Genomic DNA, 129863 nt, shown 5'->3' with positions numbered 1-129863 from the left:
ATAGTTTACTACAAGTACAATTCAGTTATCATCTCGTGTAGTTATTGTGCACATACATTTCAAGTAAATGTTAATGTATTCAAAGCACACAGTATGCATATATTATATTATAAAATACTACTATACTATAAACTAGAAATGTTGTCTACTAGAAGTATGGTAGTATGCTTATGATATTCTGAACACAGCCCTGGACTCTTAAATGTGCACATGGTGAGATTGTTTATTACGAATTTTTAAGCCCTGTAAAACCATGCAAACATAGCAGGTGAAAGAGTGGCCTGTTAATCAGAAATCTCATTTTCTTACCTAAATCACCTTTAAACTCTATAAGGTAGAACAAATGACGTTAAGGAGTTAATCATGTGGCTTCATACAAAGAGGAAAATGCGCCAGTTGTTGGGGTGTATATACATTTGCCAAAATCAGTGGATGCATTTATTTGCCTTCGTGCACACGGTCTGCCAATTTAGTTTTGTTGCAACTGTGCTCAACAGTGACTGATAATAAAACTGCATAGCATGGGGGGATTGTGGGTATTGTCCTCAGTGGATTATTGTAAATGTGCTTCAAAGAATCAGTCTAAAGAGACTTGTGGAATGAGTATTGCTGTTGTTGTACAGGATCATCAGTGCATCTGTCACATTGTATGTGTATTCCTGCTTAAATTGTACAAATACTATTGATATATATACTACTGTATAAAAGTTTGGGGTCAGTAAGATTTCTTTTTAAATTAAATGAATACTTTTATTCAGCAAGGACATTCAATTGATCAAAAGTGATAGTAAAGTCAATTATAAAGTTACAAAATAATTATAGTTCTATTTCAAATAAATGCTCATCAATCATCAATTTTCATCAAAGAATCCTGAGGAAAAAATGATTTGAACATTGCAAAATCAGCATATTAGACTGATTTCTGAAGGATCGTGTGACACTGACACTCTTCATTTTACAATATACTAATATATGAAGCACTTTTTAAAATTGCTGCAAAATGCTGTTTTTAGTTTTTACTATTTTTGATCAAATAAATGCAGCCCTTTAGAGCACGAGACTTTCAAAAATCATTCCGACCCCAACGTTTTTAACGATAGTGTATATATATATACAATCATTAAACGTTCTTCATAATAAATGTGAATTTCATAAGGCAGGAATTAAAATTGCAATCAAAAAATAATCATTTTAAGCGTCTCCACAATCCATGGAAACAGCCCTACTGCATGTTTACGATGATGATAACAATCACAGGATGACATTCTGAAAAGCCCTCCATAATTTTCACACCCTTTTGAGCTGAACACTGATTCATATCTATGAATCATAAATAGACTCGAGACTCCATGTATCCTGTGATGTACAAATCGGTGCCCCAAGGAGCTACAGGTGGTGATCTACATCTGTAATCATCAAATAAATAGCTCTTCAAAATGAAAATTCGTCATTATTTACTCACCCTAATGTTGTTCTAAACCCATATGGCATACAATGTCAGTTCACAGAGACCAGGGGCCCCAAAAATCACAAAATTATGATTTTTAAGGATGAGTAATGATTACAGAACTTTAATTTTGGGTGAACTGTTTCTTTATAGTTGTCTCGTTTGTCAGCAGGAATGAATATGGCACCATCCACAAGCAGATATACCATCAAATCATACAATTCCCCGCTCTAACCCTCCGTTAGACAAACTGTCTCTTTCTGTACCATATAAACACAGCTGTCAAAGCCCAAAAAACACAAGAAAAAGTAGAGGAAATGAGGGCAATTTGTGTTGCTATATAGCCTCACTTGACAGGAAATTCAGATCAAGAAGTCTTCATAACCTTGGGCTGTGAAGAAGGATGTTCTGAAAAGATCTCCAGCTGATATGATGAGTTCCTCGTGATATAAACATTCAGCTGGTATTCATTGTTTTTTAAAATCCCGCGGTGGGAATAAGCCCCATGCTGGTCTGTTTAACCAGGGCGGATGACTCTTCCATGCTTCATGCAGAAAGTGGGTGTCCACACTTTCAGCGGTACACAAAAATAGATTAAAAGGATTGTGTAAGCGCCGTGCAGACCCAGAAGTAACCACGGAAACAAGGCACAGCAAGGTGGAGCAGAGGCCATCCTGAAGGGCAGGTTGGGAGTCTTAGTGCCTGCCGTGCCTGAATTAAATGTCAAATAATCCGTTAATGAGAACTGGTAAATGAACTCGAAGTTTGCAAATGACGGTAATTCACCAGAACTGTGCAGGATTATGGGCATTATGAATGTTTGGAGTCACTGCTGCATTACAGAGAACCAAATTTAACATGTGAGTCAAACTCCACAGGTGGGTGTAATTTGACAACAAGTGACTGTGCCATTTAAAAACCACATTGGAGTTCTGTGATTTTTAGTTCATGTCTATTAGCTGTTAGGTAGTGTACTTCTAAAAAATCACTTTTAACAGAAAAAGTAGCTTTTTTTTGCATTCTTTTCTTTAGGAATAGCTAAGCAAAGTATTGGTTACTCATCCTGAACTACACAAATTGTTGTCCAATCAAATGCTTTCTGTGAGAATGCCCCTCCCCCTTATACCCTTAGGGGCCGTTCACACAGAACGCGTTTTTCCATTCCAGTCCGCTACTTTCACATTGTTTTTCTATTTAAACACAAGCTAGACGGACGAATAACCATTGCGCTCACGTCTTGCGTCTTTTTGCAGAGTCTCGCGCATGACACGGTGTTTTAAAAATGCAGCGCTCAAGTTAAAATCCGTTCAACCTATAAAAAACGTGTCTGGAGACCTTGGGCCCTATTTTAACAATCTGAAATGCAAGTATCAAGCGTGAAACGCAAGTAACTTTGTGGGCGCTGTTGCTATTATACCGGCGGGATAAATGACTCTTGCGCCCGACGCAAATCTAAAATGAGTTGGTCTGAAGTAGCTTCATTATTCATAGGTGTGGTTTGGGCGTAACTTGAAATAAACCAATCAGAGCGACATCTCACATTCCCTATAAGAGCAGGCGCGCTTGTTCCATGGCGGATTGCTATTATAACAGCGGATTTGCCAGGAGCGGTTCACAGCCGAGGAGACTGACGTTCTCGTCCGGGCCATAAACACAGAGAAGTTACATTGGATGGGGATGGGAGAAACCCACCCAAATTAGCTTTGGTTAAACAGGCGTATAAAAATTTGGGTAAATGTGTAAGCTAGATTTATGCCTACTTTTTCACATCTTCATGGACACAACAATGATTTCCCTCATGTGTTAGTATTTTTCCTTGTAATAATTTATGGTTTTCTAAAAATGAGAACTGCTGCATCTGTGTGTAGATGAGATAAGCAAAGTGTATGCGCGTTGTGCACACGTAACTGATTATTGCCAAGCATGCGCCCTTAAAATAGCATAACATGCTATAACATGCGCAACGCGCCACTGACTTTAGACTAGGTTTTTCCTGGTCAGTGGCGGAATTGTTTTCTAAACCTGCAAAATAGCACCAGGGAACGTTTGCGCCGGAACACGCCTCCTCTTTGCACTGAACCGCCCCCTGTGGAGCGCAAGTTAATTTCCAAGTTTACCGACGTGCGTCTGTGGAGGGAAAAGTCCGCTGTGCGCGGGTGCAAAATAGGAATGATACATGCGTCGGTGTACAAAGTCAGTTGCGCTGGGTGCAAGATAGGGCCCCTTGTGTTTTTCCCTCATTCCAGTGCCCGCGTTCTGTGTGAACGAGCCCATACACTGCATTCACACGGGGCGTCTGTGTCGACGTATGACGGCTTGGTGCTGACGCAACCGTCATAGTGACAACTGCCAATCACATTACGATTTACAACCCCCGCCCCCCAAAAAAAGTTAACAAATGAATAAGTCGTGGGAAGGAATTCTTAATTCGTGGTCACAATATCATCGATATTTCATGACGTCATGTGCCAAGGCTCTGTACTTTCACCTGAAACTAGAAAAACATTTTTTATCATTGCATGTGCCTGAAATTGATTGCACTAATTAGTGATTCCGTTAGGTGGCAGCACTCATAGTTATTCAAAAAGAAATTGTGCGCACATCCAAAAAAACTTTTGGCAGGTGCTCATCAAATGAAGCATCAAACTCAAAATAAACACGAATCGGCACACTGCCACTTCTGCTCCAAAGGATTGATTAAAATGAACAACGTTTCGAACCAAAGGGTCTTCGTCAACAAAGACCCTTTGGGTCGAAACGTTGTTCATTTTAATAAATCCATGGGGACAGAAGTGGCAGTGTGCCGATTCTTGTTTATTTTGAGCACTCATATTTATGCCATTGCTCGCAAGAACTACTCAAAGAAGATAATGCCAATTAAAACAACAGAAGATAGAAACAACAACGGACATGAGAGGAGTTCAGAAAATTCCCACATTTGAATAAAATATAAAGTGAGTACAAAAAAGAAGTAAACATGCACCAAATGCATCTGATTTTAAAATGCTGGACCACTCAACTGTGTACAAGATATAGGCATATAGCAAGCATGCATCAGGCCTACATAACTAATAACTTACAATGTAGTCTGACAGCAACATTATATAAAAGCAACCGAACAAAATTCTTCCAACTAGGACATGTTTTTTGAACATCCTTTGTAAGTCCTGGATGCACTTTCACACATCAGTTGTATAATAGCTGTTAAGATCGGGTGTATAATATATTAGTGTATAAAGGATGACCGTGACATATTATTATCCTGATACAGATCAGACCTATTGATAGAATGCAAAAGAAAGAAAAAAACATTGTCAGGATTATTCATACCGCTGACAGTGTCAGCTCACTCCTGTCAGGGCTTTTGTGATTTGGTTCCATTTAATGTGAGATGATATAAAATAATCATCTTAGTCCTCTTGTTTCCCTCTCTTTTTCTCTCCCCTGTGGTGGTACTGTGGTACAGTGATCGTATCAGATCTCCCTTTTTTGAGTGGCTCTGATATTTACTTGATATAGGGAAGAAAAGATGATCACAATTTCTGTTTCATGCTGACTTTGATAAACTTAGCCTATACTATAGAAACGGGGTCATTTGCGCTTCAGCCCTGTTGGTGCTCATGGAACAGGACACAAAAATTAACAGAAGAGACCCGAGGTCTAACTAGGACCAAGGAATGGGACCGGAGCACACAGCGTTTTAAATAATTTATTGGTGCTAAACGACTAACGTTTTGACGCCCATGCGTCTTCTTTAGAGTCAAACAGAGAAAAGAGTTTGACTCTGAAGAAGACGCATGGGCGTCGAAACATTAGTCGTTTTGCACCAATAAATTATTTAAAACGCTGTGTGCTCCGGTCCCATTCCTTGGTCCTAGTTAGACCTCAGGTCTCCTCTGTTAGCCTATACTATATTTAGTGGGACAGCTTTGTTATAGCTAGTTAGCTACATTAAACTGTATTGCATGAGTTTAGTTTTTGTTTGAGATTACTCTTGACTTACTAAAACATTAAAGGGATACTTCAGGATTTAGCATTATGCTTTGTATTAGTAGAAAACCTGTAGTATTTTCAAATTACCATGCTTTCCACCCTCATATCCCCCTGAGACAAGAGATTTATGTATTTTTTCGTCTGAAAAAAATCCTCCGATGACGCAAAAATCGTCATTTTGCGTCATCGGAGGATTTTCTGGCCAGAGGCTAAAGACTACAGTCAGTAGAAGGCGTTGTTCCGCTTGTTTTCAGCCCGCCCATACAGGGTGGGATCTCACTCACAGAATGTACACAGTGTCAGCCGTCTTTCTTTGGAAGCTAAGCTAACAGGCTTTTGTTCTGCGTAGAAAGCTGAGTAGTAGGAGAAACCTGAGTAGTAGGGGTTACCATCCTCTTTTTCCCGGACTTGTCCGGCGGGCGAGATCGTTCAAAATGTCCGGGATTCGGCTTTTGCTTTCTGCAGTCGCCATTCATTGTTTACATGCACACCTTTTGTTTCAATCTAACTGAATTTATTCCGATTGGTGAATCTGAATGTAATGTTTACATGAACGCTAAACAAGTGATCGGTTGATGTGCGTTTTACCATTGCTAAGAAAATCCCCGCTCCTCCGTAAGAGATGCGAGACCGGCGCGTCTCAGTAATGACGCCACCGGCCTCGCGCCGTTCTCCCGCGGCCGTCAGCCTCGTCCTGCTCGCCACAGTAAACATAATGAATGGCGACTGTAGAACGCAAAAGCTAAATCCCGGACATTTTGGGCGATCTCGAAATCCCTGGCAAACTCATCACGGAGTCTCACTAGTAGCCTAGCCTTGTTGTTTGTTTTCAACTGCGCTCTCTTACTGGTAGGCATGGCTTGGGAGTGGCCTCCTAGGGCAGCAAAGCAAGTGCATTCTGGGAGTTGTTGTCTTTCATCCACATAAGCCAAAAATACATTTTCTGGCTTTTCTCAGTCTAGAAAGCTCCAAATTCAAAAATTTCTTCACATTTCTTCTACATAAATGACCTATTTTAAATACACATTCATCTTTCCAGAGGTGAAGTATCCCTTTAACAATAGTCTCAAATGGTAATTCTGACATGGTGTTGAAGGTAAGAGTGGGTCATTCAGATATTCTATACATATGGAAACATTTCATATCGTATATGAATTCTATGTTCTGTAATAGTAAGAATTGTTTGCTAGCCAATGCTATTTACAGAAGTGTTAGCATACTACATGCTAATATAGTGGCAATTACAAAAAACCTGGTAATTCTTTGTTTAGGTTATGTTTAGATGTTTATTTAATATATCAGAAGTTTTCCTGCAACAGATGACTGAGACTAGGTGTTTCATAGACAATTTGCTGTTTTGTATCAGTTAGTGGATATCCTTTCTATTTTACTATAGAGGGTGTAAGATATCTCCTATTTACTTAAACAACCTGTTTCTCCAAGCACACAAGACTTCATCTCTTTCGTTGTGTCCTGATTTAGACCAGATGAAACATGGCTGACACAGCAATTAGAGACAAATAATGTTTGGAAGATTTGTAAACTAGTATACTAGTCATTAAAGGGATGGTTCGGAGTAAAATCAACCTAGGGTCCTTTGCACCATGACCTCAAGCCAAACACACCCCCAGAAGCCTTTTTCCCGTGGTTGAACATTATTAAAGTTCATGCTCATGCTACTGCTAACCCGGACATCGACGTCACTTCAGTGGTTTGGGAAAAGCATGTAAAAGTCCTGACAGAAAGCGATGCATAAGGATGTAGTGTAACGACGCCCAGTTCCAGGAATGCACTAATATTTTGTTGGTAGTACCAGTTTGCAACAATTATTAGTTAACACTAAATTGGTACTGTAACACTTCGGAATAATTTGTCGTTACACTACATCCTTATACATCGCTTTCTGCCAGGACTTTTACGTGCTTTTCTCAAACCCCTGAAGTGACGTCGACGTCTGGGTTAGGGGGTTTGGCTCGAGGTCATGGTGCAAAGGACCATAGGTTGATTTTACTCCAAACCATCCCTTTAAAAGATCCTAATTTTGTTTTGGAGGTCTCCTACAATAGGTTTACATGCCTCCAAGGTCAAAAACACTTTAATTTTCTCATAATATACATTGCACATCACCTCTTTTCTCACAGTGTCTGAAAATGGTTCATTTGAAGATCCAGTCTCTCTAAACCCCTCCTTTCCAAAAGCTTTCTCTGCTCTGATTGGTTAGATGGCCTGGTCTGTTGTGATTGGTCTACCATTTACAGAGCATGTCAGAAACAGAAATGCTGACCACTCATCTCGGAAAGTTCAGAATCGATTCTTTCTTTTAGGTGGCATCGGCAATAACTTTATTTGTCGTGCACATTGATCTTTAAAACTTTGCAGAACTTTTACATTCACAAACATAAATGAATAATAAATACAAAAAAGTAATTAAATAAAGTAAGTAAATGCCTCTGTTTTCATTCTACAGCACGGGAAGTACAGGAGGAGAAAAGTAAAGATATCATAATAGAAGCAGAAACTGAGAGAGAAATAATTACATGAGAAAAAGACTGGAGCAGTTTGTTCATGAGAAAAAGACTGGAGCAGTTTGTTCTGAATGACTTCAGAACACAGTTTCAATCTCATTTTTGAGAGTAAATGCTACTGATGTAATAACACTTTTTTCCCGTTCCAAAAATATCTAAATGTCTTAATTAGTTTTGTGTCATTCATTTCCCCCGTGCTCTCTGGGTGTGGGCACAGAAGTGTGTGCTTTTGATATTGCTGTCATTTTATATGTGATCATCTGATCCTTTTTTAAGCCAAGAACTTTGAACTACTTTTCAGTTTTCTACAGTATAGTAAAATGAATAATTTGTTTACTCGTGCCATCACTGGAAGGAATTTCTATCAGCATTTCACACCCTCTATTTTTAAATATACCATACTTTGTAATAACACCATGTCTGTTCAACAGGCCTAGTTTCCTCATTAGTCTGAAAAGTTGATTGAGCCCGATCTCACGGGAAAACGTACAAATTCTACGAGGTGGCTTATTCGTACGAATTCATACGATCTGACTCGTACGAATTAGTACGTTTGACGAATTGGCCAATTCGTATGAATTCATACGAATGACCTACCCCTGACCCCGCCCCTAAACCTACCCATCACGTGGGTTTAGACAAATCGTACAAATTAGTACGAGTGAGGTCGTACGAATTAGTACGAATTAGCCAACTTTTTATCATTCGTACGAATTCGTACGAATTGGTCGTGAGATAGCGTTGGTTGATTAGTGTGAAAGGTTCATTCAGATTATTCGCATTAAAAAAAACTAATTACAGCTATGGTGGAGATTGTGTTATATTGATCCAGGGTCGTATATTGATCTGGTCGCCTTGTTTCCTACTTTGTCATAAACTAGTCTTTATCAAAAAAAAAAAAAAAAAAAGTTCTCAAATTTCATTTTTTATGCACATTTAGACACAGAAAACCAAGTGAAAATTATTCCGGAATTTTGTTCAGGCAACAGGCGCCTTGGATACCGCAAAGTCTACAAAAAAGGCCAGAGGGGCTGACAATAAATGTTGAGTGCATTAATTGTTGAGTTGAGTGCATTACTAATAGATTATGAAGGGGTACCTTGTATGTCTACTAGGCCTGTCAAAGGTAATGCTGTGATTAATTAAATATGTTTAATGTTATGGATTTTTCTAACGCCATTAATGCATTTATTAGGCTACAGTTGATATTATGGTGTTTCATGCTGTTCTGTGAGTTTAACAAAAGCCATTTGCATTCGTTGTTTGATGAAATTTTCTCATCATGGAACTGAAAGATCAACATTAAAACATTGAATGGAAACATATTTACACATGTGAGAGTAAGTCCATAAAGTGCTGAATCTAATAATTAGACATAGGCCTATTATTTACCTGCTCTAAAAATGTTTAGTAGATTTACTAGACACAGCATCTGATTAAAGACATTAGGAAATATATTGCCCTGGCACCTGACTCCTGAAACAGCCAGTAAACTGGCATGGGTGAAGGATAAAGCAGGGTTATAATGTCTTGTCATAGAGGATCATAGTTTGAGCATTTCTCATCTTATTTGAGTGCTAATCATGATATTTATTTGAAAAAGACAAAGAGCGAATGTATAAGGGAGAAAACAGGAAGAACTGTCAAAGTGTGGGAATAGAGAGCGAGAGGTTATTGTGAGGGAGAGCATGATTGTAGGCAATTTTAAAGTCAAATAAGACAAGAATAGATCACAATGTAATCAATACATAATTATACTCCTCCGCAAGCTGTCTCTCACACACAAACTCTAGTACTCACACAGAAGCACTTGACAACTTCAAAACATCATCATAATAATTAGTAATTCCTGGTCTTAAAATAATTTTGTGCTCACCCTGCTGTGCTGACCATGAACATTTTGTAAATATCACGCCAATCACACAAGCCGAGCACATAAACAAAATGTTACCCACATTTTACCAATTACCTTATTCATGATGGCATAAAAAATCCTCCACACAGACATGCAAAGATTGCACAAGTACGACTTGCAGCACAGCTCAAAAAGATTTCTTTTAAAGCATTATCTAGACTGAAAGTTTTTGGAACTGACAGGGTCCCGGATAAGAGTTATAGAGAACAAAAGAACATCATGAATTAAACCAATTAAGTAAGTTTGGAGAAATATGTAGCTTTTAATCAGTGATCTCAATTAGATTTTCTATCTAAAATCTCTAAGTTCGCAAATGAAATACTAGCAGGTTCTTTTTTAGGTAACTCTAATAGTGAAAGTTACCAAATGTATTGTAAAATATGGATTTGGTCAGTTAACCTCATCTGGCAATTGGATATTTCTTATGAAGCGCAAATGTAATAATCATTTAGCAGGATTGTGTGTTAATTAAGTTCTGGGATGGTTTGTGATATGCAACACTAAAGCAAAATCGATTTTTTTATTTGACACAATTCAAACTCTGGCTTCACTGAGGCATAAACGCAATAAAATGTGGTCCTCGATAAGAGAGCAAAACAGAAATTAATCCAGGATTCATGAGTTCACACTTACATATAATTTGAAGGGGTAGAGTTTAATGCGTATTTGGCGTGCTGTCCGGAGGGAGGGCTCCGAGCTCGGAGTTCGGCCCGAACCCAGAGTACTCCCCCCGTATAGTGATGAGGTGAGACTGCTGAGTGTATACCTCTTACCATGATTGCTGAGTGCTCTCCACTTGTGTTAATTATCTGAATGTGCTCCTCCCGAACCTTGTTAATAAAACATCATATGTTATGCTTCAGGTGCAGGTGTGTTTTATTAGACAATTTAGCATATAAATCTCTCGCCACAGTCTTTATAGATTAAGCACATATCATGTCAGTCACACAATCAAAGTGATTCTAAATATGTAAAGTTGAGTCTGGTTGAAGTAAATGAAACGGTTTATTTCCCTCGGCAAGAAAGGCAGTAAAGGGCAATTTTCCAGTGGCCAGATCCAGAATAATATTACCCGCTTCAGAGGTTCTGCTCCGGAAAGCGCCTGAAATCGCTGAGGGTTTTGAGGTGGTCCTGTCACACCGGGGTAAGTACTAATGCCCTTAAATTCTGATGGAGGGCATATTTAATCAAAATAACTGCCGTTCAGAGAGAGATATTCCTGACATGTGTGCCCACAGTCTTATTTAATTGTGCTTCCACTGAAGGAAAGGTCAGTGGATCAGAACAATAGCTGAGAGCCCACTAAACCAAATCAAACCAAGTGAGGAAATTGGCCTTTACGGAGACAAAAGACAGGAGATAGCCGCATACAGAAGAGAGTGTAAGAAGAAAAGACCAATAAATAGAACAGAACAGGAAATGCTAAAATGAGAGAGAAGAGAACCCTTGGTAGAAAATGGAGACTGGAAAAAAAAGTTGTTGCCTTAAATTAAGCACAATCAACTTGGATGTTTAAGTCAACTTAAATTACATTAAAGCGCAAACACCATCGCACACCTGCAGGTGATAGGTGCGTGGGAAAAAAGACCATGTAGGTAGGTCAAGTAATAAACAAAAAACAAAGAAATCCCGCACACTATCCGTACTTGCAAAAAAGTATCAAAAACTCTTTATTAGTAATGGTTCGGTCTCACAACCTTCATCAGGCATATACCTTAAATTATATAACTTAAATTACATTAAAACTACTTAAAAATGAGTTGGATCTTGTATAACTTATTTTGCTGAGGTAAAGCAATGTAAAAACATATGTTGTCATAACTTATTGATCATATAAATGTTTTTACAATGTGTAAACCACTGACATGACTGTATATCTCATGCGATTGTATATGATTTAAAATATTTTAAAGTCTTAAAATCTTTTTTTATGAATAAAAAGTTACTGACTTCACCTTTACTCGTATTTTGTGCCTAGTGCCCCCTGGTGGTGAAAATATTAGTGCACTTCTTAGGGGAGTTCTGTATGTATGCAGTTCATGCAGCATGAACCTGGCAATCACAAAGATAAAAAAGAGTCTCACCTCAGTCATATAATTCTTCCTTCTCCACACCAACTCCCATGGTCCCTTGCACATCTATTAAAACAATCTCAAATAAACCTGGATTCCAGGTGGATTTAGTTTCGAGTTCAAGCAGTACAGGAAATTCCCACTCAAGAGAACACTAAAATGTTACATTCAGTTCTCTGCGCAGTGAACACAGTCTAGTTGCATGGCAACAGGTTCTATATGGCACAGCAAAACTTGGAAAGGAATAAAAGCAGCACTACAAGCACAATGAACTGTATAAACAGAGGATCAGCAGCATAGTACAGCTAATCCAATGCTGAATCACCGAGCGGCCTGTACGCAAAGCTCTTTCATTCAGAGGTCTGATCATATTCATGACGCAGGAATAAATTAAAACTCATTTACATTATGTAAGACTCTTTTTAAGAGGTAGAATAGAGCTCCCAAGGGAAAACAAATGCAGACTTAAAGGTGAAGTGTGTCTTGTTTTAATGTTAAAATGTTCTATCCCAGTTTAATATGCAGAGACTGTGGCTACTTCCGAAATCGCATACTCTCTTGAGTAGGTACTTGTTTTGAATAGTAATTACTCTAAAAAGTGTGTTCTATATACACTGAACAAAATTATAAATGCAACACTTTTGTTTTTGCCCCCATTTTTCATGAGCTGAACTCAAAGATCTAAGACTTTTTCTATGTACACAAAAGGCCTATTTCTCTCAAATATTGTTCACAACTCTGTCTAAATCTGTGTTAGTGAGCACTTCTCCTTTGCCGAGATAATCCATCCACCTCACAGATGTGGCATATCAAGATGCTGATTAGACAGCAGGATTATTGCACAGGTGTGCCTTAGGCTGGCCACAATAAAAGGTCACTCTAAAATGTGCAGTTTTATCACACAGCACAATGCCACAGATGTCGCAAGTTTTGAGGGAGTTTGCAATTGGCATGCTGACTGCAGGAATGTCCACCAGAGCTGTTGCCCGTGAATTGAATGTTCATTTCTCTATACCATAAGCCGTCTACAAAGGCGTTTCAGAGAATTTGGCAGTACATCCAACCGGCCTCACAACCGCAGACCACGTGTAACCACACCAGCCCAGGACCTCCACATCCAGCATCTTCACCTCCAAGATCCTCTGAGACCAGCCACCCGGACAGCTGCTGCAACAATCGGTTATATAAGCTGAAATACTAAAATTACTAAAAATTTAATTAAACGTAAAGAAATATAAAATACAAAAATGACAAATCACAACTTAAACTAAAAATATAATTAAAATGTAAAAATAAAAGCTAATTAAAAAAATCAATAAATACTCAAATAGTATGTATAAATAATGCTTTAATAGGTAGAAATAACAATAGTTTTCCTCCTAACAATGTCAGATTTTAATTTTATTTATGACCCTATTGAAAACAGAAATCTTAAACCAGCATTTTAGAGGTTGTTGTCTCTCAAGCTGGGCTGGTTAAGCTGATGTAATGGTCAGACTGGAAGACCAGCTGGCTAACCAGCTAAACCAGCTAACACCATCTTGGCAGGTCTAGGAGTCCAGCTAAGATCTGCAAATCACCTTAAGAAAGTGTTACTCATATACATCCTTGATTTATCTAGATGAGTTTATGCTGATCAAAAATAGCATTAGTATACAGCAGGCCTATATGCATGTAGATTGCAATAGTGTGCTTATTGTTTAATATTTCAATGCATATATGATTGAAAGTGAATTAAAAATGCTTGCACACATACTTTTTAAAGAGTATATATTTGAAAGCATGTGAGCTGTATACGTGTGCACGCAGAGCACTCCTTATCAAGACATGTACATCTGTCAATTCCAGAAGGAGCTCTAGAGGTGAACTCAGTCTAAGAGATGCCAATTCCCAAACAAACACGAAAATCTCCAGTGGCCCCTGCCGTCCTGCAAAGCATCACTGGATAATGTGCCTAAGAGGTGCTGAAGCTGACAGGGAAGGACATAGATCAGAAAGCAGTGCTGGAGGATAATTAACTCCTCCGTGAGCCTGCCGATCGATGCAAACATGCCTCTGAATGATCGTGCGAGAGCAGAAACTGAAGGGGTGTTGTTAGAATTTGCTACATTCCTTGAGCACCCACAGGTGTGCCACCTGCGCCCGTCTATGATAAGTGAATGTCAAAGTGTTTAATCCACAGTGGTGCGTAATCATGACAAGAGGTTTAAGCCAATTATTTCCCCTCATACGCGGTGTTAAGGAGTGGTCCCATAGAAAGCAGATCAGCCTAGCAGCCTGTTATCATAGAGAGGGGAAGGGTGGGAGATTGTAGGTCAATTAACTCTTTCTTAAGCTCTTTTCCCTTAGGTTAATATACAGTAGAAGCCCATTTTCACTAAATAAGAAAAATAAATAAATAAATCAGGCCTTGGTGAATCACAATTATGTGATAATCAAAATTATGAGATACTCTGTCATAGATATGAGATGAAAGTTGAAATTTACACTAAGTCATAATTGAGATAAAAATGTATAATGAGATGTTAAAATAGTTTATTGAACAAAAATTGACAAAAAGTTAAAATTATGACATAAAAGTCATATCACAAAAGGCAAAATTATGAGATAAGTGATAATTATGAGATAAAAATTGAAATGATGACATACTAAGTTTAAATTGAGACAAACATTTAAAATCGACAAAAAGACAAAATTATGAGATAAAAAGAGAAAATCATCACATAAAAATACAAAATTATGAGATAAGTAATAATTAAGGAGTTTAAAGTATGACACACTAAGTTATAATTGAGATAAAATTGTGAAATTGATGCAAAAAGTCACAATTATGAGATAAAAAGTTGAAATTGAAACAAAAACTTGAAATTACATAAGAGGAAAAACTATGAGATAATAAGTAATAACTAGAATGTACATTTCCTGAAGAAAATGTGAAGTGGTGCTTGCAGTGGCAAAATTCGCCACTGGGCAGATGCTAACACAATTGACATGTTGTGATACCATGATATACCACATTTTAGCATTATTTACCACGATTTACCATGTTTCTAAGATGATTTATTACGATTTAACACATTCCAGCATGATTTACTATGATTAACATGTTGTTAGAATGATGCTAGCAGGATTAGCATGTTGTTAGCATGATTAGCATGTTGGTTGGATGATGCTAGCATGATTAGCATGTTGCTACCATGCTTTTAACAAGATGCTAGCATGATTAGCATGTTGCTAGCATGTTTTTAGCTAGATGCTAACATGATTAACATGTTTGCTAGCATGATTAGCATGTTGCTAGCATGATGCTAGCTTGGTTAGCATGATGCTAGCATTATGCTAGCTTGATTAGCATGTTGTTAGCATGATGCTAGCTTTATTAGCATGTTGGTAGCCTAATGCTAGCATGATTAGCATGTTGCTAGCATGATGCTAGCTTGATTCGCATTATGCTAGCTTGATTAGCATGTTACTAGCATAATGCTAGCATTATTAGCATGTTGCTAGCATGATGCTAGCTTGATTAGCATGATGCTAACATTATGCTAGCTTGATTAGCATGTTCTTAGCATGATGCTAGCTTTATTAGCATGTTGGTAGCATAAATAAATAATGACAAAAAGTCAAATTTTGAGATGAAAATCTGAAATTGACAAAAAGACAAAATTATGAGATTATGACATACTGATAGATACAAATTAGATTTTTTTCCCCTCATAATTATAACTTCTCATAATTTCGACTTTTTATGTCATAACTTTTAAGTCATAATAATGATTTGCCAAAGCATGATTTTTCTTCTTACGTAGTGGAAATGGTCTTCCATTGGCTTTGCTGAGACAAGTTGTTTTACAGAACATCCTATAGGAATTTTCAGATTTTCAGTCAAATGTGTTGATAAAGTGGTTCGTTTGTATGGAAATAATTTGTAGACAAGTTGGAATGAAGTATGACATTGAAAATAATTTTGCTGTTTGTTTTAAAGAGACTGTTAAATTATGCAGTGACTCACAAATGAAAAGACAAAAAGCTAATTTGAAAGGACTTCTATATGCATGTGGCAACAGTTGCTTAAGTAAGACTGATGAATATATATATATGTTTTAAATGGGGCTTAGTGAAGAGTCAATTGTGTACTATACAGAAAGGAAAAAATAGAGCAAGAAAGAGCCTTGGTTCGTAATCCCTTGTCAAAGGGAATTAAAGACGTGTGTAACTCGAGTCACCCTCGGCAGTGTAGATCGACAGGAGTGGACGTTCTCTGACTTAAGCTCAGAGATAAAAGCTTGGCGGATGACACTGAAGTTGATTTCAGTGATCAATCCCAGCAGTTATAGTGCAACATTGACTCCCTACAGAGCATCAATACATGGCAGGTGAATCTTATGAAACATGTAAGGTCACTGTATTCATCGAGAAAAGATGATGATTTTCCAGCTAGTGTAGTCGGGGAGAAATACATAAGATTATGCTTAATGCAGACAATATTTTGTTACATGTTTCTGACCCTGGTAGGTCTATACCTTGCCTCCTTAGAACAATTGACGTTTTCTCATTTTTTGGTTGTAGAGTAAATTGGTCTAAATCAATGCTCTTGTACTTTTTGCCCTGTCGCAGTTTTCCATTCCTGGCACGTTTCAATGGCCTAAGTCAGGCATTAGATTATTTAGCCATTTTATTTCCCCCAAATTTGAATTTGAATTTTGACCCCTTAATGAAAAAGATTTCCTGTGATATGAATAGATGGGCTCCACTTCTAATGTCAATGGAAAAGTCAATGTAATTAAAATGAGTTGTCTGCCTAAACTGAATTATTTATTACAGTCTCTCCCAATTCAAATACCACTTTCCTATTTGAAACAGTTTGACAGAATATGTAAGGCAAGCGACTGGATGCTTTCTAATAAGTTACAGAGATCTGTTGAGAAAGGTAGTCTAGGCCTGCTTAATGTTTTGTTGTATTATTATTATGCTTTCGATCTTTGACACCTGGCTCATTTGTCACTTCCTCCTGATTGAGCTCTGGGTATGCAATTTCAGAATTGCAGAGTCTGTCTATCAAACTGATTGGAGAGGTGAAAAATCATCCCATTATTTCCATTATTTCACACTTGCATGCAGTGTGGTTAAATATTTCTTGTCGTGTAGCTTTGACCATTACTTAAATGCTTGTTTAAATTTACGGTTGACCCCTAAATCATATAGTCCTATTAATAAAGTCCCCTTTCAGTTCCCTTTTAAGGTTATGCACCATTTCTACTGAACCCCCTCCAAACTGTTTAGGCTTGGGTTAAAATATAAACAATATTGCTGGTGATGTTACAGAACTTGACCTTTGGTTTTGTAAAAAATTTTTTTTACAGTTTCTGGAATAGAGTTTATGAACACATCTGCTATGTCTGGCTGTTTATATTAGATGGGTTGACAGACAATGAAATGAAAGACAAGCCTATAAGGTACTGGGTCCAAACCAGTTTAATGATTGGCAGACAAATAATTCTTAGGAGCTGGAACTCAGAGGAACAATTAATATTACTAACACGGTAAATGTGTTGATTCTGTAAAGATTGATTGTGTTGTATTCTGAGAAGTGTCTGAATATCAATAAAAAAATTTGGGAAAAATGGGAATTCAAGGTAAAAACGTGCTTAATCGTCATGAAAATGACAAACTAGAGAAACTGAAGAAATTTTCATGAGATTCACCCTGATCTGCGACACTTGGGGCAGGCCTTGTGACCCTTTTGACCCCACAGATACTCAAACTGACAGCAAGCATGCAGGCCAATGAGTTCTCAAGCTGAATTCTACATCATGAAGCAGCAGATCATGTGTAATGACAAACCAGCAGTGTTTGCACACCTTGGACTTCATTAGCATTGGCGCCCGAGCTAATGTTCTCAGTTTAACCTCTCTCTCGGCAGAGTTATCCTGTCCTGGAAATGCTGCCTAAGCCCTCACTCTGCTGTGTGCGAGAGCTCTTAATTCCCTCCTGCTAAACACATTGTGATCCCTCTCTCTCTCTCTCTCTCTCTCTCTCTCTCTCTCTCTCTCTCTCTCTCTCTCTCTCTCTCTCTCTCTCTCTCTCTCTCTCTCTCTCTCTCTCTCTCTCTCTCTCTCTGAGCAGCCCTGACATAACTAGCCAGAGAAATCTGTTGTGTTTTGCACTGTTTCTACCTGCTGTTCCCTGTGGTGCAGGTTTCAGCCCCCCGCACGGGACAGTCATGTGGCGAAGGACAGGACCAGCCACCGCAGGAAGTGACAGCGGTATCCCCTGAGCTTGAAAACAAAGGATATAACCATCGCCAAACAACGGTGAGGAAATACTCAGGGAGTGTGTGTTTAGTTGAGTGTGTGATTGTGTTGTTTACACTTCACAGGACAATGACAACTGTTGCTTTCTTGTTATGACTGCAGTGAAAGCACTTTACCAGCATGCCGTAGCTGCCTGGGTTTTGTAAACTGTCCCGTTTAGACCGGTTTTCGTGATGAAGTGAATGTTTGATGCAAAGAAAAGTGTACTTTATTCCAGCTGTAGTGATAGACAGCTGTATAGATGTGCAGTGACCTCTTTAGATCAGCCTCAAAGCAATCTGATTACTGAAGCATCCAGTCAGCATAGCTTGGGCCTGATCTTATAAACATGACAGGAATACAGATAAATGGTTTTGTGACTTTGTGACTTTGACGAGAACATTGCATTTGTCTTCGCTCTTTTTGTTAAATGTATTTTTTTTTAAAGTGATCTGTATCAGAAAGTCTGTTATTTTTCAGGTTTACCGACTGGCCATGCTTCATGCTAATCGTCTCGCTATGCTTGAGTCCATTTCCAACGCCGCTCTAATGAGTCTGATGGTCTCATCTAAGGAGACAGCATGAATCATTATGCTTCTAAACATGACGGTTGTTGAACCGGCATGTTTAGAAGTTGCCGGTCTCTCTCTGTAGTGCTTATTGGTGTGTTTCCACAGATTTAGCTACAAAATATTGTTAAGCATTGAAAAAAGGGGTATACTTTGAAACAGTTTTCACTCAGAAAGTTCAAAGTTGTTTTACTTACAACTTTGAAAAATACTTTTTTTACAGTAAAAAAAAGAAAAAAAAAAAGATAGACATCAGTTTACTTGAAAATGTGCTTTGTACCCTACATTGCTATTTGTACCCTACATTGTTAATTGTTATTATTTATTTCTACTATTTAAATCATTTTACTTTACAATACTTTACTTTAATAATTTAACAATTAACAATTTTTTATCATAAATTATATGGTGACATATAGACTATATATATATATACTGTATATAGTTTTGCTTAATAAATGTTTACTCTCTGGTAAAGTCTCTAATGCTCAACAAGGCTGCATTTATTTGATCCAAAAATACAATAAAAACAATAATATTACATACATATACATTCTTAAAAGGATAGTTCAACTTGATCTCACGGGAAAACGTACAAATTCTATAAGGTGGCTAATTCGTACGAATTCATACGACCTCACTCGTACGAATTAGTGCGATTTTTGCTAAATCGTACATATTTTACGGTTTGCCCAATTCGTATGAATTCATACGAATGACCTACCCCTGACCCCGCCCCTAAACCTACCCATCACGTGGGTTTAGACAAATCGTACAAATTCGTACGAGTGAGGTCATACGAATTCCTACGAATTAGCCAACTTTTTATCATTCGTACGAATTCGTACGAATTGGTCGTGAGATAGTGTTGGATAGTTCACTCAAAAATTCTTTAATCATTTACTCACCCTCAAGTTGTTCCAAACCTGTATGAATTTCTTTTTTCTGCTGAACACAAAAGAAGATATTTTGAAGAACGTTAGTAACCAAAAAGTTGATGGACCCCATTGACTTCCATAGTATTTATTTATATATTATGGAAGTCAGTGGGGCCCATCGACTCTTGGATAATTTGAATTATTGGGTGAACTGTCCCTATAAATAATATTTAAGAATAATAACACTTTCACAATCCCTGTTGAGTGCACTATCATCTCTGCAGATGTGTGCTCTCAAATGTGAAATTAAACTAATCAAATCAAAACAACCCAATACAGCGGCATCGTTAATTTTGCATATACTTCTGCTAAAACTCATTTGGCAAAGTGGTCTTCAGCAACACTCGCAGACAAACTCAGACGCACAGAGGCATGCATAATAAATTGCAAGCTGCCGTGTACAGCAAGAATATTAAACCATATTGTGCTGTAATCCCATAATCTTGGTTGTGGCAGAGACCTACTTCCTGTTTCGCATTAATTACTCGATTTAATCCCTAATCACATGCAATCTACGCACAGTCATTCTGTATCCAAACAATCATTGATAACATCTGGCATGGCTGCACAATAAGGAGGAGTTCACATGTCTAGCAAGACCTCATTCATTTATATTTTAATTAGGTTGTTCCCCAGTCTGAAGGACCATCATCACAATCTTACTGATTGAAGGCAAGAGTGAAAGTGATGGTGTCCCCTAGTGGTAATGTGATGAATGAACTGTAAAGGAATAATTAACCCAAAAATCACAATTGTAATTATTCACTAACCCTCATGCTGTTATTTATTAAATATTAACAAATATGTTGCATGAACTATCCCAAAAAATCCAACAAAAATGATCTGTAAGTGAACAGGAAACATGTGAATAATGTAATCCTTATGCACGGTAAAACAACAAATAAATGTTTGGATTAGTTTCGTCCTGGCAGCAAAACTTAAATGGGAAACAACAGTTCTTAGGCAGCTTTGCAGGTATTATGTGAGGATTTGGAAAAAAGCTCTCATACGGAGGTGCGTCGAGGTGGAGGGCGGAGGATAAAAAGAGCGGCCTGGAGGTCAAGTAACCGACATCACTGGCAGGCTGGTGGCTTGACACTGGCACACGACTTCATAATAGGTTTCAAGTACGCTGAGGTGAAGACTAAACACGACTAAAGCCCAGACAGAAGTAAACACACACTGTATTGGTGAGAGACTGTATGAGGTTCCAGTAATTTATTTAGCAGTTTAATTTGACTCACTTGAGTAACTCGACTGATGAATTTCAGATGGTGGCGCGACAGTATAAATATGCTTTGTTAATCTTCTGATTTAATTGACCTTTGGTTTGAATAAGAAAGTCTGCTCTTTGTGACAGGTGACATGAGCACTCCAAATCCTTCAGAGCTATTGACTGTCAGGGATTGGCATTTCTTTTACAGCTGGGACAAGGAGACGTGAGCCCAGGGGAACATCAACTATGTTGACACCATGGAGATTGTTCCTCTGCCAGATGGCACTGAACATTTTCTATCACATCGCAAAAGGTAAACACCTCTCTGAAATCAGGATCTGCAACGACAGAGACTAATTTTCACGAATCACTGCTCTGTGGTATAGTGAATGTTAACATATGTGCCAGAAATGGTTATGAGGCTATTGGAAATGATAATGAGTCTCTGAATGACTCATTTCTAGTATTGAGAGTGCTGATTCTCTCAACTTGATGGAATGAGAAGTCACAAGTGAGATTCATTTAAATATCTCGTTTTTTTTTTCTTGACAGAAATGAGATTAAGAAAGAGCAAATGGAGTATCTTGCTTAAAGTAAAATCGAAACTGTGTTTGCAACCCATTTTGCAAGAAAAAATGTTGGACGGGATATGATTTTATCCATTAGAATTGATTGTTTCCCCATTGTAATGCAAGAACCCCAATCAATTTAAGGCCTTCGCCTGAAAAAAAGTAAGACATTTCAGAAATGGAACTTACATTTTGATCAAATGTTACATAGAGAAACCATATTTTCTTTGAATCGTGTGAATCGACAAATGAATCGTTCAAATGTATTAATAAAGTAATGGCCCATTTCCATGCCACACTGACTTTGAAAATTTGCTAAGATACCAAAGTTTGTAATCAAAAGTCATTGATTTTATTATGAACTCAAACATTTCTTATCAAATTCTTCTTAGATCAAATGATCTGGACAGTCTATAGCTGTTTTCTTACAGTATTTCAACAATTGTTTCATTTTCTACTATTCATTAGAATGCCACATGAATGTAATGAGTAATGTTGTGCATTAATATGAATATTAAATGAAATGCACCAAAAGATGTCTTGAACAAAATATGCAAACTCACAAAAAGTCCAAATTGCGATGTTACCTTGCAATTCTGAGAAAAAAAGTCTGAATTGCGAGATGTTAACTCAAAATTGCAATATAAAGGCTAAAATTGGAATTGGAATTAATAAAAGTCTGAATTGTGTTATTAACTCGCAATTCAGAGAAAAAAGTCTGAATTGCGAGATGTTAACACAAAACTGCGATATAAAGGCTAAACTTGGAATTGCAGTAAATAAAGCCAGAAATTTGTTATAAACTGGCAATTCTGAGAAAAAGGTCTGAACTGTGAGATTTTAACTCAAAATTGCAAAATAAAGGCTACATTTGGAATTGCAATAAATAAAAATTTGTTGTAAACTCGCAATTTTGAGGAAAAAAGTCTAAATTATGAGATGTTAACTCAGAATGTTTATATATAGGCTAAACTTGGAATTGCGAGAAATAAATACATAATTGTGTGTTATAAACTCGTAGTTCTGAGGAAAAAAAGTCTAAATTGCGAGATGTTAATTCACAATTGTGAGAAAAAAAAACAGAAATTACGAGAAATAAAGTTAAAATTGCGAGACAAAAATTTGCAATTAACTTTTTCATTTTTTAATTCCTTGGCGGAAACGGGTTTCCAGTTTTCCTCCCCTTAAAGCTTGAATTTAAGTAAATATATCCACATGGCATTGAAATAGAAGTGACTCCCCACGTGTTTTATTGATGTATCATGTCTCTGGAGTGATTAGTGTTTGCTCTTGAGAACCGTGATGCATGAATATTTGGGAAAAATCCAATACTTGTAACAATTATCCCTACTCTCCCTATTATAAATATGTTGTGTTATAAATTAGCTGTGCAATCTGTGATTTTATGGATGATTTATGTTGTCCTCATTGCCCTAATCAATCTCTCATCTGAACTGCAGCCAGTTTATGCCTTGGTGGTCAAGATATATTTGCCACGGTTAGAGAGAACAGTCACACTGGAGAGTTCATATCCAACCTCAGTATCAACGGAGAGCCTGGAGCCAGCAGCATCCGTCTGTGTCTCACTGGAGAAAACTCTGACTGGTTTTACCTTGAAGGCCGAACAATCCGACTCAACACGTCGTTTTCGAAGACCTTGGATCGAGAGGTGATTAACGTGAATAGTGGATGTTAGCATGTGGAGGAAAGCCAGAATAACAGTGAAGCTTTAGGACTTTAAAACAGCCAGCCAACACATTGGAGGTGTTTGAAGCCATAGTTTCAAAAGTCTATAATTTATTATTAATATTAGTTATATAACTTACTTTTTAAGTTATATAACTTACTTTTTTTACTTTATAAATAACTTATTAGTTATTATTTTACCAGATTTGTCTGTTAAAATACTCTTAAAATACATACATTTCTTTTTAAAAGACTTCAATATGAGTGCTAAAATAATTTAAATAAATAATCTAAAAGGCAATAGAGTTTGTAATTTTTTTTAATGAAGTGATGCACCAATCAGCTGATCGTAATTAAGTGCTTAAATATGACTGAATATTAAAATTCATTATTAGATATGAAGGCAACAAACCAATTAACTCTATATATACACAGCCGCTCAAAAGTTTTTGTAAGAAATCTCTTAAAACCGAATTGATTTGATCAACATACAGTAAAACCTACTTATTTTGTGACAGTTTTTTATTTTAACATATTTTAAAGTGTAATTTATTTCTGTGATAGCAAAGCTGAATTTTCAGCATCATTACTCCAGTCTTCAGGGTCACATGATCCTTAAGAAAGTATTCAAATATGATTATCTGGTAAAAAAAAAAATATTATTTGAATATAAAGTTTAAAAGAATGGCATTCATTTAAAAATGAAAATCTTTTGTAACATAACTGTTTCCAATCTAATGCATCCTTTATGAATAATATGAATACAATTTTGAACGGTAGTGTAAATAAAGGTGTACCAATGGAAGAATGATAATCTGAGGTAAATCATTTTGTAACTGTGAATGAAAATGACTATATAAACACTAACCTCCCTGTTTGACCTAATTTTTTCTTTTCTTTGGTAATTCACAGGTGCTGGGATCAGTGCTGATAGCTGCTTTGACATGTTATGAAGATGGAATAATAAGGGTATGTTGCACTGCAAAAATAATGATACTTAATGATACCGGAGTGCAATTAACCCAGACGTTCTTATTTCAGAGTCGGTATCGAATCATGGTGGAGATATTGAATGAAAACGACAACATGCCATATTTCCTTGAAGACACTATTCAACCACGATATATAAGTGAGGTAAACTAATGTTTTGCTCCAGATTTTACTTGAATTATTTTTGCGATTAAACTTTTTAAGTCATTAAATCTTAGAATTCTGACTCTCTTCCCACAGTTGCTGACTGTAAACTCAATGGTGTTCACAGTGAAAGCCAGAGACGGCGATGGAGACACGATCACTTATATTACCGACAAATCTACAGTAAGTGGAACACTCAATAGGGACAAAATCACAGATGAAAGGCTGAATTAAAGGAGAAGCCTCATTCTGTCCGCATTGACTTCACCTCATGGCTCCTTATTATTTAACAACCTGCTCCATACAGAGAGAAAACCTAAAGAATCTAAGAAAACATTACCAGAACTGTGTGTCTCCCTCATTCAGGCTGATGCCAGCTATTTTAGGATCGATCTGCCCAACAGCGGGATGGTGATCCTGGATAAACCTTTGGACTATGAGACTAAAACCCAGCTGCATGTGGTCATATATGCTGTGGTATGTGAAACACCTAACAGTTCACATATGATGTGCACAAATGGAATCAGAATGAAGAACAGTGTCTTGCTGTTTGAATCAACAGGAAATGACCACAAAAGAAAAGTACAGCACAACAGCTACGGTCACCGTGAATGTTCTAGACGGTGATGACCAGTATCCACAGTTTCAGCCGTGCGCGCCTGTTTATGAAGATGGAGATCATAATATCTGCACCAACCCTGTGTACAGCGTCAACATCACAGAAACAGATGAGGTACAGTATGTGTGCGGTGACAGTGTAAAGATTAGAGCTTTTTCAGATCCCTATAACATTTAATAAAATAAATAACATCTAATAACATCTTTATGATCTAGGATGCTGTGCTTTATTTTTCTCCGGGTCCCATTCATGCTGAAGATGGAGACAAAGACATACTTACCCCTCTGGTCTACACTATTCTGTCAGGCGAGTTTACTTTGTGTTGCACTGGTTTATTAACGGTTTAAACCTTTAAATCTATATCATAACTTTTAAACGTTACTCAAAATGACTTTTTAGGTGATGATAATGGCAGATTTACAATCGACGCGAAAACTGGAGAGATCTCTCTGAGGCAACGTGTGGAAAACAGACTCCTTACCCCTTCATTCAGGCTCCGCATAATGGTACGTATGATAATGTTTATGAACAACAAAGTGATGGCTGGTTTAACACTCTGATCTGATGGAATTGCTTCAACTGCCATATTGCAAACCATAACAGTGATTCTTCCTATGAAGAAATACAATATAAGTCTCATCATAATTGCCCTTCGCAAACTCCAACAGGCTTCCCAGGTGAATGACCCAAAGAAATATTCGGTGGCGACGGCACTGGTGCACGTGGTGTCGGAGAACCAGTTTCCCCCAATCTTCAACAAGACCGTCTACAAAGGGTTCCTCATCGAGAGCTCCAGCCCTGCTACTCTGGTCACTACTTATGGGAACCAAGTCCTAGTGGTCCAGGCCGTCGACAGGGACTTCAGAGATGTAGAGTGAAAACATTTCCTTTATAGGAAACACTTTAGAAAAATGGCCTGCAAACCTTCATTTAGAGCATTTTCTCTCTTTTTTCCCACACTGTCTTGCAGGGAATAAACCCAAAAATCCGTTACACAATGCAACCCTTGACGGGTAGCAGTAAACTGTATCACATTACTCAGGATGGCATTGTGATTGCAAAGACGGACCGGCTCAGAGCGTTCGACCGACACATCCTAGAGGTGACAGTCGTGACTTAATGACTTGTGACTTACAAAGCTGCAAGAGTTTGCATTGAAATAGCTACAAATGTATGCAAAACAGCAGTAACACATGGACTCTGACAGGATTACATTCATCATGAAATGATATAAATATATATTTTTTTTTTTTTCACAGGTGATTGCAACAGACGAAGAGTCAGGTGAGGCTGCGCACGCTTCAGTGGACATTGAAGTTTTACAGAGGGGACTTCCAGGTAAATTCCCTTAACCATCTGTATGAATTATGTTTTAACAAAATAAAAATGAATAAAATAAAATATTGTGATATGGAAACTCTGTACTAACAACACAACAACAAGGTCTTCTCTAACTCAATTCATGTTTATGAATGCCGATACATTGATACAACTCCTATAAACTGAAATAGCATGAATCATTATAATTGATCTTTTATTATTGCTCTTTAAAGTGAAGTTCATGCTCATTTTTTAAATCATTCATGCATTCCTCTTTGCTATTTGTGTTATTTTTTTCAGAAGACCATAACTGTGTTGTTTTTTCATTAACACAATTCCTTTACTATGGACATTTCCAAATAATAACTGCAGCCACATAATTTATCTCTTGACTGTGAAACTAAATCAAACTAAAAACATTGATTGAACTTATCAAAGAAAAAAATTATGTAGAAGAAATGTGTTTAATTTGGGGCGCAATTGTGTCTTTAAAATGTGAAGGGAAATACTATTTAGCCATATGGCTACACCATACCAAAGAGGGTTAAACCGTATGAATGATAATTCACATAGATCATTAATCTGGCTAATTTGATTATTCATGGTTGATTTTTAAGATGCATGACTAAGGTGTTAAATTAGATTTATTAGATCACTGCCCTACTTTTGGCAGACGTTCAAACTAAATGATGAATCACTTAGAGCTGGAAAGACACAGAACTGTTTTACACAGAAGAACAAGGTATTGTGAGTAATCATAGATTTCCCCCCTCTCTCGGACAGTTCCTAGAAGTCCATTTGGAGAAGAACGGTTGTTTGCAGATATGAACGTAGAGATGGCCGGCGGCATTGCTGCTTTTGTTCTTATAGTGGCTGTGACAACACTATTTATTTGCCTCTGGCTGGTCAAGAGACGAAGAAAGAGACGGGATCCAGAAGTCAGGGGCTCAGTAGCCCTAGGGAAGCACCCAAATGTGGTAAGAGCTAATTTGTTATATTAAACACACATTTTACATACCATACACACTTTCGCCCCTTTGAGGCATGTCAGTCCAATTGGTGGCCATCTTTGCTACATCATCATAGCGATTTTCTACAGTATCTAGGCAATAGGCATACAAGTACAGCTCCTTTCTGCTTGAATGGGGAAAAAGTGAAACCTCCAAAATGGTTTCAATCAGTGATTCCACCCAATGTGTTCACAAAATAGTAGTTTATGGAGAATTTGGCACAAAACATCAACTGAAATATTACAACAGATTTATTAATATAATAAATTGTGGTTTAGAATGCAGACAAAACAACAGATGCCATTATCTTTGAGCTACATATTGGTTGCGCTTTCAATTATAAATGTATCCACCTCAAGCGAACGTATATTCACATAGTGATGTTTCAAACCAGTATTTTATATTCACTATGCGAATGAACAACGCATTCTCGCATTCTCATCCTAGGGCGTCATATACTGACGCTTTTGACATTTCGTCTACATCCAACGCACATGGCACCCTTTAGTGTCAATATGACACGCACAGAGCTTTGTTCGGTTATGGGTAGGTTTAGGTCTGGTGTAGGGTTAGGGTTAGATCGCTAGGAGGCGCCTTCTGGCCCACATCTATCTGCGTCTCATATTGACGCTAAAGGGTGCCATGTGCATTGGATGTAGACGAAATGTCAAAAGCGCCAGTATATGACGCCCTAGGATGAGAACGGGCTGGAATGAAAGTACATTGATGGAAGCCTAGCGACTAAGACGAGATGCTACATTTAACAAGATAATTGGCTGTTTTAACTGAACTGAGCGCTCATAATTGCTGGTCTAGGATCAGTTTTAGCAGCATATTGGTGAAACAGATTTGGCTAACGATCCAGTGCGTTTGTGTTTGCGCTCTGGAGAACATCAAAGGTTTCTATTTACGTGTTTTTGCAGCGTTGAGCAATGTAGCCAATCAAAAACATATCTGTTGATTTCTTGAACGCAATGGCCAATCAGACGTGTTTAAAGGCTTAGTTCACCCAAAAATGAAAATTCTGTCAGTAATTACTCACCCTCATGTTGTTCTAACCCCGTAAGACCTTCGTTCATCTTCGGAACACAAATTAAGATATTTTTGATGAAATCTGAGAGCTGGATCACTCCTCCTGCAGGCTCTCTGGACCTCGAGTCTTTTTACGTAGTGTTTAAGCGTAGCGCGTCTGTGTTGCACGTCACCACGTAGGCTCACTATTGGGCGACTGGTCATGTGTGATACGTGGTGACGTGAAACACAGACGCGCTACGCTATTACACTACGTAAAAAAAACTCGAGGTCCAGAGAGAAGGAAATGAAAAGTGGAATAAAGTCGTTATTTTTGTTTGTTTTTGCGCACAAAAAGTATTCTCGTCGCTTTATAAACTTAAGATTGAGCCACTGGAGTCACTTGGACTATATTACAATGTCTTTAATACATTTTCTGGGCCAGCAAGTTAAGATGTCCATAAGCCTGCAGGCCGAGTGATCCAGCTCTCAGATTTCATCAAAAATATCTTAATTTGTGTTCCGAAGATGAACGAAAGTCTTACGGGGTTGGAACAACATGAGGGTGAGTAATTACTGACAGAATTTTCATTTTTGGGTGAACTAACCCTTTAAGTTAAAATCCACTCACCGCTCAAAACGCTGGAGTTTTTGTCCAGTGCTGAGTTCTGCACGCTAGTGAATCCTCTCATTATGACAAACAAAAGTTTAGACATTATGCAAATAAGAGATTAGCTGTGCAGTTGCTTTCATTGATTATAACGGAGCTTTGTGAGATTGCGATTAACTAAACTGAGTGACAGTTTTTTAGTGTTTAGATGCCAAATCCCACACACAGTATGCTTGCTGTTCTGTTAAAAATGAACAGTGGTTTGTGAAAGTAGAAGTTTTAATCAAAAATTATTTAGCGTGAGCGTTTATGCTGGGACGTGTAGGTTGTGCGGCGACACGTAACTTGAAACTATTTCCTGGAAATCCAGTTCTACATCTCCTTAGCCTTACCCTGGAGTTGGTTCACCCGCTAGACTTACAAACTGTACTTGGCCTTACTTGACATGCTACAGTTCAAGCAAGACTTTTGCACTAAACAAGGAAATGCCTCATAATAAATCAACTCCATTTCAAACAATAACAAAGCTTAGAGTAAAATATATATTGGGTTTTAATTGGAGGTAGACAGTATTATGAAAAAAAAAGAAGAGATGAAACACTTCAGAAATGATATAAAGCATCATTCACACAGTCAAACATTAAGAAACATCTCCTGCCCTTGTCGTCTTTGCCTCACGTTCCTCTTTAATTCCTCTTATGTAGAGCTTAAGATGGTTTCAGCAGGTAAGTACCTGACATTAAGTAGCTAGAAGTGTTCTGCAGTGTCACTGTCCCTTGTGAAGGTGAGATGTGTTTTCTGAGAAACTGAAAGCCGTATACTCCTGATAGGCTGGTTTAAATGGGATTGTCAGTGTTACAATTTCTCATAAACGGTGCACCATTTAAGCTGGTCGGTATACGAAGCACAGCCCCCTGTGTCTGATGGTTTGGTATATTTCACTGTGTATTGTAATAGGTCTAATATCATGTGTTTCGTGTGTGTGTATGTGTATGTGTATTTGTATTACAGTACCTTCAAGTTTAATAAACACTGTTGAAAATGTTGTAGTAATTGTTAATTATGCTTATTGATTTAGACTGATTCTGATTCTTGAGAGATGAGACAAAACAAAACCCACACTTTAGTTGATATCAAAGATGATCACTAAAATGTTCTGTCGGATTTCATCTTCATTTACTGTTTACTTGATCAACATTAATAACACAAGCTTATATTTTCACTGATCTACCCCTAAAGCACTTGTGGAATTTTTTTGTAATATTTAAATATTGTCCCATGTCTTCAAGAATCAGTGACACACATAATGCTCTATAATCAGCGCTGGATCTCAGCAGTGGATTTGACCTGTGAATATATCAAGGTTGTTCGAGGAGACCCTTAATGCCCTTTCTCCGTGGTCAACAGGTCAATTCAGGATGTCCCATATCGCTCATAGAGGATGCCTCCTATCACAACGAGGCGTTCCTTGACTATGAATTCTCCAGTGGTTTGTACACCAAAATAGATGACGCGCTCCCTCCGGCGACCAGGACTTTTGAGTCTGACAGACCTGTGCCCCTGCAAGACATGCTGCCAATCCTGGTGCTTCCAGAAAAAACACCCGGAAACATCAAATCATCAGCTCTGACCAATGGGAAAGCATTTGCAAAATCAGTCTCTTTTAAAGACGGAGAAGGAATGGCGGAATACAGTTTGCCAAAAAATGAAGAAGGACAAATTGCGGTTGTATGTAATCAAATAGAGACCAGAGCGGATATTTTGATGCCTGTCGTACAGCAGGAAACTTTCACTGTCGTGGAGAATCCTGCAGAAAAGGAGGATTTTTGTTGTCCAAATCCTTCTGTAGGACCCAGAGAGAAATGCATCATCACTCATGGCAATACTGATGAAGATGGTGAAGATGACAATGATCCATACAAAAACATGGCCTCTGTTATTTACAGCAGCGACGATGAAGACATGGCAGACGAAGAGCCAAATGATTTAAGGCACTATTTCAAACATGGGCGAAACCCGTTTACAATAGACCGCATGAAGACCACCGGATTGCAAATGGAGGATTTGGATGAATCACATGCCTGACTTATTTTATTTAAACTATTTGAACAAGTTGCTTTCATTTAAAAAAGCCAAACAAATTTAAACCTATATGGACAAGGTTCCGAAGGGAATATATCAAGAAACAGGCTCATAAAAAAGGACATGAATATTTGTTTTCAAACTCTAGAAAACAAGCATGTCTGATGAAGGCTTCGAAGTTGACTGAAATGTCTTTTTGAAAAAAATACTTTTTGAGTTGGTTGAGCACAATTTTTGTTTTTATTTAATGTTTTCTTCATGGTGGAGTGGTAAAGAAATATTGTGCACATGTTCAGCCTTAATTAAGAATAAGTTAAAATTAAGTTTTTATGACTGTGTCTTTAAGAAAATATGTATTTTCGTCCACCTAATGCATTTTAAATTGAGATTCTGAATGGTTTCAATCCCTGAAACTAGATCTATATAAACCATTCAATGGTTTCATCTATATCATGATAAAATGAAGTGTGTGTTATAAATAAATGTTGTAGAATTGCATGATTACTCATGTCTGCTGTCAACGGTTATGTTAAACACATTTAAATACAAAAGGTTGAACTCACTGTAAAAAAATTTGCTGCAGTTAGTTATAACAACTTAAATTTTGTTGAGGTAACTTAAATATCCTACTTACCTAAACTAAACTTAATATTTTAAGTCAAGCATGAACACATACTTTTTTAAGTTGAAACAACACATTATTTCTTATTCTAATATTGAATTTTAAGTTTTGGTAATCACGACAATATTTTTTTACAGTGCATTTAGTATTTAATTAATAAAAACAAGGTGAAGAACAGAATTTTCTGTGCCAAAACTGCTGCATTGCCATGTTTGACTTAGCCCAAAGCAAAATCTTGTTAAATATTCTGCTGTAATCTTGCAATTGCTGTTGGATGATATATGATGGACTAGATGACATTCAGGTGCTATTGGAGATCCTGTGAACGGCAAATGGCTTTGACATTATTTGGAGCTAAGATATAAAAATATTTTACTTTTGGAAAAGATCTTGGATTCTACACAGCGAAGTCTTTGTTGAGGTAAAACTGCTTAAAGGCTTCAAATGGTTTTGACAAGGGTGTGAGGTTCATCTTTTATTTGAACATAATCTAATAGCTGCTCTGTAAACTTCACATGTGTCTTTTCTATGTTTGTCCGCAGGAGGCATCATCCCCCATCACTCCTCGCCAAGTTTTGTAGGACTTAAACATCACAATCATATTTGAGAAAGTTGTATTTGAGACACCAGCAATTTCTGTGCCAGGAGCAAGAACATCACGAGAGACTGAATAAAAGAACACTTGGAGGTGAACATACAGTTTGCCTACACAAATCTTTTGAAGAACCTGTTTTTGTGGCATTTTGGGAATGTTTCGGATTTGTGTGGAAGGATACAGTGGAATAGTGAGCGCTGTTCATGGCAGCTTATATGTTGTCCGTCTTTTGAAGGAACATTTGGAACTCAGTTAAGTTCAACTTAAATTATTTATGTCATTTTTAAAGCATGTCCTTCAGTTCAAAAGTCACTATGAATATGCTGTACACTGTTTGAAATAAGTATCTAATACTCACCAAGGCTGCATTCATTTGATCAAAAACAAAGTAAAAACAGTCAAACTGTGAAATATTATTACAATTTAAAATACCTTTCTTATATTTAAAATGTAATTTATTCTTGTATTGGCAAAGCCGTATTTTCAGCATCAGCCTTCAGTGTCACATGATTAGGAAATTATTTTAATAAGCTGATTTGATGCTCAAGAAACATTTATTTTTGTGAAATTTTTAGAGGAATCTTTGATGAATATAAATTATTTTAAATCTTTTCTAACATTATAAATGCCTTTACTGTCATTTTTGACGAGTTTAAAGCAACACTAAGGAACATTTTTTACCTTAAAATAATGTTTCCAAAATCGTATCAGTGGTTCATCAAGTCGTAACAGGGTGAAAGGCACTTCTGGATTCGCTTTGCAGCCCTATATCTGCTATAACCACACCATGCAAGTTTGCCAAACTGGGTCGCGTTTCTGTAGTTCGAATGAGACATAAGAAAACTACAAATTTGATTTGCTTTACGTCAAGCGTTACAATAGTCATTATTTAGTTTTCCTTCGTTTCTGATGTTGCAATACATCATACTCTCATGAAATCATGCAACATACTCTACCTTGTCAGTGGACATCGTTCATTCCAAAGCCGGTGCTGGATAAACAGCGAGTGTGCGTGCGACAGTAGGCTGCGGGCGGCGGAATTATTTACGACAGCGGTAATGGACAATTCCGCTTCCAACCTGTAGGGCGACCGAAGAGGAAAAGTTCCTTAGTGTTGCTTTAATGCATTGTTCTTCTGTAAATCCAGCATAAATCTGAACACTCTTTAATGGAGGCAAGATACAGAAAGTGTCATGTTGCTGAGGTTCTGTAAAGCAACAGAAAACTATTTATACATAACACAGCAGAAATTCATTATAACCTGTGAATTCATAAATAAATAAAAATAACATTCTGTCATTTACAAACTCATTATTTTTTTCTGGGGAATGTTGTATGCTCTCTTCTAATCTATATATCTTAATATGATAAAATCATCAAAAATGTCAACATCAGTATACATTTTAGACCTGGGCTTTGCGCTGTCATATGAAGAGTGAACACAAGATGGCGCCATTAGATCATTTTCCTTCTGTTGTAATTTAGAACTAAAAGTTTGAAATCCAATAATGCCACTGGAGCCAAAAAGCCGTCAGATTGAAATGTTAACTAAAGAAAGAAATAGAGCTGCACTTATCGGGGACAAGCACACTAACTGCAAAATTTGTGATTACATACATTTGTAGATTATTTCAGGTAAAATGGTTAAAACAAATCATAGAGACAATCTCTTGTAATATGATTTAATTGCTTATGACTTTCGACCAATAGGTGGGGCTGTCAGTGTGGGGTGACGAAGAAGATGTAATTTTTTTTGCCTACATGCAACAATCTTGTTTTTGCCCTCTGTTGAATAAAACATACAGACTGACTTACACCGGTTTCAACATTCAAGACATTTCTGTCAAAAAGCACTTGTTTAACAACACCCAAGTACTGTAAATGTAAAGAGTACTGTAAACATCCGGAAAAAATGTATTAAAATAATAAGCGTAATGCAAATAGAAGGCATACATAAAGAAGTATTACTTCTGAATCTTACATCTTCGTGGCCTTAAAAAAAATTTGTGGCCTATCTGATCAACATTTAGAAGCACACACATAGATGTAACATGAATGAAACAATGAAACACTGGCCAATATATTGTTGAAGTTTTCATGCACATATATATGTGCGGCCTAGTGGCCAATCTTCATTCTTTACAGATTTTACATTCCATCAGTAAGAGCAGAGTGTGAATGTTGAATTTGCAGAGCAACAGCACAGCTGCACATAAATATTGCAATCCACACAACATAATGGGAGACCTATCAAAATTCAAAAGAGGACAAATTGTTGGTGCGCGTCTCATCTGTGACCAGGACAGCAAGTCTTTGTGGTGTATCGAGTGCTATGGTGTCCAGGGTAATGTCGGCAAACCACCATGTAGGACAAACCACATCCAAAAGGAGTAACTGTTGACGCAAGAGGAAGCTTTCTGAAAGGGATGTCCTGGTACTAACCCGGATTGTATCCAAAATATATAAAACCACAACTGCCCAACTCACTGCAGAATTAAATGCGTACCTCGACTTTCCTGTTTCCACCAAAACTGTTTGTCAGAAGCTCCACAGAGTCAACATTCATGGTCGGGCTGCTATAGCCAAACCTTTGGGCACTCGTGCCAATGCCAAATGTTGGTTTCACTGGAGCAGTTTCATTGGTTTCAACAGTACAAATCTTGGGCTGTGGACAATGTTATGAGTCCACCTTCACCGTCTTTCCCACATCCGTAGGAGTTACGGTGTGAGGAAAAACCCCAAAGAGGCGTGACACCCGGAGTGAAGCACGGGGTGGATTAGTTATGGTTTGGGCTGAAATATCATGGCATTCCCTACTGTGCTCGATGGGTGCGTCACTGCCAAGGACTACCGAACCATTCTGTAAGACCATGTGCACCTAATGGTTCAAACATTGTTCCCTGAAGGGGGTGCCGTGCAGCATGATAATGCACCAATACACACTGCAAGACTTGTGACAGAATGGTTTGATGAACATGAAAGTGAAGGTGAACATCTCCTATGGCCTTCACAGTCACCAGATCTTAATATTTTTGAGCAGTTTGGAGGAGCAAGTCAGAAATCATTTTCCTCCACCAGCATCACATAGTGACCTGGACACTGTTCTGGAAGAGGAACGGCTCAAAATCCCACTCTGCAGGACTTGTGTCTGTCATTCCCAAGGCAAATTAATGTTGTATGGGCCACAACAGGAGGCCCTACACCATAATAATAAATGATTGTGGTCTAAAACCAGGTGTTTCAGTTTCATTGTCCAACCCCTGACGAAAGCCCACAAATTTGATTTCATAATGTGCTAAGGTTTCAAATTAATGTGTTGACAATTAATAAACACAAAATGTATACAAAACTCAACTTTGTGCTTTTTTCGGACAAATGTTTGAACGTTTGAATGTGTGTATTTACATAGTGTTATGCTTGCTGATATGACCGCTGTGAGCACTAGAGGGAGACAGTACATATTTAAAATTTTGCTAAAATTTGCAAACTTTAACTTTTTAGCTAAAAGGTCCAACCACACCCTAACCCTATCCATAACTCCATCCCTCCACCCATTTGATCCAAGAAGTGGAGCTGAACTAGGTCATGCTCAAAACCCATGACATTCAGAGACGGGGAAGCTGGACGTCATTTGGCTCTGCAGTGAGCAATGAGCACCAATTGTTTTGATTACGTCTTGGAAAAGTGTGGTTCACAGTTCAGAGTTAAATTAGAGTAAAAATAATTCTGCCCTATGAGACGCATTAAGCAAATGTGTGTGTGTGTGTGTGTGTGTGTGTGTGTGTGTGTGTGTGTGTGTGTGTGTGTGTGTGTGTGTGTGTGTGTGTGTGTTGTATGTTGAGGCAGTTCCTCGAGGTTGAATCGCCAGTTTGTTCTGCTTAGCTGACCATGATTGTTTGACCTGATACAGTCATACGCCAACATACGGTCACTTCTCTGCCCACACACTTTCCTTATGGTAGGCGATTCAAAAAGCTCCCAATATACCCATTATCAATCTAAGGCACTGCAATTTGTAAAAAGGTACTCTAAATTACAGTATAGCTGTATGTTCAATATCAGAAATCATAAGTATTGAGATTATAAATGAATATGTGTGGTGTGCACGAGAGCATGAAGCTGTAGATATGTTTTTTGCTTGAATAATTCTGTATGTCTTTTAATTTTCTCATGCACTTGGATTTTGACAGACTGGAGAGAAATGCTGCCTAATGTGAGGGAGGACGGAACAGGCTGTGAATCAGACACACACACACACACACACCGACACACACACACACACACACACACACACACACACACACACACACACACACACACACACACACACACACATACACACACACACACCGACACACACACACACACACACACACACACACACACACACACACACACACACACACACACACACACACACACACACACACACACACACACACACACACACACACACACACACACACACACTGACTGCCATGGCCTAATCAGCTATTAGTTGTTAGTGGGAATGTATCATGCTTGTGTCATTGAATTAATTTCAACATTTTCATAGCTGAGACGAGATCTTTTGGTCATTTTCAGTGAAGCGGATCGCTCTTGGTTGTAGACACCATCATGACTGTGTATGACAAATACACACAGCTACATAACCACATAAACAACGCATTTGACAAAAACACAATACCATCACAATACAACACAACAATTAAAGGAATGTAAGTCAATGGGGAAAGAAATTCTAGTAGAAGGTTCAAACAGAAATGAGCAGCGTATTTTTATTGAAACACTTTATTTACAGTTTTTTACAATCACTTTGCTACTATTTTCAGAACCTTGATGTCATTTTTCAAAACTCTAGACACAAAACTCACAACGGTTATCACTTGTAACACAGGCTGTCTAATGTTCAAAACATTGCATTGTGCATTCACATCTTTAAAGAAATCTTGCACTTGCACAATCGTTGGTTCAAAAAACAAATTTACTGTGAAATACCATTAAAACATAACTATAGATCACACACACACAAGCAACCGATAGTTTCACTGTGTCATTGTTCATACAATCATTAAATATTGTAGAACAAAATAGGTGATACAGGTTTCATTATGGCACTACATGTACAGTAAACACATCTCTGTAAAAGTACTGCAGTAGTAGAGAGAATACTACAGACACAGTGGAATCACTGAACAAAGTTTGTAATATATTGATGCAAAACACTACAGTACAATCACAACATAGGTTTATTTGAATCAAAGCAAAAATACTGTAATTAGCTATGAAATAGAAAAGACTGTAAAACATCAAATGCAGTGTTCCTCAACTTGCTTGCTTGTACTGTAAGAAACAGAACAGGAGTGATGATCTATACAGTGCAGTACTGTAAATAGTCTGAAAAGGTGGTACAGTATTTGGGACCATAGACACAGTGTCTGATGAAGCATTATGATCAAATATTAGGCGACATCCATGGATATTGTAGTCTAATTGGTTCATGCTCCACGCTAATTGATGACAATGAATCTCGTTATCTTGAAACTTTCATGATTTACAGTAAACATGGAAGATTGTTTGTCTGTTTCCATACAGCTATGCATTCAGAGTAATGCAACAGTAACTTATCATTTTGAGCAGTTGTATCAGTTGATAGTTAGATCATTGTAAGCAAATGAATAGACACTCATTTGAAATGTAATGTGTGAATCGCCTTTTGAAATAGTAGTACTTTGATGTTAAGTTGTGTCATATTGAACAGGTGATTTTTGTTGAATGAACAAATGATCTAAGTTTTATGTGTATTGTTTCCAAGCAATTGAGAAAAGGGTTAGAGTTTTGAAAAATGTGCATTTTGATCATTGGTTGTGAGTTTTGTGTCTAGAGTTGTGAAAAATGACATCAAGGTTCTGAAAATAGTAACAAAATGATTGTAAAAAACTGTATTATAAATTAGTTCTTCCATACAAAATTGTGTTATTTGATTTGTAAAGTTGTCTAAACTGTTCTTTAAGTTTGTTGGTTATACATTACTGATGTAATTCCTGTTAGTCATGACAGGAGTTTGATTAGATATAACTTGCACAGGCAAGTGTAGCCGGTGCTGCTCAACCAGCTCCGAGCGGGATTGGGTCTCCAGCGTGGGATGCGGGCACGCCAACAAGGACGTTAAAGACCACAGCCGCTAGCATGCCTCTTGAAGCCAGGGGAGTGAGGTGTATAGACACAACTCTTACTGGCTTACGTCCGTTATACTCACCCCCTAAACCTCACTCCATCCGGGTCACGGCACCAAATGTGACCGGTCCTCCTCGACCCGCTCCGAGCGGGATTCCCAGCGTGGGAGGCGGGCGCGCTATCAAGGACGCTAAAGACCACATCCACTAGCTGGTTTAAGATGGCTTCCAAGCCTGACCAAGGTGGTGTTTAGCTGGTTTCTCCCAGAAAAAGTGCTCTAAAACCAGCCAACAATCCAACATAACCAAAGCTTACACCAGCAAACCAGCTTAGACTTCCAATGTAAAAATGTTATTGTAGACATCATTTTTGCTTGTTTTTACAATCTGAGGGACGAGTCAAAATGGCGATTCTGAATATGTATATCAAAAAGTCTGGTTGAAGTTCATTTTAAAGTTCAAGTTTATTTATAATATAAACCACATATAAGAACTACAACTGTTGTACCAAAGTGCTGTAAAATGTAATGCAACTAATAAAACATATTGAAGCATCTATAAATCTCAAACAACATCATCAAATAGATTTTAATCAATTTAAGTCAAATTAAATGGCTTATTTATGTAGCAATCAAGTTGAACTGAACCTGGAATATTACTTTATTGCACAATCCTTTCTAGAAACAAGAGTTTTATTGTATATTCACTAACGTTTGTCGTCAATTCATTGGTTTGTCGACAATTCATTGGTTACTTGGCCTGCTGTTCCCACCTCGGGCCAAAGTTTCACAGGTCTGAGGACAGGGGACAGAGGTTTCCTCCAGCAGACAGGTGTTGGTTGGCACTCTGGGTCTGCCTGGTCCAAGAGCTGTCGCGGTGTTCCCAAACTGTGACAGATGTGCAGTGTGTGACTGTGAGTACCTCGGCGGGGCATCGGACTGATGGATCACACCTCTTTCTCCACCTGCTGCGGCCCAGTGAGCTCCTCTTGTTTATATGCTGCATCTGCTGCTGGAGTGCCATGCCATCTGTCCCCATCAAAGTCTTCCATGATGAGGAATGACGTTTGAAAGCGTTTAATCGAAAGTAACACTTAATAACTGTCCCTTAACCTCAGATGAGGCTCGTTTCTGAATAGAAATAAAAAAGTTAGCAACTCTTGTCAGCCCTCGATTAAAGCTATTTTTGCCCAGAGCACTTTAAATCTTATGGGAAAGATCGAGAGAAAGTTTAATGAGCGTTTATGTATGTGTGCTGTCTCAGTATGTCTATGACACACACCCGAGAGAGCCAGAGGGAGATCACTGCTTATGCAAGACAGTGATTCAGTCTCAAACGAATCTCGTCTTATTCCATGTTATATTCATCCATTGTCATGGAGAAAGGTTTGTGCTGCATTGAGAAGTCCCTCGTCATATGGGACATTTATCTCGCTATGAGATGCTGTGATCTTTATAGCGTAAGTTCTGTGATCCTGAGCTTCCTCTGCTGGTGTCTGCCAGACGAGGCACATCTGCTGTCGAGAGCTGCGAGATGCAGACATCTGTCTACAATCAAGAGCTGAAACAGTCAGCCGTATTGTGTGTGTTCTGACTGGAGGAGCAGAGCTGGAGTCTTCAAACTGTATTTTATGAATGTCATCAAATGTCAAAATGTTTGTTTAACTCGGTGCAGTTACATGCTTGACGTTTCTCCTTTATGCTAGGCCGTAAAAACGCATGCTACTAAAGTAGAAACTCATTGCAAATGCCTGCTCTACTGTCATTACTCCAGTACTAAAGGGGGCGATAGAGTTTACTTCAAATGTCTGTGCTTCTAAACCTAAGCTAGCTATAAACATTTATGACCTAATGTTTAAAGATAAGATTAACTCACTTTAATATCCTCAGCAAGGATTTCTTCAAACTGTTGCTCTGCTATGAAAGCAGTTCACCTGATGGAATAAACCTGACCTTAGAAAAAGACATTTTAGCTGAGAGTATTTTCATTGTTATTGCGTTCTGACCTGGTTCTGACACATTTCTGAACGCAACTACATGACCATGTTGCTAGAAGCGTTAGCATTTAAGTACATAAAGTGCGTCAGAAATCTGAGTAGGTGATACATTTAATGCAAAATGGACTTCACAAACGTTAAAAAAATCCTATACAGTAGGAATGTGTGTAGCCTACTACAAATTAAATTGTCATGTAACCTACAGAGTCAGTTGCAAAGCTTCACTCCCATTCACATCATCATGGAATAGTAAAGTGACCATCAGATACGCACTTCAGAATCACGTCGGAAGTAGTAGAACATCCAGGTACTTTTCATCTACTGTTTTATGAATTCATTCAACACTATTCATTTCATGCTCTGTTTTTCACCTACTACAAGTATATAGTCGGGTATACAGGGACATGTTGGATTTAGAATCGCATACTAGCTTAATATTCATACTATTTCTGCAATATAATGATATGGTAAATATAGTACGAATATGCAGGTGGTTCTGAATTAAGGTGGCATCAGATGAGGCAACCGATTTCCCATGATGCACTACAATTTTAGCTTTTAATTCTTGTTAGTAGTATGTGTTGATTGCAAATGTTTCAGATATAGGCTATTCGGGAAAGGGTATATTTTTTTGATTGATGTTCTTGGTGTTATAATTATTTGTTGTAATTTAATTGGACCCTTCTTAATTACTATTGTTAATGAGAATCCTGTTTGTTTTGATAGCTTAATGGTTGTTCGTATGATTACATGAGAACTGAGTCACTGGAGGCTTGACTTGACAAGGTATGTTTTGGATTATACTGCTATTTAATTCTTTTATCTTGTGTTTAGAGTGTTCTCGTGGGGCAGATTCAGTGCTGTGACTCAATGAGGACAGAAGCCTCTTAATGTTTTTTTTTTCCATTTCGGTTACATAACGTAACAGATTTGTCAGTGACGGCGAGAGAGACAACGAAGGACGAAGGAGATTTTATGGGTGTCCACTTTGATCAGGGGACACCTGTCTGTCTGTCTTTCTTTCATTAGCGTTGTGTGTCTCTCTTCAAAGGTTCAGATGTGGACATCTGAAGAGCTGTTTGTTTATCAGAGATCTGCATTGATGCTCTTCACTTTGGCTTTGATGAGTCACACACACAAACCTCAGTCTGCTGACAATTAAAGGCGTGTTGTTCCTTTGTTTATGGCCAATATGTTTCTCCACGGTCAGCAACCCTGAGTCTCATTAGCTGAGGAACGTTCAAATAGAGGTGACAGGGGTTATTTCCACACAAAAAAAAAAAAGTTTAGACCAGTATGAAGATCCAGGCTGGCTGGATCTGACTTTAAACCTGAGTTATCTGGCTTGCCACTTCTTTGCCTATCCAGCGGCTCTCCTTATTCCTCGGCATGTGACGCTCTGTATGAAGTTAGCCATTAGACATAATAACACAATTACACCTCAGATGCTTGGAAAAACAGCCGGCCAATCTGGACTCTTATTGAATAAGCAGATCTTTACTGATGTTTACAGTTGAAGTCAGTCTTACAGGAGCAGTGGTCAGATACAGTGAGATCTATGCTTTTTAAAACCAAGTTTGTGAAATGTCAGATATTGCAAATCAAATCTCAAAATAGGTTTCACTCTGATTGACTTGAGTGATGTTTAAAGCTGTTTTGTCGATGTTGAAATATGGCGAATACAAACAGAACAGGTCTGTGATGTCTATCATGCACAAAGTACAGTTTAGTATGATTAGAATGGCAATGTTAACAAATCACTTTCTCCAGGACCTCAGTCTGAATCTTTAAAATGTGTGATTCTTGTTACTAAGATCTGAAACCAAAATGTTGCATGTTGACGAAGTGGCAATAATGGCACCTGTCATGTGTTGGAAAGTCAGTGCTTTAGAATAGCTGTATGATTCAGATGACAGCTTTTGCAGTACAAGAAGCTTGTTATCATGTTTTTTCTTCTTCTTTCTTTTAATGAGAGTAGTAGTAGAAGTTAAATCATACTGTGTTATAAGTGTATTTTCCTTCAGTATTGTTTCCCCAGCATTTACCATCTATTTTGAAAGCAGCAGGGAATCAGAACCACATTAGCCAGGAAGATTTGATATTCTTTCTTGCTCTGTTAGAGCTGCGTCTCTTTTTCTGGTGTCCTGGTTGCAGTTAGAGCTGTGTGACTGTAACCAGGTCACGTCAGGGTGGGCAGCTTCATTTCTGCTAGATTTTCTTCATTATGTGGCTCCATCTGTATTCTCAGAAAAATTATCCGGCCTAACAATGGAAACGACCGGATGGCTGTGCTGCCAAATTACAAAGTGCTGCCATTTTTGGCACAATTTGTGTTTTTTTTATTATTTTTTTATTATTTTACCAGTCTTGGAAAATTTTTGAAAACTTTAAGGGCATTAGGATTTCATGGATGAAAAGATTACAAGCATGTCGAGGTAACCATGCATTTCTATTTCACATGCATATCTGGCAACAGACCTGTTAGTTAACTCTTATGTAACTTATGGGACTCCGTTAAAATGTACAGTAGATGTCCTCAGTTGCCTTGGAAACAATCTCCATGGGACAGATTAATTAATAAATTACACTTGGCAAACCATGAGTGGAGGAAAGGCGTGATTTTTGCACATCGTTCCTTTAAGGTTCTTTTCATTTTAAATTGAATTAAGAGAAAATGTGTTACTGCATAAACACAGTATCATGTGAATATAAATATTGTGAAGTGCAAACACATTCTTTTTTAACAAGGATATATTTGACAGATTATACTATAATCCTGAGGCCTAAACTGCAAAAAGGGTAGCCAAGTAAAAGGACAGAGATGCCCGTCGTCGTACCCAACTCATGTGTTTCTGGCACGCAAGTCAGTTCATGTCCAAACATTGACATTGCCTTTAGACATAAATGTTTTCATGCATTTTCTGATTTTCTGTTTTCTGTCATATAAAGTGAAAATATGAAGCACCAAGAAGCAGATTTAATTTCTTCTGTTATTTAACAGTTTAACAACAAAACCCTTATGTGTTGGAGAGCAACCCAGTTAGTGTAGACCTGGTTACAGAATCAGATTGGGGTCTTGATTCAGAGGGGGATAAAAGTTATTTGGGGTGACACATGGTGCCCCACATAGATGGCCACAATTGATATTATTTTGGGGAAAGATCTAGGCTAGGGCAGCTTTCATTGGCCAAGGACCGCCCTATAGAGAACGTCTGACTGACCTGTAAAGCAACCAATCACAGTTTGTCTTGTTCTGTGTCACGTTTAGGGATGTGAAAATGTAAAGTCGATGTGCATGTAATAAATTATTCATTCAAGAACGTTGTGCAAATTTACTGCAACAATGGCGCCGCAAACTTTACGTACTTTTGAAAATCCAACATTTAGTTGATCCTGATAAGTGCTCATTGTCACAGTTGTAAAAATGACGGCTTTCCTCTTCCATGAGGGGGTTTGGCATCAAGACGACTTTGTTTCCAGGCGGACCGTTCACGCGCCCCCCGTAAATCCTGTAGAACTCAACCAATCAAATGACCAATTAACCAATCACATTTTGTGTGGCCTATGCATCAGCCGATCAACCAGCGATCTGTGGGCTTGGCGTCTGAGGCGGAGACTAGGAAAGATCTAAAACAAAACTGCGTCCTTTTATCTAATAAAGTTGATATTCTTCCTTCTAAACTATTCCAAAATGGATCTACCCACACCTAAAGAGCTAATAAAGGAAATGATTAGGCCCAGTATTAAATATTAACACACAATCATTAGTTATAGGACAGAGACAGAGCATAAAGCTGATCTGGCCTGCCAAATGACTGTGTTAAAAATTAAAGCCACACTCCAGGTCTAAATATATACTGTACTTATTATTATCACCAGAATCACTATTCAGAACAATGACGAACAACGTCAGCTCAAAGTCCTGTTTATTCTGCCCATGTCTGCATTTATAATTTATGATGTTGATAGTAGATCAACAATCTGAACAATGAACCGAAATGTACTGCAGCTATATCCCCTGTGGAGATTTTTTATAAAACTGACTTGTATCAGATGGAGGCTGCAGGACAGCCAAGTTGTGCACTAAAATTCTAAATAGAGAATGCCTTTTAAACTGCCGTTCAGTTTCTGAATTTGAATTGAGGTAGCAAACAGAAGCAAATGGATTCCAGTTTGATTCTGAATGTAAAGATATTCAATTAAAACAATGTCATTTTGCATGATAAAGGCTCAATTTGTATGTATGAAATTTAATATTTAAATGTTATCTGCCTTACAGACAAGGACAACTATAGATTAAATGAAATAGAAATAGCATTTGAACCCTATGGTGGAAGAATTTAGAGGACAGTGAGATCCATATTGATAAACAAATCTTTCATTTGACATTAATGCATTTATTTACATATGTATTTATTTATGCTTTTACTGAAAGATTTATTTATTGATATGCCATTCAAAATCTTCTTTGGAAGATACGTTTTTGAATAGTAATTTCATGAAATTCCTTTTCAATACTACAATATTGCAGTTCAATAAAACCCAATTTCCTACAGGGCTTGGCCAATTCAGTTCAAATTCCAACTGACTTTAAATACATCTAAATGATCAATTGTGAATTTTATACAACCCTGCAGGATTGTGTGAAGTTAAGGGTCTAATAACTGGGGTCTCCGGCGTGGGAGGCAGGTGCCCTAATAAGGACGCTAAGGACCGCAGCCACTAACGCCAGTCGCTAGCGCACCTCTTGAGGCCAGGGGAGTGAGGTTTACACACACAGCTTACTGGCTTACATCCGTTACACTCACCCCCCCTAAACCTCACTCCATCCGGGTCACGGCACCACATATAACCGGCCCTACTCGACCCACTCCGAGCGGGATTTGAACCGGGGTCTCCGGCGGGCGCGCTAACAAGGACGCTAAAGACCTGGGCATACTTTATTGTCCACGTTTTGCTCAACTGCGCAAGCCTATCAAAGTAAATTACTTTGGGCATGAGCACGGAAAGACACGTTCAGCGCATGCACACTATCTAGTGAGATTTACACGCACAGTTACACTCAACCCTCTAAACCTCATTCCCATCCAGGTCAAGGCACCAAATGTAACCAGACCTACTCCACCCAATCCGAGCGGGACTCAAACCGGCATCTCCGGCGTGGGAGGCAGGCACACTAACAAGTACACTAAAGACCGCAGCCGCTAGTGTCAAGCGCTAGCGCTCCTCTTGAGGCCAGGGGAGTGAGGTTTACACGCACAGCTCGTACTGGCCTACGTCCGTTACATATAGAGTATTATAAAGCGTATGAATTACAATACTTTCACATCATACTCATCCATCTAACAGACATCTTGTATGGAAGGGACAGAGCATTAAGGGAAACCACAGAGAAAAAAACTAAACCCTCGCTCATATTTTACCCCTTAATCTCTATACCTCCACCAACAATTGTACCATTCCCAAGTGGCAATAAAATCCATCAGCATCACTCAGTGTAATCCCAACAGAGGGATCCATAACAGCACCGCACACCCTGATGTCAGTAAATGCACAACAGAGCTCTCTCTGGCATCGCCTGCTAGGTTGTATGAGGTCATTTAGTGCAAGTTGGGTAGACTAACCTCACTGACATGGGCATGTTGCCTTTTTCATATATTTTCCCCGCACACAAAAAAGGCAATCCTTATCCTCCCTTTGTGCTTCCCTTGCTCTTTCTCTCTTTTGCTGACTTACTCATTCATCTTCTGCCTTTTAAAGAGTGTGTCCTCTTCAGCTTCAGAGTTGGGCTAACTCGGGCGACTCCCTTGGCTGTGAATAGATAGTGTTGTGTTGCTAGGCGACGTCTGAGATCAGTTAATCTGTGGATAGTGAGTACAGCATTTACCCTACCTGCCCGCTCTCTAACTCACATCCTGGGGGGTGAACCATGAACTCCTGATGATCCCATGCACATAGGAAACACGGGAAAAAACATGCTGTAAGGGATGCATGACAGGCTACTGACTGATTATTACTGACTATATCAGCCAATATTTAATATTGTGCATGCTGCATATTTTCCAGTTTTTTTTTCTTCTTCTCAAACAACTGAAACTGAAACTGAAAACAATTATTTAATAACACTGTTAAACCTTAATAAATCTCTAAATAAATATTCATATTGTACATTATAATGTTGTGATGCCTTAATTTATAATTAATTTAGTAATTTATTTTTAATTTTAATTTACTTATATAATTCGTTTTTTTATTTTAGGTTTTAGCATTTTATTTTCAATTTATTTAGACAAAATGGTATAAAATTTTAATAATGACTATTTATAAGTTACACTGAAAAAAAAAATAGAAACTTAAAAATGGTAACATCTAAATGAACTGGTCAAATATATGATTTAACATCACTGAATCAACCGAAATACATTAATTTATACCAGCAAAATATATATTTTTTGGGAGTTAAATCAGGTAGAATAGCTATTTGAGGTAAAAATTGCAGGTTGCCACTTTTTACAGTGTAACTACGGAGCCCCTAAAGGGACATTGTGGTGGGAAAAAATATGAGATCGGAGATCAAATAATAAGTCAATGCTTTTGCATTCCTTCGTAAAAACTTCTGCGTTCCCCAAGAAACTTTGCGTTCCCTCTGCGTTAATTTTGAGCTCCTTTTGGAAACGCAAACGTTTTTGCGAGGGAATGAAAAGTTTCTCTGGGGAACGTAAACGTTTTTTTGAGGGAATGCAACGTTTTTTGGGGGAACGCAAAAGTTTTTGCGAGGAAATGCGAAGTTTATTGGGGGGAACACATAACCATTGACAAATAATTTCTTTGAGTAGGGTTCTTTATTATTCCCGCCTTTTTATTTTTCAAATCTGTAACTGTCAAAGCCACGTAGGCCTACTGATTTTCTGGAGCTCATCCGACTGTCAACACACTCTCAACAGGTACATTTCTTTCTAAAAATGTCTATAAATTTTAACTTTCAAATTGTAACTGGCTTCATACCAATCTTTTCAATGTCTTTTTCTCTTTTTAGTTTAACGTGACCAGCTCTGTTCAGTTAAGGATACTTATCTCCTCTTCTCCACTAATTAAGTAACAGAGATAACATTAAAGCTATCCATTACTTTATATCACTTTTTCTTTTTAACATTGTGTGAATGGCTCACCCACTGTCCAGTTTTGCTATTGTGGCCTTCATTTTTATTTTTCAATTCATACAGTATGTTCTTACATAAACAAATGGAAGAGGCACACTGTAACTCTAAACTCAACAGTGTATTTCAGATGCGGTCAAATCCCACAGCCTCATCATCTACAGAGAAAAACTGCCACTCAGTTACACCAAAATACACACATAATGATGGACTTAAAGACATCATATGAGGACTGTCTGTGAATATATTTCACTTGAACTTGGTCTTCATTACATCTGTTTTGTGTTTTACTTCTTTATGTTTTTATTCATGTTCAATGTCAGTTGTCATGTATTCAGCTAAAGTGCAAGCAGTGGTTCTTGATGCTGCTCTTGATGCTGTTTTGGTTGTGTTTGTGTTGGATGTTGCTTCTTGCTAATACCACCTAATCTAACTAAAGCCCTGTAATCCACTTAAAATGAGGTTATGAGGGTGCTGCTGGATCCGTGAGGATGCTTTTATGAGAATGAGTTCTACTGCTGCGACCTGGCGTCTCACATTGGGGAAACAAAAACACTTTAAAAGGTGAATGCAAAACTCTTCGCAAAAAATAAATAAATAAAATCTCTGCTTTTGATAGAATTAATTTGATTGAAAGTCATATCTGCCATCTGACTTTATACTCATTATTAGATGACTTTGAAGTATACTGTAATTTTCCATTTGTCCTACAGCTGCATTACGTGCTCGCTCCATATCTCCTGCTTTGGTTCAGAATGAACACATCACCTCACACACTGTATCCAAGGTACTAACACACACACACACACACACACACACACACACACACACACACACACACACACACACACACACACACACACACACACACACACACACACACACACACACACACACACACACACACACAGTTCTTCAATACGTTTACAGTTCTTATAGTGTAAATCCTCCTATTTGCTGAGATCAGAGTTAGCTTCTCTTTTGCTCAGAGGGCTCATCTACCCTCCGCTGCATCCAGACAGCAAACACTGCATATCTTTTTATAACATAGAAATCATAACCTTAGGGCGTAATATAACCAGCAAAAAGTTATTAAAATTCTATTTATATTGTCATAGAATCTTTATTTCCTCTTTGCCATTTGATGATGATGGTAAAAAGCTATCTATCTATCTATCTATCTATCTATCTATCTATCTATCTATCTATCTATCTATCTATCTATCTATCTATCTATCTATCTATCTATCTATCTATCTATCTATCTATCTATCTATCTATCTATCTATCTATCTATCTATCTATCTATCTATCTATCTGATGAAACTGTAACTTTTTTGTCATTCAAAGATGTGAGCTCATTGATGCCTCTCAGCTCGTATCAACTGTGCGGCTCGGGCTCCTTGTATGGAGCGACACGAGTGATGATGATCGCGCGCAGATGGGTGGGGGGCGTGTGGAAACTGATCCTCCACGGCGCGCACAGTCTAAAACAGACTCTTTAACCTACTGGCAAACCGGAGAGACACTGAAACGCCCCGCACCTGACTCCCCCTGACAGTCACCACACCTCTGGAGAAACATCTTAACTAATTCAACAGGGAAAAGGCAGAAGTAGCTGGAGGGACCAAAAGCATCTGTCATTTGTTTGTGGAAGTATAGCGCGCGTTCATGGCGGCAGCTCGGCTGCTTTAGGAGGGTTACTTCAGTGGGAGAAACTAAATGATGTCAGACAGAATAATGGATACACTCAGATTGTCCGCTGCTCTTCTTCTACTTCTGTCTTTATTCAGCTGTGGAAGCGCTATACAGTTTCCCGACTCCCAACTGTAAGTACCGTTACACAGCACAAAACTTGCTACACTGAGTCTCTGCAGTTGTTGATATCAACAATTATTGTTGGGTCTGAAAGCAAAAGACTTTTAAGTTTTTGTATTTAAGAGAGGTAGAGAGACTACTCTTCCAACCACAAGTTGCATTTAAAACAGTTAAAATGCGTTCACATGGGACGCGTTCCGTCTGCGCTATTTTTATTACAGGAGTATTTTGTCTATGTAAGTATGCGTGAGACTGACGTCTTTGCTCGATGCGTCGCGTTTTTACGGTGGTGTGTGAAGTTAAAGGGATAGTTCATCAAAAATAAATAAAACAATCCGTAAGTTTTATTTATTTAGGCTACTCACACGAATGTCGTTCGGTATTTTATTTCTTTTGAAAAAGAGACATTTTGGAAAATGTCTTTACTATGCAATGACATTGAATGGTAACAAGATGTCAAGCCTCAAAATATAACACAAAATTACCATAGAAGTAGCCTATCATAAAAGTGGTTGACACGACTCTACCACTAACATTACATTTCAAGTCGAATGACAGCATGACAGCAATGCTTGTGTTCGTGAATGAATGATTCATTTGAGTCGGATCTTTTCAATGAATCACGTTGATTCAATACGCGAAAGTGTATTTCTGACCAAATCGGTTCTCAAGTTTAACTCACTGACTAATTGTAGCTTATAGACCGTATGTAGCCACGCCCCTTTTCAGCGCTGCACTTGTTGTGTTCTGTCTTCCGGTTTGTATTTCCACAGCATGAAGGTAAGATCTTACAGTTTTATGAATGAACCGTTTTAAAATATTCCCGTCTACTGACATTTTATGACATCCACTTTAAACATTACAATGCCCATAACAACTTTCGTTAACTCTACAATAAGTAAATCCACTTCAATTGCAAAATACTCTTTGACAGCGATACAATAGAAATATACAGGGCTTCCACAAAAACGGAAGTTCAAAGACAAAATTCTAAAGATGGCTGTGTGCTTGTTTCTCTATCCTAGTGCATAAGGCCTACTATTTTTAAAAAGCTCAACTAAATCCCTTAAAGGGATAGTGCACCCAAAAATGTAAATTCTGTCCATTTCGTTCCAAAACTGTATGACTTTATTTCTGATGTGGAACATTAAATAAGGTATAGGCCTATTTTGAGAAAATGTCCCAGTCCATAGAATGGAAGTCAGTGGTAAGTAACCTTCAAAATATCTTCTTTAAAGTTCTGCAGAAGTCATGTTTGGACAGACAGGGTTATTTTTCAGCGAACTGTCTCTTTATGTTTAATTTTAAATCATAAATGATAAAATTTAAGTGTAATTCTTTAACAAATCAAGTTACTGCTTTTTTTTTTTTCTGTGTGGTTTTAAAGCAAGAAGGCTGCTGTGCTATCAAAACTTGATGCGCCACCTGTGTCCTGTGAGTTATTTTTAGTTGACCAGAGCCTGTCACCTGTCCATATAGCCTAATTTAAAACTCAAATATGTGAAACCTAGCCTTTTTATCGTAAGATTATGTAATGAAACTTACCTCAGATGCTGACAGCAGCAACCTTCTATCCGCTCTCCTGCAAGTGTATGAATGCTGCTCAAAGATCATGTTCTCCATAGAGTAAATATAGTCTCATTTGCTGGCCTTAAACTACAGTTGTCAGGTGTGGTGTTTCACAACATCTTCAAACTGATATATATCCCTCTCTATGACAGATTGGACACAAGAACAGCTCAAGGCATAGAAGCAATCATCTGTCAAATGCAACCAATCTGATTCCACTCGTTGCTTGAGAATGTTTCGGGTTTAGACAGAATTTGGTAATATGTAAATCACAGTCTGATGTCCTCAAGCCTGTGTCTGATCTGTGATGTGAGCTTGTACCTGATCTAACAAGTTAAAGTTTACATGAGATTCAAAAATTTGTCAATTTAAGTTCTTTATGCATGTTCTAGTCTTATTAGGAATGATTTGTTGGTTTATTCTAAATAGAAAAAAAAATCTAAATCAAATAACTTGTTTTGCTTGTAAAATCAATTTTCTTTTCAGCTGACATCATGAATTATGGTCCATTCTTATATTGAACATCCATTTTCCCATCAACAAATCTAGACCCTTACATATACTAGGGATGCACCGATATGAAAAATTTGACCGATAACCGATAATTCTTTATATTTGATAGCTGATTACCGATAAATTGGCCAATAATCTAAATCCAAATTTTTATATAATTTTTGGGAGCCTGATTACAAAAACAAAAGTCTCATTATTAAATCCATTTCCCAAACACACAATTAAAATTATGTTCTCATTATAATTTTATATGACAGACTTGCGCCGCACATGTTGCACTTAACTGTATTTCCCTTTTTGAAGTGATTCCAATCATATTTCAAGCAATTCAAAACCATCATGGAGAACAGTGCGCATCTGAAGTGTCTCAGCTGAAGGAAATAATCTATTATTTATCGGATTTAATATATCGGCCAAATTTTCTTATTGGGCCGATAATGATGACATTAAAAATGAACATATTTCGTCCGTTACCGATATATCGTGCATCTCTAATTCCTAATTATGTCATGATAAATATTTCACTTTGCGAAGTAAATGGCTTTAGAACAAGAAAAAAAAAATTCTGACAGGAAGTTTTTTCTTTACTGCGGTTTACTGTCGTTCTGAGCCCCTCTTCCTCCTGATCTGCGTGACTGCATCTTTGTGCCCAAACCCTAACCTCCTAATGCCAGAACCTGTCTGCTTCAGATGCTCTATGACTGCGCTCTCCTCCCCAATCTCCCCCATCCCTTCTTAGTGTCTTGTGGCTTTTGCTGTGCTGTGAGGCAAATGATTAATGTCCTCAGATCTGAGTCTGATGTCACCCGTTCCGCCCATGACCGCTTCTTGAGAGAAGCACAAAGCAGTTAGCGCACCTGTGCACTTTTACCATTATTTATGAAATGTTATCTTATGAAATGTCATCTTCACTTCAGTGAAGGTTTGGGACTTGTCCTCCTCTTTTTATTTCAACTTTGTTCCTTTTATGTTAATAAACAGACTTTTAGCTGTGAAAATTTAGCGTTCATAGAACTTAAGTAAACATGATTGCATGGTTTATTTTGATTTTAATTCATCTCCTTCATATTTTCATGCATCCACATCATACAGTTAAACACACACTACTGTTAAAAAGTTTGGTGTCGGTAATGCTTTTGAAAGAAGTATTTTCTGCTCACCAAGGCTGCATTTATTTGATTAAAAAACAGTAAAAAGCAGCATTGTGAAATATTGATACAGTATTATTACAATTTAAAATAATAGTTTTTTATTTGAATATATTTTAAACTGTAATTTATTCCTGTGACGGCAAAGACAATTTTTTTGCATCATTACTCATCAGTGCATATCATCATTATTAGTTTTCAGTGGCAGATGATCCTGTGGAAATCATTCTAAAATGCAGATTTTATCAAATCATTTCTTATTATTATCAATGTTGAAAACAGTGGAAACCGTGATGATTTCCCCCCAGATTCTTTTCTGAAAAAATCAACAATAACTGTCCAATTTAAACTGGCAAATGTTCAAAGAATGCAACCTTATTCATGCCCCAGTGTATGCTGGGAAGAGGGCGATTGGGACTGTGCAAAAGCATCATGCTATATTTGTTCGACTTAGAAACTGGAGCATATCATCATTGAAAAATTTCAGTTCCTTTGGTTATCTTTTTCAGCAATACATATTAGATCTAATAATAGTGGGTCTCATTCACTAACAACTGCGTGGATTATTTCGTATTTGTACGCACAGATTTTTTCATGTTGCGATAATTGCTGAAGCTTTTATCACGGTAAACCGTATTATCACAGTATTGAAATAAGTTGCTTTTTTGTCATACTATAACAGGTTTAATAACTTTTTAAAGGTTTAATAATCTGATTTTTAATAACGTTTCAAACAGATTAAAGTGCAAAAGAATAATAAAGAAAAATAGGTAACACTTTACAATAAGGTCTCATCATTATGAGCAATTATTCTTTGATAATGTTAGTAAAAAAATATTGATTTGATTTGAAATGATTTGAATAATAATTCATAATAAATAATTATTCACGGTATTTTAAAGTGCCCACTGTATAACAGTACTGTGCTTGTTCATTATGGTGATATATCATATTACCGGATATCGTCACATGTCTCACATTTCTGGGCCTCTGGGATGATACCAATCGATCAAGTTAGCCTCTCCTCAGTTTTGAATCGCACATCTACAACATTTGCGTCAGTGTCCTCGCCATGTTGCACTTTGACTTCAAGCATAATCGAATTTCATGCTTAATCAGTTCGATACATGGGACCTTTCCTATTACTAGCCTTATTCCTCCAGCCACAGAGTGCAGAATGAGCATTATTTGCCCTTTGGAAATCAGCCAGCTCATAGTCTTTATGGTGTGGGTTTAACTTTGAACTATGGCTCCAGAGATCTTCCCAGAAAGAAAGGTTTTGCTAGTATATTATGTTCTTGTGCTGTGCTTATGTGTTTGGGGGCAGTTTTTTTAACATCTTAGTTCAGCAGGGTGCCTTTTTGTAGGTATTTGCTGAGCCCTTTGAAAACAGCTGGGAGCTATTTTTGTCACTCAAATACTCAGGCAAAGTTAAAGCTCAGTCAGAATTAGGCTGAATGGTAGTGGACCAAAATCTCTCCCTGTGTCTCTCCCCGTGTCCAATTGAGATACATGATATGCTATGCTAAGAATATTTTTTATAATTGATGATGTCCCCGGATGTGTCCAAATGCAGTTTTGACAGAATTAGACTGATAAATTTGTCCCCTGAGTACAGCTAAAGTAAACCCACACAGGGACAGTCTTCCCATTCCCATGCCCACATACGACTATTAGTCTAATTTTGTTTTCTTGGTCATTTGACTCTCATAATTGTAGGGTTTTAGAAGATTTTATTTGTACCACAAAATGCAGAATCTATTAAATAATGTTTGATGTTTTAAAAAAGTTGCAAATGTAAAACTTGAAGTTGTTTGTTCAACCCTGAGACATTAGACCACGTGGAACACTTTTCTTTTTTTTTCGTCCCAAACTTCTCTGATTTCCCCAATGAACTAACTGGAAACTGGATTGCTTACAGCTGGTTGAATGCTCACCCTCTTCTGTAGAGGAAGCACATCTGCTTTCCACTCTTAATATTATTATAAATGTACAGCGCTGAACGCCACAGGTGGAGAATGCCGACATATGCATTTACAGTTAGTGTGCTGTTTCTAAGAGTGTTAATGGAAACTTGTCTGTGGGCTCATATCCCAGAATCCTTCCTCCCGTGTGCTGGTGAGTGAATCCATTATAGCTACTCTAAATAGCCGATCAGTGGTTTCTGCAGGCTTTTTGTGAGAGCTTGTGGCTTTAAAAACAGGCAGTTGGATTATGTTTTGATGTCCTGCAGCTAGTTAGTAGGCCTATTGCATCAGAAATTATGTTTATTCTATCAATCTATTCCTTTTTTTAAAGAAATAAATAGTTTTATTTAGCAAGGATGCATTAAATTGGTAAAAAGTGAAAGTAAAGGATTGATTTTTTGTGTGTGTGTTTATGCAAGCATTTATTTCGAACAAATGTTCTTTTTAATCAAAGAATCCTAAAAAAAAGTATAAATGTTTCACAAAATATTAAGAATTTCCTATAATAATAATAATAAGTAATGTTTATTAAGCCCTAAAATGTTTCTTCAGCATATAAGAATGATTTCTGAATGATCATGTTACACTGAAGACTGGTGTAATGATGCTGAAAATTCAGCTTTGCCGTCACAGGAATAAATTACATTTAAAAATAAATTATAATAGAAAAGCTGTGCAACATCCGTAATGAAGAGTGAAGGAAGGATCTCTTTCTCTCTCTCTCTCTCTGTGTGTGTTCCCCACAAAGATGGCAGTATTTGAAATCCTTGTCCTTGTGGGGCTATGGTCATAAGGAACTCCCAAAAGCATTTTCTAGCTGTCAGGTTGATAATAGTGTTTTACTGAATAAGGATTAAATGTACATGTCAGTGTGTGTTGCCATGGTTGAGGTAAAGTTCAGTTAAGGTTAAAATATAATACTGTATGTTAACTTGAGATTCTCTGGTCTCAACATACATGTGATGTCTGTTTCTTAAAAAATGTGCTAGTGAGACAGACAGATGTCCTGACCATGAGTGAAGGAAGGAGAACAAGAGGGACAGAAAGGAGAATAGATATATTTGTAGAGACAGCCATGGTTGCCAGAGGAGATTACAAATGTGTAAAGAAACCCTACACTCTCCTTGATGGACTCACTCACGCACATACACACTCCTGCGCCGTTCTCCCAGCATATTTGGATTTCAGACTCACATTTTGCAATTCATTCTGACATAAATCAGTTTTAATCAGAAATTTCAATATCAACACCTAAGGAAAGCTCAGTCCCGGGGGAGAAAGATGCAAATTTCACGAGCTCAACAAGACAGGCGTAGATAAATATTACATCCAAATAAGTATTAGAACATGTTTTTATTATTCATTCCTTCCCCTTTGCTTTGTTGGAAAATCCACATAGTCTGACTTTAAAGGGATAGTTCATCAAAAATAATAATAATAATAAAATTCTATCGATAATTACACACCCTAGGATGTGACCCATTTCAAACCTATAAGACTTTTGTCCATCTCTGATCCAACGCAACCAGAGAGATTTCTGCCCTTCCATTAAAAATCTATTTTATCAAAACTTTCATAAAAACATTGTAAAATGAATCCATATAAATTTAACTGTTTTATCCAAGTCTTCTAAAAAGACAATCATTTTAAACGATAAACAGATTTATTTTATTTTGAACTTTGAACATTTTGGTTGAAAAGTCTTTCTCAGGTCTCTCAGGTTTCAATATTTGTGTTTTAAAGATGATGAAAGAATTTTAATTTGGGGGTATCCCACTTTAAAGGGATAGTTTTGTCATCATGTAGCCTACACTTTAAAAAATTATATAATCAATAAGTTATGGCAACATATGTTTTTTTACATTGCTTTAACTCTGTATTTTTTTTTTTTTTACTTTTCTTTATAAGTTATACAAGATTCAACTCATTTAAGCCAATTTAATGTAACTTAAGTTGAAAAGACTTAGACTGAAATGCTGTTTTCCATGCAAATGATAGAGAAAGTTGAACTTCAGCAACTTAAATCTGTCTTTTCCTTACACAAATCTATTGGATGGCTTCAAAATACATGGAATATAGTGAATTGATCATATGGACCACTTTTTTATTATACTTTTAGGGTTCATTTTCTTCTTTTTGGAGCTTTGCAGTAAAATCACCATCCACTTTCTATAGAAAATTGACAAATTGAATAAGATTTTTTTCTTTTTTTTTCTTTGGTGAACTATTCCTTTAACTGCTCTTTAACTCTTAACAAACATATCTCTCTGTGTGCTTGAAATGAGTCCCTAAAGCCATGGCTATGCGGACTGGCTCCATTTCAATAGTTTCTAATAATACAACAATCTGTATTAGAAGAACATCCCTGGTCATTCACAATGTCACTGCGACTTTGTCTGGCTCTTGCCCCTCCCACCTTGGCACAGTGGGAACGCGAGCTGCGTAAGTCGTGCTGTCGGTACTGTGCTGAATATAGCGGGTGAACAGAATTTGGGTTGCAGGTGGGTCACAGCGCCCCTCTGAACATTCTCCAGTGTTCTCTTATCTTGGGTGTCATCGCTGGTTAACAGAGCATGCAAATACAACACATACTGAGTTACCTCAGCTCAGATTAATGTAAGTTCCAAATTTTTTTTTTGTTTTGCAAAGTCCAGAAATAGTCCTGCTCAGATCAGTTTCTGGTAATGAATGAGTTAATATGAAGTATTCATATGCAGTGTTAATTAAATTTTATAAAATTGTGAAAATACAAAATTATTCCCTTTTGTCATTGCAATTTTTCAGAGGGTTCACGTCTCTCCCTCTCCCTTTCCCGCTTTCACACATAGTATCTCACATAGACACCGAGAGAGAACATGATTTACAGCTCTTGTATCTTACTGAGTGTGATTGAATCAAACATCTTCTGTTTAAGAATCTCCGCCACTGACAGTTAGGCAGAAAAATGAAAAAATATTCAAAGAATGAACAGCAGCAGCTTATTATTATTATTATTATAAGATGTTAGCTTATTATAAAGTGTTTCATTAAATTCAGAAATCATAAGATTGATTAATTGACAGCAAATATTTGTCGATTGATAACAATACATACATAAATTAAATCGATAGCCTAAATAAAAATTAACCAAATTAGTTAAGATGTTTGTTATTACTATTTTATTAACTTCAGAAATCAATTAATCAGTTATTTTATATAAAATTTAGATAGATAGATGTCTCTTTATACATAATATATATACTCTGTGTGTGTGTGTGTGTATATATATATATATATATACTCTGTGTGTGTGTATATATATATATATATATCATTAATTTCAGATGGCACTTAGAGGATTTTGCATCTGAAGTCTTCATATATATATATATAATATATAATATAACTCAACTCGACAGTAAAGCTTACAGTGTCTTTTGAACATTGTCCTCAACATGATCTCACCAAATAGCAGTGTACTATGTAGTCATCCGCCTTGTTTTTTCTTATCCAAATTACAAATATCACCCTCAGAGAGAGCAAGATAGATACTGACAGACAGGAGGGTGAGAGTGGCAGAAATGGAGCTGAGAAAGCGTTAAACCGATGAAGTGAGAGAGAAACAGCAGAGGGAGGGGGCTTGTTTATTTCTGCTCTCTTGTGTCAGGTTTACTACTATTTGTCTCCTAGAAACATAATTAAACGCCACCCTATTGCTCTGTGCTGTACTTAAATACTGTCAGAATGTGTTAGAGGCCTGAATGACATCTGATTGAAGAGGTTTGACAGATAAGCAGAGATTGAAGGAGCAATTCATTTATAAATGTCAGTTATACGTACAGCCTGACTCCTTTTAAAAGCCTTTTCCCCCCTTTCAGTTGCAACCTATGCAGTGCATTTGTTGCCTGCTCCCTTTTTTGAGAGGTGGAACAGCTCACTTATACAGCTGAAACCCCGAAAGCTGTGCTGCGATTGTACAGTATGTCAGTAAAACTAAGCTCAATTCACACACAGTACACCTGTTGCTTGTTGTCAGCTGTGTTGATGGTGTTTTCACTATAGTATCCCAGGAGCATCTGTTTGTGGGTGTGAAGACTGTATAGAAATGTGTTTGTTTGGTCTGTTTTGACGCGTGTAGATCCCCATAGCAACACAGGCCCTGTTTCCATCTGGTATTAAGATACAATTTCGGTGATCTATGATACATTTAACATGCTTTCAAATGAGCCTCTTGTGACCACTTGTGTTCGGATTTCGTTGAGACCCTTCCCTCCAAGTTCACCGCACGAATACTATTGAATGAACGAATCAATGTGGATGGGAACTGCGCTTTCGAACATAATCTGCGAGGTTTTGAATACCTTGTTTTGGTGCGCTTTCTCACAGCATATAATCCTATAACAATCCCGTGTTGGGTCACTAGGTGGAGAGTGGTCTTTTGTCTCTGGTCGAATGCGTTTTTGACTACCTCTGGTAGTGGTAGAAAGTGGACAAGCTAAACTTTTTAGACCCCGTTTGCACCTGTATTTATCGTCATCCACTTGTGATCTGCATCTTATACAGGTGTAAACGGGACCACAGAGTCATTGTTTGCACTGTAGCAGAGGGGAATATTCACATATCTGAAAGTATACCCTACGTTATGGGGATACAATGTCCCCATGAGAAAAACAGCTTATAAATTAGACTAAGTGATGTTTTTTGCAAATGTAAAAATGTAGAATGTTTTCTGATTGGTAGGTTTAGGGTTATGGGATAGAATATACAGTTTGTACAAAACCATTAAAGTCCCCATAACATGGAAACCCAACATGTCTGTGTGTTTGTGTGTGTGTGTATGTGTTTGTCCATGTGTGTGTTTGTGTAGGGGGGAGGGGAACTGCAGCCAGAAGTCAAGATCCAGCCCTGTAAACCTGACTCATGTACTATTTTAGGGCTGGTTGATGTGTCACTCATTCTGACTGGATGGATACAGTATGTGTTGTGTGTTGAGCCTGACTATTGGTTGTTCATGTGTCTTATCTCATAGGATGTTTACTTTGCATATTTGTTCCCAATGTGCAATTCGCTGTGATTGCCTTTTGTCACTAAATGTATTTTTGTCCCACCTGATAATGTTTTACTCTGTGCTTTGATTTGAACCAACAGCACCTGTTGCTCTGACCCCTGATCTGTAGCCTTAAGTTGTGGACACATTTGATGCTTGAGGGATCCATCAAGAAGCCATTTGACTCAGATTTAAACAACCCACATGGTTCCAGACAGCTGGTCAAGCGATGACATTGTGACATAACATGGAATGATGTTCGGTCTTTCCTGACTTTGCTGTTAAACAAACAATTTTACTCTAAATTAGTTTATAGTTGCAGCGCTTTGTAAATACTATTTTTTACAGGGAGCAATTGTGTTGTAGCCATTTAGTGCTCTAAATGTTTATTTCAGTCATATAAAGTCATATATTTTTAAAATATTGGGGACATGTACGTCTAATGTGGCTCTGAACACAGAAACAGCCCTGACTTCCTCAGGGAGTATAGTTAAAATAGTGAAAGAGGGCAAGAGAAAGCTTCTGTTTTGTGTGCTACAGTCTAAGCTTACTTTCAGTTGACATCCAGTACTATATTAGCGGTTCAAGCCACTTTATTTTCCCTGTATGTCAATTATAAAAGAATTCTATGCACTGATTGCAAAGAAATTAATATATTTACATAAAAATATACTCTGGAATGTTTATTGAGCTCCAAATCAGCGTATTTGAATGATTTCTGAAGGATCATGTGACACTGAAGACTGGAGTAATGATGCTGACAATTCAGCTTTGCCATCTCAGGACTAAATTTCATTTTAAAATGAATTAAACCAGAAAACAGTTATTTTAACTTACTTTAAATGTAGTGTTTTCCCTACTAAAGTAAGTTCCCGCTGAGCAGAGATCACATGATTCGTAATGTAATTTATATATCGCTTGAGTACGCAATTTCACAAGGAAATGAAGTTTGATGAATCAAATCGTTTCCACAAACTATTTACAGTACGTAATGTTTTACAGCCTGCCGGGTCACCCCTGCCCCCTCCTTCCCTCTCCAGAGGACTTGGAGGGGGAGGGACCAAAGGAGATCTTATCTCAATTTTCCATTCACTGCTCCAAGTTTCCGTTCCTTTTTTTTTCACCACATCCATTTCCCCCCCAAGCATTAGCACTACTTAGCGTGTATGTGCTCTGTTTTTATGGCTACTGTGGTGGTTATGATCGTACTGCTGTTATAATTTCATAAGGAGAGTTTCAATTGAATTTCATCAGCTAAACTAAACGGGGCTGGCAGCCTTTTCCCATCTTCTTGCGCTGTTGAATGAGCCATATTCTGACACTCGTGATCCATAACAATGATTAGCTGCAATGATTCATCTCACCAGAAGGGATCAGAGACAGGAATTGATTTGGCATAAGGCTTGTTTGGGTTTGAGTTGGTTTTGTTTTTGTTTTGTTTTTAATTGTTCATGAGTATTTTAGTACAGTAGTACATACAATAGTAGGACAGTTCAGTACAGTACAGTAGATGTAAAATTTTATTGTATAAGTATTGCTTTGGACAATACATAGTCTGTTTTCCGATACCACATACGGTTAAGTACGGTACTTTATTTTGAGATTTTGAAACATATTATAGGTAATAATTTAGCTGCAAATTATTATATTTCTGTTGTTATTTATAATTTTTGAATTGATATAAATGTATAATTAATCATAATTTATAGATTTAATTTAATAATGAATATACAGTTTATAAAATACACTCTAAAAATGCTGGGTTGTTTCAACCCATGTGTTGGTCTAATATGGATAAATACAATTTCACATTTATCTACATTTGTTATTTACTTGGAGAAAATATAAAGCCTATTTCTTAATGTTTCTTTTCTGTCATTCAATCTGCGATCTTGTTTTGAAAGAAACCTTTCATGCTAAATAATTAGTAAAATTACTAGTTTAAAAAAAACACATTTATTCAACATTTTTATGCTGATCTTCTAGAATCTAGATACTCCATCACAATTGAAAGTATCAATACTTCATAATTGATCTGCATTTTATTTAAAAAAAAATAAAGTCATAACTATAAAAAACACAAATGGAGGAATGTGAATTATGTATTTCTTCTTGGGATGCTTTTAAACCGTATTGAAGTAGTTACATATTTATGTTTATATTTATGTACACGATTTTCTTAAGCACAAGCTAGTAATTTGTACGTTTTTTTAAGATCATAAGCAGCAGAGGTGGAAAGTAACGAATTACATTTACTCGCGTTACTGTAATTGAGTAGTTTTTTTGTGTATTTCTACTTTTTTAAGTAGTTTTTAAAATCTGTAATTTTACTTTTACTTAAGTATGTTTTGTTTAAAGTATTGTAATTCGCTACATTTTAAAACATATCCGTTACTGAGTAAAAAAAAAAAAAAAAAAAAAAAACATTAAAAAAAACGAACTAGCCTACTATGGGTAAAACAGCGCGCGCGCTCGTGCTCAGCATTGATTGATTGAAGGGCGGGAGAACAGACACGCAAAAACCACAAAAAATATGGAGACGGACAACACAGAGGCGAACCCCTGGTAAGTATGGGGATACTTTGGATAGCCTATAGAAAAACGAACGCGCTCGAGCATAGCCTATTCATTTTGCAAAAATTGTGGACGCAAATTGGCTGCAAAAGAAGGAAACACATAGAACGTGTTCGGGAACACCATCCCTCCGTGCAGATTAAGATATGTCCCGTTTATAATTTAAGGTCGAAGGATTTCTGTGACGCAGAGGGAATCCCGGAGTTTCATTATCATGAAAATGGAATTTAGCCTACAGTAACGCAGACGTCACGTAAAACACATGAAAGTAAAGATGTACAATAAATTAAATTGCGACATGGTCTGTAGTCTATATATTAAAGCACAAGAGACTGCTATATAAATGTATAATCTGCGTGTCTGTGTGAATCAGTGCGAATGAGACGAGCCGTTTCGTCTACTACATACTTAAGTACGCGACGTGCTAAGTGTTTTCAGCATCTCACAAACAATATGAGAACATGAAAACATGAACATCTCCAGAGCTGCTCTGAGAGAATGACCTTTGAGAAAAACCTTGTCAAATAGCCTACACTCTGAAACAGGACTTCATTACAACCCATCAAAATAAAAGTTTGGTTTAACTACGAAGAAATGATGACATAGCCTAACTGTTGTGGGCCTACAATAGAATGTACTTCTCATAATAATATTAACAACAACAATAATAATACAGATTATTTAAACATTATTTAATGATTTTTGTCCATGGTTTAATTGAGTAAATCTGTTTTGCAGCACTTTGCCAAAAAATAAAAGGATAAAAAAAAGTGTTAAACTTTTATTTGATTACCACCGTTTTGGATAATATATTCGTTTTAAATCATAAAAACAAAAAGGATTTTTCTGAATTAAAAACATTTCATAGAAGTCTATTGTTCTTGAAAATTTTAATAAATTATTAATGATAAAAAATAAGTTGTTAAATGAGTAGTTAAAATGAAAAGGAAAATTACCCCATGATTTATCAGCCCTGAAACCATCCTAGGTGTAGGCTATATAACTTTCTTCTTTGTTCTTTCAGACGAATACAATCAGAGTTATATTAATAAACACTCTGATTATTCTGAGCTTTATAATGGCAGTGGATTGCAACCATCAGTTTAAAGCTCAAAAAAGTACGCCATACGCAGTCTACTTACACCTTTAACGCAACTTATGCAACTCATGATGACGTCAGAAGTAGTGTAGTGCGTCCTGGCGTAACGTACAGTAAATATCAGCAGTATGTCGCATTACTCGCATAAGTTGCGCTTTAGATTTAAGTCGAATACATATGTCCGTTTTGCCGGAAGCTAGTTATTTTACTTCATAAAGATTTAAATATGAATATCTTTCTTACACAAACTCAACGTTTTGTTTCAGAAGGCCTTTATTAATCCCCTGTTGCCGTGTGGAGCACTTTTATGATGGATGGATGGATGCACTTTTATGATGGATGGATGCACTTTTACGAGCTTCAAACTGATGGTTGCAATCCACAGCCATTATCAAGCTAGGAAGCGTCAGGGTGTTTATTAATATCAGAGGCTTCCTTCACCTCTGTACAGATAAAACATTATCAAAATGATTCCAGTTCGCATGGATACGCGGAAGCGACAAATTTTTGTTTTGTATTATGCAGGCCAGACAAGTAATTTGGTGAGGTCAATTTGTAAAGAAAGACTACTCGCATGCACACATTCAAATGCACATACATTAAACACGTAATACGCATGTGCACGCCGCCAGCATTTTCACAGATTCACGTTTTTGAAGTTTACACAGAGATGATAGTGTTTTTCAAAAAATTTTAAAGCTTGCACCTTGTAACCTATTTCAAGGTTTATATTCTCGAGCTCCAAACACTGTTGTCGTGCAAATGAACGGCCAGAACACATTAAAGTTTTCTGTTTTCTGTTAAAGCGCTGTCGTGTTAGCGGCCCCTAAGTTAATAACTAATGTGCTTTTCGCAACGAATCAATCAATCAAAAATGAATGAATCAAAAACTAACTTTAGCTGGACAATAACTTTATTCTAGAGCGGCTGTAAAGCCAAAACACTCTCTGTTACTGTAATCTCCTATTATCTCTGTAAAGCTGCTTTGAAACAATCTATATTGTTAAAGCGCTGTATAAATGAAGGAGACTTGACTTAATATAATTCTGATTGTATTCGTCTGAAAGAAGAATGTCATATACATGGCTTGAGGGTGAGTAAATCATGGGCTGGTTTCATTCTAAAGTTAACTACTCCTTTAATCACATTCATAATCATTTATTGAAATTAGTTAATTAGACATGTTTTATTGAAATTTTAATAAACAAAACAAATGTTTCCAAAAATACTGTTTTCATTCCATTTACTGTAACTGTCATTTTAACTGTTGATAATAATAACCCTAATTTAATAATACAGTTTTTATATTTAATAATTGTTTAATACCATTATATTAGTCGGTTATCATACTGTGAAAATCTCATACCTTTAAAACCCTACTCGGGGGACTCCCCAACCCACCCCCGCTGTTAAAAAAGTAACTCAGTTACTTTTACTCTGAGTACATTTTAAATGAGCTACTTTTTACTTTTACTTGAGTAGATTTTTCGACCGGTACTTTTACTTGTACTTAAGTAAAAAAAAATTGTAGTAATAGTACTTTTACTTGAGTAGAATATTTTATTACTCTTTCCACCTCTGATAAGCAGCACAAATTCAGTAACATGTGACTGGTAGCCTAAATATGAACCCAATAGTGTATCAGCATGTAAGTGAGATATATCCAGGCAGGGCTATTCTTTGATATCTTCATATGGCATAAATATGCTCACACCAGTCTTGCCTGAAGCTGAGGCCTCTGGTGGTTGGCTCTCATGGCTAAATATACTGCTACTCCACATGTGGTTTCTCTTCTCAGATTACACAGTTTTTTTGGGGGCTTTTTTCCAATAAGAAAGTGTTCCCATTAGAACCAGCCAAACTCATCACCCTCCAGCAAGAGGGAATTTTCTGCAGCCCTTATTTTGTGTGTGTGGTGTTAATGCCGCGGGACATCTCGCATACTTTCAACTCTGCGCTCTGCTGTCGTAGCTGATGAGATTCAAAGTGGTGGTGACAAGATAAGAACCTTGATATGGATTCACTTACATGACGGCCATATCCCACCCTTCACACCTCGTTTTTATCTCCCTCTACTCCTACAGCACTTGTTCTGCTTTGTTTTAGAGGGCTCCAATATAGCTATAGTCCCCTTAGATGGAGGCTTCATGAAAGCTGTCTGCTCAACAGTTTTAGATCTACAGTATGTAGAGTATTTAAAACAGAAGGTGGCTGGTCAGCAGGGGGCTAATCTGAGACTGTAGGCGGGGTTAAACACGTATAATCATAATATGAAGCCCCCTTCATCTGTCTTTGTTAAAGGGGTCCTATTATGCTCATTTACAAGTTCACAATTATATTTGTGGGGTCTATACGTTTACATCATTTAATGGTATCAGGCCTCGCCCAACTTTTTATGCATATGCCTTGGGCGGGAATTATTTAGATGAGGGATATTGTGATGTGTACATCACCGGAAATTGACAAAAATACAACAATTGAGGCATATCAGGGAGTTCATTAGCAGTGCTTACTGATATAGAGAATAACTCCCTTTGGAGTGGACTTTGGACCTTTTTAATGCTCAAACAGCAAAACGCATTAAAGAAAATTGAAAATTTTTAAAAGTATATAATAGGACCCCTTTAATATCATAAGGAATTAAGAATGACAGACTTTATTGATTTTTGACTCACCATCATGATGTTCCAAACCCATATAATTTTCCATATAATTCATATAACCCATATAAAATCCTTCAGAACGGAACAAAAAAGCACCTTGATTAAAAGTACCATACATGCAGTTAATATGACTTGTGACTTTCGTTTTGGATGAGAAATAGAGGTAATGCTTTAAAAAAAAGTTCTCATTATTTAACATTAGTTAACTACTTTGACTAATAAATGCTGTAGAAATATTGTTCATTCTTAGTTCTTGTTAAGTATATTTTATCATTTACTAATACATTATTAAAATCAAAAGTTGTATTTGTTAACTTTAATTAATGCACTGTGAACTAACATGAATGACTTTAATTTGATTAACTAACATTTACAAAGATGAATAAATACTGTAATAAATGTTTGTTAATTGCTTGTTAGTTAATGTTTGTTAATACATTGACTAATGTAAACCAATGAGGTATTGTAAAGTGTTACTGAAATGGTCTGAAAGTTGTTACTCACTGAAAATAACCGTGCTTCACGATTGGTTATGAGACATAGGCCTAATGAGAACCAATGCTATTTTTATGTCATTTAGATCATAAGTTTGAATATGCGCAAGTGCAAATGAGATTTTAGAGGTACAGCGAAGAGCATGATTTTCAGTGAAATAACTATTTGAATTTCAAATTTAAATGTAATGTTCCACACAAATTTTCGAACGTGAGGTTAGAATATAGCACACAAGTTTCATGGAGGTAAAATCATTCATACATCACACATATTATATATATATATATATATATAATTATATGAAATCATACACTACTGGAACAACATCAGGGTAAGAAAATTTACAATTTCCATTTTTTTGTGTGAACTATTACTCTACAAATAAAAGTTTATCAGTTACATCCGGTTTTTCCTTGGTCCAGCTGAATGTCTCTGACCAGCTATTCTTAGTTTCTTGCTACACTTCACAATTCCATTTGTTAAATCTTTTAGGAACATCCGTGGTACTATGTTTACACCCACACAAACACACATATAAAGGGAAGAATTTATGACTAATCTCAACCAATTACCATTAAATCTGCATTAAATTGAAATTGAGACCATCTTCTCTTTCCTATTGTGATGCATATCTAAGAGAAAAGACTTGTCGAAATTTAAAAGAATGTAGGGCGGGACTTGATTTTGTCAATTGAGAATAAATTATTTATAATAAAAACTTTTTTTATTATATGTTGACAAGTTTCAGTGTGCTTTTCAATATCATCTCCATGAGTCATGTTGCAATGAAAAGGCAGGATGTACAATGATTATTTTCTCTCATTTTTGTGCTAAATTGATTTTTACTGTAAATACAACCAATAAACAAAAAGAACTGGGAAATGTGCTTAATCATCACAGATCATTGTTTAAAAACAACTAAATCTGAGTTCTTTGTGTTCGTAGGACCCGCAAATGGGCAGAACAGATGCAGGAGGAGCTTGTGCAGTTGATCGATGCTGAGAGCGGCATACAAAAGCTCAAAGAAGTAAGACCACACAACTGTCTTTCAGCACGCTAAACACGCACATACAGTACAGTACATATTTTTTATGCTGCCACAAAAACTTTCTGATTTTACACAGAGACACATTTGTGTTTGCCAGGTATAAAATCAAGAAGTTTTTGTGGCAGTATAGAAAATATACAGTATAAATGCATACTGATAGCTTCAACATAAACTTATACCATCAATTAACAACATCATTGCAGGTCCTGTCTTTAAAGGTTTATAAGTTTTCATTAATTAAAAATAAATTTCTCTTTGGAGAAAATGAATGGGACTGGTTATGAGCTGATGTCAGTGCTCAAATTCCAAGGGCAGTAGTTCTAAAGTTTTCTTTCTATGGGCAAAGAGAAGTCATTCAGGTTTAGAAGGACATGAAGGTGACTAAATGATTACCGAATTTTCATTTTGGCTGAACTTTCCATATACTGTACAGCTTCAAAAGGAGCAAAACATCAGCATCTCTGTGACCCAGTCTCATCAAAACATCTTACTGTTTGTCATTCTGAAAGCCTTTGTGTCCAAGGCCAGTGTGCAAAGAATATTTAATGTGTTCAGATAGGCTTACAATGGGAGAAAGCCAAAGAATTCCATCAACCCACAATGCACAATGCATGGATATATATATATATATCATTTTTGCAACAGTATTGATGGCAACAGTCAGATAAAAGACATGAACTGATAATTCTTATTTTGGCCCTGAAGTTAACATTAATATAACTTATTATATTTTTTTATTCATTTTATTTATTATTTAAATTCTAATAAACTATTCTTAACCCATCATAACCACTGACATTTTACAGGAGACCTTCTAACCTCTAAATTATTGCCTGTTTGGTTTAGCAGAATCTGAAACTATTCTGAAAATATTCCATAATTACATATAAACATATACATTCTTACTAGCTTTACACTTTTACATAGTTGTGTCTTGGTTTAATTGCAGTAGCTAGCAAAAAGGTTGAATATTAAATATGTTTTGTTTTATGCATTGATTATCTGTCACAGCCTTTTTTTTTATATTCGACTAATTAGATTTGCAGGTACATTTGTAATGAATGCTATGCTGTCTGTCAAGGCTATGACACCACAAGAGTTTTCTGCCTTTTCTTTCTCTCTGCTCATAAGTAATGGCATTTTTGGCAAATTTCAGCAAGTAAACCTGAAACCTTAAACCTCTCTCTTTCTCAGATTTTCAAGGATTTGCACAAACACTATACTGTGAAGCAAAACAACGCTCCACAGCTGGTGGCAAAAGCTGCGAGTGAAATCGACAAACTTCTTGCCAACCGCTCCAAAGCTCTAGAAGTAAGTATCGAGTATTATTACACGTTATCAACCTAATATTCAAAACGTGTATCACTTTTTAAGGCATTTTTGAGATGTTACCCAGGGTTTTTCCTGCCTGGGTCAAAAATGGTCTTCGGTGGTGGCGGACGAACACGTCCATCTGTGTTTTAAAAATCTGTGAATCATTTAAAAACCTGTAAATTTATCTAAAAAGTCACTGAGTGACTGATTTGAAAAGATAAAGTAATAAAATGAACAACCAAGTAACACATTACATAGAAAAGGTGGCAGGTCTATTATTTTGTATTTACTCTCCAAGACTTCAGGTATCAGGTAGTTTTGTTCCGTCCATTATTATGGTTATTATCACTGTCAATCAATCGATTCAATGGCGCATTTAAACATGGTTGTCAATTCAGAAACTTTGCAAGTTACCAGCATGAAAAATATATACAGAAAACGAGCAAAGATCACCATTATAAATACTGAAGCTGTCAAATTCAATTACACGAGTTCAACACGAGGTACACAAAGCTTCACTCTTGTAAAGGTACACAAAACTTCTGTTATAATCAATGAAGCTGTATGCGCTCTAATCTCTTATTGACATCGTGTTTATACTTTGGTTATGATGAAAGGATTAGCGAGCGCGCAGAACTAACTTAAACGCATCTGATTGCCCATTGCGTTCATGCGGTAAACAGATATGTCTGTGATTGTCTACACAGCTCAATGCAGCAAAAACACGTAAATAGAAACCTTTGATGCTCTTTGGCCGCCAAAATATTTTCAGTGCAGGAAAAACCCTGTTATACATTGCAACTGAATGTATATGTTTTATTTGATGCAACCATATTTAATCATGTGGATTTCCACCTGTTGAGGTGTATTCCAGGTGTCATACTTGATTAATGCTCTTGCTATTTCAGCAGTATATTTTCTTTATAAATTTTGTGAATGCGTAAAATACCCAGATGACCTACTAAATTTGCTGAAATGAACAGTATACAAACCAATCACTAGACAAAATTAAGGTATTATAATAATTTAATACATTTGTTTTCCTGTTGCTAGTAACAGTAGTAAACAGTAGAGTGTTGGCGCTTGCATCACCAAGGTCATGGGTTCGATTCCCAGGGAAAGCAAGAACTGATAAGAATGTAAATGTGTACCTTGAAATGCAATGTAAGTCGCTTTAGATAAAAGCGTCTGCCAAATGCGTAAATGTATATTTCTCCTTACACAGAACCTTTTTGGCATTAAGGGTTTTTATTATTAAGGGTATGAACTTTTTTTTTTTAAGAGTGTGTAGTATGTACTAAGCTAGTGTTCCAAACATAGCCATTGTTTTTTCTGATCAAAACCGATTATGTTTATCAGTGGTTGTATATCAGGCAAGGACACGTTTGTGTGCATTTTGTTTTGTAATTTCACCTGAACGAATAGAGAGTCTCCACAACGGATTGAAGCGCGCATCCGAGTGAAGACTGTGCGCGAGCCACAAGAGAACACAGTATCCGCGCCACTGAACGCAGCGGCAATGAGCACTTTGGTCACTTTATTTAAAAAACAACATTTCAGCGCTAGATCGCCTCTTATTTAACAAACAAACTAAATGAATGCTCTGCTAGTTAACTGGAGATGTTTTATTTATTTGTATTGGTATATTAGTGCCGCGAAATGAAGTGTAGTATGTACTAAGCTAGTGTTCCAAGCATAGCCATTGTTTTTTCTGCTCGGTCCAAAGTAAATTAGATCTGGCAGAAAGATCCAGCTTGGATCGATCTGCATTGATCTAGCTCTGATAAAACTGAGTCCAGAATGTTGGCAGGGCTGCTTCAAGCTGAAAGTTAATTAGTTTGTCGATACGCACTGTCCTTTTGATTTTCTTTCTTGTTAAACTGTACGCTGAATGCCCTGAAAACTGTGTTTTAAGAGCATTTTCCATTATTGTATGAATAGAAATCATTAGACATGATTATGCTGGCTCATTTTCCCAGACAGTGGAGAAATACCATATGTTGTGTGTGCTTGAGCAGGGTCAGTCAATGTTATAAATGTTTAATTCAAGACTGTGTCGAGGTGCTTTTATTGGTGAGCATTTAACACATCGCTGACAGCTCACCCTGATGACTAAATGAAAGTATTGACCTTTCACTCCCCCTCTCTCTTTCTCACTGGCCCATTCCTTTTTTCACCTGCTGGCTTTTTTCTGTCGCGCTTAATTGGTCTGAATTAAGAGCTCTTGTTTTAGTGGATACGAAAGCATAAGTGTGGGTCGCATGATGGAAATAACTGCTCTTAGGTCATTGGATCTGTAATAGCTGGTTGTGGTGCGAGGACACTTTGGCTGTTTGCTTCTCTGTTCATTTGTGTGTGTGTATTTTTGGCGGATTGTTTCTACCTCCAGTCACAATGCCCAGGCTGGACACTGTCCTCATGTCACCCCATTTAAAATAGTCTTTATTCAGTGTTCTCCCTCTGCCGTCCACCAGCACAAACACCAACGTGACCCATCTCTTGCCAGTTTTCCTGCTTTTCTCTCCTCAACTTTTATAGTCACATTCAGATGAAAAGATTTAGTTGAGTCAGAGTTGTGCTGTTTATTTATATCTGTATATGTATATGTATATGTTTTTTTTTTTTTTTCATCCTGCCTATAATTAAAAAAAGCACAAGTACATCTAGTTCGGCAACTCTAGTGAATCAAAAGCATTACATTTAATTAACTATTTTTTATTAATTACTTTATTTTTTTTTAAATTAAGCATTACAAAAGAACCAAAATATTACATTTAATTAATAATTTAAGCATTTAAGCACATCTGTTTTTCATAATTTTCTGTAGAGGATATTGATTTTATATTTTGTGCACTAACTTTTTCGTTTGTCCTTCCTTCCTTCCTTCCTTCCTTCCTTCCTTCCTTCCTTCCTTCCTTCCTTCCTTCCTTCCTTCCTTCCTTCCTTCCTTCCTTCCTTCCTTCCTTCCTTCCTTCCTTCCTTCCTTCCTTCCTTCCTTCCGTCCTTCCTTCCTTCCTTCCACACTACAAGGCTGCATTTATTTGATAAAACATACAGTAAAAAGGGTTTACTGTTTTAAATTATTTTAAACATTTTATTTTAAAAATGTATTCCTGTGACAGCTGATTTTTCAGCATCATTACTCCAGTTTTCAGTGTTACAATCATTCTAATTGTTGATTTGAAACATTTCTTGTATTATCAATGTTGAAAACAGTGCTTAATATGTTTGTGGAAACTGTACTTATATTTTCAGAATTCTTTGACAAGTAGACATTTTTTATATTTATTTTTTTATAAATTTAATTACTAAAAATAGCAATGCTCACTGAAGATAGCAATGTGCAGAAACGTTTGCTTGCTGGTGTCTATTTGGTGTCTATTTGTTTTTAACTCACATGCACTTTGCACTTTTTGCACAATGCGATTTATAAAATGCAAAAAATGTTTTTGTAGACTTTTCCAGTCTTGAGTGGATCAGTGTGTGGCTAGCCATCCTTTTTGTTCATTCTTCAATATACCATTGGCTCTACGCACCTGTAGTACAAGGATCTGCAGTACCAGGACTTTTTTCCTGTTTGGAGCGCTACATATTTTTTCTACTTTTTTGTCTAGTTTCATTACTAAAAATTGAAAATAAAAATATGGTGACTGAAAAAAAAGGTTTGTTCAGAATAAGACCAGAAATGTGTTTTAGCAAAGTAATTGGGCTCAATTTTTTTTATTTTATGTTGACATTAATATTTTTTGTCCACACTCATCGGGTTTCCATCCAAACGTGAAGCGAATCTTTTGAAGGTTTGCAAAAAAAAAAAAAAAAAAAAAATTTCTATCATGTTGTTTGAGCAGATGACGGTGGTATTGGTAACTAACCAACAGTAAATAAAACAACATCAGCAGAAACAGCCGATAAGTCACGTGGGTTTAATGTTCGCTACGTCAGAATTTATTCAGCAAATGCGTTTCCATCTCCTTTTTTTTTTTTTTTTTTTTTACAAATTATGGAATTTTTTTCCTCCTGAAAAGTTTCCATCACTCGTTCCTGATGCGATACTTCAAAATGCACATAAAAACAGGGTGATAGAAACATAGATACTGACTAGTGGCCGTGTCTGACACACAACATAGTTTCTTAAAAGCTTAAGAGTACAGATAAATAAATTGTATTTATTTAGCAACATCTCATCTTAGCAATTAAATTGCACTCTTTTAGCAGGTGTTTAGCCTTTAATTCATTTAGCTCTGGAACTTTATTTCTGGAGTAGCTCATATTTCAGTAAATAGCATAACAGTGTGTGAAGCTGTTGCCAGGGAGAGTTGTAAGAATAGATCTAGACATGTTTGGCAGATAATCTCACCCCTCTCTTGCCAATCAGCATGCACAGCTTTGTCAAATCTTGACTTATGGTCTCTTTTCTGACAATCGTTTGTTGTATCTGCTGTGCTTTATGTACTGTAAATGAATCAGTTTGTTATTGTGGCACCATTAGGATTAACCTGTTTTAATTGGCTCGTAAGACAGGACACACTCTAATTGGTTGCGTTGCACATCAGTCCGATGGTTTCTTCCTGTCTAACTCATCGCTCAACTGTTGCCTCCGAGAAACTTTCTTCTAAGGAAGTGCTTTTCCTTGGGAATCATGGATTGACCTCTTATTCCACCACAGGAAGTCAGCTGTCACTGTGACGATGAGCATATCTTGCCGATCATGTGGTGCTGTTTCCTGAGTGACCCCTGGATGTCCACAGATCATGTCTTGTTCTAATCAATATCTGCTGGATCAGACCTGACTGATCTCGACTGTGGGATGCTGGGGTTGGATTAGACTGATTGATTGATTGATTGATTGGCAGCTCAGTTAAGTTGATCAGTGGGTGTCTTTAATTTGGAGGCATCCATCAGCAGCTGTCTCCGCAGTCGATGCAAGTTAACGGAGGTTGCTTGACGTGCGGTCGGGATGCTGTGTTGTCCAACAGGAAACTGAAGGTGCTGGCTGCTGATGGAGATCGTGTTTTCTTTAACGTCAATCAAATCACGTAAACAGCTAAAATGTCTCATTCTTGCCACTCTCTCTCTCTCTCTCCCTTGACTTTATTCCAATTACAGCAATTCAGCCTACTGAAATCAACCTTTCCTTGTCAATCACTTGTTTCTTCACGCTCCCTCTCTCTCTATCTCACTCTCTCTGCACATCGTTCCAACACTTTTTCGAATGAACAATTTTAAAGTTGGCCTACAACATATTATACAACACAAAATTGATCTTGAAATGTCTGTACATTTTTGGCCTTGAAATGGTCATTTGGGACATTGTGGTGCAGACGGCATATGTTAAATTCAAGCATTTAATCCTGTTACCCAATGTATTATAAGAAAAATGATAATGTTTTTCTCCCTTAAATTTATAGGAAGTTATCAGTATATGCAAATAAGCATTTAGCCTTATATCTAGCACTAAATTTGCTACATTTTTTTTTTTAATACTGTATAATCTTTAAAACTTTCTATTTTATTTTGATCTTTATTGCTAGACAATTACAAAATCACACAAATTGGACATGTCTCAAATTTTGGCAACAGGGTTGCAAATATGAATAAATAACGCTAATAAAATATTTATTTTGCCCTCTTGAGGTTGACAATCAACATTTTTTGAAAGTTAAGTACCTTCTTGCAATGCCTACTAAACCAACTAGCAAATAGATGGATGGATGGATAGATGGACAGGTAGACAGATGGATGGATGGACTGATGGATGGTTGAATACACACAAAGATATATATTATAATAGTCCATTTTTGTTAGTTTGATCTGTTTTTGACACTTTATATTAAAATTTATATTTAATTATTTAATAAATGTAGTACATCTCATTTGTGTTATGATTGTGTCTGTGAAGCTAGTTCTGTCTAGGTGGTGCCAAAGTTTTGGAACAGATCCAGAATGTGTACGTATGGTAATTCAAAGTATCCGCTTCTGTTTTTAGAAAGAAAAAAAGGTTCTTTCACAGTGATCTGAGAGCCCAACTGCTAAATGCTGCATCAAAAGGAAGAAAATTGAAAAGCATGACAGAGAGAGAGACACACACTGAGGAAAGAGCCGCTTGCATCCATCAAAAGGGACACAACAGATGGAAAGGAAGGGTGTTTGTTTGCTCTCTGTTTGATGTTGCAGATAAAACAGCACCAGCCAGTTCAGTCGTTCTATGCGCTGATTCTTAGACAGCTAAATATCATTATAGAGCTTCTGGAAACTAGATTGCAGACTCTCATCGGCCAATACTGTACACACTAAATTAATCTCCAGAAGCCCTTTCCCTCTCCTGTCTGCACTCGTTTCTTATTCTATCAGTCTTTCTTTCGATGATGTGCATTGAAGGGCCAGAGAGTTTCAGGATAACATCAGTAAACAGCACTGGGTTGTTTTGTCCGGTTTCAGCGATGTACAGTTCACTCCAGTACAGTTAGCTTGTTGAGGAAAGGTGTGGTATTACTTTTAAGCGATGAGAGGATGGTGTGTTTCTTTATAGCACTACCCCCTTCCAACTCTTTCTTGTTGTTTAAGTAATATATTATTTAGATTGTTGCTTTCTATTTCTCTTGATGGAGGGCTATATATATATATATATATATATATATACATATCCCTCCATATTCTTCCATCCCAAACACTGGTTGTAGTCTTACTCAATTTCTGTGAAAGTCTAGACTGACTGATTAGATTTTAGGAAGGAGAACTACACCTTGGGATATGTACTGAATTAGTCTCTCATTGTAATGGGGTAGAGTGAGGACTTGAAGGACGGACAAAGGGTATGCCGTCAGAGTACAATCCCCAAAAGCATCCAGTGCTTCTCAGAGGACAAACGGTTGTCAAAGGTAGCACATGTCAAATAACTGAACTAATTGAGCAGCGTAAATGACTGTGACTTCCATAACAACTCAGGAAATGGGAAGAGCCCGTTTTTGTCTTGATGTACTTAATAGCCTATGTTCTGCCTGTTGGAACTGCCTGGGGATCTAAAATATATCGGTTACTGGCAAAACATTCATAGTGAAACATCTGACTGTGTTTTGTTACAGTTGTACTACCAGAAGCATCATCACCAGATCCAAGTGGCTGTTGGTTTCTGCGGTACTTTGCCTCCATACACAGACACTGCTAAACTTAGCTGTACCGCCTGTCTCAAAACAACAAGTGTTGGAAACAAATGATAGAAGGCTCACACTAACTTTCTGCAAACTCCACCAACCTAATATGAGACGTAATGAAGCACTAGTGTGAGAGCTGGCAGTAGTTAAACTCTCATCTCAAGCAATGCAGAGCTGCATAATTACAGTGCTGTCCTCCCACAGTGTGACTGTACTGGGAGATATTTTCACTTCTACTTAAACACCCTGTGCTGGGAACTTTAATGGGATGGTATGAGGATGGGTAATCTTACAGTTGATTCGCTGATCTTTTTTAGTGAGACTGAGACTGGAGAGGCTGATGGGTCTCCAAGTGTTGTTGTTTGGCTAGATATACTCAACACAAATTAGGAATATAGAGCTATAAAGTTAATATGGAAATTTTCACCCAGATAATTTGGTGTTGGAACAATATGATGATCTCCGATTTCAGATTTGACAAATCTGAGCAAAGTTTGCAACTTTAAAATCTTTTCTGAAGTCTCTTTCACCTGTATACATCAAATCTTAGAAGCAGAAGAACAAATTCTCTATTTAATCTTCATTTAATCTTATTGTGGTCCTACAAGAAAAAAAAGTTTCTGTCTCTGTACAAAATACTAATATGATTGAACATTTAATATGAACATTTAAAATGTAATTAAAAAAAATTATTTGATTTTCTATCCTTAAATCTAACCCTCACAATCATTTATTTAGACATTTATTTTCTAATAGTTTCTGTTATATTTTAATGTTTACTGAAATTTTTGCTGTTTTTTTTTTTTTTACACAAAAAAATGTCTTAACAATGAACGTATTTTCAGGTTTTACTATCTTAGTAGAGGCATTTTGAAATGAGAACTGTATCTCCGCATATATATGAAGCCATCTGTTTCAAAGTATGTTGTGGTGTTGTGGATCATATCCCTTGGCCTCAGGCTGGTCTTCAGTATGTTGAATAGTAGTGCTGGATGCCAGTTTCCTCACGTTTGGCTTGGAACAGTGACAGGTGGTGGATCCCCAATAAGCATCACACTTTACTCACCTTGAGCCAAAATGGCTCCTGTTGAACTCTGGAAAGACAGTACAGTTAGTTTACCCTGCCTCAAGCTCCAGCTTCCATCAGCCTTTGCCAGGCCGAACATGATGAGCATTATTGGGATCACAGTCTTCTTTTTTTATAGTCTGTGTTTACACTGTGCTGAGAGGCGTGAAAACTACTCGATTTCCACAACCATATTTTCACGTGCTGTTGTAACCAGAGTATTGATATCTTGAGAGAAGTTCAGAAGTTCATTGTCTCCATGTTGTTGAGTCACATTGAAAGGTTAAGAGTGCCGCTCACAATATGGACGCTTTCCAGCAACTGTAATAAAGTCTTCAGCTTCAGATTTTCATTTACTAAATTAATAAATGGACCCTATTCATCTCATTTTGATTTGGCTGGCGGTCATGTTACTTGTCACAGATCCAAGATTTTAGGATAAAATTTATATATTTATTTAAGGAAGACACATCTAGCCATGTTATACATTTGTACAATTTATTAATTAAAATTTGTGCTGGCCAATTTTGTGTTAACTTTTACATTTTTTACAGTTTAAATTCTGAAAAGCCTAGAATAGTGTCTATACTGTTATAAAAAATAAAATAAAAAACATCCATAGAAATATTCACTGGTGTAAAAAGTGACAACTAGCCACAGGATCCCATTTAGGTTATCAAAGTACCATGGCATTACCATTTAATACTGACTGTACCACCAAGTACACTTAAAAAAAAAGAAAAAATTATAAATGAAATGTAAAAAAAAAAAAAATTTATTTGAAATAGAAATCTAACATTATAAATGTCTTTACTGCCATTTAACTGTAGTTTACTGTTTAGTAAGAGACATACTGCATGTATTATTCAGATGATGTGTTTATGGGTTTCATGGCTTCATTGTGTTTCATACAGCTATCGCACGCTGTCTTTGTTTCTTTGTTGTGTTGAATAGAGTAGGATAGACACATGCATGCATTAAAATAAAATTAAATGTCTTTTACGATTTACCTTTCATGCTTTGATGAATGTGCAGTGAATACTGTACACATTATGATCAGCAGCTGTTGAAACAAGAAAATAAAAAAAATAAAAATGAGACAAAATAGAGATCCTGTTAAACTAACTGAGCTAAATGACACACATTCAGACCAGCAGGGAGACTTGACAAATCCACCCTGCAGCATTTCACACCATTTCTTCCATCATTCCTCAACACTGTGGCAAGATTCAAGGGTAATTGGCTGACTTTTCAAGAGCTTGTCAGTGCTTTTTTTTAAATGCTGAGTGTAGTGCTGTTATACAGAGACACAGGCTGGGTATAGTAGAGATTTACTTCTTTAAAATGTCTTCATCAAAGGAGAATGCACATATATATTATTTAATTATTGCTTTTAATTAGTCATGTAATTGGGTTAGCCAGAGGGCACATATACCCCCGTTTTGTTTATGAATGAATGTGTGTGCATTCGTCCTTTGTTCATTTATTTTTGTTTTCATTAAGTATTCTGGGAATGAAATATAAATAATAAAGTTTTATTTTTAATAAATCCTAATAAAACTTAAACTTAAGTTTTTTTGCCGCTCCCGAATTGCTGCTAATTCAAAGTTATTTCCCATCTTCTCCAACTGGCTTTTAAAACTCTTATGAATGCCCATATGGCTGTGCGCATTTTACTTTGCCCAGAAAGGTGAAGGGGGAAAAAAACATCTGTCCATCAGTCCAAAGCCTCCTAGTGGAAACTGGATTGACAACTACTGTACATGTCTTTATATTATAACCTGTACTTACAGAGAAGACACCCACATAGTTCCAGACCCAGTGAAATTTGGCAACAACCCTGGTCAGTCTGAGATGAGACATGTTTGAATGCTGATGCAGGATCTGTGTGCTGAAAATCAAGGCTCTTGCCATGCAGATTGTGGTCTCACTTGAGATCTATGGACTACCCATCCTGCCTGGATTGTTTGCACTAAGACAAACACACACCCCAGTCCTAATGAGACTGAGACCACACCGCTGGGGTTGTTATGGCAACAGCTCATCAGAGTGCATAGACCCCAGGGTCAATGGGTTACTATGGGATGTCTGAAGTGGGAGGAGAGGTTTCATCATCTAGCCATGCGTTACACTTGTTCATTCTTTTTCCCTGGAGGATCAAGTGATTTAAAAAAAAGTGTTTTTTTAGTCTTATTATAATGGCGATACTCCGGTGGATCTTTTGTTTGGATTAACATCATGAGACCTTGAAAATCCACTACATTTTGTGCTTGCAGCGTAGAAAGCCTTCAAAGGTCTGTTAAGATAATGCAAGATTTGTGTATGTTTGCTATCTGCTTTAGTGGCATTCATGGAAAAATCTTTCAAAAATTAAAGAAAAGTTAAAATTAAAAATATAAACTGATATCATGTTTCTTATTTTTTTTAATCTTATCAAGATTTAAGTACAGACAGTTATTATAACCCACACTTCTTAACTATTTAAACTGTTAAATAATTTGTAGGTTAATAAATTATTTTTTTTACAAAATATCATGAATCATTAATCAATAAATATCATTGTATCTGGGTGGGAAGTCACGCCACATGACATTTTGCAACCTGAACTAAACTTGCCTGTCATAAAAAAGGTCAAATTATCTGATAATTTCAAAATATTTATTGACCTTGACAAACAGTCATGAGACTTTTATGTTCTTTTTCCTGTTTTATGTTTCTGCGTGGTGGTTGCACCACATGACATGTTCCAAGAAGTGAAGATGAAGCTTTAGCCTTTATTATAAACTGCCAGAAAATGACAATCCCACCACTGTTTCTTTGATCAAAATCTCTCCATCTCATATAGTGTGATCTGTGGCTGCAAATGAAAATTTCTTAATTTGTTTTTAGGTCCCATGGTTTTTGAGATTGATTTGACATCATGAACCCCTAATCTTCAATCTAATTTCAAGGCCAATAAAAAGTAAAAAAAAAAAAAAAAAAAGGAAATATAAAGAAAAGGGCTCCAGGACAAGTTTCAGGAAGGAGTTGTGAAAGTTCCCAAGGGAAATTAGGCATACAGTGAGTTTCTAGTACAGACCAGATTATACTGTTATTAACCTAATCAGTTGAGGAGACCTGGACTGGACCTGAGTTGCTGTTTAAATTTAGTGTGCCATCATTGAGGGGTTTTCTCTGAAGCAGAGAATCTGGAGTAAAGGCTGAATGCAGGTCATGTGTCTTCTCACTTTGATAATCTGAGCTACATTTCCCAAATTAACTCTGATTGTTGATTGAATGATAAATACATTACCCATTTATATTGGAACTCTCTCATTTCTTTTCACATTTATTGTGTTATAAAGTGTCAGGATGTTAAGGTTTGGTTCTTGAGGCTCTTTTATTAGATTTGAGAAACTCAATAAAGCAAAACTATATCTAGATGATTACATAATGTTAGAACGAATTAGGTTTTGTTGTCCTTTTTTCTGGTTTAAAATGGTGTTTCATATATTCGATATACCAAAAGTTTAGAGTCGATATGATTTTTAAAAAAAGTTTGTCTCTTATGCTCACCAAGGCTGCATTTATTTGATAAAAAATACAGTAATAATGTGGAAACTTACTGCAATTTAAAATTGTTTTCTAAAAACATCAGCAAAAAAATTATTTCTATTGTAATATATTTGAAATTGTAATTTATTTCTGTGAAAAAGAAATGAACTTTCAGCAGCCATTACTCCCGTCTTTAGTGCCACTTCAGAAATCATTCTAATATGCCAATCACGTTTGATCAATTTTCTATGTTATACGTGTATGTTTGGGTCTATACATATACATTTTTTAAAACTTTCATCTTGTTCCTTATAGGCGCTGGCGACTGCTGCAGAGAGACTGCAGAAGGAACACCAGTGGAAGGATGACCTTGACGTAATGCTTCACACACACACATTTTATAAACACTCATACACATACACACAGGTGGAAAAAAATAAGGCTGCAAATCTTTTGCCTGGGTATGTTTTCATTCAGTTCTTTATTAGATACCTGACACATTTACACATGCCATCACCTCAATTAAGAGATGATCAATAGGGATGTTAAATGTTGGCATCCTGATCTCAGACCTTGCGTCTGTTGTATTGATGCAATTCAGGTTCCCACGGACTGAAATATCAATTCTAATTTGCAGAGGAATGGGTGTGATGTCTAGTTGTCTGTTATAGATTTGTCAGTCAAGTATTGTCCGAATGTTTCATCCAAATTTGTATCGCAGCAATGTTTAATTTCTGAATCAGACTGAGGGAGATTCACTATTTAACATGCTTTATTAGCTCAGTTTTTACCCAAAACTGTGGGTTTTAATCTGAATATTGAAAGATTCAGACTATCAAGTAACAGCATCACGACCAGAGAAGATCTTCCTATGACGTCAGTTCGTTTTGAGAGATAGTGAGGAAAAGTGTGTTGTTGGTGGAGCCTTTTGATTCGATCACCTTCATATATTACCTTAATACTACATAAAATATTTTTGCAGTACCACATAGTACAGTAATATACAGTATATGATACTGAATGATTAGGATTTACACACACACAAACACACACAGACATTAGGAAAAAAATGTACTTACACTTTTTTCTCATCAGGGTTTCTCATCAGTCTTAAAAAAAGATAAGATCAAATTTAAGGCCATAAAAAGTCTATATATACTGTATATATTGTATCTGGCTGCTAATTAAACATAAAATCTTGTGGCTTCTCTTTGGACTGTCCCGTCACAGGAAGATAAGACTAAGGACATTATTTAACACATTCAATATATAGATTATACTAGTATTGGTACAATACATTTTTTATTGCCTTTCTTTAAACATTATTTTCAGCAAAATCCTATCGATCAACCTCTAATTCAAATGTACTTATATACTAATGTACTAATATATATATATATATATTAGTACATAAACCAATTTCAATGCATATGTATATATTGAGTAAAACCTCTCTTAATTATTTTAAATTTGCAATTGAATGTGCGCTCCAGCCTGAATAATAAAGTAAAAGAATCTGAGATAAATAATTTATTTTGAGATTGTATGGGTGTGTTTTGTATGGACATAGGCCTACGATATTAATTTTATTTGTGCAGCTCTTGAAAGAAAGTCTTTGTCTTAAATTTTACATTTTTCATTCCGTACATTTTCATGTTGTGATCAGTCTTATTGTTAACTAAAACTATCAAAATGGTTTTCAGTAATTGAAATAAAGCTTTAATAAACTATACATATAAATATTAGACAAAAAAAAAAAACATACACAACATTTTTAAATGTACCAAAATTACTAAAAATGAATAAAAAAGAAAGCTAAATAAAAATATTACAAAAAATAATACAAATGACAAACACAACAAAATTACTAAACTAAAAAATATTAATACTATAATAGTACATAAGTAATACTAAGCTGCACTTAAAATAAATGATTAATTTTGCCTTTTTATTTATTTACACGCAATAGTATTTTAATTTTAAAATTCATATTGTAGTAATTTTAATATTGCACATTTCTAATTTACATTACTTCCAACATGTAAAAAAAAAAAGGTATTACCATGGTTTAATTTTTTATTCATAAGATGCTACACTCAGGGCCATTTCTAGGCAAAACACATGTGTGTGCCTTTGCATTCAGAAGTCCATCCTGCCTGCAGCTGTCACGGCAGGTGCTTCTCTTCAAGCGTTTGTTATGGACACAATCGCTGTGTTACCGCTGACAGACAGAGAGTTTTTCTTTTGAATTATTGATGGGATGCTGGTACCAACCGTGTTAAAGACACAACCTACAAGGTCAAGCGTTTGATCCCATGTAGAGGTGTCCTGTACGTGCATGTCTCAGCAATCAGTGTACTATAACCTAAAAAGAGTGTCTGCCACATGATTAGCAAGCAAGTAGGACAGGTGGCGGCAGCCGGTGATGATCCACTTCTATGTCTCCAAGGCGACTGTATGTCAGATAGTGAGCTCGCTTGTTAACGCCCCACTAATGCTAGTCCTGACAGCACCCTCACACTGTGAGGAGAACAACCCTCAGAGGAGACACACATACACACACACACACACACACACACACACACACACACACACACACACACACACACACACACACACACACACACACACACACACACACACACACACACACACACACACACACACACACGCACACATTTTATGAGAACTTTCCATAGATATAATGGTTTGTAAGCTGTACAAACTGTATATTCTATATTCTGATTGATTTATTAGCTGTTTTCCTTATGGGAACCAAACATTTCCCGACAAGGATTTTGGATATTGCTATCTTTGTGGATATTGCAATCTTTGCAAACCTCTGTACAGAAAAACACAAATTGAGAGCTATTTAAAAAAAAACTTGGAAATACACAGTCAGACACATTCAGATTAAACATACTTTTAGAGATGTAAACGGTCTCAAAAAATAATTTTAATCCCCCCCCCCCCCAAAAAAAAATTCACTGACGACGCAGCGACAGGGGAGAGATAAGCAGCTCTTCAACCCTGGGCATTGTCCCATAACCATTCTCCTTAAGCCCCACAATCGAAGAATAATGATGGACTGTGGGACTAGATATGCGGGAGGAGACTGGCTTTTTCCACGATCTTGTCACCTCAGTGTGGAGATCTGGGAAGAACGGTAAGTCCCGACGTAGAGGTTGTGGCTGTTACTGCTGGAAGCGCTCATCTAACTTGCTTTTTCTAAGCGCTTCTGGCTTCTCGGCTGGCCAGTTAATGTTTAGTACAGACACAGCCCGAGACACAACCTCCATAAGCTCTGCGTACTGCGGGGATACTGCTGACGTATCACCAAAATCTCCCACATCAAAGCTAGACAACATTAAACTTTCACTCGGGGCGGAAGAAGCCACAAAGCGGGCTTCCGTATCCCGAGATTGAGCAGAGGAACCAGAGGGTAAGGGCTGAAAAAAGGGCCGCATCTGTCTCAAACCCCTCCACTAGTTCAATTTGTGAACCCAACAAATGAAGCCACCGCTCTGCCTCGGCAGAAGCGGGACCCGATCCCGAAAAACAGACTATTGGCACACGTGCTTCAGGCGCAGTCACGCTTAGGGCGCTCCTCAAAGCGTCAGCTGGGACGCAGCACGAGTTCCCTTGAAAGGGAACCTAAACAAAAACATATGTAAAGCGTACATTTATTTTAGGATACACTATCCTAATGAATATTGAAACTTTTGAAAAATATAGAAGATAAATAAAAACACCAACATTGTCTTCTGTCACTCTTTATCAAACAGGTGAATGAGACCATCTACTACAATGCCAAGGACAAGGTAAGATTTCATTTTTTAAAATACTTATTATGATAAGCACTAAATAACAGAAAGATGTAATTTAAAGAATTGTTTCTGTTATTTGAGAGATTTTGCTTTTTGTTATGTTCCTAGTTTGATATTAATGACACAGAAATACACCAGAACCGGGTCAGACCAGAATTCAAAGAAGATCCTGCTTTCGGACGCCTCGTTTCGTACAATACGACTGCAGTGCACATTCCCACAGATATCTACGAGGGCTGTGAGTATACACAAACACACACACACATCTGAACATGTTCTTTTTTACGTCTTTGCTCGGTAACTAAAATCTGTTTATAAAATCAATCTTTCAGTGACAGTTCAGCTTTATTGCTGTGTGTCAGGTGTGGATAGCCAGAGGCTTGTGGAAAAATAACAGACTAAATTTAGAGAGCAGTCCAGCTCTAACGCAGCACGCCTGGCCCATGAGTGACCCCACAACCCCCTAATATCCTCCAGCAAGAGAATAACTCTCACTCTCTGTCTTTTGCTTTAAAATGTTATCGGTTATGAGTGTTTTCAGGCTTCTACCAGTGTTGAGAAAGCTAGTAGATTATGAGTAGCTTGTAGCATGTAGTATTTACTTAATAAATATAGATGGAAGGATGGATGGATGGATATTGGATACACACATAGATATATATTATAATAGTCCATTTTAGTCGGTTTGATCTGTTTTTGACACTATAAATGACACTATACATTTAATTATTTATTACCTGCAACTTTTGCCTCAATAAACTCCTAATTACTGCCTTTTAATAGTTAGTAAGGTAGTTGTTAAGTTTAGGTATTTGGGTAGGATTAAGTATGCAGAATATGGTCATTCAGAATAAGGCATTAATATGTGCTTTATAAGTACTAATAAACAGCCAATATCCTAGTAATATGCATGCTAATAAGCAACTAGTCAATAGTTAGAATTGGACCCTAAACTAAAGTGTTACCAATAGTTGTATTCAACAAGGGCGCTTTATATTGAACAATAGTGGCAGTGAAGACATTTATAATGTTGCAAAATATGTTTATTTCATATAAATGCTGTTCTTTTGAACTTTATATTCATCAAAGAAACCTGAAAAAAAGATCACGGTTTCCACAGAGCACAACTTTTTTCAACATTGATTTCTGAAGGATCACATGACATTGAAGACTGTTGTAATGATGCTGAAAATTCAGCTTTGCCATCACAATTTTAAAATGTTAAAATAGGAAACAGTTATTTTAAATTGTAATAATATTTCACAATATTACTGTTTACTGTATTTTCGAACAATTAAAAGCACATGACAATTCAAAGTTTCAAGGAGAAACTCAAAACTTTTGCAAGCGAATGCAAAACCATTGAAATATACATTTTTCTTCTATCTTTTTTTTCATTATCATGTCCATTCAGGGGCTCCATAAGAAATAGTAAGTTTAGTACACTAGTAAACTAGTTTATCAGCCAAAGTGTGGGCTTATAGGAGGTCCACAAAGGCTTAGGCGTTTGAGCAGACATACTGCACATTTAGGCAAATACAGTAGGTCAAACATTCAATAGAACAAGGTTATTTTGTCCACAGTATACACTAAATACTGAAAGAAGAGTTTGGGCCCTATTTTAACGATCTGAAACGCAAGTGTCAAGCGCAAAGCGCAAGTAACTTTGTGGGCGGGTCTTAGGCGCTGTTGCTATTATACCGGCGGGATAAATGACTCTTGCGCCCGGCGCAAATCTAAAATGGGTTGGTCTGAAGTAGCTTCATTATTCATAGGTGTGGTTTGGGAGTAACGTGAAATAAACCAATCAGAGAGTCATCTCACATTCCCTTTAAGAGCAGACGCGCTTTTTCCATGGCGGATTGCTATTATAACGGCGGATTTGCCAGGCGCGCGCCAGGAGCGGTTCACAGCCGAGGAGAGCAACGCTCTCGTCACGGCCGTAAAAGAGAGAGAAGTTACATTGAAATGGAGAAACCCACCCATCTATCTACCATCTATCTATCTATCTATCTATCTATCTATCTATCTATCTATCTATCTATCTATCTATCTATCTATCTATCTATCTATCTATCTATCTATCTATCTATCTATCTATCTATCTATCTATCTATCTATCTATCTATCTATCTATCTATCTATCTATCTATCTATCTATCTATCTATCTATCGTAATAATGTATGATACACTAAATACTGAAAGAAGAGTTTGGGCCCTATTTTAACGATCTGAAACGCAAGTGTCAAGCGCAAAGCGCAAGTAACTTTGTGGGCGGGTCTTGGGCGCTGTTGCTATTTTCCCGGCGGGATAAATGACTCTTACGCCTGGCGCAAATCTAAAATGGGGTTGGTCTGAAGTAGCTTCATTATTCATAGGTGTGGTTTGGGCGTAACGTGAAATAAACCAATCAGAGCGTCATCTCACATTCCCTTTAAGAGCAGACGCGCTTTTCCCATGGCGGATTGCTATTATAACGGCGGATTTGCCAGGCGCACGCCAGGAGCAGTTCACAGCCAAGGAGAGCAACGCTCTCGTCAGGGCCGTAAAAGAGAGAAGTTACATTGAAATGGAGAAACCTACCCAAATTAACTTCGGTTAAACAGACGTATGATAATTTGGGCAAATGTGTAAGCTAGATGTATGCTTTTACAATAAATTGTCTATCTATCTATCTATCTATCTATCTATCTATCTATCTATCTATCTATCTATCTATCTATCTATCTATCTATCTATCTATCTATCTATCTATCTATCTATCTATCTATCTATCTATCTATCTATCTATCTATCTATCTTAATCATGTATGATTTGCAAAAATGAAAACTGCTGCTTCTGTGTAGATGAGAGAATCAAAGTGTATGCGCGTTGTGCACACGCTACATTGATTATGGCCAAGTATGCGCCCTTAAAATAGCATATGAATAACATGCGCAACGCGCCACTGACTTTAAACTATTTTTTCCTGGTTAGTGGCGCAATTGTTTTCTAAACCTGCAAAATAGCATGAAGGAACGTTTGCGCCAGAACACGCCTCCTCTTTGCGCTGAACCACCCTGGGGAGCGCAAGTTCATTTCCTAACTTACCAACGTGCGTCTGTGGAGGGAAAAGTCCGCTGCGCGCGGGTGCAAAATAGGAATGATACATGCGTCGGTGTACAAAGTCAATTGCGCTGGGTGCAAGATAGGGCCCTTTGTGTAACAACATTTTTTTTTTTTTTTTTGCATTTCACTAGCTAACCCCGCCCACAATAAATCTCATTGGTCCCTTATAGCTGTATGTTGAACATCAAATGTGTATGTTGGCTGTTATTTTGCAATTCTTTATTATTTTGGTCAAAACAGCTAGCACCTTCCTAAGAGTCACAAGATGCATCATATTCTCTGTGTTGGCAGAAATATTATGGAAGTAAAATAATGACTAATGTTTTTGAAACAAAAAAACCTTGTTGAATTGCACTAATTGAAAAAAAAAAAATGGGGATGTAGGCTATACTATAATAGGCTGCAGGCAAGCAGACTCAGAATATGAACGTAATGTGCAAAGTTTCACGATAAGCGTTTCCCAGTGACGGTTCCCACACCTTTTAGATTGTTGATATATTACAATAAGCTCATGCAGTAGTCAAAAATATCAATAATTATTACACATTATTTGACTGATTATTTTTTAATATATCAACAATCTAAAAGGTGTGCGTTGCCACTTGCACCTCCTGCTGGTGAGGTCGACTAACAGCTCTGGAGATTATTAGTCGGTAATCTGCTATTCCTGCCGTTCCCAGATGTCAAATGTCGAATTTGCTGTCGAATTTGAACCACTGAATTTGTGGGAGCGAATTTGTAAGGCGAAATAAAATGGACTGAAAATTGCCTGTCGAATATTATAGGTTGTATTTTAAACAGAATGAACATTTTGGAAGTGAAATCTGAAAGGTAAATATGCATTTTTGAATTTTTAAAAATGAAAATGTGTGTGAAATGTTTTTAATTGAAAATACTCACAGCTTAAATATTCAACCATGTTGAATTTCAGCCCATAAAAATGTCAATTAGTGCAATTCAACAAGCTTTTTTGTTTCAAAAACATTTGTCATTATTTAACTTTCATAAAATCTGTTGTCCTCAGCGGTCGACTCACTGTGACTTAACATGTGAGTGTTTCACTGGCAAAAGAGTTTGATGTGATATTTGTGTTCTAGATGAGGACTGAAGCAGCGGCGTTCATCATATGACTCATCTCGCTCTGTCCCGCTGTCTCTCTTTATCTACTTTTACTCACTTCAAATTACTCTCAGTACCTTTTGCTTTCCGCCTGATTTTCTTGGTCCGGCAGCATTGCTTAGTGCTTACCCATGACCCCCTTCCCAGCGACAGCCACTGGGTGAAGCTTTCAGGCAATATTCATTATTTTTCATTAAATCGGATTTTTTTTTCAACTCTCTATATTTAATAATAGTTTGTTATGTAATAATGTGGCTGATTATTCAAGTGTTTGTGTATTTTTATATATGTGTGTGTTATTGGAGGCTCTGGGCTGTCTGTATTTGTGTCTTATTAAGACATGAATCTGTACTTTTTGCCTCAACACATCGTGTCATCTGTCACCACAATCTCAAGATGGACATAGACATGTTCAGAGTGTGTGTGTTAGAGAGAGCACGATGACGTGTGTATGTCACACGGATCCCTCTGGCTGTGCTCATAGTGCTCAGATTGGTTTTTCTGTTGACTATCTGCCCTGATTCATTTAAACCAATGGAAGTTGTCGTCAAATCTTCCTCCACACTCTCTCTCTCTCTCTCTCTCTCTCTCTCTCTCTCTCTCTCTCTCTCTTGCGCTCTCATTGAATTGAGCTATAAATTATTTTTGTTTGTCGTAGTAAAGAAACAAAGACTAGTGCATAGTTGACCGCTGTTCTTAGCATTCTTACCAATACCATTGTTTGTTACTGTTGTATATACCTTGGAGTGGAGTACAGTATATACAATATATATATATAGACACGTTGTGATTTTGTAAATATTATTTAATTTTGGTCACATACATTTTTATTATTATTTAACCAGTTATTATTCTTTATTTATTTTATTATCTGTTTCTCTGTAAAAAGGCATGAAAACATGATTTTGGTCTGAATATATTAATTTAGGTCACATAATGTGATGGATATTTTAATGCATGTGTCACCAAATGTTCTACAGAAAAAAAAAGCTGTTAAAAGACGTACCATATGTTTTCTTTTTGGTTTGATTTATGCAAGTCACTTACACAATTCATGTATTTTGATTTAAACCACAGCTCCTAATAGAATCTCTTGCCTAAATGTTATTTCCATTTTTAACCACACATTTACTTGGCCAGTGTTAATTTTTGGCCCAAGAATAGTTGTACAGTCATAGCATAGCGCTTCCAATTTCAAATGAAATTTTTGTAATGGGAGTTTGATCTTGAGGAAAGGTATTTGTGCTTAATTTCCAGACAGAAGCAAATAGAGATAGACAGAGATAGAGATCTGGTTGAATGGGTGTTAGCTAATGAGGATGTGTGTTGTGTCTAAACCTGCACACTGACAGCCTGATGGATGAACAACAGGAAGGGGTGTGAAACCACATCTGATCACACACACACACACACACACACACACACACACACACACACACACACACACACACACACACACACACACACACACACACACACACATTTGTGTGTGTGTGTGTGTGTGTGTGTGTGTGTGTGTGATCAGATGTGGTTTTGTGTGTGTGTGTGTGTGTGTGTGTGTGTGTGTGTGTGTGTGTGTGTGTGTGTGTGTGTGTGTGTGTGTGTGTGCAGAAGGGATATCCTCTCGTGGGATGATTACAGGCTTTCTTGATTCTGCACTGATCCTGCAAATTAGCACTCACAACCATCTCCACAACACCACTATAATGCTTATTGTGTGTTTAGAGCTGTTTCCTGGACCAGTGTGAGAGAGTTTGGAGCTAGTTGATGGTTTGCCATGTATGTATGTATATATATGGTATGGGTAACACCTTCAGAGTGACCGGTGTCTGAGCACGCATGCCAAACCATTGGCAGAAATAGCTTATCAAATCGACCACGTCAAATTCAACCTGTCCGCTGCGCAGGCCATTATATCAAGCAACTTCCCGTATACAGGGCTGGTGGAGGGAGTAGGCTCAGTAATTTCACTATCATGTCCTACTTCCATCACATCTAGCTAGATGCCGCCAACAATATGCCGCTCCTAACACCAAATCTGAACCAGCAGACAAAAACCCTTACTGTTGAGCCCTGTGTGTGTGTAAGTGGTGCTGTTTTACTGACCGTAAGTGTCCTAACCGTGCATGACGTCAGTTTCCAGCAACAAGTAATTTGTCTGTCCACACTGAAAACAAACATGCCGAACAACACTACAGTCTCAGCCAATCAGAAGATATTTGATGTTTAATGTATAATTACGAGGAACAGGATTTTGAACCAATGGCTGGTTAGGACACAAATTATTTAGATAACTTAAGACTTGTGATGCTTGGTGATTGGCTGGAGTACGTACTTTTTTCCACAGTATTTTTTTAAAACCTTTTTCCAAATTGTTTTGAGCCAGAGTGAATACCAGGAAGGACTGAGTGATAGAAATAGAGGGTGATGAAATGTGGCATTTGGCTGCTGATGGACCCTCTTGAAGAATATCGATAGTGTCTGGACTGGTTATTTTCGTAAACGAAAACTGAATAAGAGTAAATCTATCGTAAACTGAAATAAAATAGAAATTTCAACATAAATGAAAATCTAAAACTAAACGAAACTAACAACAGTTACTGAAAACGAACTGAAATAAAATAATAATTTGCAAAAATAAATTATAGTTTTCGTAATTAATAAGCTACTAAAATCCTGTACCGGAAAATCACTTTTTTCCATTCCAATGCGCTACTTTATTCATGGTTGCACTCGAGTCTCGCGTCTTTTTCATCTTTTGACACGCATGACACGATGTTCTAAAAACCCGACACTCAAGTTAAAATAAGTTAAACTTTTAAAAGACGCCTCTCGAGACCTTGCGCTTTTTCTCCGTTCCACTGCCCGTGTCTTTTTTCCGTTTTTTCAAAGCAAAACCGCTTTCTGTGTGAACCAGCCCTAAGAAGCAGAAATGGCCAAATAAATATTTCCATCATTTCTAGACCTTATGCAAATAAAGCTGTACCTTAATTCCAAGTAAGATAACCGTCTCATGTGAAACTAAACAAGATACCACACATATTTGACAAAATACCACACAAAACGAAAAAAAAAAAAAAAGATTCCATTTTTAATATAAATGAGTATGAATAATTTTCACTTTTTAGTTGCATTTGTTTGGTTCTTTGTCCATCCTCAAAGAAATATTTTATTTTTATTATTAAGAGGTTTTCACAAGAGTTAACTATAAAATGCATACATTAAACTTTGCTTGTCTTTAACTGGAAGTGTTCTGTTAACTCTGCTAAATAACTAAAACTGAAACTAAATATATAAAAACTAAATAGAAATGTGTTCACAAAATAAACTAAAACGAAATTTAGAAATGAAATTAAAATAAAAAATAATTTAAAAATGCAAAACTATAATAACCTTGCTTTCGAGTGAAGCCTGTATTGATTAACACACCTAGAGTGGGAGGAGTCTTGATGGAAAGAGGAAGTGGGTGGCATTAGGGGTAATAAAAGATGTCTCATGGGATCAAACACACCAGTTCCTTTCAGAATTAGACTGTCAAGGCGCCGGCTGTAATGATTATAATAATAATTTAGTATCATAATACTAAACCAACAGAAGTAAGAAATATCAAAGGCTTTTATTTTTAAAGAATGAGTCACGTGGCATCATGGGAAATCTTTGCCAGGGCGCTCATTTATGTTCATTTTAAAATGTTAACATCACTCTCACTTACAGCAGACATAGTGCCCATTTATGACATTCTCTGGAAAAACGGCCCAATTTTCCTCTAATTCCATTAGAACTGCATTAGCTAATAGTTCACTTTGTTGTTTCCTCTACCACAGCTTCTCCAAGTGGTTTATCACTTTCGAGTTTAGCTTAACATGATGGTGTCTGAAATTTTGAGAGCCAGTTTATTGATTTATTGCTGAATTGGGATTCATTTGAGGGTTTGTTAGAACAAAGCTCTCAGAATACACGTCAGCTTGAGTTAAATCACATTGAGTTAGACCTGTAGAGATGCTTCATGTCCGTAAGTTACAATCATCAAATGAGATTTATCCTGTATATTTATATGTTTGTAACAGCCACTATAATCCTGAATGAGCTAAACTGGACTGCGGCTCTGGATGAGGTCTTCAGGAAGAACAAGGAAGATGACCCGTCCCTCCTCTGGCAGGTGTTTGGCAGTGCAACTGGCCTGGCTCGATACTTCCCAGGTAGAGCACTGGAATGAATACGAATATTTACAGACATTCACCATAACACAGAGACTATGGAAAGCACATTGACACTATATATACAGTCATACAGTATGGTGCATTTACAGTTAACAAATACATTTCATAGCTAATAGTGGTTTGTGAGGGAGGCATTTGGAACAAAGCCATAGACTGTTGAGCTAAGGGGCCGGTGATCAATGAATGGGGCAAGAATACAAGAACAGGACATCAAAAACAAGTGCACTGAACAATAGACACACTCATGCTGGTCTAAGTATTAAATTCTTAAATGGCTGTTGTGCTGATTTCAAACTGTGTTTGTTTATTTGTTTACTTAGAAGGTTAAATGGTGATGAACCGTTCCTCTTATAAGCTCTTAGCTATTGTTTCTTTTTTCTTTAGTATCAAAATCATTTTAATTTATTGAAATTTTTAATAAATTCTAAACCAAATTTGAATTGTTTAAATTAAATGTTAAGCACAATTTATTACAATAAATAGTTAATCTTAAATACTTTGGTTGTTCTGCTTTCAAATTATTTGATTGATTGATTGATTGATTGATTGATTGATTGATTGATTGATTGATTGATTGATTGATTGATTGATTGATTGATTGATTGATTGATTGATTGATTGATTGATTGATTGATTGATTCACTGATTGACTCACACAAGATGACACACACACACACTGACTGAATCACTGACTGAATAACTCACTCACTCACTCACTCACTCACTCACTCACTGACTCCCTTGTTTGGTTAATTGATTATTGATTAATTGAACGACTGAACAATAATAATCCCAGTATCCCATCTGCTATAGCTTCTCCTTGGGTTGACACAAAGAACAAGATCGACCTGTATGATGTACGCCGAAGGCCCTGGTGAGTAAACCTGTGTGTGTTTTTTTTTTTTTAATCTCCATATGTGTGTATGTGAGGGAGATAACAAGTGCTATTTTCTTTATTTTCTCTCTCAGTTGTTATGCCTGATGGTTTTTCTCCTGTGTGTTTGCAGGTATATCCAGGGTGCAGCTTCACCTAAAGACATGCTGATCCTGGTGGACGCGTGAGTGAAGTTTCTGTGATTTACTGTTACAGTTCATACACTCACTGATACAAAGCCACTGAGCTGAATCCTGATTCGGTTGTGCACTTTGAGTAATTGGTTTATCAGCATAATGTAATTTTTCATTGTGCGTGACAGATTCCACACTATCCACTTAAAGAGCTAATGTTAGTTCTGCATTAGAGTCATTTATCAACATTAGAGAGAGAGGCTGATTAAAGAATGACACAATGTGGCGCTGAGCCAATGCAAAGTGAGAGTAATAATTTTTTTTTTTTTTTGAGATCTTTGGCAGGCTGTTTAATAGAGTATTTTTATTAAAAGAAGCAGTTTATGAATATCAAACATTGAAACACATTTATGTTTCCATAATGCACCTAAAACTGTTATTCACAACTTATAAATTTAATATTTACATTCAAAATAAAAAATCCCATTAGAGTCATTAACTTAAATTTATAATGTAGATGTAACTGAAAAGTCAGGTTATGGATATGATCCAGAAATATTCCAAATTCATCAAAAGCAGGCATTTGAGATTAATGTGCTCTATTATTTATCATACTTAAGGGGGTGTCTTTAGGTTACGAGTGTAATTAGCCTCGTTGTATTAGAAAATATGGCCTTGTAGAGTTTATTCTGTTATTGCTCAGCTATAATGATGATGGTGATGTGCTGTCTGGGCATTGAGCCCATTAGTGTAGATCAGCTTCAGCCAATCAATGTAGTTTTGCTAAACGACTAAACACTGAAGCCCACACACCTCCCATTGGAATCACAGAGTGATTATTAACCCGTAAAAACCTGATCCAGCATGTCAGTTCTGGAGCCGTTAAAAGCCTAAATGTGATTTCGGTCGTATTATGATTTTTGTTGTTGTTGTTGTTGTTGTTGTTCTTCAGGTAGTTATTATATAGTAATAAACATGTTGTGCTTCTCTGTAGGAGTGGAAGTGTGTCGGGCCTGACGTTGAAGCTCATTCGCACTTCCGTCAGTGAGATGCTGGAAACCCTCTCTGACGATGATTACGTCAACATCGTCTCTGTGAGTATACAGGAGCTGTGTGTGTTTTGCTGAGTGTCTATTTGAATGATGAACTCCTCTGACGCTCCTCAAAAAAATCTGGATTCCTGCTAGGACTAGAAAATTTGAGGGAAACAGAGGCATCGAGCCTCCAAGCATCCATAACCATATCATAGTTATTTTTTTGCGGGTTCAGTCAGGCACCGCTGAGGCGGCACGCCAAAGAATTATTGATGTTTCCCATCATCCTCTGCTTCAGACGCTGTGCAATTCATTTATGAAATGCATAGTTTATTTTATTTTGTGTGTGAGACTACTGACAGGAATAGAAATCACGAACTCTGTGTTTTGCTTTCAAGTAAGTGAGTTGTTTTGTATATTTTCAATTAACTTTCTTCCTCTATTCCTTTAATAGCTTTGCGCTTGTATTTTATGGCCTGACTCCAGCTGTGTGACGTTAGCTTGAAGTTAATGAAATTAGGCAACAGTGCTCTAAGTGTATTGCTGGCACTGAGCCATGGGACTTGTATAGAGGAGCCTTGAATCTGAATGATGTAAAATGATTTCATAACTGTCCTTGCATGTGTGTGAGTGAGATGTACTGTACCTCACAGTTTTCTTAGATTTTTACTGATAACTTGCCAACTAACCACAATGCTTTCATATGGTTTCAGTTCAACAATTCGGCCAAGTCGGTTGCCTGCTTTGAACACCTGGTCCAAGCAAACGTCCGCAATAAGAAGATTTTGAAGGAGGCGGTACAGAAGATCACTGCAAACGGCACCACTGACTATAGAATCGGCTTCAAGGAGGCTTTTGACCAGCTCTCCTCAGTAAGAATAAATTATTTTTTTAGTTTATTGCACCATCTTGTGGCCTATGCTATGCTATGATCAACAGCAGCTGTGAATATTAGAGGCATCACATTGGTTTACTGTGTCTCGTTTTTCTTGGACTGTTATTGTAATGCTGGCCAGAATCTTTGCCTTCGCAAATTGATTTGTTCCTTTCATAGATGAATATTTCGAGAGCAAACTGTAATAAGATCATCATGCTATTCACTGACGGAGGGGAGGACAGAGCTTCAGAGATCTTTAATGAGTACAACCCCGACAGGAAGGTGAGGACACACACACACACACACACACACACACACACACACACACACACACACACACACACACACACACACACACACACACACACTTATAGCTTTATAAATCCGGGCACTCCATAGACTTCTACTGTTTTGTGTACAGCTAATATATAATATACACTAACCCTTACTGAAAGTATCTTTTTCTTTCTTTTTCTTTATTTATTTATATATAAACACTTCCATTCAATAGTTTGGGGTCAGTAATATATATATAAAGAGAATTATAATGTTACAAAAGATTTCAATTTCAAATAAATGCTGTTCTTTTGAACCTTCAATTCATCAAATCCCGTAACAAATGTATAAGCAGCTGTTTTATTTGTAATAAGAATAAGAAATGTTTTTTAAGCAGCAAATCAGCATATTAGAATGATATCTGAAGGATCATGTGACACTGAAGACTGGAGAAATGCTGAAAATACAGTGTCTATATATATATATAATTTTTTATTTTATTTTTACGAATAAATGTGTATACTCGGATGTCCCAAATGGAGGTTTGGTTAATATATTGTTTCCCCAAAGTACATCTAATATGTACACGCATACACCTACTTTTCCACTATAATTATGTCAATATCCATTTGTTTCTCTCTTCTCTTAGGTTCGAATCTTCACCTTTTCTGTGGGCCAGCATAACTATGATAAGTCACCAATTCAATCGATGGCTTGTGAAAACAAAGGTAAAACACACTGAAATTTAATGATATGAAATTATATATATATATATATATATATATATATATATATATATATATATATATATATATATATATATATATATATATATATATATATATATATATATAAAAAAAAACATGTATTGAGATGTTAAAGTTTATTGCAGGTTTTTACTATGAGATTCCATCTATTGGAGCCATCAGGATCAACACCCAGGTATTTGACAGCATCACTCTAGTGCATAAATGTGACTTCTTTCCAGCATCATATTTCAATGTAACCAGACTACTTTACATACAGGAGTACCTGGATGTGTTGGGCAGGCCCATGGTGAAAGAAGACAAGAAAGCAAAAAATGTGCAGTGGACCAACGTTTACGTGGATGCACTGGTGCGTCAACTCTTAAATATCTGTATCAGTAAATTTGTTCAATTATACTGATTCAAAAAGTACTAAATGGCTGTTGGTTGTGTTGCAGGAACTGGGCCTTGTGATTACAGGCACTCTACCAGTGTTCAATAAAACCAAGAACATTCCAGAGAAGAAAACTAAGAATCAAAAAGTACTATTTTGCGGCACATTCATGTTCTCAGTTAATTCATGTTTGTCTTATGAATCAGATGAACTGAAGTGGAACCAGATCTGTTTTCAAAAGTCCTTGTTATCAATTGCAGGGCCAAAGCCAGTTGATTCTGGGGGTGATGGCCATAGACGTGTCTCTGGACGACATCAAGAGACTGACTCCTCGTTTCACTGTAAGGCGTGAGAGCGTGTGGGCGCAATCTGCACTTCTTTATTTACGACTGATGGTTTGCAACATCGAAGAACTTGCACAACCATTGCATTGAACTGTAGCAGCTGGGTCACGTTCAGTGCTTCTGCATTCCTTGTGTTTACTAAATCTTGTTGTTGTTTTTAATGGCAAATAAATTTAAATAGGTCATATCATGTGAAACAATTCTCCCAACTCTTTTGAAATAAAAGATAAATCTTAAATATAGACATACATACGCAATGAAAGCAAGGAAATCAGACCTTTTGTGCCTGAATTTGACAGTTAATGAAATGAGTGAATAAATTCGTTTTTATGTAATAAATTGAAACAATGACTTTTAGTCAATAAATTTTAGTCAATACTTATAACCCAATAGTTATCACATTGTTAAAATTCAAGAAATATGTAAATGTTAATGCTTTTTTAATGATTTTAATGAAACTAAAATAGCTTAAGTACAATAATATATAATAATTAATAATAATAATATACAATAAGAACAAATGTCATTTTGCAGTCTTAAAGGTACAATAACAAAAACAGCCTTTCAAATGCTTCATCGCTCTTGTCTTTTGTTTTATAAAGCTCGGGCCAAATGGATATTACTTCGCCATCGACCCCAACGGCTATGTGCTACTTCATCCCAACCTTCAGCCAAAGGTACGGCTCTCACTCATATTTCTTTCTCTCTCCTTAGACAAACTTGCTTCCCATAACCATGTGTATGGTCAGTTGTGCATGGCTGAAGAACCTTCACTACAGGTTATGTTGAAATAATGCAGGCCACCCACATCCACAGAGGTCATCTGCCCTTTGTAATGAATATAATTTGTGCAATCCAAACACAATCGCTCTGTTTAGTTCACAGATGAAACGACATTTATTCGAAACACGTGCATGACAATTAGTAAATGTTTAGTCAGTGATCCATGGGATTAGAGAACACTTTGTATGGAACAAAATAGGAATGTTCCTCGGTAGGCACTTCTTCAAGGAAAAAGTGACTCATCTGTAAATATTTTTGCATACAAATATGGTGTGTTGACCAGTATTGATTTATGGTATTACTTTGAAAGTTGTTGTTGTTTGTCTGCAGGATCTCAAGTCTCAGGAACCCGTGACGCTGGACTTCCTGGATGCTGAACTAGAGGATGAAATGAAAGTAGAGGTGAGCAATATAGAGAAAACCTGTATGACGTATGCAGGACAGAAAAGACGATATTTTTTGTCCATACATTGAAAGTCAATGGACCCAACTGAATTGAATGGCATGAACTAAACAACAACAACCTAAAAAAATGACTTTTTGAGACTTTTTTTTCAGAATATCTTCTTAACATGAGTAACAGAATTTTCATTTTCGGGTGACCTGTCCCGTTAAGCTGAAAAATCTGATATCAACAATCAGATTCAAAGCTGGTGTGATTTTGATTTTGTAACATCCCTTGTGTTCTGTTGTACAGCTGTTGAAGTCACAACAAAGTTATTATCGAAGTATCAACAAGCTGCAAAGTTGATTCTCAGTCCTGTGTGATTTCATAACAATATGTTGAATATAAAAATAGAATTTTCTCACTTCACAGCCCAAATGACTTATTTTCTCACTTGAGAGTGACCAACTATTACAATAGCAAATGAAAGCAATGTCCTTTTTTAGTTGTCGGCTTTTAAAGATCCAGTGACGTATTAACAGCAATCAGTGACACACCTGTCTGACTTTCTGTCTGTCTTTAGATCAGAAGAAACATGATAGATGGTCAAAGGGGTCAAAAGGGATTCCGCACACTTGTAAAGTCACAAGATGAGGTAATTGTGCATACTTTAAACAAGCAGTGCTTCTCTGCTGGTTTTTGTCTTCAGAACCCAGATTTTACACACATGGAAACAACATAAAAATGGTTTCAAATTGTAACACTTGTACAAAAGCAAACAAAATGGCCTTGAAATCATCATATTAAAATGTATAATTTTTTATTCGTTTCAAAAATTTATCTGGTAGTAATTCACAGCACAAAACACATTGTCGTCAGTAAAAACCAAGTTCAAATAGATCATATTTATATTTTAACAAATGACTAAAATGGTACAGAGTTTGACTGGCCACACATCCTTTGACATCAACAACAAAAAGATATGGAAAGCATTTTCTCCTCCCTTTTAAATGTTTTTTTGGTTTGCAACTGACCAGTTGAGAAACATTGGCTACAACACTAGTTATTTAGAAATAAAACAGGGATTAATGGTTCATTGAACCACTTTCATTGGTTAATTGTTTTATTCTCATTGCAGCGTTACATAGACAGGGGCACCAGAACCTACACTTGGGCTCCAGTCAGTCAGACAGACTACAGGTCTGCAAATCTTTTTTTAATTTTAAGTTCTTACATGTTTTTGTGTTGTGGAGGTGTGTTTGTGAACATATTAATTGCCACTAGAGGGCACTGTTCAAAGTCACAATTAACTGTATTCAACAGATATTTAACATTATACTTCCATAAGGACACATATGAGAGAAAACAGTAATTTAGGCATAGAAAGAGGATAAAATCTCCTTCATTTGAGTTTGAATCTATAAATTCCACCCTACATGGACAAAAAGCTACAAAACACCCATTTTGATTCGACTGGGTGATAATTTCTCATTTCAGATAATGTCATGAAGACTACTGCTTTTCTTCATCATTTATTTTCTGTCTTCTCTCTGTAGTCTTGCTTTAGTTCTACCCGATTACAGTGTGAGCTACATCAAGGCCACTATTGGAGATACCATCACTCAGGCAAAATGTAAGTACCCACGGGACCATCACTCACCTTTATCAAACTCAGTGGAATGCTAATCTCTCGGCCTCAGAGATGAGAAGCCGTAGTGTGAGCTCCTGGTTTATATTCAGAGAGCTCAACCCTGCGCCCTCCGTTCATCTCACATCTTTTGTTTTTTAAAACCCTCACCTCCTCTGGAGATGCAACAGCGTGGTTCCTCAGTTGTGGTCTGTTTTCGAGAACGCCTCGCCAGACGGGACGACGACCCCCTTAAAGGCAAAAGCGACTCACCCTGAGCATATTACACCCTGTTTTTCTTCCAGATGCACCTCTGTGCGTGTGTTTACCCTCTCGTCCTCTCTCATGTGGCTTTTGGGAGAGGAAAGCCAATCTCAAATGCCCATCCATTCAGGAGAGCCCTCACAGTTCCTGTGCAATATTCTTATTCAAAGCTTCTGGGGTTGAATAAAATATTGTGAAACCCCTCATGTTCTTTCCTTTATTTTGCCTTCCCCAAACCCTTTTCATTCTCTCTCTCTCTCTCTGTGTGTTTTTCTCTCCATCTCTTCTCCTTTCCTGTTTTCCCTGTCTGTACATAGCTTGGAGTCCCTCAAATAATTCCGGCAAGTATTTTCCTTCTGTATTTCCTTCTCACTGTGTCCAGTGATACTCACTAGAGATCGGCCGATATTGTTTTTTTGTGACGATATCCAGGCTCAGATGGAATCGTCTTTCACATTTTCTGAGCTGTTCATTGTCAAGAAAGATTTGAATCCAAATTTAACCCATTTTATTGATTGTATGCACTTAGTCCAAGACACTCAAGTTAATGTAACTTTTTCAAATTTTAAGATTGGGGACAGAAAGACCTTACATGCAAGTAGGCTTTTGGGGGTATTCGAAAAGACATGCAAAAGTTCATACATACAGTGTCTTCATTTTCTTCATTAAAATTCTTTTTTAAAGTAAAAAGCAAAATGTCAGGGTGGTACAACTGTCCTGATATTAAAATGAGGAAAAAAATACAGGATGAAATTCTTAACGGCATACTTTTTACTGATATATATATATATATATATATATATATATATATATATATATATATATATATATATATATATATATATATATGTATATGTATATATATATATAAAGAGTACATTCCTGGGAATTTGGCACATGTGTTTTAAACTAGATTTTTGTTTTTCCTTATCGGTCTATCTCTAACCAGCTCTACACTTACAGTGTCGAAATCACAGTCACCATAGAAAATAATGCACAAACACACATACGTCTGCTTTGCATGTGTTAATGTTTCCCAGCTAAGTTTAACAGTTTAGATATGTTCTCTTCTTGCAACTTCACTGTGTTTGTCAACAGTGTGAGTGTCATAAAGTGCGACTGTACATTTCCTTACTGGGCCTGAGCTTTTTGTGAATATGTGTGTATGTGAGAGAGCATCAGGAGATGTTTAGTGGATGTTTTCCTGGAGGTTTATAAGGTGAAACCGCAGAAGACATGAGTGTGACTCTTTGTGCTCTGAACCGGTACTTTAATCTCCGCCCCTTCGCTCTCTGAATCATCTGGATGCTTTCAAAGCTTCAGAAAGGGGCGGTCTAACAAAATACAGGCCTCGCTCTTTAGGAAGCATCTCCTCCGTATATGTGTGTCGGGTCCACGTGTTCATGTCCAGGTGCAGATGTGGTATGTGTGTGTCCCTTTTTAACTTTAACAGCCTCTAACGTTACTGTTCCGCAATAACAGTCTGTACTAATAACTCATCTGCCACCAGTCCTCGACTTTTCCCTGTGACAGCACAAACCAAGCTATATTTGACCACTTTTTTGTCCTTTTATGTATGATACCATCACAGAGATTGAATAAGGAAAAGTTTTAGCAAAACAATTGAAAATAGTGTGGCCTCAATAATTATTTGGACAGTTTAGCCACTCAATGCGTGAAATTATACCCCCCTCCATCTGTCATCTCTCTTAGCTCATGTGAATGCATAATTCATTAACATTTCTTGTCATTCACTTTAACAATGAGCAGAAAGCCTTAAATCAGAATGCAATATTTTTATTCAAGGCTTGTTCTGTGAATAAAATATTGGTGACCTTTGACCCTGTGGTTTTACCCTATTTCTCTGCCTCTCTTTCCTCCTCTCCTGGGTAAATCGCTCCCTCCTTTCCCTCTTTGCGGCATTTGACCCTTCAGACGAAACTGGCAAGTACTGTTTTTCTCTCCCTTTTGTCTTTTCCTTCATGTTTAAACCCTCCGGATGTAACGTCTGACCTCTCTCATGTTTGAGTCCATCATCTGGTTTCAGAAAAAAAAAACATACTCAGAAACATAGCCACAATTGTATACATAAAAAACAATTTTTGACCTGATTTTACCTGTTTTAATGATGATCTTTTATGATGACTTTCACCATTTCTGTTTATTTCCTTCTGTTTTATTTGATTATTTTCTTCTTATTTTGATCATATGTAATGGCCTAACTTTCTCTCTCTGGACCACCCGAATGTGAAGTCGTGTGCCTGAACAGCAGGGTGTCACAGCAGATAACTGCATTACTAGACAGAAGCTTACATATTTGTACAAGCTGTTGTTCAGCGTCCTGCTGACTGTAGAGTTGTGTTTCACTGTCAGGTCATTTTGAATGTACCTGTAAGTTCTGGGGTCTGTTTTTATTCCGTATATCTGTATTGTATTATTTTACCGCGCTGCAATGACAGAACTTATTGAAATGATCTTTGATCTTACAGATTTCTGATATTTTCTTTCAGTTTCTGAAAGCCTGCAGGTGGACAAATTTGAAGAGTATGGATATACTTTTATAGCACCCAGGTCAGTTTCTTAAAGGGATAGTTCTGTGACTGACTGTTTACTTACCTTCACGTTGTTGTCCAAATGATTCTGAGAAATGTTCCTCTTCATGTTTTAGAGATTACTGCTCAGATCTGACAGCTCAGAGTGACAACAACACACAATTTCTCATCGACTTCAATCAATACATTGACACAAAGACCCCCAACAACCCAGAGTGTGAGTATCTTTCTGGTTCAAATCTAAAACTGAGCTGTAACAGGGTGGTACCATAGCTTGAAGGCCAGGGATTCATACCGCTAGTTCAAAGTTCATTGGGGCTGCTCAGGGGTCATAATCTTAAACATGTAGGTCTTTTGAGCGACCAACTTTACTTAAAAGTAGTAGCTACTATTAGCTATTAGCTAATAAATGTATATATTTCATAACTATTTTCATTTCACTAATTTTGTTTCATAATTCAAACTTGTTGCACTTTATAATAGTATTTTTAAAATACTATAGTATTAAAAATGTATCACATTATATTACTAAATAATACCATTACATATTTAATACTTTTTTGTAATTTGTAGATTTTAACAGTATTAGAAATATTATTACTTAATATTTCAATTACACATTTTAATGCATATTTAAAGAGTTTATAATTATCTCATACAAATTATACATATAATATTTTTGAGTATTTTTTTAGATATGCAATATTATATTATTACAAATTATTGCAATGACACTTTTTAATATATTTTTTATCACTACATTGGTTAACACTTATACTTGTTGTACACGTTACTGGCTGTAGTAAAGATAGTAAATTATGGTTAATTATAAGCACCTTCCTAAGCACAATCCTAAACCAAATAAAAAAATAATAATGATAATTAATACAGTATTATAAGTATTACTACATCACAATATTACTAAATGATACCATTACACATAATAAATTTTTTTCTTAACACAGTGTAATAAATACCACAACAAGTTCTACAAGATTCAACTCATTTTTTAAGTCAGTTTAATGTAATTTAAGTTGCAATGACCTTAAACATCCAAATTGATTGTACTTAAAACTACTTTAATACATAATTTGTAAACAGTTTAACACTATATATATATATGTGTATATGTATATATATATGTATATATGTATGTATATATGTATGTGTGTGTATATATATATATATATACATTTTTTTTTTTTTTACAAAATAATGCCTAAACTGTTAAAAAATCAAGTAGTAGACATATTTTAATTTGCTAGTACAAAAGTAAATAAACTACATAGACTTAGGATGTTAGATAAAAAAAAAACAGTTGGAATCAATTTAAGTTCTTGCATAGATGAGATATTTTATTCACAATCAAACTACTTTGGTTTCAAAACATGACATCAAAAGCTGTTTTCATACACCTTTTCTTGATTAAATTAGAGGTTTTGTGTGTTTCAGTTTCAATCTAATTATATTTATTGTTCTCTTGTTGACCGTGTTAATGCTAAGTAAACCTCCTCCCTTTGCCCCCACACACAGACACCCTCTTCCCCTCACCTTCCTCTCCACAGGCCGCTTTGATCTCACCAGGATCTGTTGGTGCTGCGGTAATCACTTGGTTTGGTGCACATGTGTTGAATGTGTAGGTTTGGCTGTAATACTTTATACCTACGAGCCCACCCCCCAATTCGGCACCAATTACCCCGTGTGAAAGAGGAAAAGCAGGACATGTCACAGAAAAAGAGAGAGAGAGGATGTGTGCTGGTACATTGATTGGGTCAAGGACAATAACTTAACAACTTAACTTAAATATTTAGATTTATAATATATTAATGTTTATTAATGCTCCAAAAGTTGATCTCTATTTCAGATGAAGAAATACAACAGAACAAAAATTCACTCACATTCACCAACAGACAATGATTTTGACTTATGTTGTTGTCTGGTTTTCTTTCTTTTTTTTTCGGTCAAGAAATGAAACTTCCTCATGAGCACAGACAATAAAATGTTGTAACCGGCAAAACATAGCACTGTAAACGCTAAATTTTGGGGCTATTTGTCACAGAGGCCTGGTATTTTAAGTCCACGATTTCCTCGCTGTCAAACACAGGCGGATCAGTTGAATTGTGGTCTTGCGCTGCTCTCAATCAGGTCCTAATGAAAAGCATGCGGCATGCAAAGGGGGGCGGAATAAAGTTGTACACCAGCTGCTCTTTCTGAAGTGTGTGTGTTTTGTCGTAAAGACTTTGCGGTAATGAACTGCAGTGCGATGTTATAAAACACTTTAATGTTCTTAAGGTACCCGCACCAAAAAAAACGAAAAACCTTTGAACACTTACTGCTGTTTCATACCGCCGAAGAATACAATCGTGTTTCACGTCTCGGAAAATGAATCGACGTGTTACTTTCCCTACGCTCTCACCGCCTCGTTTTTGCGTCACTGTCTCGCTCTCTTTTTATGAAGTCCTACTTCTTTATGACTTTGGCATCAGTTGCCTCAAAGGTCAGAATGTGGAGTCTGTTCTTACTCATGACCAACAGGTGTTTATGCATTTATCAAGTCAAAGGTGAAGCTTATAATGACGTAAAGCTTTGTTTTGTGCCTATTGATCCTCCGTTAGGTTTTGCTCCTGTAGTGTGACGGTCATTTTGATGCTCGGGCGATGGACGATGGTAAAGGAATGGCGATATGTCAACTGAGGCCTTTTTATTTGTGTATTGTTCCTCAGGTAAAATGGACCTAATAAACAGGATGCTGCTGGACGCTGGCATCACCGCTGAACTGGCCAAACACTGGAGCGAACAAGGACTGTGAGTTACACCGAATTATAAAATGCAAAAAAAACAGGGCCACGTTCATTTAACTTTAACTTAGGATAGAGAAATTTCCGTCATTATTTACTCTCCTGATGTTGTTCTAAACCTGTATGACCTTCTATTGTTTTTTTTTTTTTTTTTTTTGTGGAACACAAAAGGTTTTGAACTTTGTTCACGCTGCTCTTTTCCATACAATGAAAGCATATAGTGATCAGGGACTGTCAAGTTTCAAAATGGACAAAAGAGCATCATAAAAAATGGCTTTTTTGGTGCTATTTTGTCCTTTTAGAAGTTTGGGCACTGTATGCTTTTACTGTATGGAAAAGAGCAGCATGGACATTTTGCTAAGCATCTCCTTTTGTGTTCCACAGAGAGAAAGAAAGTCACATGAGAAGCATGAATTGTTCTGTCAACTTCATATATTTAAACACTGATTGGCATGAGTATGTTTCTTTCAGTCTAATTTAGCCTATTTATTTTTGTGATTGTCAGGAATGATAGAATCAAGGCTAAGTTTGTGGCGACAGATGGCGGTGTCACTAGAGTCTATCCTGCGAGGTAAATCTGTTATATTTCTTACGTTTTAATAGCAGGCTGGCCCATAGGACTAAAATTGTCTCTGTGTGTGTGTTTCGCAGTGCTGGTCCAGAATGGACAGAAGAGGCAGAAACGTATGAGTCTAGTTTCTACAAGAGAAGTCTGGACAATGATGTTTATATATTTACATCATACGCAATGAATAGTAAGTATGTGTTTGTGATGATTATACAGGCATATACCACTTTTCCTATGGATTAATGGACATTTTCTGCCCTCTCTTTATCAGAAACTCAAGATTCAGTTTTAGCAAGCAGAGCGTTGGACCTGAGAATTGATGAATTCATGCTCAAACCAGCAGGTGAGAGTCTGACGTTATAGTTTCAGTTATTACCATAGGAATATACTGTAGATAGCCAGTGGTTTAGAAAGATACAACAAAGTATGTAGTGATATACCAATATAAAAGCTTGGTCAAGTAATCTGACAGTATTTTAAATATATATATATATATATATTATATATAAAAACTCGTTGGACATTGGCCATTGGCCATCTTGCTCCCTAGATATTGGCATCAACATTATCAGTAGAGCTAATAATATACTAATAATAGATTACTAGTACCGGTAATAATCGGATGAATCTTTATGGTTTGAATTGTTGTTTAAGAATGTGAACTAATGCAATTTTGAATAATTTTGACTGAATTAATTTTTGTTATATGTTTCAGTTGTCGGTGTAAAACTGGATATACAGACCTGGATGGAAAGCTTCATGAACACTACAATTACACCTAAAGTGAGTGCAAAGAGTCAAATACCTGTATTTCTGTTAACTCTAGTGCAAGTAAGAAGGATGATTGGGAATATTGCCAGTTTGATTTATCCTAATGGTGTCAGTTTGGCTTTTGCATAAATTAGGGATGCACTGATAGTAAAATTCTCTCTGATACTGATGCATTTCACTGATACAAGTACATAAATGGCAGAAAATGTATGCTATTTTGTCTAAATAAATTAGACATAAATATTTAAACTAAAATCAACCTTCTAAATACTATAGGTGAACTTAGACATTAAAACAATAAATGTACAGTGTAAAAATGTATATTAATTTTAAGATTTGCATTTACATTTAACAGTGTTAATAACAGTGTTATTATGTATTATTTATTTAAATGTAGATGTGAAAAAGAACATGCACAATTAAATATCCAATATGAGCCAACATGTCTAATGTCTACCAATAATATTGACTGATAGCCGATATTGTATTTATACTTTTGTGCTACTCAATCTGTCTATTTGTAAATCTTCCTGCATAGTGTGTTGGTGAAATCTGTGGGTGCAGGAGAAATGATGCGGTAAGATCATATTTATTTGTTAGATCTGAAGAGATTATATTATCTATATTATATACATTACCATTTGACATTGGTTAGATCAAAAATACAGGACAAAACAGTAATTTTTTACAGAGTAAAGATTGTTACAATTTAAAACAACTGTTTTCTGTTTTAATATGTTTTAAAGTGTCATTTATTCCTGTGATCAAAGCTGAATTTTCAGCATCATTACTTACTCCAGTCTTCAGTGTCACATGATCCTTCAGAAATCATTCTAATATGCTGATTGCTGCTCAAGAAACATTTCTTATTATTATCAGTGTTGTGCAGCTTAATATTTTTGTGGAAACCTTTTTCAGGATTCTTTAGTGATTTTTTTTGTAATAATATAAATGTCTCTTTTGATCAGGTGAATACACTGTTGCTCAATAAAAGTATTAATTTCTTAAAAAAAAAAAAAAAGAAAGAAACTTGACTCTTAATTAGTGTATATTACTCTAAAACTGTGTTTATCTTTTTCTCACAAAGTATCTGGACTGTGTACTTCTGGACGATGGAGGCTTCCTTGTCATGGCCAATCAGGACGAGCACATGAATATGGTGGGCCTCTTTCTCTTACCCAATCAGAACCTCTCCATTTTGCTTCCATTCCACATTCCCCTTCTTTGACCCCTGGAGAGCACCCACCCAACCCCACCTGCACCCCGCCGGCAACAGCAGTAGAGTAAATGTTTAAAGTTAGGCTCAGTGAGGGAAACCAATCAGAGCAAAGTGTGTGCGGGATAAATCACGGTCGGAGTGTTTGGCAGCAGGACTGAAGCCAAGGGGACCGATTGTGCCCTAAATCCCGTCTCCTCCCCTCCGTGTGGGCAGACTCTCCAGGGGTCGGCTAGGACCGCACATTCATTACGGCTGTTATTGAACGGGGAGCGGCGGCCGTTCTGTACACTCTAGGATTTATATCACCTTTGGACTGACTTATAGTCTCGGACGAACTTGCTCTTACATTTTTACGTCTAATACAAAGCTGGAAGCTAAGCTGTGTGTGTTCGTAACAGTAACCAGAACAGGGACGTGTTTTTTTTTTTTTTTTATTCCTCACACACTTGCGGTCGGTATCACACCTCAGAGATTTTCTGGGCTCTCAGACAACTCTTTCTATGGTTTAAGTTATGGTAATGAAGTAGGTTTTCCTAATAAGATTAGAAGAGATCCTATCGGCCCCCCGTGCACGGTGGGCTCCACACTCTTTAAACACACAGCATGTAGTTCACAGCATGAGCTTATTCTACAGATAAGTACAGACAGACATCCTCATCCCCATAGTGACACATGCCTGATGCCTGCTTTTAAACTATAGAGCAATGTTGTGAAATTATAACTTTGCTAGGTCAGAATTATTCACTATTTTGAACACATTCTGCAGAATTCTCCCAACAATCAGTGAGGAAAATATGAAAAAAGTAGACAGATACCATCTTCTTCCATGATTTATTTTATTTTATTATTTTATTTTACATTTATTTTACCTTACCTTACCTTACCTTTCCTTAAATTACGTTACCTTACCTTACCTTACCTTCTTACCTTAGCTTACCTTACCTTACCTAAACAAACCAAACAATAAGCTTCACTGACAAAGAATCAGATTCAAAAAGGATTTGTCCTGCTGAAAACTGCTAATAGTTGACGACTCACTCTTCAGGAGCAGATGTATGTGTATTCAGAGCTTGATTCCTTAGACTGTTTGTAGCTCATCTCAGGACATCTGCAGAGCAAATGGCGAATAAACAAACATTTCATTGCGGGTTTAAATGATGTTAACTGAAAACAAAAATAGCCTTTGTATACTTTATTCTTCAGTGGTAAATCTTCAAAGTCTGTGACTGTTTCTTTTTAAAAATGAAGATTCATGAGGGCCATACAATTGTCCCCAGAAATAAGATAAATCTGACAAAACCTTCCTTTGGAGATGTCCGGAGATATCTTCAACTAGAAAAAGGATTGGTTTGAGCGGTTACGTTTGCCGCTGTTCGGCAAATTTCGTGGACAAAATCCAGTAACTTCAATAGGAATTCACACGATTGGGAATTTCGCGTAAGGGTGAAAGATTTCCCCACACGGATTTTGCAAAAAGGTTTGAGGTGGTCACGCAGTGTTGACCAATAAAAGGATGCTTGACTTGAAAGTCACTGTGTGAGCTTGGCAATGCTACACTTCTGGTAATAAACAATGGAACTTTTTGCCAGCAAAAGCCTGCTTTAGTCTTTAGTAATTATAATTATCCCAGTAAAAAACAATAGAAGTTTATGGTACAGTTATGACCCCTATTTTTAAGTAAATATGCATTTGTGCATTTTCTGTGTTTTCAGATCGGACAGTTTTTCGGTATGATTGACCCCAGCCTAATGAGAAATATGATGAATGTATCCCTGTACTCAATCAACAAAACCTATGACTACCAGGCCCTCTGTGAACCCACCAAAGAATCTAAAGCTGCCGCTGGTCTCAGATCAGTCTACGTGGTGAGTTTCATCTTCTTTGAATTCATTTCAGTTCCTCATGACCAAAAATAAAGTCAGTTTGTAAATCCAAACAAAAATGTGTCTACAGCAATTCACTCACAATGAATGTCTATCCCGTAGTGGTGTGCGTGTTGTCTTAAAACTGTTTTGGCCAAGTTATCACTTGTAAATAAGGATTGGCTTATGTAGCACATTTTCCTCTGAATATAAAGTTTAGTCATGCGGTTAGTGAACTTCATTGTGTTATTCATGTTCCATATCACACTGATAAGTTAGCCTCACGATACTCTCTCTGATCTGTGTGACTTGAAGGATTACGACCATGTCTTACATGGTGACTAAATCTCTCAAAACACGCACAGTCAACCATGAATCATCACAAAGAGACACTTCCTCTCATGCTAATCAGAGCAGCGTGTGCGGCAGCTAATCGTCCCCTGAGCTCATTCGTTTAGCCTTGTTTGTGGATTTATGCTTGCATCTGCTGAGCTCTCGTCTAATATCTCCCGTATTGTTTGGCACGGGGTCCTTTCTGTCTGGCAGGGTCGTAATAGGGGCCCCTGCCAATAAAATCAGGATGTTTTGGTGCTTCTCAGCTCCGGATATGCAACTTGCAAAGTTAGAAAAGAATGTCTGAGAGAATGAGAGTTTAAGGTGCCAACATCCCAGAGTTTATGCTGCGAGACGCAGCTAATCTATTGATTTTATTCGGGATGGTATGCCACAAGGACATTTTAGGTGCCCCCGGAATTGTTGTGTAGGTTTAATAACATGTTGTTTGTCCCTTTTAGCCCACCATAGCCGACATCCTGAACATTGGTTGGTGGGCTTCTGCAGTAGCCTGGTGAGTGAAGAAGTGTTTTTGAAATGTTGCCCTAATTAACTTTCTTAGTTCATACAAAAACGAAATTCTGTCATCTTTTACTAACCCTCATATTACCTTCCTTCTGTGGAAAAAGAAGATCTCTCCTTTTATGTTTTGTAGTGTTTTAGAAGTCAATAGGGGCCAAATGTTGTTTTGGACCCTATTATATCAAAGACTATCAAAGACGCGTCTCTCGTATTGTTTTGAATGGGGAAAAGTGCACCGCTCAACATGGCGGAATAAGTTCCGCCTCCTAAATAAGAGCCAGATTTCAGATTTCATTGGTGATTTCAAATATGAAATTTAATCGTAAGCTTGGCGAACAGTTTTGGAGAATTTGATGTTTCCCCATTCAAATTAGTTGCTCCACTTGCATACGCGAGAGGCATTTCAAAGATGGCCGCCGAGTGAAATGGCTAGTCTTAAAGAGACTTTGCTATTATATAGACAAAAGCAGTTGAAACATTTCTTAGCGGAATCAATATTTCTTTTTATTTCTCCAGGTCAATATTGCAGCAGTTGTTTGTCAGCATCACATTTCCTAATTTCCTTGAGGCAGGTAAGAGCCTGGCATCAGTAATTAAATGCTGTGAAACAATGATTAAGCCATTGCAATTTGGCAGTTGGCCTGTTTGTATTATCCTCTGGTTTACTGTCAAAACTACAAATGCTAATGAATGCTAAAGATGAAATTGTGTACAAAGCGCGACCACTTATTCATTAGACTGTTTCAGAATGTCAGAATACAATAAATGTAATGGGAAGCATGGTGTAAATTTTGACTGCATTCTGTGTACTTTGGGAAATTAAAAAAAAATTGATTGGCTCATTGACTTTTCAGCAGGGATTATTTAGGCACTGAATCAACATTAATTCAAAGAAACACTGAAAGTATATTAGCTCATTGTAATTGAATTGCGACTGTGTTCTGTTCGCAGTGGAACAAGATGATGGCCTGTCTGAAACACCATATAAAGAGAGTTGCATTAAAGAGCAGACGCAGTATTTCTTTGAGAACAACGAGACAACTTTTAAGGGGACTGTTGAGTGTTTAAACTGCTCTAGGTAAGAAATGGTGACCATTTTGGAAATTGAACTTAATCATGGAGGGAAATTGACACAAAAACATTTCATTATTCAATTTAATGTTATATTTTTCTGATTAATAAGTATATGCAACAAAAAAAATGCATTCTCCTACAAACAAAGCAAATTATCTTCATTTGGGAGCATTTTTCATACAAATATTGATTGAGATTCATTTGATGAATTAAATGGCAAATCATGTAACACTAAATAAATAAATTAAATATTTATTTATGTAGATGGCATATCGTATAATGATAAATAAATTCAATAGAATATTTGATTATGTCATTACATAATGTTTTTAATTGATTGTAGGCCCAATTCTTAATGATCAAAGTGATTTTTATCACAGGGGAATTGTGCCCATTAGGCTGTGTATATTTTTGTTTTTATTTTCAGGCAGTTCATAGCTGAAAAGCTTCCGAAGACAAATCTGGTGCTTATTGTTGCTGACACACAGATGAGTTGCCAGATATGTGATGAAAATCCATTCTCCCAGGAAGAAAAGCCTTGTATCCTTCATACACATTCAACTTACCATTTGGTATTGAAACACACAATGATGATGATAACTCATTAGGTCACTGTCAGTGTTGGAAAGAAAGTTTAGAAACTAACTAGAAGTAGCTTTTCCAGTAACTTTTTGTGTCTGATTCATTTTAGTTAATCGCTTCATCCAAATAGCTTATTTCAGTGAACTGGGAAAATGGTTGACCAGTCATTACCCAACATGTTTATCTCATCAAATGCCTCATTTTACTTGGAAATACTTCGCATATCAAGGTTAAATGGGTTGCAAAGTTTTATCTGGACTTTAAGTAATGGGACGTTTGTATTATGGTGTCTCCATCATGGTACATTGCTAGCTAAACTAGCAAGACTTAGAGTTGAACCAGAAAAATCAACAGCTAGACCACCAATACCAGACCTGCATAAACCAGGATGGAACAGCTTTTATAAAAAAATGTTTTTTTTTGTTTTGAGCAGGGTTGTCTTAAATCCATTTTGGTGAATTGGTGACTTATTCGAATGAATTCGTATGATCTGCTTATGTCCCATTGACATTTATTTTTAGGGGTGGAGTTGAGTTGGACCTCCATGCCTTTCTTCAAAAAATCATTGCCATACGAATCACATTGTCCGAATTCATACGAAATCGCCACCTCATAAAATAGTTAACTTTACCTCAGATTTAGATTAGTTTAAAACCTCACTTAGAATATTAGCATGTTATTTTTCCTGAACTTCACTCTGAACTCACAGCTCCGGGTCCAGATCCCTGCAAGTTAGCCCAGAACCCACGTTATCGGAAAGGTCCGAAAGAGTGCTTTGACAACAACCATGAAGTAGGTCACACAAACACCTTCTTCCGGCAAGATCCTACAACAGATTGAGACCAAACTAGCGTTCAGCGCGACTTGATGTGCATTATGCTTGGATCTCACATGTCCCCTATTCTTCTAAAATGGCTTGTTTTACCTGCTCTCATTTCAGTCATTACCTGATATCTACCACACTGAGACACTGCATGACAATTTTTGAGATATAATCAATGTAAATCAACTCTGATATTAGTCTCTGTGTGATAGATCTAGGAGAGCTTGGCTTTGTTTGACATTGTAATCTCACAAGAATGTACATTTCATGGCCTAAAGAATGTGGACACCCACTTTTCTGGTTTGGCTGTTTAAGATGAGTGACTAACAGGTCAAGCCTATAGTTATGCAATTTTTTTAAAGAAATGAAGAGTCTAGTGTGGAAGACCTGCACAAAACCAAGACATGAACCCCACTGAACATTTTAAGGGTGAATTGGATCAAGCCCATGATATTGAATCTTAACATTCAGCAAGCACATTATGAGTGGTGTGTTCAGGTGTCCACATACTTTTGAGCAAGTAGTGCATCTTTATCTAAACATACACTTACTTCCTGCTCTGGATTCTGTCTTTGTACTTACAGTATTAACGCTTCAAGCACTTCTTCGTGTGTTGCCTAAACTGTCAAACATTTTTCTGCATGACTCTTCCTCTCTTTCTCTCTCTCCTGCTGTGTATTTGGCTGTATAATATATATTAGGATGAGGCCATGTGTAGGAGAAATGCAGGCTCTCCTCTGCTCTCCTCTCTGCTCATGTTACTGCTGCCAGTGTTCATGTGCTGTCTCGGGTCAGTCCATCTCTCTATCTCTCTTTCTCTCTCACTCTCTCTCTCCTGCATTATTTATTTGTTTATTTATTCTCTGTCAACTGAGAAGTACATTCACTAAACAGTTTTGCATCGTATCTCATTTTACTCACAAAGTTTCCACAATCTATTTCAAACAGCAGTGGTTTAGCTCTGCACCTTGAGTACCATGAGTATTTAAATAGTAAATTTAATTTCATCTTTCTTTTCAGAACAAAGACATCTTTCTGTGCAAATCTGATGCATTACCTGAATCCACTGCAAAAACAGATCGAATAAATAAGGCTATCAGCCAGCACAATTCTGTCTTTTCATCTTTATGATACTTTCTTGCCTCACTCTATTATTATTATTATTTCTGTCTAATTCAGATTAATATCTCTTTCTTTCATGCATTTCATTTTGCACGATTCAAACTAATTAGCTTAGCTGTTGCTTCTTGCATCTTCTTAAACTGCTAATGTAACTCATTCTTGACTAATTCAACACCTTTTCATTCGTTGGAATAAATTATCACCAACATATTACAGCATATTTAATAATTGTACTTATCCTAAAGTATAGATTAATTGTGACTGTCACAATAACCGTAATTATGAGATGACATCTTTTAATTAAAAGTAATCATATTTGTATGTTTTAATATTTTTGTATTAATATTTTTAGTGCTGTCAAATCTCACGATTAATCGCATCTAACATAAATACATAAATATAATAATATATATACACATATTATGTAAACAAAAACTTTTATGTTACATGATTTGACAGCACTAATGTTTTTATACTATATTGCTATGAACAATACAAGTTTGAAATAAAAAAAGTTTTACTTCTCATCATTACGGTAATTCCTACACGATCATCCCATTAATTCCCTATCAGACTTATTGGCTTTGTCTTGTCGGCATGATAACAGGAGCACGAAGAGGAATGTGGTGGGGCATCAGGTCTGACTCCGTCGATCGTGTCCATGGTCATCCTCCAGTTGCTGCTGCTCTGGCTTCTGATTGGACGAGGACACTGTCTCTCGTGACCTCAGCACAGAGACACCACACCCCTCTACGATGCCAAAACACATACCACATCACAAATGAACGTTCATCCGGACTCCCACGCCACAGCCCAGCACATGGAGGGAGAGGCTCTGACCCAGGAAGTACAAAACCGAAGCCATGATCACTCACAGCCCTTGAGGTCAAAGTAGGTCGGAGATGATAAATGAGCAACGACCTTTAACATTTGACCTCTGAGGTCGGACTCTCTCCACATGAGCGACGGGGTGGGCAGACTTAACTGGGTGGGCAGACCTTGACACTTCATCTTCACTTTGCCCATGGAGATGAACTACGTCCCAGCGTAATAACGAAAAAAAATAATCCAATCACAACACTGCCAACCAAAGTTTCACCCTTTACCAGTGTGATGCCTTTTTTAACCTATTTGTCCTTCAGCATATTTACAGCAACTAGTTCCTCAGTATTACACACTGTTTATATGTGACTTTTATGGCCTTGTCACGTTTGCCCTGCTGAGATATTTAATAGACCCCTCAGGGTCGGGTCAGAATCCAACCTTGTTTGTGGTCTGCAGCCCATTACTGGAAAAAAAGGACAAATGAGCAAGTGACCCAATAGCAAAAGTCTCTTGTTTTTCCCAGTGGTGTCCACCTCTGTGCCTCGGGAATATCGATTTCATTTCCGACCGCTGTGTGAGAACAATCCCTCCCTTCATTTGCCCCTATTCGCTATCACGCGGTGATTTTTATCCGCCCATAGTGCATTCAATTGTGCACTGCTGCCAAACTTTACCCTGTGTGTGGTCTTGCTGTACTTTGCACTTGATGCCAAGCAGGTCGTATGGCCAAACTGCCCTGTCATTTTTATTTAGGGCTTTTTAAACAACTGCCAATTCGTACCGACCTAAAATCTAGCTCGCAAAATTATGTGTCCTGGTAGTGAATACGAAGAGGAAAAAAAGAATGCTGTTGCATGAGTGTGTTTTGTTTTTGTTTTTTGGTGCATTATCTGTTTATTTTAGATCTTTTAAGATTTTTTAACTTATTTAAAGATTTGCTGTATGTTTAATGTTAATTTTCCTGTTCTATAATTAATGTATGTGTGTGGATATGCAGAAGGGTGAAAAGGCGTTTATGACAGTTGCTCTTTCCCACACTTTAATATCATCTGGAGAAATCGAAAAGGTGGAAAGAAAATCATCTAATGTTTACAGTTATTTTGTTTTTATGAGAAATGTTGCCCCTGGTTGAGCTGTCTTTCGGGTCTCTGATGTGTCATATTTCACTTTAATGTCAGAGGCAGTGCTCTGTCAGCCTTTCTCTCCTGTCAACGTGCCTTGATGTAAATGGATACATATAAAAATAAGTGAAGGAATATCACATGTGCAATCTGACCCTGGTTGCTCTGCAGAGAAATGCATAATATCGTCATTCTGATCTGACAAACGAAACTTCCGTCCCTTTAAGAGATCCTGACTGAATCTTTGTGCCTCAATGAAATCTGGTCATGAATCCAAAATGTATGGAATAATTAAGATTTTGAGAAGAGACAAGGATAATTATAGAAGCCTGTGAAAAAGAAAAGCAAGACAAATTATGATTATTTTTTTTATTTTTTTGAAGAGGAGGACGGATGCCTGGTGCTTAGCCAATATTCAATTTATTCAATATTGTATTGATTGCTAAATTACTAGCAGACACGTGATTTCTGAGAGTTATTAATGGACCGTATTTGCATTGGTTTTTGGCTTAGTGTAAACATGTACAAAGCTATTTAGGTCTCAATCAGCAGATTACCATCATGTTCTATCTTAGCTTAGAAAAACAGGAAATTAAAAGACACGGAGCCACAGAACATCCAAATCTGGGATGGAAAATGAATTCCAGTGAGCAATGCCACTGTTACTTTACGCTTAATTTCCTCTGAACACAGGAAACGTCTTTGTTAATGCACCTGAAAACAACCTGATTGTACTAGGTGGAGTTGGCTTGCGTTTAAAAGCCATTCTTCTCAAAATCTTTCCGTGATTCATCACTTCACTAATCAGACAAGCATACTAGAAGTGAAGTGCATTAAATCAATGTATTCCATACCATAAACATCATAGTTAATTGGCTGTCAAAATGAGAAATTATTGAAAACATCTCCAGCTCCAGACCATTAACTCGACGAATTACCCATGTTAATTCCCAGCTAAACTAATGTAATCCTGTTTATCTATACTAAGTATAATGTACTTAAATACATGTTTTTCACTTCCTGTACTTAAAAGTGCCATAGAACTCTGTTTTTCCCGACCTATTTGTCTTAAAAAAAACAGGAAAGCAGCCAGTGAGGGTATTCAAACCTTTAATATATTAATATCTCTTCCTTATGCCCTGTTTAGTTGGCATGTATTGCACTGGAAGTGAAAACTAAGCATAGTTGTGTGCATGTGAACATCTGCTTTTGTGTGTGATGCTAGAATATTTGCCTCTGTAGGTGCTGGAGTGTGTAAAGTAACAGATTACGGCTCTGTTCGGAATAGCATTCTAGCATACTTCTACTATATTCGCAGTATATAGTATGTATACTATGGACAGTATTCAAATTTTCAATCTGCAAATAAGACCAACTATTTTTGCTAAAAATCCCACATCCCACAATGCAATGTGGCTTGACCGCCATTTTCCAGCGTGACTGCAAAAATGTACATATTTACACTAATTAACTGTTCAGTTTTTCCAGATAACTGGACGCCATGTTATGTCACAATGTAGCATACTACAGTTTGGAATGTTTAAAGAGATACTGCACAGTATTCAGTAAGTAGTATGCTAATATTCCATTCAGAACACTGCCTTAAAGTTGCGGTCACATTTACAGTTCCTCAGCCAAATTTGGTAGGAGAAATCCAGTCATTTCAATAGGAAATTTCACATGAGGGTGAAAAAGTTTCGCTCATATTCAAGTTAGTCACGCAAATTCAGCGCATTCACCAACGGAAAGCTGGTTGGTTTGAAAGTGCGATCTGTGTGAGCCGCGCTTCATAAATCGCTACATTATTGACAATAGACAAAGGGCCTTTTTTTGCTAATGTGACCGCACCTTAACTTTCACTGCCTTTTTCTTGGGGCGACAGCTGCTGAACCGAGACGTATCCCAATCTTGACGGTCCAATCTAACCTTAACCTCAAATGTCAAAACAGATTTGGGACCAGTATTTGAAAGAATTAAGGGTCTCCAACTTCTGACAGAAATTGTTTACAGGGTACCTTAATAGAGGTGAAAGTGTTTTCTAGGATATCAAAAAGACAGATGTTCAGTGGAAATATGAGATCAATTCATATTATTCCTTTGAAAATGCTAAATTAGATATAGCAACTTTTGTTCTTCAGTCAAACTGGGATGAAAAAAAGCCGCACTGTTTAACTGCGAGTTCAGATGCTGTCACCTCAGGAAAAGAATATTTTCAAAATGTGGGTTTTTTGAAGCTGGCGTTTCGGTTCTCTGTCTGTCTGGACTGTGTGGGTTTTGATCTCTGGAATAGTCTACTAGTGTGAAGCGTGTTTCGAGTGGTCAGTCAGATCCTGCTGCCTCCACTTGCCTCTTGGCTGACCGTCAGTCTGCCTCAGTCATGGTTTAGGAGGACTTATCTGTGGGCTTATTTTCAGTCCCCCTCAATTGTACTTTCATCCAGTGGTTCCCATCTGGTTTTGCTTCAGGAGCCAGAATTTAAGTGCCAACCCAAACAATATCAAACGTAACCTGTGTTTAATGTAATCTGGGTTGTATTTTCTTTTCGTTTCGTTTATGGTGATTGAGGATTTTGACTGATTTCAAGTAACCATGTTGTCATCTGCCTAATTTGGCTTAATTGTTTCTATCAAATGACATTACGCCAAGGGTTTTGACGTCAACTAAAAAAGATATAGGAAGCGTTTTTCTCCTTCCTTTAAAAAGTTTATATTTGTTTTGCTACTAATTTGAGACCTTAGTTGGGCTAGACAGCATGTTTCATTGCAAGCTGTGAGGGAAAGACATACTGATGTCTGTCTAGGTTTTCATTTTTTTTATTCAGTTTTAGTTTTTGTGTGTGTGTGCGCCCGCGCTGGAAATATTTGGACGGACTTATTTTCAATGCTTTTTTGATGAGCGATCGACACTAAGGTATACAGTACAACCAACTGTATGTTCATCCCTCACATCATTGTTTTTTTTTCGCATAGAATTGTAGTTTTGCATAAGTTTTGTGCATTGTTAAAAGCTTAATCGCATTTTATTATTTGATTCCGTGTTCTGCGGCCCGCCAGTTGAGAACCACTGATTTAATGTGTAACACTCTTGTGAATCTTGATTCACCGGAGTCAATCAGTGTGTATATTTGTTTAAAAAATATATATAAAAAATACAATTCTCTACAACAAAAATGATAACTAAATAAAAAATCCCACTGTTTATAATCCTCATGTTCAAGTATATTCAGAATAAAAACTTTGCCATCAATGGAAGAGGTGCTGTGTCCTTTGCCTTGACTGCTTTGGCCGTGACAGATTTCTGTTTTTCTTCTTTTCCAAAATCACTTCTACTTGTATTTGTCCTGGTGCCAAAACATTTTTCCCCATGTATGTCAGAGGGAAGTTGAAGTCTGCATTTTCTCTGCTCTCATGTGACATTCTTCTGTCATCGGCGAGGACTCGGACCGAGCCAACCACAACACGGCCTCTCGAAATCACTGAGAGCCATCGATATTTTCACACAATGTTATCTGACTGCCATCGCTTTTCTGTTGCTCCATCGCCATATGCGCTCGCTCGCTCTGCTTTGCCTTGACATTGAAGGCCTCTGTAGTGTTTCACCTTGAGTTTGAATGTGAAACCAGCAGCATGCAGATTTACAGGGTCGTTCCTGCGTTTATTGCCGATCTTAAACGGGCTCCTTCTGCGATGTGTGATTATACTCCGAGACCGTTACAGCTCACGTATGGTACTTCAGTGCTCGGGGACATTTCAAATAAGTTCAATTACAGTCCCCGCAGTGTTTTTGTTTAATGAAAGGCCCGTTTATATTTGGGAAACAGCTGGAGGAAGCCCTAAAAGGACACGTATGATATAAAATTACAGATTTTTACAGACTGGAGGGAGGAAATAAGCTGTAATATTAACGGCTGAGGCATTATTAAAGCTGTCAGTCTTATAATGCTGTAAAATATTTTGTGGACTGTAAGCAGTAGTGTAAATATTTGATTGTGCTAAGGAATTGATGTGAAAAATGCGGTGTGCACTTGAGCAGGTGTCTCTGGTCCTTTTGCATCTTATAATTCATTTTAATCACAACTTTGCTTACTCATGTGATTCGTGTTTGTAGTATTTGTCTCGCAAGATGCCATTAAATGGGTATAAAACAGAAAGGGGTGATGGATATGGAGAATAACTTCATGAAATCTCCGTTGGCCTTATTTACTTGCTTGATATATGTATGCTTTATTGTGAATGATTCATCAGTGTATGATCTTTCAACAAATGTTTGTTTTAGTTATTCAATAGCCAATTAGCAATATTTGGTTTTTGGCTATACTGTAATAATGCTGCCTTTCTTAAAGTTGGCCAAGAGTTAGCAAGCAATTTAACGTTAGGTTATGGCAATCACAGCAAATGCATTTCTATTGGGATTCTTCAGAAAAGCTTTCAAAGTTTATTTAATTTATTTTGATTTAGTTAAATTCTAAAAGTTGATTTAATCTCATTTAATTCAATATTTCATTTAATTCAATATTTATTATTCAGTTTATTATTATGTAATTAATTACATTATTTATTCAATTTCACTTTAAATTTTGATGTTTTAATGTAATAGAGTATGTAATTTATTTTTTGATTTAATTCAATTTTTTTATATTAAATTTAATTAAAAAATATTTAATTCTAATTTTAATTCTTATTTAATTTGACATTTAATTTAATTCAATATTTGATTTATAAATTGAATGTTTCATTTATCTATAAATTCATAAAATATTGATTTGCTGTCTGGCAAAATCATGGATGGAAATAGTAGAACAGATTTCTAGTGTCACATTTATGTGGCCATTGTGCGTAAATAGCAATCTGTTTGATAATGACGCATGAAGTGACTGATGTGAATAGGATCGTAGAGTAAACTTGTACTGTTAGATTATTCATTTATTATTATTATTATTATTTTAATGACTGTGTAGATCTGCTGTTGTTAAAAGTTGCTTTGAATAATTAGTAATTCACACATTTTAGACATTCTTCCAGACTCTTTACAAGGCCTTATTTCACAATGCGCTGGAGACGTGGTGGCTCTCGAAAGGAACGTGTTCTTATGTTTTTCCTCCCTCGTCACCGCTTCGACCCTGAACTCATAAACAAAAGTGGACAGTGCACACTACAAACTAAACACGCTCACTCTGCACATATTTCAACCGGACATATTTCACAAGTGCCATCTTCGGCCCTCCTCTATCTCCTTCCAGGGATTTTGACAGCGACATGGTTTAGTTGTTTGTATTAAAACAGCATGTTTCCTCTCTAGACTTACTAACTGTTGCGCATTTCATGTGCATTTTTAAGTAAGGATGCATTACAGAGTCCAAAACATCTTAGTGGTCGAAACCAAATCAGACTGACTAGCATGCAAGAACAACATGTCTGACTGCAGGGCTTTAATCCAGAAGTGATATTAGCCTGAAATTTATTTTCTTGTCTGTTGGTATTTGTGGGGACTCAGTGTTTCTAACCTACAACTTAAGAAGTAGCAAAGGACCAAACCTCAAGAATCGGATGAGGTTGTCTCATTTTTGCAAGCTGTATTTCTAGCTTTGTGGTTGGATTTCGGTGGGGTTAAATGTTGATTGCTAAACAATTATTTTCGAATAAACCCCACTGTTTGTATCTCATCTGGTTATTAGACCACTTTATTTACATTATAAAGGCTCACTGATGCTTCATGAAATGGCAGTGGTTGCTATTTTTCTAGAACGCCTCAAGACAGATTCCAGATACCCAAGAAAGCTGTCTGTTTCACTGCACAATTTATAGAAATTTCAGCACTCCTTATCGTATATATATACAGTGTCACAAATATATATATATATATATATATATATATATATATATATATATATATAGGTTCAGGTTGTGTGCATCCTGTCGTATTTGTCACGTGTAACTCTTCGTTGTAACCCGAAGCCACTGCAAAATAAAATTTGAATCCATTACTGTGCTAGTATTATCTGTTTTTTTCTACATTAAATTTTATAATGTTTTCAACCATGCCTAAGTCTTATCATTACCGAAATCATCAACCTTATTTCCATAACCACGCATTATTATTGCAACAGGTGTTCATTTAATGTTAATATAAAATGGAAAAATAATAGTGTTTAATCTATACATTATCTACACATTAATCTGTGCATAATCTATAAATGTATGTTCTTTCAGGCTTGCCACATCATTTTGAAAATATGTTAAGTTTCAATGAAATATGACAAAAAATATTAGGTTGCAAATTGCAGAAGGTGTTGTGGTAATGAGAGAAATCAGCGAAAATCTAAATGTTAATTTAAAAATATATGTTAGACCCCTGATATGATTGTGAAGTGCTTTGGGTGTACACTATATCAATCCATCCATCCATCCATCCATCCATCCATCCATCCATCCATCCATCCATGCATCCATCCATGCATCCATCCATCCAACTTTGTTGATGCCAGTCAGTCTTGTTTGAAATCTTTGAAACCAAGATTTGGTGAGAATCACCTATAAGCTGGCTAGATACAGATGTTCAGCCGAGGATGAATAGGAATTCCAGGTGCTGTAAACTGGAGTTCTGTAGTCATTTCTAGAAAAAACCCACTACAATCAAGAATGTTTAGATGCCAAGTCTTTCTTCTGGGTGTTGGTCACTAGAAATAAAAGGACTGCTTTTTTGGATATAACACACACCCATACCCGCAGCTGTAAACTCCACAGACCCCCTGAACTATATGACTGTGACTCACCTGCGACTCATTTGAGACACGCGCTCTGCAAGCGGGAGTCTGGTAGCGCTCTTGCTTTTCATGTCCTTTCATGTCTAGCTGTCTGTTGTGAAAGTGATTTGGCCGCCGCACGCAGCACAGCCAAACACAATAACTTCTCACAGATGTGTGTAATGTCCGGCTGAACCCCACCACAAAGCCAAAGGGAGGGAAAGAGAAGGGGAAGCAAAGTTTTCAACCATCACTGAAACCACGAATGCTGTGATGCTAGATATGGTCTCAATAGTGCACTGGCTCTCTTAAAGGAGAACTCTGGTCAATTTTAACACTGAGCTCATTTTTTTGTAAATTTGGAGTGCTGTCAATAGAGAGAACAACGACAAAAATCTGTGTTTCCTACACCATGTTATCCTCTTTTTAAAATTTGCACCCTGTTGACTTCAGTGGGGCAAGTTTTAAACCTGCTTTTAGCCTCTTAACATCCTTGATGTGTCATTACAAGTGCACAGCCAATGTGAGTGATTCCTTCAGAGTGATCACGGGTGAATCTGACTGCAGTAGATGTGAAAGATATGAATAAAAATGATGTTTATTCAACCAGCGCACATACCTGTATTTACATCCTGTTTTTTCGGTCGAAGGCCATAGTAATCGATTGTGGAGTTCACGCGCATAGGTTTAGTTACCTATGATCACGCGCGTGAACTCCACAATCGATTACTATGGCCTTCGACCGAAAAAGGAAGAAAATACAGGTATGTGCGCTGGCTGAAATAACATCATTTTTATTAACATCTTTCACATTTACTGCAGTCAGATTCACTCGTGTTCACTCTGAAGGAATCACTCACATTGCCTGTGCACTTGTAATGACACATCAAGGATGTTAAGAGGCTAAAAGCTGGTTTAAAACTTGCCCCATTGAAGTCAACAGGGTGCAAATTTTAAAAAGAGGATAACATGGTGTAGGCAACACCGATTTTTGTCGTTGTTCTCTGTATTGACAGCACTCCAAATTTACCAAAAAATGACCTCAATGTTAAAATTGACCGGAGTTCTCCTTTAATGCAGCGGTCTCAATAAAAAGCACCTCAACCAAAATGTAACCTCATGAATAACTGATTTCGAGTAAATTCAGTGTCGAATATTCGCACGGAGAACGAGAAGAGTGATCCAAACAAAAGACTCACCAACAAATCTCATGAGAAAACATAATTATTTTATGAGAAGGCGATTTCTTATTAATTCAAATGATGTGATTCATATAGAAACATCTGATTTTTAGAGAAAAGGAAAGTATAGGTTCACCCTTAAACCTATAACTGTCAGCGGAACTCAGTTCATAAATAATATTTCATTGAGCTCTGTCTGCCATTGCTAATTCAATGATAGTACCATGATCAGTTTTTTCCTTGAGATCTAATGCAAATAAATGTTATTACTATGGTAATGAAAGTTTATCATATTCATACTTTATGGTATTATTAGGGCACTGTACTTCAAAGAATACCATGGTATTTCAATGGTACATGTCTAAAAAAAACCAGGCTGAATTTGGAATAGCATACTAGCATGTTAATCTTGCTATTTCTGCTATGTAAAGATAGTAGTCAGTAATAGTAGTATGCTGGTATGGTATTCCGAATTCAGTTTTTCCATTGTAACATAATTTTACTTTCTTAAGGTGCTGTCAATTTAGCAATATTATCATCTATTGTCAATTATCTATCGTCCAATATCCATTGTCAATATTAAAGCTCACACCGAAGTCTCAAACCAAGTTACTGTCTGTTGGACATGAATTTGCATGACCAACAACCCCTGATTCCTATTGAAATGCTAATTATGACTAATACTTTACACTTCTTTTGATGGTGTGCTATGTTTAAATTTGGCCAAAGCATGGTATCTCAGAAGGTAGTGATGTGTAGAGTCTTTTTGAATCTGCAGGTGTGGGATAGAGTCTGTGGAATCAGCATTTCTGAACACAACCTCTTGACTCACAATAACACAATGTGTTTTGCAGCAGGAAGCAGTGATTGTGATAATGATCTTGTGACATGATAGGGTTATTAAAAGTGTCTGCACGATGTGAGATGCCAGGCAGCTGCCTGAGTGTTTAATCTGCTTTAATGTGCTTTATGTTTCAGCTGTGGAGTCACTCTGCCCCGGGGGTTGGTTTATTTATGCACACAGACGCTCTTTTATCCTCTTTCAAGTTCTGCATCTCAGTGGCATCTTCTCTCGGCGTTCCAGCAACTGGAATTCAGTGTGTGTGGCAGACAGAGCGCAGGTGTATGTGGTTTTTTTTCTGCTTCCTTGTCGGTGCCACTCTGGTTTTTGCCCACACCTAATTCAGCCGAGCCAGTGCTACCCTAGAAATGGTATTTGGGTCTTTTGGAGGTGCACTAAAGAGTTCAAACAGGCCTGGAATTATAAAGTCATAACAGAAGTAGGAAGACTGTCTGGAATCAATTTCCTCATTTGGGATGCTTATGATGGCCAACTTCTCTTGTCCAAAGAGCAGCTCAAAAACTTAGTTTATCACTGTAGAAAACTCTCGACACTGACCTAGTCCTGCAAGACTTCTCCTCCAGACTTTAAATGGTCATTTTTAATTTTTCACGGTTCACTTCCCAAAGAATTAAGGGAGAGGAACATCTGTTGGTCTTCATCATCTATCCAAGTTCTTATCCCCAACAAAAGTCCAGGTATGCAATGAAGAAAAAGAGGTTCTTTGGGGCTCATATTTTACTTGCTTGGGTTGCTAATTTACCTTGACCTTAACAATAGAGTCCAGTTACATTGTGCAGAGTTAGCATTAACAATATTTTCTGAGGCAAAGACAAACAAGAGGATCCGATGAGAAGTTTGTAGCTTGTTGGAGATGAGAAGGAGATTATTGCTGGCTCATTAGTCACCAAACCTATGAGAACAAGCCAAATGACTGCCACAAAGTTACAGGGTGTGTTCATACTTGGCAAGTTTGATTTGATTAAAACAAACTCTGGTGTGATTGCTCTGTCAGTTCGGTTCATTTGAATAAGTTTAGACCCTGCCATCCGAACACCCACCTTTTCCATTCCAAATAAACACTGGTGCGGTTTGACTGAAATATGAATGCAACACAGACCAAAGACATCTAAATTAACCAAATAGGATGTGATGTCACAAGATAGACAGACAGAATGCTTAAGGATACCTGGTTCTTCTCGTCATAGGAGTTACGTTGCCCGTTACAGTTCGGTACCGCCATCTCGCAGCAGATCTTCGTTTGTATGTGCAACAGAAGAATTCCTGGTGCTGTTTTGACTCCTTGACACATTTTATAAGCTTTTTATGAGTTTTCAGCTCATAAGTACGCGGCATTAAAAAATTACAGTGTGAATGCTAAGCGAATCAGGACTAAATGCATCATTTTCTTTTTTGGTCCGGACATAAAGAACCAAGAGAACCAAACTACAAGTGTGAAAACCCATAAACGCTTCATCTCTCTCACAGACCTTAAAGATGGTTGGGTGGGACTGTTAAAAAATGACATATAGACTCAATGTAATGTTGACTTTTAACAAACTTTTTAGCTAACTCTATTTCAAACAAAAACCCTACAGTACATTGATGTAGTATTTGGATTATGTGAAATTGTATGTGGACCATTAGGAAAAGCAAATGTCAACTGAATTTGTAATCCCAATATCCTTCGAGTCTCATTTTCTGCTACCAGACATGTTAAAGTTGCAGTTTCGGTTCATATTTTTGGCCAAGATTTTCTGAATATTTTCTCTTTTTAGTCAGTGAGACTAACAATGAAAATCTGCTTATAGGTCACTAACTTAACACCCTTAGTGTCCAAACTCACATGCCAAACATCTTTTTTGGTTAGGGTGGTGTGTGTACTTGAAAGCTAAGGGGGTCAAGCTGCGGTCCAGGTAATTTGCTGCCTGTGAAACTGAAGTCCAGCACCCAGACCTGCATTAGGGGCTTTTGAGAGCTGCAGGACATCTATTAACACCTGTCTCCTGTTTTCTTCTGTCGCTTGCCCTCTCCCTCTGTGTTCTCTCTTCCTCGCTAATAACTCCACTTAAGACACAGCAGTCACCCCGAGTCCGGTCTTGAGCGGTCTCAGCAGGGTGCTAGGGGTGGCCGTGTGGCTGAGTGTCTGGAAGGGTAAAGCAATTTATTTAGGCTTGTTCCCGCACACGTGGAGCCACTTAGTAAGCAATGAGGTGCCAGACAATCTCACAGCTGCCACAGCACCAGAGCTCCAGCCCTTCCACCCTTTCCAGGCCAGGGCAGGGTCTTTTATTTGGGCTTGATTTCAAAACTTTAAACCAGGAACTGGAAGACAACCAATAAGCAAGTCAGTCAACACCACTGAGATTAGAAATCGTTTACAGGATTTTTTGACTTAGTTTCTGTCAAACATTTTCATTGGATCTGTTATCTGTACTGATTTAAGCTTCATGATGACAACATTTTGTTATGGAAACAGGACAGAGATATTGATGACTCATCTTGCACTACAAATGTTTGCCCAATCAAACGCTCTCTGGAATTAGAATGCCCCTCCTCCTAATTCACCTGCCTCAAACTAGCAATAGCAAGTAGCGAATTGTGGATCATGCTTGTGATGTAACTAAACCGTATTGTCTATTTAAAAAAAAAAAAAAGTACTAGCCTTTGATATGTCCCGCCCCAACTTGCTGTTTAAATAGGAAGAGTGTCAATTCTTTACCAGATATGATGTAATAAGCATTTGTAAAGACTCATTTTGAGAGCAGAAGACAAACTTACGTCAGAAAGTGAAGAAGCCTCAGAAGTTTACCCTGAAAATTCCAGATTGAGTCATGACCACAAAGCAAATTGTCCTCTTAACACTGTTTATTCCAACATAATTATTATATTTGCTTCAGTGAAACTTGTTCATTTGTGTCCTCACTGACGTAAAGTTGCAAAAGTGTGGTCAGTCCACTTTCCTTTGTTTCCATTGTTACTTAGGAAAGCGCGAGCTGCACCGATGTGATCTGTGGCCGGTCGCACGCGCACCGGGGTTAAGAAACCTGCTCGTTTGTAATTGGATTTATGTGCAGGAATGTTTTTCCAAGGCGCGACTTGTGAAATAGCACGCCATCTGCTCCCTATTAGAGCGCGGGACCAACGATCGCTACACAACAAGCAAGGAAAGCCCCAGACGTGCAGATTCATAGTGCTGGAGGGCCGCTTTATTACCACACAAGGGAGAACTATGGTTCCAGAATGCGGATGCCATGATTGGCTGTTACACCACTGTGTTTGCTATGCTAGTTAGACTCTATGAACTATTTTCAGTGAGAAACTCTTAACTTTCCATTGTCAATTTCAAAGTTGTCATTGTCAAAGTTTATTTCCTTTACACATCTATCACTGTTTTATTGCTAGCTATAGTTTTAGTAGTGCTATCTAGTATTAAACTTGGGCATTAAAATGGGCATTGTATGACTGAATAAGGAATACAAGCCATTTCTAGGAACGAGAATATTATGAGACTATTTTGACTTGGGCCTGTATGTAACAAACTTGGAACCACCCGGAAAACCTTAGCTGTATAGCAACATTCTAACAAACACTTAGATAACACTAGCAACAATATAGTACTCATGTTGCCACACCCCTTTTTGGCACTTGCACTTGTTAAGTTCCGGTTTGTATTTCCACAGAATGAAGGTAAGATCTTACGGGTTTATGAATGAACCGCTCGTTTTGAAATCTTCCTGGTTATCCGCTTCAAATTACAGTGCCCGTGATAACTTTCATTGACTCTACAATTGGTGAATCCACTTCACCAGCTACTCTTCAGCAGCGATGCCATTGAAATATACAGAGCTACCGGAAAAAAAACGGAAGTTCAAACACGTAATTCTAAAGATGGCTGTGCGCTTGTTTCTCTGGCGCATAAGGTCTATGCCAACATGTTAACAGTGATAAAAATGCTAACATGCTAACAACCACTCAGAACACTTTAGCAACCACAAAGCAACATTCGGTCCCACTTTATATTAAGTGTCTTTAACTACTTCTTTTACATTTCTTATATATAAAACAAATACCTGCATGCTATTACAGCTGTAATTAATTTCTGCAATTACATCTTTAATTACACTGTTCACTAACCCCTTAAGCCTAACCACACCATAAAACCTGTTCCTAACCTTACAGTTTTTTTGGATTGCTTACACACTAAAATTAAAAGTAGTACACTATTAGCAAAACCTTACACTCAAGAAGCAAAACATCAGCCCATATTTGCACAACTATAAGCACATTGTCAACCTCACACTTGTTGCAAAACTCTACACACAGTGATTTGCAAAACACTAAACACACTTAACATACATTACACACAAAAA

The 129863-nt window shown here is 37.0% G+C and overlaps 2 protein-coding genes across 2 annotated transcripts; both read left to right on the top strand.

Moving 5' to 3' along the window:
• Nucleotides 1–24279: 24279 nt before the first annotated feature.
• cdhr5-rs (cadherin-related family member 5, related sequence) lies at nt 24280–33499 on the top strand (the record flags this gene model as incomplete). The annotated part of the gene is made up of 9 exons (XM_081362651.1): nt 24280–24357; nt 24454–24540; nt 24724–24834; nt 24920–25090; nt 25645–25845; nt 25947–26078; nt 26236–26314; nt 27080–27273; nt 32174–33499. The coding sequence occupies 9 exons, from the start codon at nt 24280–24282 to the stop codon at nt 32210–32212; spliced, it is 1092 nt and encodes a 363-aa protein (XP_081218777.1). The 3' UTR covers nt 32213–33499.
• A 15495-nt stretch (nt 33500–48994) lies between these two features.
• On the top strand, nt 48995–116859 carry cacna2d1a (calcium channel, voltage-dependent, alpha 2/delta subunit 1a). The gene is given in 40 exon segments (XM_081364019.1): nt 48995–49384; nt 67373–67454; nt 68670–68786; nt 80856–80915; nt 84326–84361; nt 84476–84605; nt 92664–92795; nt 93630–93690; nt 93824–93874; nt 94819–94918; nt 95572–95730; nt 95913–96017; nt 96661–96739; nt 96904–96953; nt 97038–97127; nt 97216–97299; nt 97412–97492; nt 98098–98172; nt 98609–98680; nt 99247–99318; nt 99802–99863; nt 100220–100296; nt 100872–100893; nt 100895–100899; nt 103065–103125; nt 103223–103323; nt 105830–105911; nt 106410–106475; nt 106556–106659; nt 106744–106815; nt 107188–107255; nt 107782–107820; nt 108331–108402; nt 110175–110327; nt 111119–111171; nt 111696–111751; nt 112131–112257; nt 112681–112793; nt 113545–113627; nt 115388–116859. Coding segments are annotated over 40 exon segments (3276 nt in total). The 5' UTR covers nt 48995–49277; the 3' UTR covers nt 115505–116859.
• The last annotated feature ends 13004 nt before the right edge of the window (nt 116860–129863 follow it).

Source organism: Scardinius erythrophthalmus (genome assembly GCF_964197995.2).
Source record: "Scardinius erythrophthalmus genome assembly, chromosome: 4".
NCBI lineage: Eukaryota > Metazoa > Chordata > Actinopteri > Cypriniformes > Leuciscidae > Scardinius > Scardinius erythrophthalmus.
Note: the sequence above shows the minus strand (reverse complement) of the source record. Positions and strands in the feature narration are given on the sequence as shown.